This window comes from Canis lupus, chromosome 9 (assembly GCF_003254725.2).
Source record: "Canis lupus dingo isolate Sandy chromosome 9, ASM325472v2, whole genome shotgun sequence".
In the NCBI taxonomy this organism is placed as follows: Eukaryota; Metazoa; Chordata; class Mammalia; order Carnivora; family Canidae; genus Canis; species Canis lupus.
Genome location: NC_064251.1, coordinates 23,283,031 through 23,404,926, shown reverse-complemented (window position 1 = coordinate 23,404,926; position 121,896 = coordinate 23,283,031). Strand labels below are relative to the sequence as shown.

At 46.3% G+C, this 121,896-nt stretch overlaps 4 protein-coding genes and 2 long non-coding RNA genes across 9 annotated transcripts; 3 read left to right on the top strand and 3 right to left on the bottom strand.

The window, feature by feature from the left end:
- Nucleotides 1-1,533: 1,533 nt before the first annotated feature.
- TOP2A (DNA topoisomerase II alpha) lies at nucleotides 1,534-31,538 on the bottom strand. Its single transcript, XM_025439926.2, has 35 exons — nucleotides 31,377-31,538; nucleotides 30,336-30,491; nucleotides 30,029-30,119; nucleotides 29,696-29,759; nucleotides 26,435-26,580; nucleotides 26,186-26,283; nucleotides 25,752-25,964; nucleotides 25,236-25,409; nucleotides 24,962-25,063; nucleotides 24,726-24,863; nucleotides 22,844-22,982; nucleotides 21,029-21,186; nucleotides 20,432-20,557; nucleotides 20,046-20,156; nucleotides 19,807-19,912; nucleotides 19,606-19,715; nucleotides 19,094-19,186; nucleotides 18,030-18,144; nucleotides 17,806-17,927; nucleotides 16,101-16,249; nucleotides 13,924-14,155; nucleotides 13,602-13,736; nucleotides 13,279-13,479; nucleotides 12,914-13,109; nucleotides 11,298-11,389; nucleotides 11,030-11,194; nucleotides 10,843-10,926; nucleotides 9,478-9,660; nucleotides 8,869-8,959; nucleotides 4,972-5,124; nucleotides 4,645-4,768; nucleotides 4,469-4,512; nucleotides 3,933-4,070; nucleotides 3,102-3,301; nucleotides 1,534-2,604 (listed from the first exon to the last, which is right to left on the bottom strand). The coding sequence occupies exons 1-35, from the start codon at nucleotides 31,395-31,397 to the stop codon at nucleotides 2,476-2,478; spliced, it is 4,599 nt and encodes a 1,532-aa protein (XP_025295711.1). The 5' UTR covers nucleotides 31,398-31,538; the 3' UTR covers nucleotides 1,534-2,475.
- On the top strand, nucleotides 28,265-29,157 carry LOC112655076 (transcription initiation factor TFIID subunit 12). The gene has a single exon (XM_025439927.3). It carries the CDS (start codon nucleotides 28,380-28,382, stop codon nucleotides 28,863-28,865), a length of 486 nt encoding a protein of 161 aa, XP_025295712.1. The 5' UTR covers nucleotides 28,265-28,379; the 3' UTR covers nucleotides 28,866-29,157.
- LOC112655078 (uncharacterized) lies at nucleotides 31,529-52,847 on the top strand. 2 transcript variants are annotated; one of them, XR_007412880.1, is made up of 4 exons: nucleotides 31,529-31,831; nucleotides 44,028-44,130; nucleotides 51,158-51,312; nucleotides 52,710-52,847. It is a non-coding gene; the product is annotated as an uncharacterized LOC112655078 (long non-coding RNA). The 2 variants fall into 2 exon arrangements; XR_003133533.3 differs by having other exon boundaries at nucleotides 31,529-32,185.
- LOC112655077 (uncharacterized) lies at nucleotides 52,657-58,854 on the bottom strand. 3 transcript variants are annotated; one of them, XR_007412881.1, is made up of 5 exons: nucleotides 58,192-58,852; nucleotides 57,872-57,980; nucleotides 54,872-55,254; nucleotides 54,671-54,772; nucleotides 52,657-53,368 (listed from the first exon to the last, which is right to left on the bottom strand). It is a non-coding gene; the product is annotated as an uncharacterized LOC112655077 (long non-coding RNA). The 3 variants fall into 3 exon arrangements; XR_004819026.2 differs by having other exon boundaries at nucleotides 57,872-58,846; XR_004819027.2 differs by lacking the exon at nucleotides 54,872-55,254 and having other exon boundaries at nucleotides 54,671-54,838; nucleotides 57,872-58,854.
- On the top strand, nucleotides 56,638-69,157 carry IGFBP4 (insulin like growth factor binding protein 4). Its single transcript, XM_035721381.2, has 4 exons — nucleotides 56,638-57,300; nucleotides 64,856-65,013; nucleotides 65,758-65,892; nucleotides 67,894-69,157. The coding sequence occupies exons 1-4, from the start codon at nucleotides 56,952-56,954 to the stop codon at nucleotides 68,026-68,028; spliced, it is 777 nt and encodes a 258-aa protein (XP_035577274.1). The 5' UTR covers nucleotides 56,638-56,951; the 3' UTR covers nucleotides 68,029-69,157.
- Nucleotides 69,158-79,699: 10,542 nt separating this feature from the next.
- On the bottom strand, nucleotides 79,700-101,695 carry TNS4 (tensin 4). The gene is made up of 13 exons (XM_035721367.2): nucleotides 101,537-101,695; nucleotides 97,986-98,517; nucleotides 91,158-91,581; nucleotides 89,678-90,102; nucleotides 86,896-86,982; nucleotides 86,442-86,567; nucleotides 85,102-85,194; nucleotides 84,919-84,996; nucleotides 83,865-83,933; nucleotides 82,814-82,982; nucleotides 82,048-82,116; nucleotides 81,770-81,796; nucleotides 79,700-81,250 (listed from the first exon to the last, which is right to left on the bottom strand). Exons 2-13 carry the CDS (start codon nucleotides 98,422-98,424, stop codon nucleotides 81,109-81,111), a joined length of 2,148 nt encoding a protein of 715 aa, XP_035577260.2. The 5' UTR covers nucleotides 98,425-98,517; nucleotides 101,537-101,695; the 3' UTR covers nucleotides 79,700-81,108.
- Nucleotides 101,696-121,896: the final 20,201 nt, after the last annotated feature.

The following is a 121,896-nucleotide window of genomic DNA, read 5'->3' as shown; positions in this document are numbered from 1 at the left end:
TTCCCCTCATGGTAGCATTTTGCCAAATTATGTAACTACGAGAGATTTCCTGTGTTTCTGTGTTTCATGGCTTTTTGCATGTCCTCTTTTTTTAAACTTAAATTCAATTAGGCACATGTCCCAATTCTTTTTCTTTTTGAGAGAGGGAGACAATGTGGGGGTGCAGAGGGAGAGAATCTTAAGCAGGCTCCACACCCACTGCAGTCTGAGGATGGGCTGTCTCATGACCTGTGGTGAAATTAGATCAGACGCTTAACCAACTGACACCCAGGCGCCCCATGTTCCAATTTTTATTCTGAACTACATTTCTTAAAATGAGAATTGCTAGGACAGTTTGACCTTTTGGCCCGGATTCTGATGAAATGGCTCATTTTTCCAGATCTTCATCAACCCGACCGTTGGGGCTAGGTTTAGGCCCCTGTAACTTGAGATTACTTTTCTTCTGGCACATTTATTTTTATTTTTATTAAAAAATTTTTTTTTAATTTTTATTTATTTATGATAGTCACAGAGAGAGAGAGAGAGAGAGAGAGGCAGAGACACAGGCAGAGGGAGAAGCAGGCTCCATGCACCAGGAGCCTGATGTGAGATTCGATCCCGGGTCTCCAGGATCGCACCCTGGGCCAAAGGCAGGCGCTAAACTGCTGTGCCACTCAGGGATCCCCTCTTCTGGCACGTTTAAAAAATTATTTATTTATTCATGAGACACCCAGAGAGAGAGAGGCAGAGATATAGGCAGAGGGAGAAGCAGGCTCCATGCAGGGAGCCTGATGTGAGACTTGATCCCGCGACTCCAGGATCATGCCCTGGGCCAAAGGCAGGTGCTCAACTGCTGAGCCACCCGGGCATCCTCTTCTGGTACATTTTTAAATGGTTTTGTTTTTGACATTTAAATATTGTCTGTTTGAACTTAACTTTGGTATAAGATGTGAGGAAGGGATTGGATTTATCATTTCTTTATCTTCTAAATGATTAGCTAGTTGCTGTAATGTAATTTACTGAGATCATCAAGAATTATCTCCTGATTATCAAAATAGTTGTTAAAGCGATTAAAAAACTCCACCCCCCCCCCCCCCCCCCCCCCAAAAAATGGGATGCCTGGGTGGCTCAGCGGTTTGAGTGTCTGCCTTTGGCTCAGGGCGTGATCCTGGGGCTGGGGATTCGATCCCACATCAGGCTCCTGCAGAGAGCCTGCTTCTTCCTCTGCCTCTCTCCATCTCTCATGAATAAATAAAAATCTTTAAAAAAACCCCAAAAAACCAACCATGCATATTTGAAACTACTTGCACATGGAGGGCCAAGGCCTTCAGAGTATGAAGGAGATGAAGAGCTTTGTACCCATGTATAGAAACCTAGGGAAATATCTGATTGGCCTTGATTAGGTCAGGATGCCTATCTCTTAGACCTATTACTATGGCCAGGAGCTGTTAGGTAGGTACACCAGCAATAGTTCTCGGTAGGGGAAGTGAAGAGGGGTATATTTTAGAGTAAAGAAAAAGGTATAATGCAAGGGAAAAAAAGGCAACCAATGGATTGCAATGTTTAGAACATTTTATTAAAGTAAAATACTGTTAGAATTAAGTGAAATAGAAAAACATAGTAAATATTTACAAAAACATTGATAACACCAATCAAGTCACACACAGAAATGCCTTAAAAAAACTTCTAAGTTGCAAATTATGGAGATTCTCCAAAATGGATATAACCACTCACTGCTGAGTATTGATGGCATTGGTATAAGATCTCTCCGTCCCCCCACTTTTCTGCAATCCAGTGCTCCCTAGATATTTGTTGTTTGGGAGATTCAAACTTGGGAGACAGCTCGAGGTGACAAGTCAAGAATTGAGATAGTCCCATAACTTATGGCCTAATTTTCTTCACCCTATTGACTGTGTTGAGGCTATACAAACATAGCCAGGCTGTTTCTCTTCAGCCTCTGCTAACATTCAAATGGATAAATTTCTCAATGCTTGAGCAGAAATTCCGCACACGAAAGGCTGAGTGGGGAGTATTTGTACTAGAACTATAAAATTCTATCTGATGGAAAATTACCTATAAAACTAAGGTAAAACAGAATTAATCATGTGGTATCTCATATTTACTGAAAGTAGGAAAAGAGGTAGACTAGACACTTTTACAATTTTAGCTTAATGAGTAGTCAATAAGCTATATTATGACGAAGCGAACATACAACCATCTTCAAAGTCCAGAAGAACTTAAAATCAGATTCTAAAGACAAGAGACACTCCAAACAAAGACAAAGCAGAGAAGAAAACAATGCCCAGGAGGTGGCCATTATTCGGACAGTATTATAAAAGGGTAATAGATACTTGTACTCTACACACTTCACTTTGATGGTTCTGAATTAAAACTATCTCCCCCCAAAAAAATTCAGAGGGGAGGAAATTAAAGGATTCAGGTAATTCTAAAACCTGTCTTGGGCTCGATAAGACCGTTACTTAAAATAATCACATTTTAGAACAGATCATCTTCATCTGATTCTTCAAGGTACTTTATAGGTTTCCTTGCACGTCCAGATTTGGCCCGAGGAGCCACACCTGAGTCTAGGTCCAGATGGAAGTCTTCACTCTCCCCCTTGGATTTCTATAAGAGGAAGTCCAAATAATTAAAATACATCAACGGACTACAATTCAAGGAGTTTCCTTTCTTCTAATTAGTTAGAAACAGAACTAAGTAAGGCAACTCTCATTGACTAAGTGGCATATTTTTAAATGTAACTTTGTCATAACTAGTAAAAGCTAAATGGATTATGAGATTTACATTTTTTTAAAAACATTTATTTATTTGAGAGAGAGAGAGAGAGAGAGAGAGTACAAGTGGTGAGGGCAGGGGTGGGGAAGGCAGAGGTAGAGGGAGAAGAAGGCTCCCCACTGAGCAGGGAGCCTGACATGGGGCTCAATCCCAGAATCCTGAGATCAGGACCTGGCTGAAGGTAGATGCTTAACCAACTGAGCCACCCAGGCACCCCACATTTATTTCCTTAAAAATGTGTCAGATTAAAAAAAGTGTCAAGATTACTAAAAGCAATCTTGGTTTTTAAAACACCTAGAACAAATGGACTGACTAGGATAAATACTCACCTTGTTTGTGGCTGCTTTAGAAATCATCTTCTCAAAATTAGAGTCGGAATCATCAGAAGTGGATGGCTTCCTTTTGCGGTGATTTTTGGTTTTTGGGGGATCAGGCTTTTGAGAGACATCAGAATTTAAGCCTGGATCCTTTTTGGTTCCTTTTGGTGCAGCCCTTTTTTTTGCACCTGTAGTGGAGGTGGAAGACTGACCTGCAAATCAACACAGGCATTCATCATGTGCCCACTCTTAGATAAACTGTTCTGTGAACTTTCTTTAGCAAGCTGTTGATTACTTATATTTAACATAAGAAAAAAATCTCACAGAGCTGAAAATACATTACAGAACCAAAGTATTTTTAAGCATCTTTTTTTTTTTTAATAAGAAAGCACTCTTTTTTTTTTTTTTTTTTAATTCATTCAGAGAGAGACCGAGACAAAGGCAGTGAGAAACAGGCTCCATGCAGGGAGCCCGACATGGGACTCGATCCCGGATCTCCAGGATCACACCCCAGGCTGCAGGTGGTGCTAAACCACTACACCACTGGGGTTGCCCAGCATCTATTTTTTTTATAGGTTTATGTATTACAGTAAACTTTTATACTATTTATAAACTCTGTCCCTGTCATATAAATGAGCTAGATAATGCCTGGCATTTTGAGAAACATGCTGATTTTAAACCTTTTGATCACCAGTTTTGATTATGAAGATCTAAATAGTTGCTTCCATTTGGAAAAGGTTTAATTTCATTACGAGTAACTTTTGGGTATAAAAAATTGAAATTGACTTGTGGCAGCCAGTTACTTAATCCCAATATTAACCCATCTGAAAGACTGAAGCTCACTTTTTGGTGCTATCTTCTTCACGGCCACCTTCTTTTTAGGAAGGGGGTTTACAATTTCAGTTTCAGCCAAGAAATCAGCAGTAGAACCTGGAGAAAGTGGTACACTGTCCTTGGCATCATCAGCATCAAGGTCCATTACTTCAAATGGAAAGGAAAATAGTACACATAAGCAACACAACAAAATCTGTTTCCTGCTCTGAATCCCCATTTAAAAACCAAGTCTGAGACTTTTCTTGAATATTTAAAACACACGCTTATAAACTTTTATCTAATTTCTGGATTCTTCATGGGCAGGTGTTTTTTGTACCTTTAGCGTCTAGCACAGTAAATGGCAAGCACATGCTTACGTTCAGTATATCAAGTGTAGAACCTCTTTCTGAGCAAAACTAATCCTAATGAACATCAATGTAATGCTACTAAGAACCCACATTTATTTTCCAAGGCTGGACTTAGATAATGCAGTCTGGTTAGAACCCAGCTGGATCTGAGTGCCCCAGTAAAGCAAGACATCTCACTATTTTTACTTAAATACATACCTGGGGGGGCACTTTTCTGTGGCTTCAGTTCTTTGGCAGTACGTCTAGAATTAAAAAAAAACAAAACAAAATAAAAGCCAACATTCTGACAACCAATTCTAACTGTGTCAAGCAACAAAGAATATATCATTGGCTGCTGACAACAATCATGATAAAATTCATATTAGAGAACATACTTTGGGGAAGCTTTGGTCTTATGTGGGCTGACATCTGATGGAACAGAATCCTCATCTTGAATTCTTTCTTCAAAATCTGAGAAACTGTCGTCTAAATCCAAATCCACTGTGAATTTGGTTTTTGCTATAAAAAACATACATAGACAAAGAATAAATGAGGGTTTACAGAAGTATTTAATCTACAGATAGAACATTTCATGAAGATTTAAGCTTTCATCTTCTAAAAGATGCTTTCGTTTTTCAAAAACTTAATAATCACTGCTCTATAACAATTCCTGGCCATTCAGATCTTTCAGCACATCTAGCATGTTGTTCACTTTTCCTTACTTGCTGCTCTCCGTGGCTCTACCTCTCGTGGAGGGACATCAAAGTTACTTTCATTACTGCTCATATCTGATTCTGAATCAGACCAGGGGTTTCTCTTCTTTCCTTTTTTGATGGGTTTAAACGGCAATGTAGTTTGCTTCTTTGTCTTGGTACCTAGAAGGGAGATAGGAATTAACACCCTTTACATGTTCTTCGACTCACTTTTCTCCATCTATAATTCATCCATCTTTCAAATATTTATTGAGCTCTGTGCTGGTATTGAGAATACAACGGTGAACAGAGATGGACATAGTCCCTCTTCCTGGAGCTTAGAGTTTGGTCATCTAATCCCGTAAAGAAATACAATGTGTCAAAAAAAAAAAAAAAAAAAAGAAATACAACGTGTCTAAGTATATGTGTTTTAATATGAGGCTGCTCCAAGAAATGCTTGAGCTGAGATCTGAAGTTTAAATTAGAGTTAACTAGTTGAAGGCAGGTGGGTGATGAAACATTCTAGCACAGAAAATAGCATATACAAAGGCCCTGGGGGGGAAAAATGGTACATTTAGGAAACTGAAAGAAATCCAGGGGGATCCCTGGGTGGCTCAGTGGTTTAGCGCCTGCCTTCAGCCCAGGGCATGATCCTTGGAGTCCTGGGATCACGTCCCACATCAGACTCCCTACATGGAGCCTGCTTCTCCCTCTGCCTGTATCTTTTCTCTCTCTCTCTCTGTCTCTCATGAATAAATAAATAAAATCTTAAAAAAAGAAAAGAAAAGAAAAGAAAAGAAATCCATATGGCTAGAAAGCAGAAGTTGGGAGACAGTGGCTCGTCTTGTTAAGGATTTTGTTTTACTTTAAAATTTTTACTGATTTAAGTAAGCTCTATACTTAACTTGTGGCTTGAACCCATGACCTTGACAAGGTCAAGAGTTCTATGCTCTACCCACTGAGCCAACCAGGAGCCCTAAGGATTTTGTTTAAACAGGGAACCATTATGACTAGATTTGCATTAAAAAAAATTCTCCCAAGCTGCAAGGTAGAGATTGGAAGGGGGCAAGAATAGATGTAAAGAGATCAGCAGAAGGTTGTTGGAAGTCAAGGCAAGGAAGAGAATTCAAAGAGAAAACAATGGCTAGGACTATACCTTGAGGCGTGTTTAATGGCTGACTCACTAGTCTGGACCCAAAGATTACAAGAGCAGCCTCCTTCATATTCTTTTTTTTTTTCCTCCTTCATATTCTTATCAATATACCTGTCTACTTCATATATCCTAGTTTAATGTAATCTTATCCAGCATCCTCCAACAATGGTTTTTTTAACTGTCTGTAATCTGGTTAAACTATTTTTTACTATTTCCCAATATAAAGTTCCCTTTCACTCTGTTAAGGGGGACTTTTCATTGTCCCATGTGTATTATGTGCCCATTTTTCTTTACCCAATCTAGAATACCTAAATCTTATCTACTCTTCAAGACTTTAACCTAAGTTTTACCTCTCCCATAAAGCCTCTACAATGTACATGCACCCACACTGATCTCGCCTTTCAGTTCCTACAATGGCTAGTATATACTGCTTTAACTCTTGTTCTTAATAAACCTCTTGAAGGTAAATGCCATGCTCTCCCACTTCTTGTGTCCTCATATTATTTAAGAGTAATAAAACTCACGGGAACATGAGTGCTCAAAATACTCAACTGATTCTTTGGTTTTATATGCTAAAAGATCGCTAGCTAGGTTTAAAGTTAAAAGTGTGCTGCATGCATTAGATAGTCAATATATAATTTTGTGCAGTATGCAGTATGGCATACTTTTATTATTTCTTTAGTTTAATAATAAGATGTTTCCATATGTTTTATTCATCTTGTATTCCCCACAGAGCTGAGTACACATTATCTATTAAAAAAAAGTAGATACTCAAAATTAGACTTATAGATTAATCAATGGAATAGAGTTGAGAATCCATAAATAAACCTTAATATTTATGGCCAATTAATTTTTGACAAGGGTGAAGACAATTTTTATTTGTTTATTTATTTATTATTTATTATTATTTATTTATTTATTTATTCATGAGAATACACAGAGAGAAGACAGAGAGAGAGGCAGAGGCACAGGCAGAGGGAGAAGCAGGCTCCATGCAGGAAGCCCCACGTGGGACTCGAACCGGGGTCTCCAGGGTCACCCCTGGGCTGAAGGCAGGCACTAAACCGCTGAGCCACCCGGGCTGCCCTATTTTTATTTTTTTAAAAACACTTTATTTGAGAGAGAATGTGAGAAAGAGAATGAGCTGAGGGGGAAGGGCAACGGGGGGTGAGAGCAGGGAGCCCTATGTGGGGCTCTATTCCAGGACCCTGGGATCATGACCTGAGCCAAAGGTAGACGCTCAACCACTGAGCCACCCAGGTGCCCCCAAGCCTCTGACTCTTGATTCTGGCTCAGGTCATGATCTCAGGGACCTGAGATCAAGCCCCATGTGGGGCTCTGTGCTCAGGGTAGTCTTTCAGATTCCGTCTCTTTTTCCCCTGCCCCTCCTGGACTCATGCACCCGTGCTCACTCTAAATAAAACAAAAAACTTAAAAAAAAAAAGTTAGAATACATAAAGATATCTTACAACTAACTCAACAACAACAAAAGATAAATAACCTACTTAGAAAAATGGGCAAAGGGTCTGAATAGACATTTTTCCAAAGAAATATAAATGACCTTTAGGCACATAAGATACTCAAAATAATTAGCCAATAGGGAAATGCAAACCCAAACCATGAGATACCACTTCATATCCACTAGGATGGCTAGAACAAAAAAGAGTGACAAGGAATTAACTGTGTTGGTGAGGATGTGGAGAATTGGAGCCCTCCTACGCTGCTGGAGGGAATGTAAAATGGGGCAGCTGCTCTGAAGAACAGTATGGCAGTTCCTCCAAAGGTTAAACATAGAAAAATATGACCCAGTAAAATTCCACTCCCAGGATCTACCCAAAAGAAATAAAAACCTTAAGTCCACATAAAAACTTATATACAAGTACTCATAGCAGTGTTCATAACAGCTAAAAAGTGGATATAAGCCAAACACTAATCAACTGATGGATAAATAAATAAAATGTGTTATATCCATACTATGAAACACACTATTTGGCAATAAAAAAGAATGAAGTATTGATACATGTTACTACATAGATGACCACCAAAAACATGCTAAGTGAAAAATGCTGGGGACAAAAGACCAGATGTTGTAGGATTTTATTTATAGGAAATGTCCAGAATAAGTAAATCTAGAAACAGAAAGTAGATTAATGGTTGCCTACGATAGGGGAAATTGGTAGGAAATGGGAAGTGACCATTAACGGGTAGAGTGTTTCTTTTTGGTGCAAAAAACTTTTAAAACTGTTGAGTATACTAAAATGATTGAATGGTACACTTTAAATTGATGAATTTTAATATGTGAATATCTTTAGAAGTTAAAAAAAGGTAGATATTCAGTAAAGGTATAATCAAATGTTAGTAGAATTCTTAATTCTATTTAATTTACTGAGTGCTACTTACATCCCAGGCGTGGTGTTCAACTAGAGGGATAATATAAACATGGCTAAGATGTGCTCATTGTTCTCAAGTAGTTTTATATATTAATATATATTACAGCCTTATAATTGGCTAGAAAGTGGAATTTAATAAACTGAGAGTATTTTCTTTAGATCTCAACTAAGGAATTCAAGTTGCTGAATTAACAAACTATTTAAAATTCCTTTCTAAAATAAATCATATCCAAGGACAGTATTAGGGAGATTCAAGTAAACTCCAGACATAGCCCTCCCTCATATTATTCAGTAAGGGCTTTCTAAACATCCATGCGGAATGTACTAGGTATCAGACACAATTTAATCTCAACTCTATACCATTTTACTAAAATATTTTAATACCTGGTTCTCTTTTCTGTTTCTTCTCCAACCTTTGTTTCAGACCTTCTATTTCGATACTCTCTTCTTGAGGGCTCCCTTCAGTGTTTTCATTCTAAAAGAGAGCAAGACAAAGATGGTCAAGCTCTGCCAACTTATTCGGAAAAATGTAAGGTCAAATATACAAATATATATCTGGTCAAAGAGTGATTTTTTCTTTAAGTTTTGGTTAAGAGCTCTGAATAAAGGTACGGATATAACTTTTCCAAGATACTTAACCGTCAAAAAAATGAGGCTCACAGGAAAGCAAAGTTATGATTAAATATAGGATTAATTGCAAACTATGGGATTAGAAATTTTATATCATTTGTTCAGTTTTAAACTGAAAAAAGTTTTATCTATAACTTTTCAAGAGTAGTACCTTAGTTTTATGTTTTTTGAAAAAGGTTTTATTTGAGAGAGACAGAGAGAGAGAGAAAGAGAGAGAGAGAGAGAACACAAGTGGGGGGAGGGACAGGGAGAAGCCGACTCCCCACTGAGCAGGGAGCCTGATGTGAGATTCTACCCCAGGACCTCGGGATCATGACCTGAGTCAAAGGCAAAGCTTAACTGACAGCCACCCAGGCACCCTACCTTAATTTTCTTTTTATTTTTCTTTTCTGCCTCTGCTTTCATCTCTATGGTCACTCGGGGGATGACTCTTTTTCCGCAAGGAGAAGGCAAAACTTCAGCCATTTGTGTTTTTTTCCCCTTTCCTTTCCCTCCTTTCCCTGGAAGTCCTATTTGTTCTTCTTGTTTTTCCTTTGTTTCAACAGCCTACAAAAGAGATAAAAGAAAGCAAGTTTATAAGTCAACAAAGACACTACAAAGATCAGGCTACTTTATAGAAACAGAATAAAAGGCAACAGTTAAACTGATTTCAATTTGTTACATCTTAAGATAAATTTTTAAAAATTTATGTGTGCTATCTCTATACCCAATGTGGGGCTTGAACTCATGACCCTGAGATCAAGAGTCACATGCTCTTCCAATTGAGCCGGCTAGGCATCCCTCGACTTAAAAGTAAATTTGTGATAAGCTGTGCCACAACTAAGTAATACCGCCAATAATAGTGGTGAGATAGATATCATTAAGGCCCATTTGACAAGTGTTGAGACAAAAGACTGGGTTCTACTCTTGATTCTACCATTTAAGCCTTCTGAAGATAAAAAAGGGACACTGTGTTAGGGACAAAATACATAGATACATATAAACATATTTGTAAACTCAAATAAGAAGTGAAAGGATGGGATTCCACTTGTATATCCATACGGAAGTATGACAATATAAAACTGTATGTTAAGTGTTCTAGCTTAATTTATGAAATGCTTTTTCTTATCTTAAAATAGTATAGGAAAACAAAGCAAATTAGGGAGATTTAGATAACAAAGTATCTTCTGAATCTACTGATTAGCTAGCCCAGAAGGTAAACATCTTTGTCCTTTTCTGTTGACTTGGGAGATTGGATTGGTCTTTTTCCATATTTAAATTATCTTTATGTTCTCAGTCACAGTCAGTCAGAAATCAACTCCTACCTTTTCTTCTTTGTCCAAAAACTTCTAGGTAGCATGTTTCCGGGCATCATTTACTTTATTCTAACGATCGTTTTTTTTTTTTTTTTTAATGTGTTATCTTGGAATGTTTTCTTATGCCTCTTACATTCTTTGTCTTGCCAATTATGAAATTTCTTGACAAAGAGGTATATTGCTAGAATGTTCTATTTCATTAAAACTCTAACATGAGGGGATCCATGGGTGGCGCAGAGGTTTGGCGCCTGCCTTTGGCCCAGGGCGCGATCCTGGAGACCCGGGATCGAATCCCACGTTGGGCCCCTGGTGCATGGAGCCTGCTTCTCCCTCTGCCTGTGTCTCTGCCTCTCTCTCTCTCTCTGTGACTATCATAAATAAATTAAAAAAACAAAAACAAAAAACTCTAATATGGGCATTATGAACTACACACCTCTAGCTCTTCAACAAAAGTAGCCAAGTCTTCTTTCCACAAATCTGTTGGACTCTTTCTCTTTAATGTTTCTAGTTCTTGCTCCTTCATAAGACAGTCAGAAAATTAAGAATTAATTTCATGAAGCACACAGTTTTTACTTTAACCATTAGAAATGAATAACATGTACCCTCCATTAACAACTCACTTTTTCATTTCTCAGCTTGCACAGTTCATCCTTCTTCTCCTTGGTGAGATACCAAAGAGGCATATCAAGAAGGTAGTTGAAGGTTGGTCCAGAATCTCTTACAGAGTCACTCTTTTCAGCTTCATTTTCATTGTCACTCTCTTCATTCTCTTCTTCATCTGGTACCTAGAGGAAGAATTAAAATGTAGCTTTAACAGGAAATGTGAAACAGAGACATTAGATTATACGTAGTTTTTAATAACATAGAAAATGCTAATTGAGAAATTACCTTTTGCTGAGCTTCTTTCCAAGCCTTCACAGGATCCGAATCATATCCCCTCTGAATCAGAACTTTAATTAATTCTTTCTTAGGCTTATTTTCTATTAAAAAAAATGTAAACAAGTAATTGTTTTGAGCAATATTTTAGGATAGGAATATGGTTTTACCATATTAATTCAAAAAGATTAAAACTAACAATTAAGCTGTCTTTGTTTTGCATCAATTTATACATCGTGGTATAGAGAGGTCTTTTTCCTAAACCGACAAATGTAAATTACCACAAGGGGGACAGTCAAATCACATATGAGATTGTTGACCTGATTGTTAACACTAAAAGAACAGAAGACAATAAAAACTTTATTTCTGATAAGTATCTACCTCAATTATATTCTCTTTTAAGATTTTTAATATTTGATTGGACAAGATTTTAGTGCCACCAACCCAATCACTGATTTCTGCATGCTGCATCCATTCCTGTTTTCTAGAGTGCCTTTCTTCTAATAATGACTGCAGTCAATTTATTACACTTTGAGAGATACTGAGTTACTAGCTATAAGGTATTTCAGAATGAATTTCTGAGCACTATCGTTTACCAATTAACTTGATATAGATTACATGTTTAGACTCTCTACACTTTTATACTCAGGAAGACTGGATAGTCCCTTATTTCCTAAATTCCGGTCAACAAGATACAATCTTTACTTTTGTTTTCTTTGAATCATGTCCAACATCACTCATTTTAGCCTTGTCTTAAACAATAGTTCTATGAAATCAGGGGCCGGACATGCTAGTGTTATTAGTTTTAAAAATAGAAAATTATTCTGTGATCACCAGGGACTCATGTTGCCATGTTTTGGGGACTTGCTACTATAATCTACAAGTTAGTTGCCTAGCTTTCCCAGTTAGTCCTGGCCAGGGTGGGGCTATTTTTTCTAACCTTACTAACACTCCAGCTTTTATAAAAATTGTTTTCTTCCTGCTCACTTAAACCCTTAGTTGCTTCTAGAATATCTTTTTAAAAAAACATTTCCTGGGAAATAGCTCTTTTAGTCTTCAGTATGCAATTTACTTGTAATATAAGCCATTTGTAATCTTTGTTCCAGCCTTTTTCTCCTCTCTCAGACTTTCTTTTTAAAGATTTTATTTTATTTATTTATTTATTCATGAGAGGCACACAGAGAGAGAGAGAGAGAGAGGAAGAGAGGCAGAGACACAGGCAGAGTGAGAAGCAGGCTCCATGTAGGGAGCCTGACGTGGGACTCGATCCCAGGGTCTCCAGGATCATGCCCTGGGCCAAAGGCAGAAGCTAAACTGCTGGGCCACCGGGGCTGCCCCTCCTCTCTCAGACTTAACATTTCTTCTCTTGATCACTTTACATAGGTATCTTTCTGTCTATTCTCTGTCTAAATGTCAACCAAATCTTGATTTCTCAAGATATTCAATCTAAGAAAAGCTATCTTTTTCAAGCTATAAATGCCTAGGTATTTGAAAGAAATTCTTGTAGAAGTAATCAGCTGAACTAAAGGATTTTGCTCTCCCTCCAAATGTTTAAAGTTAGGCATTATTGTAGTTTTAGTGCAGATAGTTATTTTTTTTTTCAGATAGTTATTAATCTGAAAACATACCAATAATTATTTTGCCATCTATTTTCTCTAAGATAAAGCGAGCCTGATTGTTCAGTTTAGCAGATTCAGCGCCAAGCATTCCTAGAAGCCATTCTTTTCTTAATCCATAATATTTAAGCCTTAGTTCAAAGAAGTCTCTTAGAATATCCAACACTGTGTCATATTTCTTTAAACAACCTACATGGTCAAAAAGCACCTAGAAAATAAACATAGGATTAGAGCCAAGAAGAGGTAAATTGGCTAAACTTTAATGGTTTTAGGAAAATGACTTTATTCTTCAAAAATATAAAAGTATTCTAGGATATTCTTTTAAAATTGATATTAAACTTTAATATAAATCAAACATGGGTACCTCTAAAACATACCATGGAGTTGCATGTGAGACTAGTTTGGAGTTTGAAGACTTTGTGTAGCCCCACTCTCTCTGCCTCTGCCAGTTTCTCTTCAGTCATCTTCACAACAAACTTCACAGTGGTGTCTGTATGGTACTCCCTATAATCTGTTATGAGAGGTGGTGTCTTCTCAGTGCCATTCAACATGGGTTCTAGAACCTGTTCTTTATAGGTCTAAAGAAAGGCATAATCCCCTTGTAAGTGTCTTAAATACAGGCTTAGGAGTATTCAACAAGCAGTAGTGCAAAGTGTTTCTCCGATCACAAAAATCAAAGAGGAAATCCACAATTACTTACCTGGGTCCATGTTCTGACAGGAAGCTCTGAGATTTCAATGGTTGTGGAATTAAGTATAGCCACTTCACCACTAATCACATACTGATTTGGAGCCAGCTCTTCAATAGTACCCCTGAAGTTCTTGTAACTTGGAAGCTAAATTGGTATTTTAAAGAAAAATAGGTTTTCTAAATGTGACACTAAAAACAGAAATCCCAATAGCATTAAATCTAATGAACATGAAAGGGCAAAACAAATTTTATATGTGTCCTCTTTAACCATATAATCTACTGAATTGAGACCAAAAGGAAATGAAGGATCCTGATACACACAGAATAGTTACCATTGGCAAAGGTTCTTCTCCATCCATCAAACGCCTGATATTATTTACAACTTCACGAATATCAAAGTTGGGGATTTTGCAGGACCACCCAGTACCAATTCCTTCAGCACCATTTATCAGCACCATGGGTATAATGGGAATGTACCATTCAGGTTCAACACGTTGATTGTCATCATATAAAAACTTTAAAGTCTGATCATCTTTTGGTGGAAACAATAACCGAGCCAAAGGGCTAAAGAAAACAAAGAATATTATTTTACAAAAATATTGGCTTTGATATTTAACTTGTAAGAAGGATATATGTTTATCTCATATCTATGCATGAAAATTACTTTGGCTTTATTTGCTGATGAATAATCATTTAACAGTATTTATTGAGCACTTCGTATGTGCCAGACACCACAAATATAAAGTATCTAGAAAGTATCACATTCTACTACAGGGAGAAAGGCAATGGACATGCATTTTGTCAGGTGGTAGGGTAAATGCTAAGAAAGAAAAAGTAGGTAAAAGTGACTGAGTGATTGAAGGTTCCGAGGAATGGTAACACTTTCTGAAAGGATAATACTAAAGAATAAATTGAGAGAATGAGCCATCATATGCTTATTTGAAGATTATTGTAAGCAGAGGGATCAATAAGTAAAAAGCCCTGAAGAGTGTGCTTGGCATGTTTGATTATAGGCAGAGGCCAGTTGTGTTTGGAAGGGAGATTATGAGATGGGAGTCAAAAGATATGGGGAGTGGACACATAGATCATGTAAAGTCCTTTAGATTTTACTCTAAATGAAGCAGTTAGAAGGTTCTGAACCAGAGTGATCTACTTAAAAAAAAAAGAAATTAGTTGGCTGCCATAAGAAAGAATGGTAGACTATATTACTTTAGATAAATGGGATGCCTTAATATTTGTCTAATGCAAAGCCCGTAGGATTTGGTGATGGATTGGATACCATTGTGAAAAAAGGTGACTTCATGGTTTTTAGTCTGAGGATTAGGATGATGGCATCCCATTTACTGAGACAGGAAGACTAAGAATTTTGTTTCAGACTTAGGTTTGAGATACTTATTAGACATCTGAGTGGTAAATATTGAGAGACAGCTGTAAGAGATTCAGAGTTGGAACTATTGAGACTAGATGGATGGATTATCATCCATGGATGGGAAGTGAGTGTAGCTAGTAGAAAGAGAGCTAATGAAGGAATTTCAGGGCAGGCCAGTACTTCTAGGTTGGAAAGATGAGAAAGACCCAGCAAAGAAGACAAATAAGGAAGAAAGCCAACAGTTTGATGTCTTAGAGGCCAAATAAAGAATTTCTAGGAGGATAAAGTGATTATCCAATGCTGCTGAGCGATTGAATAGGATGACAGCGGAAAACTATTCATAATGTACTTTCCGTACTTATAAAGGAAGTAAAATTTCAACTATGATATTTAGGAAAAATTAAGCTCTTCTTTACTCTGATCCCAAGTCTACAGCAGGGTTTCTCAACCTGGGCAGCTTTGACACTTTGGATCAGATAATTCCTTGTTATGGGGGGCTATCCTATGCACTATAGTGTATTTAGCAGTATCTCTGGCTGCTGCCCACTAGATGTAGCACAGCTCCCCTAGTCATGACTATCAAAAATGTCTCCAGACATTACATTATGTTTCCTGGGAGATGGGGTGGTAGTGCAAAATCTACCCTGGTTGAGAACCACTGCTCTATACAATGAAAGAAAAGAAAATATAAGAAATGGAAGTAAAAACATTAGGTTGGTAAGGAAACAATACTTCTAAGAAATTCAAAGGCATGGCTATCAAACTGAATTAGAATTTAGATTGTTTATTGTTCTTTTTAAAGAATTTTATTTATTTATTAATGAGTAGAGGCAGAGACATAGGCAGACACAGAAGCAGATTCCCTGTGAGGAGCCCAATGCGGGACTCAATCCCAGAATGCTGGGATCACACCCTTCGCCAAAGGCAGGTTCTCAACCACTAAGCCACCCAGGCGTCCTGAATTTGTTTATTGTAAAGAGTAGCATAATTAAACTTAAATGAACTAGTTAAAAAAAAAAAAAGAATATTCTAAGTGTATCAAAATTACGTTTTCTGATTAATTGAATTTTTATTTTTGGTCAACTAAATTCATTTGAAAATTAGAAATGGCAATTCACTAGAAATTGAAAGCATACCCACCTGAGCATTGTGAAGATGTATCGAGGACTAGCAGAATCCTTGCCACCGTGCAGCCTAGTACCAAACTGACCAATGGGCTGCAAGAGGTTCAGATTATTGCTACCCACAAAATTCTGAGCCAAATTTATAATGGTCATCATTAGTGACATCTAGAGGTGGAAAAGAGATTCGTTAATCAGATCTGGAGGCTTTTAATACATATCCATTATGACTAAGCCTCACTATAATCCTGTAGGGTTTTATGAGGTGTAGATGTTTATTGACTCTTCCCAGATAAATACATGGCAGATGTACATAAACCCAAGACTTCTGGCTCCAAGGTCAGGGCTCTTGCCTTCTAATAGTTTCTATTAAGTCCTATTCAACCTTGGGGGCATAGGTCTTCTCTTCACCTTTAGCAGAATGAAGTATATCCTTGTTTGTGTTACAACACTTTGCTCTTTTTCTATGCTAGCATGCATCACTTTAATCTATAGTTGTGTGTGCGTGTGTGTGTGTTGGCCTTCTATTTATATTGTGATTATACCCTGAAGTAAGGAAAATATTTGATTTTTTTTACCCTACCCTTGCTGCAGGGTAAGCATTTGACAAATATGTGAACATTTACCAAATGCTAACAATATTTTAACTGAAAGCAACAAGCAACATAATCATTACGTTTAAAGTTCTAGAAACCTATAGGCAACTTAGTTCTTTAAAATATAATGAATGCAAAAAACTATAATCACAAAAGATAAAGGGAATATATTTGTATAAAGTTAAGCAATTCAGAAATATAAAAATTAGAAAGTTGTCTTTTTCAATTGACAGGGATAACCAAAGTTAACAACCTGGAGCATACCCTTCTAGGTATTTTGCTTTAAGTATTGTTCTGGCTCTCTTTCTCCTCACTAACAATGGACTGTGGATATTCTCAATGTTAGTACACACAGATTTACTTCGGTTATATAATGGATTCCAGGCATGGAAGTGTCACAATCTACAACAATTTTCCAATTGATGGACATTTTCAATGTCTAAATTTTAGCCTCACAAAGGTATATTAAACATCACTAAATATCTTTGAACATAGATACTTGTAGATTTATGAGTCCCCTTACCAGAACGTTATTATTATTATTTTTTAAAAGATTTTATGTATTTATTCATGAGAAACACACAGAGAAAGAGAGAGAGAGAGAGCGCAACAGGCAGAGGGAGAAGCAGGCTCCATGCAGGGAGCCTGACGTGGGACTCGATCCGGGGACTCCAGCATCATGTCCTGAGCCGAAGGCAGACGCTCAACCCCCAGGTGCCCCTCCTGTTAAGGTTTTGTTTGGCGAGACTGAGCTGGCCCCTACTCCCGCAAGCCTAGCTCTGGCCTTTCTCAGCCCACGTTATGGCTGCCAAGTGCACAGGGTCTCCAAAATCATGCCCTGGGCTGAAGGCAGCCCTAAACCGCTGAGCCACCGGGCTGCCCAAGATTATTTTTAGAAATTGATTTGTTAGGTCAAAGGATAAGCACATTTACAGTTTGACAGATTTCACCAAATTCAGGGCTCTTGCTTTCCAATAATTTCTATCAAGTCCTATTCAACCTTGGAGGCATCTTCTATTATGGATAAACAAGTGTTCATCTCATCAAGTACTCTAAGTGTTTGGAAAATGATTTTGCAGGTATTACCGCTATAATGCTTTCTGGAAACATTATGGATTGTGTGTTTACCTCACCATGATGATAAGAGGACATCTCAGCCACTGACCCAGCCAACTGGGCAACCTTCACCTCTCGCTTGTCATTCCGTTTGAAACAGGTAAACAAAACCTTTCTTTGACCTGGTTTCAAGCCTTTAAAATAAAAGAAGTACAAATATTAGTATCCTCAACTTAACTATTTTTGGACATTGATTTCTATGTAGGACAAAAACAGGCTAACAAATTGGAACTCACCATCCACCATAGATGGGATAGATCTCTCGTTATCAGAATTTGAGAACAGGATAAGTTCCTTATTTATAAAGTCATTGTATGTCAGATATGTGGTAGTTTGCCCATACAAGTAATCCTGAGGGATCAAAGAGAGTATTACATGATCTAGTTTAAAATAAAAAAAGATCATTGACTTTAATAATGCTTGAAACAAACAAATAAATAAAACAGAAATCTTTCATCATATCATTTCTGTGATAATTCTTAAATCCCTCAAAGATACAGAATTTTATAGAAGTATTTTACTGTTTCAAAGATAAAGCAAATTAAAAACAAAACAAAACAAAAAAACAAAGATAAAGCAAATTTAATTGTTGCACAATTAAGAAAAACAGCACTGCCTTTTTAGTTTTTAAAGATTTATTTATTCATGAGAGACACACACACAGAGAGTATGAGTGAGGCAGAGACACAGGCAGAGGGAGAAGCAGGCTCCATGCAGGGAGTCTGATGTGGGACTTAATCCTGGGACTCCAGGATCATGCCCTGGGCCAAAGGCAGGCGCTAAGTCCGCTGAGCCACTCAGGGATCCCTACATTGCCCTTTAATTTTTTTTTTTTAATATTTTATTTATTCATGACAGACACAGAGAGAGATAGAAGCAGAGACACAAGCAGAGGGAGAAGCAGGCTCTATGCAGGGAGCCTGATGTGGGACTTGATCCTGGGTTTCCAGGATCACACTCTGTGCGGAAGGTAGCGCTAAACTGCTGAGCCACCTGGGCTGCCCTACCTTTTTAATTTTTGAGGCTCCATACACTTATGCAGCAGTCTAAATAAGCACATTCATATAGTTGCCTATTATTAAATTTTTTACTGAAGCTATTAGTCATTGTGTTGTAGGATTTTTTTTTTTTTAAGATTGAGCACATGCAGGGCTATTGAGATTGTGAGAATCCCAAACAGGCTCCCAGCACAAAGCCCCATATGGGGCTCAATTTCATGACCCTGAAATCACAACCTGAGCCAAAATGAAGAGCCAAACCAAATGAGTCATTCAGGTGCCTGAATATATACAGTTTTTACCTCAGGAAGGCCAAGTAACTTCCGTTGTCTTCTATCTTCCATGAAATGAGTTAACCATTCCTTTCGATCATCTATCTGTTTCTTGCTAAAGGCCTACAAATTAGAGATAAAAATAACAGGTCACTGGTACGAACAGTCTTACTCAGTTTCCTAAAACATATGGTCCCTTTCTCTAGGATATGTTTACTAAAAACATTCTATATTCTATAAAACATTTTTTTTAAAAGATTTTATTTATTCACTTGACAGAGGTAGAAAGCATAAGCAGGGGGAGTGGAGTGGCAGGCAGAGGAAGAGGGAGAAGCAGGCTCTCCATGGAGCAGGGAGCCCGACTCAGTGCCTGATCCCAGGACTCTGGGATCATGACCCGAGCCAAAGGCAGACACTTAATCAACTGAATTACCCAGGCACCCCTATAAAACATTCTACTATATAAATATTTATGTTTCAATTAACTAGTTAAAAGTAGTGATTTACAAAACTAGAATGTATGAAACAGAATTCAAACTGACCAAGCTGATGGCAGCATCATCTTCAGGACCGGAGTATTTGAACTGAATACGATGTCTTTTCATATTTGCAAAGTATTCTTTAGCTTCTTTTGATGTGCTGGTACCCAAACCTATGCAACCAAGAATACTAAGTTACTCCATATAATCTTGTATAATGGTTTAAAACAAAATGAGAAATTCTATGTGGGTTTCCTTACAAACCTTTGTAGTACTTGACTTTCCATTTTTTATGATTTGGAGTAGAACTCTTCCATTCTTCAAATTCAGGAAGGCTATAGAATGCCATTTCTTGTTTGTTTTTAGACACCTGTGGTAAAGAACACATTGCTGTGGTTTTGACTCGAGTCCCCTGTATACTGTACATCATGGGGTAAAAATGTGTATAAAGTGTTGAGTAGGGCCTTAAAATATCCATTATGGTAATTTAGAAGTTAACATACCTTTACAATCGGAGTGATAAATTCCTCCAGAAAACGATGCCGTAGAAGAGAGGGCCAGTTATGATGGATAAAATTAATCAGCAAGCCTTTGATATGGGAACCATCTTGGTCCTAGAAATATTTGGAAAGAAAAACACAAAATAATTATTTCAAAACTAAAAACAATTATGCTTGACCTACTGGTAATTTCTCTAAAATTTTTCTATGGGGATTAAAAAAAAAAAAAAAGGCTATTCAAATCCAAGCACTTAACCTGTATGTATAACATACATGTGATGAATAAAGCTCCAGGTTAAATAATTTCCTTCCATAGCAGGAAAGCAATGCAACAGTTAAGACATGTTAATTTAGTGTAATAATCTAATATATTTGAAAGCAAATCTGACCTGATCTGTCATAATCATTATCTTCCCATAACGAAGAGTCTTCAATGAATCTTCATCGTCATAGTTTTTCTTGTACTGAAGACCCACGATCTTGATGATATTATTAATTTCAGCATTTTCCATGATCTAAAATGGATATAAAAGGTAATGTTTTGCTTATAAATCTGAAAATAAAATAGGACGGTATATGTTGTTTGGATTTTCTTAAGTTCCACTATTTTCAATTATTAGCTTATACTTTAGCCAGAAAGATCTGTTAAGATATGCTACAATATACTCAATGTCTTAAAAATAATAACAAGGGATCCCTGGGTGGCACAGCGGTTTGGCGCCTGCCTTTGGCCCAGGGCGCGATCCTGGAGATCCGGGATCGATTCCCATCGGGCTCCCGGTGCATGGAGCCTGCTTCTCCCTCTGCCTGTGTCTCTGCCTCTCTTTCTCTCTCTGTGACTATCATAAATAAATAAAAATTAAAAAAATAACAATAATAACAATTAACTATCTAAAATAGGTTTCAAAATGCCCAGTGAGGGAATGAAATATAAGCATGAAGTCCTGCATTATACAACTAGATTTAGATTCTAAAGATGGTTCTACCTGTTTATGAGAAGCTTCTCGAACATTGAGTATTTTTCCTCTAAGTGGGAAAACTCCATATTTGTCTCTCCCAACCACACCAAGGCCTGAAACAGCCAAAGTTTTAGCTGAGTCTCCTTCAGTCAGGATAAGTGTACACTCATTGGAGTTTCGACCCCCTAAAATAAAAATACACAAATTAATATTGGAACATTTAGTTCAAACCTCAAATATACTAACTCAGACATGCTATTAACAGTTTTGTGATAAAACAGTAGTAATTAGATATATATTAGAACTAATGTTCATAGTAAAAAAAAAATCCTAGTTTCTCAGATGATTTTTTTCTGAATTTTCTGAAAAATATTTTATTTTTTAAAAAGATTTTATTTATCCATTTGACAGAGAGAAAGAGGGAAAGAGTGAGAAAGTATGCACAAACATGTGGAGTAGCAAGCAAAGGGAGCCTGATGCAGGGCTCAATCTCAGGACCCTGGGATCATAACCTGAGCTGAAGGCAGATACTTAACTGACTGAGCCACCCAGGCACCTCTAAATGATTTTAAGTAATCTCCTTACCTACCCAACATGGAGCCTGAAGTCACAACCATGAGACCAAGAGTCACATACTACAACAACAGAGCCAGCCAGGTGCCTCTCTTATGCTAATTTCTCGTGATAGTTACACTATTGCTAGACATTCATTTGATCATGTTATGTTAAAAATATTTGTTAGTGATGGGGCTTAGAACCCCCCCAAAATAGGGCACTTGCATACTAAATATTTTAAGCTGAAAGAGCTTGAGAAAATGTTAAAAGCAAGGTCAGTCTGATCTCATCCCCCAACCTTCTACCCTGAAGCAGGTCATGAGACCCTAATGTAAGAGGTGCCCTCCATATACCACAGAGGAAGGGAATGTTCTTATCTCCCAGAGAGACACTGAAAAGAATCTGAATGAGTAGGCCTCACTGAGCTTCCCCCCGTTTACTATACTTAGTTCATACTCTGCTCTTATCATATCTTTCTACTTTTCCTCAAATCTAACAAAAACACTCAGGTTTAACCCTCTCTTTGGGGCGGCATTTCCCTATGAAAGCTCCTGTGTCAAGTAAAATTTATTTAAATAAATTTGTATGTTTTTCATCAGTTAACCTGTCTTTGTCAGTTTAATTTTTAGATACAGTGGGACTCCTTGGTGGCTCAGTGGTTGAGCATCTGCCTTTTGCTCAGGTCATGATCCCGGGGTCCTGGGATCAAATCCCTCATCAGGCTCCCTGCAGGGAGCCTGCTTCTCCCTCTGCCTATTTCTCTGCCTCTCTGTCTGGGTCTCTCATAAACAAACAAACAAACAAACAAACAAATAAATAAAATCTTAAAAAAAAAATTTGTTTTTTCAGATCCGGACAGGACCTAAGAGGTTTGAGGAAAATTTTTACCTACCCTACATTAGATAATAGATCACTATATATATATTTTTAAGCAGGCTCCACATTCAGTGCAGAGTCCAAGGCAGGGCCTGAACTCATGACTCAAGATCAAGACCTAAGCCAAGATTGTGAGTTAGACGCCTAACTGACTAAGCTACCCAGGCACCCCAGATCACTACAAATTCTTATTTTATACTCTTAATAGTCATCTCAACATTAATGTAACAGTCAAAAATTAGAAATGATCTCAACATTCAATAACATGGAATTGGCTGATTTTTACCCATGGAAAAATACTCTGTTGAATATTACATGTTGAGGGGAAAGTATTGATGGTATGCTCTTAATGAATAAAACAAATAATCAAATCACATGATTTAATGTTTGGAAGCATTATTAAATGTGTACCTGCGTCATTGGCATCATCAAGTTTGGGAATTCCCTTGATTCTGTTATGCTTTACAGCTGAACACTTCTTGTTTAATTGGATTTGGGCCTTAAACTTTACCCAGTTTAGAATGCTTTCCACAATACCACAGCCAGTTGCCTGAAAATGAGAAGATTCACATTTGGGAAGAAGAGTTTGGTTAGAAATCTAGAATACAAATGAGTTCCTATAAAAATAAAAATAATCCAAAGTTTGCAAAGAGGCAAAAAAAAAAAAAAAATTCAGACAGAGGCTACGTCTTCCTGTCTTAGGTTATCATAACTGAGGGAACTGGTTCCTTTGGTTCATTCGTTCAATAAATACTTACTGACTACATATTTATGTTGTGCTAAGCACTGAGTCCATGTTGGAGATTTAGTGGTTAAAACAAATTGGTCAGGTCCTTGTCTTCATGGACTTTAAGATACAACAGTAAAATGGAAATAAAATGAGAAATTACAAGTGTGATGAGTGTTATGGATAAAAGTGTGCTACATCCAGGAAGCATTTCAGGCAGAAGGATTACCATGTGGAAAAGCTCTGAGGAGGGGGGCAAGAGTACTAATGCTACTGAGTAATTTGAAGACAGTAGGACTGAAACTTAGATAACACAGGAAAAAGTGATACTGAGATGAGGTTGGAGATGGCAGTCTTATAGGCCACATTAAAGAATTTGGTCTTAAAAAGATTTTTTTTTTTAATTTTTAAAGATTTATTTATTTGAGAAAGATAGAGAGAATGAGTACATGCAAGTGGGAGGAGTAGCAGAGGGATAGAGAATCCTAAGCAGACTCCCCACCTGAGCACGGAGTTCAATGTGCAGCTCCATCTCACAACTCATGAGATTAGGACCTGAGCCAAAATCACGAGTCAGACACTTAATCTACTGAGCCACCCAGGGGCCACCCATTTCTTTTTTTAAACATTTTAAGTAATCTCTATACCCAATGTGGGGCTCAAACTTCTAACCCGAGATCAAGAGTCACATACTCCACTAAGTCAGGAAGGCGCCCCTAGACTTTTTCTAAGGGTGGAAGTTACCAAAAGACTTCAAGAGAATGAAGACAAAAACGTGTGCTTTAAGACAAAAAGATTACTCAAGGGCATTGAAAAAGAAGGACTGAACTGTTACGAACATTAAGAATCATTACAGTAATACAGAAAAGAGATGATAGTGAGAGGCTACTGAAGTATCCAAAAGATGAGTCTTACTGATTGGATTACAGAGGAGGCAGGGGGGTAAAGAGAAGGCTCTCAGCTTTGTTTATGCAACCTAGTGGTTGGTTAGGGACTTTTATTAAGATAGGAAATAGTTTCGTTTTTTGGGGGTGGGGAAGTTCCTCGTATAGAGATCCAGTGAGTACGGAAAGAACCAAAACACAGTTTTGGATGTGTTGACTGAGAGTCAACTTTAGGCATTCAAAGCTGTTTGGTAAGCAGTTAAATGGGCTGAGTTCAAAAGTGATCTAAATTGAACAGTGGGGCAGCCCTGGTGGCTCAGCGGTTTAGCGCTGCCTTCAGCCCAGGGCCTGATCCTGGAGACCTGGGATCAAATCCCACATCAGGCTCTGCATGGGGCTTGCTTCTCCCTCTGCCTGTGTCTCTGCCTCTCTCTCTCTCTCTCATGAATGAATGAATAAATAAAAATCTAAAGAATAAATTGAACAGTGATAATGTAATGGGAAATATATAGGCATATAGATGATAATTAAGGCTGTAATAAGACCAGTGAGGTGAAAGCAATTTTTACCTTTTTTCAGAGGCAGAAGACATATGGGAAGAATCTTGGTTTTTGCAGAGCAGAGAAGGGCAATGGAAATAAAGCAAGGTGCTTCTATTTCTTATTTCCCTGTAGATACTCACAGCTTTGATGAATTTTTCACTTAATTGGCATGTTGATCCAAAGCTCTTGACTTGTAAAGTCATGTTTTCTTTCGTCTGAGAGTCAAAGGTTGGGTTTTCAATCAAGGCATTCACAAAAATCCACATGTGATTTTTCACCTGCAGGAAAAGTTGATATTACATCACTATAAACTTATGCTTTATTTATAGCCTTTCTCTTCTTACTTGACTTTAGAAAAACTGCTAAAATATCATACCTGATGTGCTTTTACTGCAACACCACCCTTGTTCTTCTTCTTCACAACATCAACAAGTTTAGTCACAATCTGATCAGCTATATAATCAACATGTCTGCCACCCTAATGGGGAAATAAACCAAACTGTAAAGCTCACCATCCTCAAAATTATGATAATGACCAATTATTTTTAAAAATCTAACTTAGCTTTATGCCAAGGCAGCCAAATATCCGAGTTCATTTTATTCATTAAAAATGTAAAGATAAATCATGATTAATACAAAAGTGAAATTACCTTGGAGGTAGCAATGCTGTTGACGAAGCTAATTTGCTGAAAGCCTTTTTCACTCATTGTTAAACATACTTCCCACCTGGGGTTTACTTGTTCATGGATAATTTTCAATGGATTGCCAGTTTCATCTACCTTATCCTTCAGATACATATCTACGTAGCTACGGAATCCTTTTACCTGTACAGGAATTGAAAGTTATGGTATTAGAAAAAAGTTATAAAAAGTATCCAATGATAGACCATGAGGATTTTTCAAAACTAATGATGTTCAATGATGGGCATAAGAGAATTGTCATTAAGGGGTATAATAGGATTTGTTTAGGAGACTGAGAAAAACAGTTCTTTTAGTGAGTCTGAAAGAGCTAAGTAAAAAAAATGTAGCATACTGTTATCTTTTCAGGAACGTATCCTAGAAGTGGTAAAAAAAAATATGGGAGGAAAAAAAATCAATTTTTCCTCTAATGATGATCTTTATATAAAGTCCCTCACTGCTCTTAACAACACCCCAGAAAATGCTTACTGGTAGTTTATTTCCATTGAGAAAGACTTTGACATCTTTAGTGGATCCAGCAATATCGTATGCTCTTCTAACCATCAGTGCAACAATGTCTTTATCTAGGCTTTGCATTTTAAACTTGGACAAGTCAGGCTGGAAGGTAATACATGTATAATCTTCCCCATTAAATGGCCTGAGTTCCATCTCACCAGCCCTTCCCATGTTATCCATCCACGTCTGTGAAAGTAAAAAATAGGAAGATAAAAAATTCAAGTCTTTTCACAACAAACTAGAAAAACAAATTTAGAAGTGCTAAAAAATAACTTAATATATGTTCGTGAATAATTTTCCATGATTTAATAGCTTATAAATTACATTACATTAAACCAGCCATTAATGCTGTTATAAATTGCTAAAGTACAATTTATAATTGAGACACAGGATACTTATTTACTTGCCTGTTTGAACATTTTCTTGTATTCTCTACTGGCTGTTTCCACAGTAAACTTGGTACTGAATATGTTACACAATTTGGCCCCATAGCCATTTCGACCACCTGAGCAAATAAATGTAAAAGACTTTGTTATCACTGGCAATGCAAATCAATTATAGAGATTTATTATTATTAAAATATTGGAATTTATGCCACAGTCACTTAAAAGTGTGCTTTATCAGCAAAAAGTATGTTATTTTCCTCCATACTCTACCTGTTACTTTCTTTTCATCATCATCATAGTTACTAGAAGTTAGGAGCTGTCCAAAGATGAGTGCTGGGACATACATCTTCTCAACTTTGTGTTCAACAACAGGAATACCTTTCCCATTATTCCATATACTAATTAAATTGTTTTCCCTAAGAAAGGAAGAATGAAACTTTTATTGTAAAATACATGGTTAAGGGCAGCCCCGGTGGCTCAGTGGTTTAGTGCCACCTTCAGCCCAGGGCGGGATCCTGGAGACACAGGATCGAGTCCCATGTCGGGCTCCCTGAATGGAGCCTGCTTCTCCCTCTGCCTGCGTCTCTGTCTCTCATGAATAAATAAATAAAATAAAAGGTAAACTAGTGCTTAATATTTTTTATACTTAAATGTTATTCTTAAAATATAGAAATTCTCAAGTCTCAATTTCTATGACTTTTTTTAAGACTTTATTTATTCATGAGAGACACAGAGAGAGAAAGAGAGAGAGAGAGACAGAGACACAGGCAGAGGGAGAAGCAGGCTCCATGCACGGAGTCTGACGTGGGACTTGATCCTGCGTCTCTAGGATCACGCCCTGGGCCGAAGGCAGCGCTAAACCGCTGAGCCACCCGGGCTGCCCCCTCTATGACTCTTTTTCATACATATATTCTGAAATTCAGCATGAAGTACTTTTCCCACCATGTTTAGTTCCTGACCCTCCTGAAATAGGAGCCAAGAGGAAAAAAAAATTAATCCCTTCCAACACCTGGGCAGATACTGATAATGCTGAAAAAATATGAAGTTTTAAAATGTTAGGATAAACAAAGGGAAATGATTTATGCTCAATGGAAAGGACAAAATTTGGAAACAATATCATTAAACTGTTTTCTTTTTTGTTTTTTAAAAGATTTATTTATTTGAGAGAGAGAGAGAGAGAGAGAGAGAGAATGTTTGAGATGGGGAGAGAAAGGGAGAGAAAAACCCTAAAGCAGACTCCTTGGTGGGCAGAGCCCTACTTGGGGCTGGATCCCAGGATCCTGAAATCATGACATGACCTGAAATCAAGAGTCTGACACTTAACCGACTGAGCCACCCAGGTGCCCCTATTATGTTGCTTTTAAGAGGATCATCTATCTGTACTGCCTAGCAACCTTAGCTTTCCCATCCAACAAAGCACAGCGCAAAACAAATATGAAAGGGCAAAATATTACCAATTGTAAATTGCTCTGCTGGCCAAAAAAAAAAAAAAAAAAAAGCTAAAAATTTATTTGGAGTTATTTCTCTCTTATTTTTTTTAAGATTTTATTTATATTTATTTATTCATGAGAGAAAGAGAGAGAGAGAGAGAGGCAGAGACACAGGCAGAGGGAGGAACAGGCTCCATGCCAGGAGCCCGACGTGGGACTCAATTTCCATGGGACTCAATTTCTGAGTCTCCAGGATCACACTCTGGGCTGAAGGTGGTGCTAAACTGCTGAGCCACTGGGGCTGCCCCTCTCTTGTTTTTTTTTAAGTTAATTCTCATAAGATAGTAGCTCAGTTATAACCAGATTAACACCACAGATCTTATTCCAAGTTATGCTTAGTATTATCTACAAAAAAGACTAAAACTAGCTCAACATTTTTTTAAAGACTAGGATATCAAGCCCTTAAGGAACATTCAAGTACCTCATTAACACACTTCCCCCCAGAGAACCTAAAGCAGTTTATGCCATAACAGATCAGGCTAATAAAAAGGTGAAACAAGCACCTTGAGTACCCACAAAGGGATACTCAGCATTTATAACCAGAAATATTAGATCCAATTATTCTCTATCACCACCTGCTGGTTTCCTATTTGAATAGCATCATGAGTCCGCATATCATGGGGAGATAGACGCTGCTGCCTTTGATTGGCCTTGGTCCTCACAGCTCCAAAAAGAAAGAGGATCTCGATAAGCTCTATGAGCTGAAGTCCAAAGCTCGGCAGATTATGAACCAGTTTGGCCCCTCAGCCCTAATCAACCTCTCCAATTTCTCATCCATAAAACCGGAACCAGCCAGCACCCCTCCACAAGGCTCCATGGCCAATAGCACTACAGTGGTAAAGATACCAGGCACTCCTGGGACAGGAGGGCGTCTCAGCCCTGAGAACAATCAGGTATTGACCAAGAAGAAATTACAAGACTTAGTAAGAGAAGTGGATCCTAATGAGCAATTGGATGAAGATGTGGAGGAGATGCTGCTGCAGATTGCTGATGATTTTATTGAGAGTGTGGTGACAGCAGCCTGCCAGCTTGCTCGGCATCGCAAGTCCAGCACCCTGGAGGTGAAAGATGTCCAGCTGCATCTAGAACGCCAGTGGAACATGTGGATCCCAGGATTTGGCTCTGAAGAAATCCGACCCTACAAAAAGGCTTGCACCACAGAGGCCCACAAACAGAGAATGGCATTGATCCGGAAAACAACCAAGAAATAACACACGGAAAGGTCAGGGGATGGACAACAGTGTATTTGGAGATACTTGAGCTGAGACCTCAGCCATCTCATCCTTGGATTTTTTTTTTAATGCTTTACAGAGAAGCATATATTTTTTATTAACAGTGCAGCAATATCTATAATGACTGAGAGGATCTGCCAAAAGAATAAAGCCTCCTACCCCAACTTCCAGTCCCTTTTCCCTGACGTCTCAAAGAAGAGCAATGTATCTTCCAGAGAAGATTTTATTTGTGGTTTATTATATAAGTGATTGAATATTGGACGAAGCATTATGGTCTTGTTTGGTGAGACAGTATTAGCAGGATTTGTAGAAGTTTGTGTTTCCTTCTCCCTTCCCCTTTTCCCTGTACTTTGTAATGTCAGTGTTTATATGAATATGACTTTCATTTGCTTTTCCAGAATAAAGAAGTTATTAATCGAAAAAAAAAAAAATGAATAGCATCATGAGAAAAAGTGAAAGCTCTGGACTCCAGAATGCTTAGAGCAATTATTGGAGATGCTTACTGAAAAATTTAGGTCATAAATTTTGTCATAATGTCAAATGTCATAATGTCAAGTGTCAAGTGTCATAATGTCTGTAATTTATTTTGAAATAACTGAAAAAGTATGGATGGAGCAAAAATGGCAAAGCGCTGATAACTGTTGGATCTAGGTGTAGGTATCAAAGATTGTTCATTGTAGCATTCTGCTTTTCTGTGCTTTTGCAGAATTTCATTTAATAAAAAGGTCAGTGTTAGTATAAATCAAAGTAAATGCAACTAACAGTAACCACGAGCTATAACAAACCAAAAGATCATGCAAGAGACTTACGGGTCAATTGTGACTCTAATACAAGACATTTTTGGGTCCCTTTGTTTGTTGTCTGCAGCATTGACTGAAAGAAAATACACATTCGTAAGAAACTGAAGTATTTAAAAAAATTAAGATATAGAAAGAAAAAAGCAGTATTAACTAGGTGTTAATTTAACATTTATTCATAGCACTGTTTCTAGGAAAGAATTAAACTTGCCAGACTCCAGTAATCTTCTTCACCTTGCCAGCTATTGTTTGAAATGACAGGAGCTCTGGTTATAGAGGGTTTGCTAAGAAGGATACTTAGGAAGGATTTGACCAGTAGATATTTATATGAAAGAATTTACTCACCCAGAATCTCATCAAAGATTTTGTACAACCCAGGGACAAAGGTGACTTCCCTATAGTTCATGCCAATATCTTCATCGTAAACCCACATTTGCTAGAAATAAGGCAAGGAAATATAGTTACTTTTCTTTTTTACCCTATATTTATTGTTTTATCATCATTATTATATCTGGATTAAATACTACAACATATATATGATAGCTTAGGCCAGGTCTAGTGACACACAAAGTACGTGGAATACATAGAAAATTAACCTGGAAAAGTACACATTTTAACTACTTCATAACCACATTAAATTACTTGGTTTTACCTGGGTCACTAATTCCACAGAGCCAATGTAGGTGTCCGGGCGGAGCAAAATATGTTCCAGTTGGGTTTTCTTTTGATAGATCCTTTCAATAGACAGTCTTTTCTTAGCATCTTCATTTTTCTTTGTTTTGCTGATTTGCATGTTTTCATTTACCGGCTAGCAATTTCAGAAAATTGTAGAAGGGGGAATTTTTCAATGAGAGGTTTATTAAGAACCGCAAACAAAACTCCCACCGTAATGATTTACCCACGATGACAAACCACCATCATTTTACTAGGTATTGGTGGAGTTTCTATCGTTTTGTACCCACACAGCAGTTTGAGTTAACTGCAGCCAAGTTCCCAGGGTTCAGTTTGAACAAACCTATCTCATCAAGTGCGTTGTGACATGGAAATATTTCCCTTGAAGGTTTTATTCATTTATTTTTAATTTTTTTCCCCTTGAAGGTTTTAGAGGTCATCAATAAAACACACCCGCTTCTTTCAGACCTTCCGCAAATATTTACCGAATGCCTGCTACGTCCCAGGCACACAACAGAATCTGGTCAGCCGCAGTTTGGGAGCCCATCGATTCAATCGTTTGGCTACCTTAACGTTTTGAACACAGGAAGGACATATTTTGAGCCGGCTCCTCACTGGGGAACATCGTGCCCGGCCCTGCACCTTCCCAAGGTCAGGGGCATTCAATCTCTTTTTTCCACTCGAGGGTAGGAGAGCAAAGCATCTGTGCAGCTTAGGGCCACACGCGGACTATTATTATAATACAGGAGAGTTGAACACCCGCCCCAGAAACAGTAAAACAGAACCCTACACTCCAGAGAAGCCAGTGTAGCCGGTAATATTTCACTACTAGCACCATAAAGGAAAGCTATCCTCTTCACGATCACGCCGGGCCCAGCAGACCGCGGACGACGCGCAAGGCCGGCTCCAAGCGGGCGGCACTCGGACCGCACACAGCCCGGGAGCCGAACCCTTCGCGGGCAGCCAGAGAGATGCCGGGCCGCGCTGAGGATCCACGACCTGCCCCTTCCGCGAGCTGTACCTGCAGTGGTGACACCTCCATGGTGACGGTCGTGAAGGAGCTCGAGAACCCTGCAAGCGACTAAACCGGCAGGACCCCCGAGACCACCACGGAGCGAGCCTCTTCTCCACAGACTCCCGTCGGTTAGAAGAGCTCCTCCAGTCGCGTTTGAACCTCCCTGTAGCCCGCCCAAACCAGATAAGCCAATCACTGACTCGCTCTCACCGACTCCGTCCCGAGGAACCAATCGCAGCTGACTTTTTATTTTCACCAATGAGCGCTTGAGTTGGGCGGGGGCCTGTTTGAACAAACCAATTAGGCAGGGGGGCGGGACTAGAGCGGTTCCAAAAGGCACCGCTCGGAGGCGTAGCGTAGAGATTGACAGGGACACTGGCCAATGGCGGGGGGCTTACTTGTTCCCTCAGAGCTTGCAACTTTGAAGAGACTCCGGATGCAAGCGGGGAGGGGTTTCTGAGGTGCGGGCTCGGGGAGAAGGAAGAAGGGGAAGCATTCCTCAGGCCCTGCTAACTTCTTTCAGATTCCTGAACTCTATAAAGCGTCTTCCGTCCTGAGGGTTTTTAGCGAGAGGAAGGGGAATCCGAGCTTCTTTTTCCTGGGGAAACTGAGCGCCGGCTTTCTGGACAGGCAGCCTGGCGACTTGGTAACGCGGACAGATGTTGGCGCCTGCCTCAACCTCCCCTCCCAAGAATTTGTTTTCGAAGAAACTAGAGTGCTACCTTTGTGGTTTTGGGGTATAATAGAAGAGAGGCCGCACAAAATGGAGAGCAGCATTCAAATGCCCCAGTGGAGCGGCGTTGGGCTGCAAGCCGGTCAGTCAAGAAGAGTAGTTTGTAGTTATCACCTCAGGAGCGGAGAATGGGGGTTTAGGGGCCATTAGTCTAGGAAATTTTTCCTTCCGAAAGCCGGTGGGATGTCCTGCTGCCTGTTACTTTTGCTTCCGTCTGTTAAATTCCCTGAATTCTGCTATCCAGGAAAAGGTGTTCACATCTGACGAGAACATTCCAAAGACCGAAGTTGGGTGGTGGGTTTTTTTTGTTTTTTTTTTTTTTAATTCTGCCCCGTAAATGTTTAAGCGGGTTTATTCTGTCCTTGTTAATCCACAATGTTAAAATGACAAAAGAATGTGTTCCTCCCCACCCGCCCCAAACTGCTTGAAAAAATAACTGCACAATTTGAATGACTGCTATTTTTGTCCTCTGAGCCACCTCCTTCCAATCGTTATAACCTGAGTTTCTATCCCCGCTGGACAATTTGCCAGTCATGTGGTCTTGATGGAGGCAGGCACTTGGCGCTTGTTTTTTCCACTGAAAAAAGAGGATAAAAATGATACTAGTACCTTAAGAGTTGTGTGAGGATTACCTGGGATAAATGTAAGGCGTTTAAAATAGTGGGCTAATAGCATCAGAATCAGGAAGCAGGAATCTCCCGTAGCCTGGTGTGACAATTGGTGACTATCTTTTTTTCCCCCCTTCTAAAAGAAATCTAAAAGAGGTTAACAAATTGTTTATTTTTAAAAGACCTTATTTTCATTTATTCATGAGAGACTCACACAGAGAGGCAGAGACATAAGCAGAGGGAGAAGCAGGCCCTGGAATCACAACTTGAGCCAAAGGCAGACACTCAACCACTGAGCCACTCAGATGCCCTATTAAAAAAAAAAAATTTTTTTTGTGACATGCAACATTTTAATAGAATTTTAAGAGATGATGTTGTATACTAGGATATATTAAAATTTGGGGTATTCTATATAATTTCTGGAACAATTAAAGCGTTTACCCACATAATGTAAGCTAAGAAAGTTTATCATTTAAACATTAAACAGCAGGATGCCTGGTGGCTCAGCAGTTGAGCATCTACCTTCGGTTTAGGGCGTGATCCTGGGGTCCTAGGATCAAGTCCCACAGTGGGCTCCCTTCGTGGAGCCTGCTTCTCCCTCTGCCTATGTCTCTCTCTTTGTGTCTCTCGTGAATACATAAATAAAAAATCTTAAAAAAAAAAACCAAGTAGCAAATAATTACCTATAGTATAAGTAAATGCACATTTACTTACACCTTCTATTTAATTTCTTAGCAGACGTCAACCAATTGTTAAATCACCCCAGCATATCCAATGCCTACTCTGCCAGCAAAGCCCCAAGAAAGGGTAGTGTGGAGGTGGGGTGGGGGGTTCGGGGTGATGTTACAGGAGGTGGAGGATGGAGGTAGCCTGTGGGCTAGGGTGGTTTTTTTCACCTGGCCTCCAGTAATTCCAAGTGTTTCATTCCATTCTCCTCACCGCATCTGTTGAAATGGATAGGCAACCTCCAATGCACAGGATCACTCCGGGTCTCAGAGTAATTGTAGGGAAGCCTACCCAATCCAGTAGCTTCTGCCCATCCAAAAGGCTGACCAGGCCCTGGGCTCCAGGGCAGCTCTCATTCTCAAGTCTCCTCAGAACAGAAAGATGGTCCTGACAGAGACCAGCCATTCTGCCTTCCACCTCCTGGAACACAGAGATCCCACATGGTAGGGGTAGGATGGGAGCCTAGTCTCTGCCTTTCTTGGCTTCTACCCTGTAGCTCATCCTGGGGTACATCCCCATGCTTGGGGATGAGGCAACAGGAATTTAATAAACAGCTCCAGTCCTATTTTCTGGGATCCTGCAGTTTAGCTTGACCCTGATTGTGTAAGGCTCTGTTCCAAAAACCCAGAAGCAGAACTGTGGAGTCCAAAAGATTCTGGAGTCACAAATGCTTGAGTAAAAAGCAAAACGAAACAAAACAACCCCCAAAAAACAGAAAGAAACAAAACAAACCTTCCTGAGCCTCAGTTTCCCCATGTCATCATCCTTTATTAAAAGTACAGAGGGTTAAATGAGATATGAAAGCGCTTAGGACAGTATGGACATCCTGCCCTCTAGCAGGATGGTCTTGTGGGAGTGCGGTTGGGGGTGGGGCTTCTCTTTAGGACACAAGCTGTTTCTTTGTCAACCCCTCTCCTTTTCAGAGCCCATCACAGGATGTTCTACAGGGAAGTCTAATTTATTTATTTATTTATTTATTTATTTATTTATTTATTTATTATTTATGATAGTCACACAGAGGAGAGAAAGAGAGGCAGAGACATAGGCAGAGGGAGAAACAGGCTCCATGCACCGGGAGCCCGACGTGGGACTCGATCCCGGGTCTCCAGGATCGCGCCCTGGGCCAAAGGCAGGCACTAAACTGCTGCACCACCCAGGGATTCCTACAGGGAAGTCTGAGACGGGTGGGCCTGGGAGGCATTGTCCACAGAGCGAATTGCAGGTGCCTGCTAGCTACTACTCCTGGGAGGCAACAGGGGGTTGGGAGTCAGTTCCAGGGGCTTCGGTGGGCCAGGGGGAAGCTACCACATCCTCATTACCACCACCCCAACTTTATAGGGGGTCCAAATCAGCTACTCTGTGCCTTGTCCTCATCCCTATCCCTAGTATCTAAGTACTAGATTCATACTCCTGGCCACAGTACTTGGCTGAGTGTATGACCTTGGCAAGTCACTTAGTTTCAGGGTGTCTCCATTTCTTTACCTAAAATGGGGATAATGAGAGTACCTCCGCATAGGGGAGATAACATGTGTAAAGTGCTTAGTGGATTGCTTGGCAAATAATAAATACTTGAAACATGTTAGCAGTTACTACCTCTACTCCTTTTCAAGATCTTCCCCAACAACTACTTCTGTTGTTGATTCTCCAAGTCATCTCCTCCAAAACCAATTCAAAATTCCCCTGTTTAGGGAGTCTTTTTAGACCCTTTTTTTCAAGGCTTCTTCCAGTTGTTTGGAGTATATTTGCAAATGCGGATGAGTTCCTTTGATAAATATTTTTTGGTTTTCTTTGGGCATTTTTTTAAAAAGATTTTATTTATTCATGAGACACACACACACACACACACACACACACACACAGAGAAGAGAGGCAGAGACACAGAGGGAGAAGCAGGCTCCTTGCCGGGAGCCCAATGGGGACTCGATCCTGGAACTTCAGGATCATGCCCTGGGCTGAAGGCAGGCGCTAAACCACTGAGCCACCCAGGCGTCCCAAAGAAGGGTATTTGTGTTTTCTGTCTCTCCAATGGGCAACAGGGGGAGGAGGTCCTAAAGGAGCTGTGTCTCCATCCTTCACGTAGGAGTTCCTTTTGAAAGTGGATTATTTCTTCCCTCTAGCTGGCTGACTGAGTGAAGGGAGCTGGGCTGACAGTGTGGCTCTAAATTTTGGGGGATAGAGCTGGTTAGGCTGGAGCTCACTGGGAGTTCCTATATGAGCTGGGCTGGTCCAGGGTCTGGGGTATGGTCCCATGAGTTCTTTTTACCAGGGATACCAGCTTTGGGTTGGAGGAGGCCAGGAAAGCCCGAAATGTCCCATGGAGCTCAGCTTCTCCCTCTTGGTGGCACTGCAGGTGTGTTTCTTGGATCATTAATGGCCCCAGGCAAAGGGACAGTGAGGGTCACCAAACAGAGCTGGGAGGTAAGCAAAGGAGGTTACAGTGAGGATGAACTCAAGACTAGAGATTAGCACTGGGTGTTATACTATATGTTGGCAAGTTAAATTTAAATAAAAAATACTTGGGCAGCCCCGGTGGCGCAGCGGTTTAGCGCCGCCTGAAGCCGGAGGTGTGATCCTGGAGTCCCGGAATCGAGTCCCACGTCGGGCTTCCTGCGTGGAGCCTGCTTCTCCCTCTGCCTGTGTCTCTGCCTCTCTCTCGCTCTCTGTGAATAAATAAATAAATAAATAAATAAATCTTTAAAAAAATAAAAATAAATAAATAAAAATACTTAAAAAAAAAAAAAAAAAGACCAGAGATTAGTCCCCAGTAAGTCCGCTCAGGGGTTTCCCTCAGCAGTCTGGCAGTCCAGTATCTATCAACATTTTAAAAGTGCACACACCTTTGGACTCAGTAACAACATCTAGGAATACTGATACACTCCCGCAATTGTGTGTGTATATAAAATTATTGCAATATTGTTTTTGTTAGAAAAGAACTGGTAAAAAAAAGAAAGAAAGAAAGAAAAGAACTGGTAGCTGGAGTGGAACGATATTGTGAAAATTAGTAAAGGGAAATTCACTAAAATGGAGTTAGGAAGCCAGAAGGGGGAGCTCTCACATCCTACCTTTCCTCATCAGTTGCAGACCCCAACAGGAAGAGAGGTACCTTGCAAATCCATACTATAGCTACTTCTTTACTACCCCAGTTGGAGGAAGAAAGATTTTCTCCCCTTCCAGTAACAACAGCCTAGTCAATGAGAGATTCAGAATTCAGTCAAAGAAAAGCTGTTAGGAACCCCATTTTGCTCCAATGGACTTTTTGTTTCTAATGATCCTCCCTCTATAAAGGAGCAATCCTCTACTTTGTTCTTTGGACTTGCTTGTCCTAAATTGCAGTTCTCTGCTATTCCTGAATAAACTTTTCTGCTGGTAAAATAACTGACAGTTTTATTTTTAAGGTTAATAATATGCAGCTATTAAAGATAATGAAGTTGGTCTAGGGGTATTGATAGAGAAATATCACTAAGATATATTTAGCTTTAAAAAAGTGAGGTGAAAAATAAATAAATAAATAAATAAAAATAAAAAACTGAGGTGAAGAATAGTGTGTAGAACAATCTGGGTAAATATTTATGTATGCATTGAACAACTCTGGAAGAAATTGTAAATAGTGGAAAGGGAGGAAAACTTCATATTTTCCCTTCTATCTTATTTGAAAATTAGAAATTATAGACATTTATTTTTATAGTGTAAGAAGTGAGCTTAAATAAACACAATTTAAAAGATTTCCCTCAGTAATTGTGGATCTTGATAATTCTGTGTGTTTATTACCTTTTTCTATGTGACTAAGTATTTGTTTTCTTCCATGCCCTCTGCCCTTCTCACCCCTGTCCCTTTTCCCCACTGCACTAAAGGCAAAGCTTACTTGTCTGTACAAATTTGTGTGAGAATGTAAGTTTCATAGATATAGATTTTTCAATAACTAGGGAAATTGCAGTTTAAGTGAATCCAGTGGCAAGACTCTGTATAAAGAAACACAGTCTTTGGGCCAAATTGAGGGACAGTGTGTTATGGTGGGAAGTTGTAGCCCAACTCTTTTGTTACTAGTTGCATGGCCTTGAGTAAATCCCTTCCTCTCTATAGGACTGTTTCTCTACCTGTAAACTGAAGTCTAGGTAGCCCAGCAAAATGCCTTCCGCAGAGTATTAGAGAGGTGATCGTGGGTGTGGGGGAGGCAGTTTGAGGAGGTGACACCAGGGTTCTCCAATCCAGAGCAGCTCCACTTTTGTCTTTTTATGTTCTATGTAAGAGTTTTGTTCTGTGTAAGATTTCATTTGAAAATCATCATTGACTACTTACATTAAACAAACAAACAAACAAACAAAGCCTGGGCAAATTATTGTTAAGGGCACTTCTAGTTCTAACACTGTGTAATTCCAAATATGACTTTCGTGCATTGAGTTGGTTTGAATCATTTGGCTTCATTCCTCACCAGTACCCAGCTCAAGGCCATATAGAAGCTTAAGCCCACTAGGGGCTGGGCCATGGTGTCTGGGGAGGAGGAGAATGATCTCTGATTATTTCTGCTCTTTATGTGACATCCTTCAACCCTCTTTCCTGGCCTAGCAGCATGGCTGATCTGACTTTAGATTTCTGCCAGTGCCGCAAGACTCCCTAGCTTCTCCCTAGCATCAGTGGCTGCTAATGGCAGCTGCTGGAGTTGCAGCTTATACTTGGTGTCTATGCCTGCTGGAGGCTTGGTCAATAAAACCTGGGCAAACACAGCCATGAGCCCCTCCCTACTCCCTTATCCCCACTTTCCAGCTCCCCACATCCTTCCTCTATACCCCACAGAATAGTAGTGGTAAAAGGAACATGCCAGGGAGGCCCTCTGATCTGACAACAGAGGCCAGGACTGGGCCTCTCTATTCTCTTGGGTTCTCACACCAAGAAGGGGAGGCAGACCAAATCTCTTGATAGTCAGGCAACCTGAATTTTCACAGTTTACTTGGTCACTCTGGAGCACAGAAGGTCATCACTGAAGATCTGTGTCAGACTCCTCCACCTAGGAAGAGGAATAAAAAAAGTACATTTCTGAAATGTCTTCTGTCTGACGCTAATCTGACAGCTGTCCCTTCTACTGATACTCCAAAGCCACCAAGGCCAGGTTTGGGTCTACAGAGCTCCCTTCACAGGGGATCTGAGAGACCATGTGAGTTGGAAGGGGGTGGAGTAGAGGTAGAACATTACTTACTTGAAGAAAATAGAAAGCTGTACCCTTCTGTTTGGGATTGAATAAAATCATGGTATTTCTCAAAGACCTGCAATTAAAGGCTGATTACACATTTCTCTCTCTTCCCTCTTGATAATGAAAAGCAAGAAGCTACGGAAGCAGAAATATGGGAATTTTACAGAGTACAGAGAAGACTGTCAGTTGGAGGAGGTAGTTAGTCATTTTCTTACTAGAAGAACTAGAGACTGCAATAGGAGAAAGCCTACATTTCAAAGGGCTTTTGAAATTAAGCTGTTTTGAAGCCCTTTGAATATATTTTTAAAAAAATTTATTTATTCATTCATGAGAGACACACAGAGAGAGAGGGGCAGAGACATAGGTAGAGGAGAAGCAGGGTCCCCATATAGGGAGTCCGATGCGGTACTCCATCCAGGATCCCAAGATCATGCTCTGAGCCAAAGTCAGACTCTCAACCACTGAGCCACTTTGAATGTTTAAGAAATAAATTTTGGTATCACAATCCCAGGTTTCAAGATATACTACAAAGCTGTAATAACCAAAATAGCATAAAAATAGACATATAGATGAGGCTCCTGGGGACTTGGTTGGTTAAGCATCTGACTCTTCGTTTGGGTTTAGGTCATGATCTCATTGGTCATTAAGCCCTGCATCAGGCTTCATGCTCAGTGGGGAGTCTGTGAGAAGATTCTCTCTTGCCTCTCGCTCCACTTGTGCTCATGCTCTCTCTCAAAAATAAATCTTATTTTTTTTCAAAAATAAATCTTAAAAAAAATAGACATGTAGATAAATGGAACAGAATAGAAAGCCCAGAAATAAACTTATGACTATATGCTCAATTAATCTATGACAAAGGAGACAAGAATATGCAATGGGAAAAAGAGTTTCTTCAACAAATGGTGTTGGGAAAACTGGACCAACAACATGCAAAAGAATGAAATTGGACCACTTTCCCACACCATATATGGTAAACTCAAAATGGATTAAAGACCTAAATATAAGACCTTATATATAAAAATCCTAGAAGAGAGCACAGATAGTAATTTCTCTGACATTGGCCATAGCAACATTTTTCTAGGTATGTCTCCTAAGGAAAGGGAAACAAAAGCAAAAATAAACTATCAGGACAACATAAAAAAAAAAAAAAGCTTATACAAGAAAAAGATCCTACAAGAGCACAGCAAAGGAATCAACAACAACAACAACAACAACTAAAAACCCAAAAAGACAACCTACTGAGTGGGAGAAGATATTTGCAAATGATATATCTGATATAGGGTTAGTATCCAAAATATATAAAGAACTTATACAACCGAACACCAAAAAACCCTGAATAATCTAATTAAAATGGGCAGAAGACATGAAAAAACATTTCTCCAAAAAAGACGTACAGATGGCCAACATACACATGAAAAGAAGCTCAACATCACTAATCATCAAGGAAATGCAAATCAATACCACAATGAGATATCTTCTTACAACTGTCAGAATGGCTAAAATTGAAAACACAAGAAACCAACAAGTTTTGGTGAGGATGTGAAGGAAAAGGAACCTTCATGCACTGTTAGTGAGAATGCAAACTGAAGCAGCGACTGTGGAAAACAGTATGGAGTTTCCTCAAAAAATTGAAAATAGAATTACTATATGATTCAGGAATTCCATTACTGAGTATTTACCCAAAGAATACAAAAACACTAATTTGAAAAGATATATGTGCCCTGTGTCTCTTGTAGCATTATTTACAATAAACAAAATATGGAAGCAACTCAAGTGTCCTATCTATAGATGAATGGATAAAGAAAATGTAGTACACACACACACACACACACACACACACACACACACAGAGGAATATTACTCAGGCATAAAAAGAAGGAAATCTTGCCATTTACAACAACATGGATGGATCTAGAGGGTATAATGCTAAGTGAAGTAAGTCAGTCAGAAAAAGAAATACCTTATGATTTCACTCATATGTGGAATTTAAGAAACAAAATAACTTAAAGAAAAAAGAGATGAACAAAAAATTGGATTTTAAAAAAAGATTTTATTTATTTATTCATGAGAAACACACACAGAGAGGCAGAGACATAGACAGAGGGAGAAGCAGGCTCCTTGCAGAGAGCCCAATGTGGGACTTGATCCCTGGACCAGGATCCCACCCTGAGCTGAAGGTAGATGCTCAACTGCTGAGCCACCCAGGCATCCCCCAAAAATCAGATTTTTAACTATAGAGAACAAACTGGTGGTTATCAGAGGGGAAAGGAGAGAGGATGTGTGAAATAGGTGAAGGGGATTAAGAGTACACTTATTGTGATGAGCATTGAGTATTGTGTAGAATTATTGAATCCCTATATTGTATACTTGAAACTAATATAACACTGTACATTAATTATCTGAAATTCAAAAATTAACAGATTAAAAAAGAAAGAATTTTGATCTGATAAACATTTAGGGCAAGTAAGGATATATTTTATTCAAGGATGGGAAACATCTAGGTTAAGATTTGTCTTTAATAAGTAAAAAGGAACAATTTTTTAAAAATTTTTATTTATTTATGATAGTCACAGAGAGAGAGAGAGAGAGAGAGAATGAGAGAGAGAGAGAGGGGCAGAGACACAGGCAGAGGGGGAAGCAGGCTCCATGCACCGGGAGCCCGACTTGGGATTCAATCCCAGGTCTTCAGGATCGCGCCCTGGGCCAAAGGCAGGCGCTAAACCGCTGCGCCACCCAGGGATCCCAAAAGGGATCAATTAATAGTACATGTGCTGATGTGAGAAAGTGCCAGGTAAAGACAAGAGTTTCCAAGTAGAGCTGTTCAAGAATGGACATACCTAGGACATAGGGACTTCTACCACTGGAATGTTGAAGAGTCTAGATGACCATTTTCTAGGTATGTTGTAAGAGAGATCTCTCCACAGTGAGGGTTGGACTCAATAAGCTATAAGATCCCTTCTGGGGCAGCCCTAGTGGCACAGCGGTTTAGCGCCTCCTGCAGCTTGGGTTGTGATCCTGGAGACCCGGAATTGAGTCCCACGTCGGGCTTCCTGCATGGAGCCTGCTTCTTCTTCTGCCTGTGCCTCTCTCTCTCTCTCTCTCTCTCTCTCTCTCTCTATGAGGAAATAAACAAAATCTTAAAAAAAAAAGATCCCTTCTGACTTTAAGATTTTACCTAGGAGTTTATGTTTCTGTAAATGTACTCTAAATTGTTTATCATATTCAAATATAGTCCTATTTAACACTAGTATTTTAGTAGTTTAACAAAGTGTGATTTTTCAGAAAGCATAACCAAGCAGAAAAATGTAACATAGTCCCTGTCTGGAGTAGCCTCTGCTTGGAATGACTTCTATGATGGTTAATTTTCTGTGTCAGCTTGGTTGTGTCATGGTATCTGGTAGTTTGGCCAAACAGTAATCTAGATGTTGTGGTGAAGGTATTTTGTAGATGTAATTGGCACTTAAAATCAGCTGACTTTAAGAAAAAAAGGCTTGTAATGCCTCTATAATGCCTGAGTAATGCTGGTGGGCTTCCTCCAATCAGTTGAAGGTTGTAGGAGAAAAAAAAATATGGAGGTTTCTCAGAAAAGAAAGAATTCTGTCTCAGGCCTGGTACAGAAATCTCACAAGAATCTTCTACTGACTGCAGACCTGCTGGACCCCCCTATCAGAGCCAATTCATAAAAATAAATCACATTACATATAAATTTCTGAGTGCCAATTATGTACTAGACACGGTAATAAGCACTTTACGTAATTTCCCCCCTAATCTTTTTACCAACTCTTTATACTAAGGAAACTGAGGATTAGAGGGGTTAGGTAATTTCCTCAAGATTGTAAAATTCTACTTATCTTTCAAGACACAGATCCAACATCACTTCCCTTTGAAGTTCTCCCTAACCACCATGTCCTCCAGGCTCCTCTCTGCTTTCTTGGCATCCAGTACATTTCTCTTTGTTACATAACACTGATCACGGTGTGTTTACCTGCAAGTTCCCTCTTCAGACCACAAGCTCTTCCCAAGGTAGGGATTTGCCTTTGGAAACCTCAGCACCTAGTACAATGCCCACTCCCCAGAAGACCCTCTGTGAATGCTATCTGTAATATCACTGTCCACCTGGGGGCAGCATACCCAGCAACAGCCCCCTTATGCAGGAGTTTTCAACTATGGAAGGACAGCCACTAAAATCAAACCCCAAAGTGAAAGGAAAGGTCCACACATGCCTGTTTACTACTCCCTGGAAGCCAGGATCCACTGTGCCAACATTTTGCTTCATCCCCTTGGGATTCAGTTGAAGACTCAGTACCCATTGATGACATTGGCTGGGCTGCCCTTGGGGATGCTGGGGCTGTCCCAGGGCTTTTGCACCTTTGAGCTCAAAGACTCAGTGAGGGAGCTGATGGAATGAAAACCCAGAAGGGGAAGAAGGGGTCAACTGCAAGAGTCCTACTAAAGGAGATTTTTCTGGAATAAGGCTGTATCCCCATGAGGTGAAAGGGGAGGAGGAAAATTCTGCACTAGGGTGAATTAACCTTGCTCCTAACGAGTGGGTAAAGAGAAAGCCCAGGCAACCTCATTCACAAGCCCCTTGCCTCCAACCCTTCTCTTAGATGTTCTGCTCTTCCCATATCACTTTCAAGGGTAGGGTAAGCTAGGGCTGGGGACAGGTGAGGTGCTTCTACATAGGTGTGTCTTACCTGAGCTCAGCAGAGAGGTGTAGATCGACTTAAAGCTCTGTCTGAAGTACAGACAGAGGAGTCACAAAGGGTCTCTGTAGATACTCTCCTACTTCTATTACTTGGTTCTATGAGGAGGCAGAAGGTATGTCTTGGGCAGTAGTGACGGTGGTCCTGGAGGCAGAAGGGAAGGGGAGGGAAGAGCATCCACTCATGTCCGAGCACTTTGAGAGAGGTGGAATAGGTGAAGGAATGAGAGAATGGCAGGGTATTGCCGATGACTTAAATCTTAAATACTGAGCAAACAGATGAGAAAAGAAAAGGTAAGGGAGGCATCTGGAATCATTTATCCAAAGAAAATGAAAATATTTTCATAGGCTTCACTGACATGTAAGAAGTGACATGTCCAAGATTACATAAAATTCCCAGTTCTTTTTTTTTTTTTCAATTCCCAGTTCTATATGCACTACCTCCTCGAAGCTAAAGGAATTACTGATGGAAGGTGAGATTGAGAGGCATTTATGAGGATATCCCTTCAGGGAGGAAGAGGAGGTAGAAGAGAAAGAGGGAGAACAGACACGAAAGAGGGATGCTCTGGCTTATTCTCTCAGGGAGAGCCATCTAAACATAGTCATCTTTCCATTTGGACCCGGGGCTCTAGGAGGTCCCTGCAAGCCTCTTTCTCCAGGCAAAACTGGGACACTTATTGTACCTCTCTCTCACTTTTAGTTCTGTACCGAGGAGGAGGGAAGGACACAGGATGAGACAAATGATTCAGCCCCAGGGGAAGACCCCCAAGGGGAGACAGATCCCAATGGAGGTGAGGTAGATGGTGAGTGAATCAACACATGTTACTGAGCATATATTATGTATCAGCCCAAGACCATACAGGATGTGTGGACACTGTTTTACATGTGAGCACATTTATTGTAGGAAAGGATGTAGGGAAGAATGGAGGAGAGGTCACTAAAGAAAAGGAAGGAGGGAGTGAAGAAAGAAAGAGAAGAAGAGGAAAGAAAGACATAATTGTTGATGTTTAGTAACTCACATTCTAGCTATAGCAAAAGGACAATTGGCTAAAAAAGCTCAGTGACAAGTGAGCAGTTCCCAGAAGTTAAAAAGAATGTTATGGAGATTGTAGGAGAACCTGGGATAAAGGAGTTGGGCTAGGGTGGGTATCTTCTTCTTCTTTTTTATAAGGGAGAGGGGATTCTAAGGTGGGTGAATTAAATTTTTTTTTTTTTTATAAGTAGGCTCCACACTCAATGTGGGGCTTGAACTCACAATCCTGAGGTCAAGAATCATATGTTCTACTGACTGAGCCAGCCAGGTGCCCCTTGATGGACCAGGCTGGCTTGGTTGGCCTGGAGGAGACTCTTTCTTTGAGAGAGAGAGAGAGAGCGAGAGAATATGTGTGCACACGAGGTGGCAGGAGAAGCAGAGGGAGAGGGAGAGGGAGAACCTTAGGCAGGCTCCACTCCCAGAGCTTGTGGAGCCTGACGTGAAGCTCAATCTCATGACCCTGAGATCATGACCTGAGCTGAAATTGAGTCAGATGCCTGGTTGAACTACCCAAGTGCCCACTGGAGGAGACTCTTGCTCGTGGGACCCCATTCGTCCCTGAGCTCCATGGGAGCCCATCTGGGCCTGATAGCCTTGAAGAACCAGGGTAGTCCTGCGTCCAGGAAGGTCTGGTGTCCCCAAGGTTCTTGGGAGCCCATCAGTCCCAGTCCTTACATATCCAGGCTGGTCCTGGGAGTCTTCATGGTTAGGGTAGTCCTGAGGTCCCAGGGGTTCTGGAAACCCTTGGCAACCAGGGGAACCAGGAGGTCCAATTCCATCCTACACTTGGGAGGAGAGGCAAGAGGGGTGGAGGTGAACCACAGAGCTGGCAGTGTATATTTTGGGGGTCGGGGACTCTTGTAGGGGAAAGACAATGGGGCCAAGCCAGAAGCTGTGATGGGAGTAGAATGTGTGCATGGGAAAGTGCCCATGGCCCTCAGATTATTTAGGGAAATTTGAGATATCCTGGGAACGGGACATTAATTGTGTCACCCATAAAATCATTAATTCTGGGTTCAAGGGCCGATTCTAGTACTTGGGTACATATATAGAGATTGTCTTAGGAGGAATCTGGGTTCACAGTTTGAGATTCCTGTTGCCAACTTTACCCTACCCCATGATTCCAAGGACCCTCAATTAGGCTTCTGCCCAAAGATCACTATCATTTCTCATTCATCTACCACTTATCCATTACTCACTCCATCCACCTACCATCCAGCCAGTCCCATCCACCACTTAAACCCTCCCACCCACTCACCATCTACCCATTTTTCCACCCACTGTCTACTTACCACTCACCTCCCCCCACCCATATACCATTCACCCCTTACTTCTGACTTCTCCTTTCAAAGGTAAGGGCAGTGATTGCTGGGGACCCTGGAGGACTAGGAGTCCCTGGCTCCCCATAGGCCCCTTTCACCAGGAAAGCCAGGAGTCCAGTGCTGGGGTACTCTTCTCTCCTTGCTCTCCCTGTTGGGACAGAAGGGCATGTGGTAGAGGTGGAAGTGGGGATGACAGAGTGGCTTTTCTTTTCTTTTTTAAAGATTTTATTTATTTATTCATGAGAGAGAGAGAGAGAGAGACAGGGAGGCAGAGACATAGGCAGAGGGAGAAGCAGGCTTCATTCAAGGAGCTGGATGTGGGACTTGATCTTCAGACCCCAGGATCACCACCCACCCCCACCCCCCCAAGCTGAAGGCAAACATTCAACTACTGAGCAGCCCAGGCATCCCCAGAGTAGCTTTTCTATTTCACTCCAGCTCCTCAATCTTCCTTCTCTTCCCCTATTTCCCCCTGCCCCCTGCCCCCTGCCATCCCAGAAGGTCCCAAAGTTCCTGAAATTCCCACCCAGACAGGCAGGGGAATTACCTGACATTCAGGGGACCCAACAGGACAGACACACTTAGCAGGTGTGACAGGAGCAGGGTTGGATCTCCTTGGAACATAGATTAAAACAAGGCTGGCTCTTAGATTACCAGGTTCAACCTCCTCATGTACAAATGGGGAAGCTGAGGCCCAGAGAGAGCTATAACTGCAGGTGACAGCAATGGGACAGCAAGCTGGCCTGGAGGATGTGGTGAGAATGCCAATATGACTCCTAATTTGGTAGGGAATGAGGTCACCTAGACCTGTCATTTTCTACCCAGTTCTGAAATTGGCAGAAATCCCAATTTCTTGAGAGGTGTGATGTTGTGATAAGAAATACATATTTGGTCTTTCTTTGATCCTGGCACAGAGCTAAAACTCTTGGAATTTCCTAAGCCTGAAGCTCTAAAGGTGTTTTTTGTTATGAAAATGAAGTGACTTTCAGAAAGCCCCTGGGTAACCTGAAGATGGGGGCTGGTTGCCTGGGAGCCACCTCTGTTATCAGAGAGTGGGAACTGTTCCAACCCCCACCTCTGAGGTGGAGAGAGGTGCTGGAGATTAAGTTCAATCACCAGTGGCCAATAATTTAATTAATCTTGCTTCTGTAATAAAGCCCCCATAAAGGATGGAGTTCCTCTTTTCTTTCTGGGCCCTACCCTAATGCTGCCTGTGACTCTGACACCAATTCTGATGTGTGGGTTTTCCAACACCATCAAACAACTAGTTCTCTGAACCCTGTCCTTTTGGGTTCCTGTCTTATTCCTTAACAAGAGTCAGGGTGAATGTAGGGGAGGGGACAGGTATTCCTAGGATCTAGCTGCTCCCTTACCTCTGGCTTTGGTTTGTGAACCCCAGAGGTCTGATCTGAGGAAGAGGTTACCTGGAGTTGCAGAGATAACCCCATCCAGCCTATTGCCCTCCGAGAGCCTTTGGGTGCTGCTGGCAGAAGGCCTCTGGCTAGATGCAGGCTTTAACACCTGGTCCAGCCTGGAGGCTCCTGCCCCATTCTTTCATCTGAAAAATGAATGAGTGAATGAATGGAATGACTGGAGAGGGGGAGTCTAGACTGGAATCTTTGGTTTCGTATCTATTTGTAAATCTATCCCCTCGCTCCAGGTTCTTCATTTCATCATATCTATTCATTTTTCTCTGCCTTCCATCTACTTCTTATTCAGTAACCTCCCTCTCTTGGCCTTCTGCTTGTTAGTACTCTCTCCTCTTCTTTCTATCCTTCCACCTCAAAGCATCATAGAATCAAAAAAGGTCACAATAATGACACCATTAATTGTTAACCTGCTTTCAGATATATATGTATCCTTACACTTACATAGGTAGCCTCATCTGATCCTCCTTAACAGCCTTTTGGAGTGAAGTAGGGACTGACATCCCTATTTTACAGATGAAGAAATTGAGGATCATCATGGTAAAGAGAAAAGCCCATGGCACATGGCTTATCAGGAAGGAGCTGGGATTTGAACCCTTAGCTTTGACTAGAGGACTAGGGCTTTCTGCCTCACAGCTGGTGTACTCCAACCTGAGGGCAAAATTCTCCATTGTAGGCCATCTGGCTTTCCCCTGGCTTAGGGCCCAACTTCTCCTGCTTTTTAGATCATTAAGACTGGGTGGGGGTGAGGAACAGACTGCACAGATCTTGAGGATTACTGGCTCCAAACATCAAGCCTCTGGCAACAGTGAGGACTGAGGGGGTGAGGGTGGAGGAATCCAGGTTTCAGGAGAGGAGAAGGTGGGGGCTGTGTGGATCAGAGGCTCCAGGCAGGATGGCCCTTCTTCCTAGGCCCTCAGCCTTATCCCTTTGCCCCCAAGTTCTCTCCAGCTCTCATCAGCCATCTTTAGGGCTATCCTTATCTCTCTTAGGACAAGGAAAATCAAAGACTGCTGTAGAAGAGGCCTCTGGCATGGAAGGCTTGGTGGGCAATATGGCTTCTTTCTGAGACCCTCTCTTCCCACAGCTGGGGTTAGACCTGAGTTCTGGGTTGCATCCCCAGCACCCCAGCTGAGGGTACCAGAATGATCAGATTGGTGCTAAAATTGGGCAGGCAGGGAAGGCACAACAGCTTCTGGGCACACAGAACCCTGACAACCAGAGTCAAGAAGACAGGAGCTTCAGCCGCAGCAGGGCAACCTGGCAGGAAGAAGAGGTGCTATCTGGGTTTGGGCAAAGCTCTTCAAGGCTATGGTGCCTCTGGAGATTGTGTGGGGTTCCAGTTGGAGTCTGGGCTCCATCATCACACAAATGGGTTTAAATCACATTTAGTTGCATATGACCTTAAGTCAGTCTTTTTACTACCTGGAGCACCATCTATACAATGGATTTATAGGGTTACCATGGTGATAATAATAATAAAGCCTGGCATGGTTGAGCCTTACTCTGTGGCAGGCACTGTGCTAAGTGCCTCTCTGCATACAGAGAAGTTCTCTCTGTAGGTTCTCATACAGCCCTATTAGGCTGGGCTGCCATTAGCCCTCCTTTACAACTGAGGGTATTTAAGGATAAGAGGGAGGATGTCACTTGGCCAAAGTCACAGAGCTAGTAAATGTCAAATCCAGGTTTTAGTGTAGGCATTTTGGTTCCAGATTATTTTTAAAAAGATTTTATTTATTTATTTATTCATGAGACACACAGAGAGAGGCAGAGACAGTCAGAGGGAGAAGCAAGATCCCTGTGGGTAGCCTGATGTGGGACTCAATTCCAGGACCTCGATTTCAGGGTCATACCCTGAACTGAAGGCAGATGCTCATCTACTGAGCCACCTAGGCATCCCTGGCTCCAGGTTCTTAATCTCACTCACTTGGCTGGTCATGACTAATGACCAACCCTGGGCACTTACTATGTAGCAGGCATCAATGCAAGTTTTTTACACAGATTCATTCATGTAATCTTTATAGCCACTCTGTATAATGGTCACTTAATGTGAAAGATGAGGATACTGAGGCATAGAGAGGTGTGCTAACTTATCCTAAACCTACTGCCAAGAATCCAGTCCAGCCAGGCTACTTGAGAGCCAGCATTCTTTAAAAAAATAAAAAAAAGTTTTTTCTTAAAAAAGTTAAAGTAGGGCAGCCTGGGTGGCTCAGCGGTTTAGCGCCGCCTTCAGCCCAGGGCCTGATCCTGGAGACCCAGGAACCAGTCCCACGTCAGGATCCCTGCATGGAGCCTGCTTCTCCCTCTGCCTATGTCTCTCTGTCTGTCTCTCTGTCTCTCGTGAATAAATAAATAAAATCTTAAAAAAAAAAGTTAAAGTAATAAAAGTAAAGTACATACAGAATGGTGCAGAAAAAAGAAATGTTTAGCTCAATGAATGTTCATATGGTAAATATACCATGTAACTAAATAAAAACATCACCTATACCCCATGAGGCCCTTTCTAAGTGACTACTTCCACCACTCATCCCAAAAGTAACTCTATCCTGATTTCTAAAACCATAGATTAGTTTTGCCTGTTTTTGAATTCTATGTAAATGGAATCCTACAATAGTAATCTTTTGCTCAATCTATAATTTCTTTTTTTTTTTAAAGACTTATTTATTTATTCATTCAGAGAGAGCGAAGAGAGAGGCAGAGACAGGCAGAGGGAGAAGCAGGCTCCATGCAGGAAGCCTGATGTGGGACTCGATCCTGGGTCTCCAGGATCACACCCCAGGCTGCAGGCAGCGCTAAACCGCTGCGCCACCAGGGCTGCCCTATAATTTCTCTATGTTGTTGGTATAGCAATATTTATTAAACTATAGGTTTATTAATTCTACTATTGATCCCAGTGTTTGGCTATTCTGAATAATGCTGCTATGAACACTCATATATGTGTTTTGGAATACACACATGCACACACACACACATTTCTAATGGGTATATATCTCAGGGTGGAATTGTTGGTTGTTTCCAAGCAGTTGCACAAATTTGTTTTCTTACAGGCATTATATGAAAGTCCCCTTACTCCACACTTAGCACTACCAGTATTTAAACTTTTTAAAAGAAGATTTTATTTATCTATTCATGAGAAATATAGAGATAGAGAGAGAAGGAGGTTCCCCACAGGGAGCCCGATGCAGGACACGATCCCAGGACCCTGGGATCATGACCCCGAGCTGAAGGCAGACGCTCAACCACTGAGCCACCCAGGTGCCCAGTATTTAAATTTTTTATCAATCTGGTGGACATAAAGTGATGTCTCAGAATGTTTTTCCATATCTATTTGTTAAATGAGGTAAAAGCAAGCACTCTGTAAACTTGTCATCACAACCCTTTGAGGTAGGTGTGGTATCATTCCCATTTTGCAGACGAGGAATGGAGGTCACAGTTGCTCCTTTTCTCTTTCCTCTCTTGCAATCCACTCACCTTTCCTGGAGGCCCCTTCCCCACTTTTCCTCAGTGGGGTTGGGATGCCTGGTTACCACCAAGTTTGGGAGGCCCCTCCGACCAGGATGTTCTCCTGGGTAAGGAAAAGAGGAAGGCTTGGCTGAAGTGGACAGGGGTGAGGAGGACAGAAAGGATGAGACAGAAAGATTGGAGTGAGGAGATTCTGGCTCTTGGCATGGGATGAGGGGGCTGGAAGAGAGGTCTCGGAATATAGAGGAGGCATGACTGGGGAAATTTGTGAACTCCTAATGCTGGTGTGGAAAGAGAAGCTGTGTAGCCAGGGAATAAGAGACCACATGTATCTGGATGTTGGGGGTTTCTCTGGACCCCAGGGCCTCTTTCTTGGGTTTTGCTAAGTCTGAGGATTCCTCTGTGGGGCCTTTCTAAGCTTAGAGCCATTTTTAGGGTGGGTTAGCAGTCCCTTGGTAGAGTCTCTTTGGATCTAACTTTCTTTCTTTCTTTCTTTTTCTTTCTTTCTTTCTTTCTTTCTTTCTTTCTTTCTTTCTTTCTTTCTTTCTTTCTTTCTTTCTTTCTTTCTTTCATGAGAGACACACAGAGAGAGACAGAGACACAGGCACAGGGAGAAGCAGGTGCCATGCAGGAAGCCTGACGTGGGACTCGATCCCGGAACTCTGGGATCACTCCCTGAGCCAAAGGCAGACACTCAACTGCTGAGCCACCCAGGCGTCCTATCTTTGGAATTTTCTAAAGGTAAGTAGTACTCTGTTCTCCAGGGTTGGGGGAGTAGGAGACAGGCCCTAGAGGTCCTCCAGGGAATGTGGGTGAAGAACATGGGGTCTACTCTGATTCTGGGCTTTTTATCTATCAGGCCAAGAGGTATCCTGGCAAGCAGGTACCCTGCTCTTGGACTCAACAACTGTTAGGGGAGGCAGGGCAAATAATTTCCCCTTCCTAACATTTGTCACTCTCCTCCCAGACTCCCCTCTGCATCTGTACTTTTGCAAGTGTCATCTGCATAGATTCTCCCAGGGTGTACTTCCTTCTCCCACCCCCACCTTCCTTGAGCCCTTAGCTCATTGCTCACTGGTAATGCTCTGGCAGCAGAGGCAGCATGGCTCAGGGCATAAGTCTGTAGCAGGTAGTAAATATATTTAGCTAAAGTCTTGGCTCTATTAGTTAACTAGCTGTATGGCCTTGAGTGAACCTTGTCACCTTTCTAGGCAGTGACAGAACTCTCAGAGGACCTAACATCATTCACTTGGCTTGTCTCCTACACAGGCTTTGGCCAATGAGAAAGAGATTCCATGGGTGCCAATTGGCTTAGAAACAGTGCAAACTCTGGAGTGTTGGGAGCCATGCTGGCATGGGTTTAGGACCATGCAGAAAACTTTCAAAGGTTCTAGATTCCCAGACTGCCCAAGCTGGAAGGGGGTTCACAATTCAATGAGTCCCCCCCCCCCCCATTTACAGATAGTAAAATTGAAGCCAAGGAAGGGGAAGTGACCACAAAGCTGGCAAGTAGCAGAGCTGGTTGGACTGGAGATATGAAACTGGATCCCAGCCAGCCCAACTGCAGATGGGCTCTCCTCTCCTCTCTGCATCCTCTGTCTGGGTGTTCATTTCTGGTGCCACATGTCCTGATGGAAGGATCCAGCTCTAGCCTCTGAGCCAGACTTCCCTTTGCACTGTGGGGTCTCTAAGGAGATCCTATCTCTCCTGATCTGTTCTCTCCAAGTATGGGGCCCTGGTGCACAAGGAGGCAGCTATATTGATGTGCCATTTCTCAGCCCACACCTGGAGCCACTATGGAGGATACTCTACTTGGGGTCCAGGCATCAGCAGACATGGAGGGTGGTTGAGCCCCCCTACTCAATGCAGGCATAGTGGGAAGTCCAGGGATAGTCCTCATGAGATTGTTGTGAAGTACACGAGTGAAGCACTTAGGACTGTATCCATCCAGCATATGGCCCGTGCTCATTAAGTGTTAACTTTCCTTATTATGTGTATTTTGCCTACTCTGTCAGACAAGAGTTTTTAGGGCAAGCCCACAAGGGCAGGACTATCAATTCTCTAAGAAGCCCAGACTGAACCCAGTAGAGGTTTATTTATTTTTTATTTTTTAAAATATTTTATTTATTTATTCATAGACACAGAGAGAGGCAGAGACACAGGCAGAGGAAGAAGCAGGCTCCACGCAGGAAGCCCGACGCGGGACCCCATCCCAGGTCTCCAGGATCACACCCCAGGCTGCAGGCGGCGCCAAACTGCTGTGCCACCGGGGCTGCCCCCCAATAGAGGTTTAAAACTGGATCAACAAGGGAGCTAATTAGACTCTAAGCAACAAGCCCACGAGGGTGTGGGCTGGAAGAAGCGGCTGGGGAGTGGAGACTTTTCTCACTTCTCCATCAGGAGCATCTTCCTGGCGTCCTGGGTGCCCAGGGGCTTAGGGACAGACAAGGGTGCCAGGGGGAGGTAGAGATTCTTTCCCTTTTTCTTTTTTTAAAGTTGATTTTTTAGTAACCCAGCGTGGGGCTGGAACTCCCAACCCCGAGATCAAGAGTCACATCTTGATCACATTGAGCCAGCCTGGTGCCCCACAGAGGTTCCTTTTCTGGTAGAGCCCTGGGCTGGAAAAGATGAGTGGGGGGGAGGGCCATGTTTCTGCCCCTGGGGACTCCAGGAGGTGCTCTCAGTCCTCAAGGGGGCAGCGATCAGGTGAAGAAAACCAATGAGCATCATCTGCATCCAATTTCTCCAGTTCCAGAATCCTTTCTTATCCATTATCTCATTTTCTCTTGCAGTCATCCTGTGGGGTAATCCAATGAGAAAGTGATTCCATGGGTGGAATCACTCTCTTTTAAAATTTTATTTTTAGGGATGCCTGGGTAGCTCTGGTTGAGCATCTGCCTTCAGCCCAGGGCATGATCCTGGAGTCCCAGGATCGAGCCCCACATTGGGCTCCCTGTGGGAAGCCTGCTTCTCTCCCTACCTGTGTCTCTGCCTCTCTCTCTCTCTCTCTCTGTGTCTCTGATGAATGAATAAATAAACTCTTTAAAAAATTAAAAAAAATTATTATATGCTTTCAGGGTTAAATTTTTAAAGTCATATCTTTGTTTCAAGAGCATGTAAAAACCACTGAAGAACTGAATTCAGAATTTTGGTGTTTTTTTTCCTCCTTTTTAAAATAGAGGATGAAATGACCTTTCAAGACATTAAGTGGGTATCCAAGGTCACACAGCTCTTAAGAGGCTGTGCTGCAACTTGAACCCAGGTCGACTCCAAATCCTATGCCTTTTATGTAGCCTCTCCTGGACACCAGTATGCCCAGGCAGGACACTAAACTCGGTCCTCTGAGGGTCTCCAGTCTGCTGGGGGGAACAGAGGTCCTGGCACTGGGAGCTCTCCAGCTCTGCGGAGAATTATATTTTCCAACAGGGTAGGGTAGGAAGGAATAAATGCTAAGTGCCCACTGTAGGCTGGGGGATTTGCACAAGCTACTTTCTTTCTCCCCTTCTCACCTTCTTTCTTTATCACAAAGCCCCATTTTCCAGGTAAAGAGAGTGAAGCTCAGAGAAACTTGTTTCAGGTTCCCCAGTGAGTCCAGTGGCAAAGGTGGGATTAGCATCCAGGTGGACCTGATGCTAGTACCTGTGCTTTTTCCTCTAAGCATGGAAGATGATTGGTTCATGAGTCACCTTCCCCATGAAGTCTTCCCATGCCTTGGATGTAGAACTGATTACTTGTGCCTCTGGGTCCCCACAATGCCCTATATGGCACCTCCCAGGGCACCTGCACACTTCTTAGATTCATTTTTTTTGTATGCCTCTTTCCCCTCAGTAGGCAGTGAGCTTCTTGAAGACAGAGAGTGATCTTGGCCCTCTCTGTGTCCTTAGTATGTAGCACAAAGCCTGCATACAATCAGTGTCCAGTAAATATGTGTTGCATGGATGGTGGGGTGCTTGGATGGCCTACTTATTTCTGTTTTCCTGCTTCATTGAGACAGTGATGTTGGGGGACAGATGGGCACCAGCAGATGGATGAAGGATACTGGGGTAGAGGTCTGGGTACCTGTCTTACCTGGAACCTTTCCCGAATTTCCCACACTCACCTGCACTCATGCTCCGGCTCCAGGTTCTTTGTCTTCAGCCCAACCTCTCCTGGCACTCCTTCCTCCATGTCTCAGCACCTGTAGCTCTCCTAGGTTTGCTGTCTATGAGGCAAGTCTGGCATTGGTATCAGAATCATCCTTTCTGGTCCCGTTTTACTCTCACAAGAGCTTCAAGAGGCAGGATAGACAGAGATGACCTACCTCTATTTTATGGTTCAGGACATTCAAGCTCCAAGGAGCGGCGTCCAAGTTCATACAATAAGCTGATGGCAGAACTGGGTTCAGTGATGATAGAGGGGGATAGGGCTGGGGGAAGTTTTCTGAATCAGGAACAGGCTGGGCTTTCCACAGGGATATGAGGAATCTGGTTCTGGCTCTGTTTGCCCTACTCCAAGATGGAGAGACCCCAGTACGTCTCTGAGACAGCAGGGAGAGAATCCCAGAATCTTGTCACTGGTCAGAACTCTCCAGACCTTCTGCAGTCTCGATGATTGCCAGTAGGTGCCGTCAGTTTGCAACTTTTTGGTTCTGTCCCTACAAGTTCAGCTAGCTGCTCTGCTCTTCCTCCTCTCACCTGGACAAGTCTACACTTGGAGAAAGTAGGAAAGGGCCTAATTACTGTGAGACTGAAAGACTGCTGCCCTGGGAGAGGAAGCTGGAAGGAGGAAAACGGTCTCTGATCTGCACTTTTGCTTGGCTGCCTTGCTGCTTTCTAGGCTAAGCCAAGCCAAGCCAAGCCAAGTCAAGCCAAAAGAAAAAAAAAAAAAAAAATCCACAGTGGGTCACGGATTGTGCCCTGACAGGCACTCTTACCCTGAAACCAGCTCCAGGACAGAGAAACCTTTGTGGGGAAGGATGATGAGTACCTGGGGGACCAGAGAGAGATCCTAGGAGATGGATCCCTGCTCAAATGTTACTCTAGGGTCCCTCTGGATCCCAGCAGGACTGAGGCAAGAGTGGGGTAAACAGGTACCAACCAATAGGATCTCACAGAGGGCCTAGCCAGCCGACATACTAGCCCAAATAGCAACGGCTGGCTGAATTAGAAAAAGGCATCCCTACCTCGAAATGCTTGACTGCCATCTGCTGGAAAACTGTCATAACAGCTACACAAACCTACCATGACTACAAGAGAAATGGTGCCCCCTGGAGTTGTGCGATGCACAGTTTGCACACTGAGAGTGACAATCTCCCTAGCCAATCCTCCTCTGGGAGGGAGTCGGGCAGTAGAGGCAAACATCCAGGTAGGAAGAAGAGGCTGGGCACCTCCTTCTCCAGCTCAGTTGATTCAGTTTTCAGGAAGGCAGAATGGACCAGGACCCAGATGAGCCCTGAGGAGCCAGGGCGCGTGCTTCGCGGGTGGGTGGCTGGGGGAAGGAGTTGGAAGGGCAAGTGGGAAGAGAACCTAACTTCTTAGGGCCATCAGGCCCTTCTGGGTCCCTCGATAGGTGCTTGCTTCCCTTTCCCCACTTCACTCGACTTGGTCTCCAGTGGTTGGGACTGGAAGCACGAAGGAGGGTGGAAAGGACTCGGGCCAGGGAGACTGAATCCGCCGAACTAGCAGTCCCGGCTAGGAGGTCGCGTTCTTGGGGGTGGGGTGGGGGCGGGGCTGCAGCCGCCCCGGCGGGGTAGGGAAGGAATCCTCCAAGGTCGGGGGAGGGGGCCAAAGAACAGCCCCTTGGCGTCTCCTCTTCCTTTCCCTCCCCTCCCAGGCTCCGGTTCAGAGGCGCTTTCGGCGCCTGCCACGGCTTCCAAACTGCGCCGCTTCCTTCTGCGGCAGAAAAGGACTTTCAGATGTTATAGCGGCGGCGGCGGCGGCGGCGGCGGCGACTCAGGACAGCGCCCCCTCCCCCTAACGGCCGCCTCTCCCTCTCCCCCCCGGCGCCCCCGCTCCCCCACCTCTGGGAAGGCGCTGGGGGTGTGGCCAGGGGCCGGTATAAAGTCCGGGGGAGCCGGTCCCGGGCAGCCGCTCAGCCCCCTGCCCCCCCGCCGCCCGCCGCCAGGGCCGGGCCGAGGATGCGGCGCAGCGCCTCGGCGGCCAGGCTCGCTCCCCTCCAGCCCGCTTGCTAACTTCCCTGGCTCGGTCCCTGTCCGCCAGCGGGGCCGCCCCGTCTCCCCGCGCCCTCCGGGTCGAGTCCTCCAGGAGCGCCGGGCGCTGTCGCCGCGTGTCCCTGCCGCCAGTCTGAGCGCGGGCTCTCCCTCTCCCTCTCCGCTCCCGCGCCCCGCGCCCGCGCCCGCGCCCGCGTCCGCGCCCGCGCCCGCGCCCCGTCCTAGCTCGGTCATGCTGCCCCTCTGCCTCGTGGCCGCGCTGCTGCTGGCCGCCGGGCCCGGGCCGAGCCTGGGCGACGAAGCCATCCACTGCCCGTCCTGCTCCGAGGAGAAGCTGGCGCGCTGCCGCCCCCCCGTGGGCTGCGAGGAGCTGGTGCGGGAGCCGGGCTGCGGCTGTTGCGCCACTTGCGCCCTGGGCAAGGGGATGCCCTGCGGGGTGTATACCCCTCGCTGCGGCTCGGGCCTGCGCTGCTACCCGCCCCGGGGGGTGGAGAAGCCCCTGCACACGCTGATGCACGGGCAAGGCGTGTGCATGGAGCTGTCGGAGATCGAGGCCATCCAGGAGAGCCTGCAGCCCTCTGGTAAGGTGCCCCTGTCCTTGCATGCCCTCTCTAGTGTTCTCTCCTCCTAGAAGCCCCTTCCCCATTCAGGCTGTCTGGGAAAGCCCTTGAAAATCTCCCGTGAATTAAAGAGAAGGCAGGTACCTGGCAGGGTGGACTGGCATGGGACAGGCTCACCCACTGAAACTGCTATTGAGTCCCTAGCAGCCTGTTGCCACCAGCAAGGAAGATTTTGTCCCAGCCTTCCATCTCAAACCTCCCAGAGGTGCCTATTTGGGAAGAGAGGGCTCAATGGTAGCCCCGGCTGATGGTGCACGAGTGGAACACTACCTGACCTGGTCCAGCCAGCAGCCTGCAAGTGAGCCGCTTAGGGTCAGATAACTAGAGGATGGGGATGGTGGTGGTGGTGGCTTTCTGTTCTTGATCCTGGAACTCCCCTCATCCTGGCCACAGGTGAAACCCCAGGGGTTTAAGAAGCCAGGACTTGGCCTTTTGACATTGAGGTGGGGTGGAGTGGGACATGCCGATCAGAGGGGCTTTGGTGGTGAGGAGCATCGACACTGCCCCTCCCCAAAGCCCCTGGGTAGCTCACCTTGCTGTTTGAGAGGCACTGGGGAGACAGAGGTCTCTCTGTCAGGCCTGGGCGCCTCATCCTGCCCTGGTACACGGGCACCCCGTTCCTCTTTCCTGGCAGGTGTCGTCTGAGGTGGCAGAAGAGAAGCAAGTCTTGGCTCCTGGCCCAGCGCTATAGAAACCTAACGGGTGTGGGATAGGGAGTAAAGAAAGGAGAGAGAGGAAGAGGGGGAGGCGGGAGAAGGGGCGGGGGAGAGACGAGGGAGAGGGAGAGGGAGAGGGAGAGAGAGAGGAAGAGGGAGAGGTTTAGAAGGCCCTTTGCCCTAAACTCATTCTTACACTTTCTCTTTTTCCATTTCTCAGTGAGCCTCTCAGATTCTCCTTAGAATCGCTCTCAGTCTTTCATACTTTCTTATTCTTTTGTTATTTCCTGCTGTGTCTCTCAATCTCTAGTTTCACTACCAGCATTCCGGAGCTCTCCTTTCCTCAGTGTCTTTGGCCTGTTATCAGTTTCTCTTTCTCTTGTTCCCTTTCTGCTTTTGTGGTCCCACTTCTCTCACTTTCTCTTCAGCCCCTTTCTGTGGCTTTTTCTCCACGTCTCTGTCATTGTTTCTCTTTCTGCCTTTGTTCCTGTCTTTCTCTGTTACTTTTGGAATCTCTCTCTCTGTCAGCCTTTCTGCATCTCTGCCTCTGTTTCTTGTTCCCTCTCTGACTCTGTTTTGCTCTCCCTGTGCCTCTGTCTGTGTCTGTCTCTTTTCCTGGGGCTTGAAGCTTCCATTGTTGCAGTCCGGATGCTGGGACTCTGGCCCCAAGCTTCCTGCCCTGGGTCCCAGACCGTTCCACTTCCTCAATCCTCTGCAGCTTGTTAGCGGAGGAAAGCAGGATGCAGGGAAAACAGGAAGGACGTGGACCCCAGGGGTCTGGGCCTCAGGCCTCTCTGCCCTTCCTGTCCCTAGGCAGTGAGAGATGGGTCAGCAGAAAACATTCTAGGAGAAATGCCAGTCTGGCACCCGGCACATCTGGGAATCAGGGGGGCTGGAGGAGAGGGCATCTTGAGGGAGTAAGGCCTTGATCCTGGGGCACAGATGCCAGTGCCTGTGGGAGGGGAGGAGCACTGGTACCAGACCAGATTGGGAGTGAGGGCTGAGCCCTTGGGCTCCCTGAGTATAATGGGACCTCTTTCCCTTCGTATCTCCATCCTCCACCGGCCAATGGGTATGTATCCGGTATCAGATTAGGATGAGTGCTAGCCTTCTCCTCTCCCAGTATATGAACTTGGGGCAGAAGAGCCCTCAGAGGGTCTTAAGCACCCCTTCCTCCCTGGATGGGTAGGAGCACATCATCCTATAGTGGAGAAAAATCTAATCCCCTAGGGGCTTTGGGGGAAATGGTATGAAGTTTGTGATTGTCCCGTGTACATCATGTAAATCGGCCTTTATATCCTCTTGGGATTACAGGGTCCATATCTCTAACACCCACCTCTCCCTCCTTGCCTGTCCTCCACCCATGCAGGGTATGCAGAGGGAAAGGGCAAGCCTGCAGAATCCTGGGGAAACTAGGTACCTACTCGGCAAGCTGTGTCCATGCCTTCTCATCTCCTAGTCATCACAGAAGCATCCCCCACACCATGTGAAAGGTGCCCCCTAGAATTGTACAACAGCCCTGCAGGGTCTCTGGTGAGACAAGATGGCCAGAGGTCAGGGCTTATCCCTGCTATTCTTTCTAGCCTTCCACTGTCCCTCCTGGTCCCAAGGCTTAGACTCCTCTTGCCTTGGGAATAGTTTGGCAGAGGGTATCCGGCTTCTCTTTCTGCCTTTTCCTCTTATAGCTAAACTTCAGCAGGTGACTGGGGGAGGGCAGCCAATTGGCATGCCCCTTCCCTTGGCCTTGCTATGTCCAGCTGCCTACTGAGGGGTTTCCTCCTTCCATATTAAGCCTCTGCCCCCCTAACCTTCCCATACCCCTGCTGTCCCAGCTTTCTGAGCCAGAAAAGGTTGTGGATTAACACTGCTCAGGCCCCCAGAGGTGGGGGTGGGGTGGGACACATGCGTCAGAAGTCCACAATTCTGCATCAGTGGACTGACCCTTGACTCTTGGAATCTGGGGGAGTGGACAGTGGGAAGATCAGTGTTTGGACTGGGGAGCTCCTAAACTGTGCTCTTGGGTCTCTCTGGGACAGGGTTAGGGAACAGACAGACTGGGTTAATTTTTAGTCAACGCAGCAAATATTGTCCCCTTTACTTCAGTACTGGGAATCCAGTCATGTCATGGGAACAAGGCCTTCCCAGAAATTCTGTGCCTTGGGGGAGGCGGGGGGGAGGAGCATGGCTGCTTAACATTTTTTCTTTAGTATTGGCAAAGCCAGAATTATTGGTGCCTCGGGTATCAGGAGTCTTTCCATTTAAAGACATAGGAGCTGCAGGGATAAGTCTGTCCTCCTTCCCCTCCACCCAGTCTACTGGCATTTTCTCATCTATGTAATGGAGATGACAACGGGACTTGCCTCACAGACTTGGGGTGTCTGGCATGGAGTAAGAGCTCTGTCAGTTGGAGCCATCATGAGGAGGGTGATGAAGAAGCTGAGGAGATTTCAGTTGACGCTTAAATCCTCCTCTGATGTTGGGACTTTGAGGGGCATTAGGGCAACTGAGCAAAGTAGGGGGAACATTCAAGGGAGTTGAGAGGGGTAGGGAGGAACTCAGTGCTTCTTGCTCTTATAAACATGGAAAGGACAGGCCAGCTTTCCTTCAGTCTGAGGCTGGCAGCATGGCACAATGGTGAGGGGGATGTCCTGTGACCCAGACCTTAAAGAACGGCCTGGGTACCTGGCATGAGTGATCTTTGTTTCTCTAGGCAGAGTCCAGGGGAAGAAAGAAAGAAAAGGCCTTTCTTGTAGGGTAGGGGGATGAGCCTCCAAATTGTGGCTGAAACACCTGTGTCTGGGTGGCTGGGACCACCCACCTTACAGCTTCACCTGAGGTGTCTTGAAGGGGACTGGGGTTGAGGAGGAATCATGGGGTTGAAATCAGGCTGCCAGAAAGAGGAAATCCTCTAGCTTTGACCATGAACTTTTCAGCCAGTGGTGCTTTTCTTTCTCTGGGCACCTTACCCTCAGTTGCTAGAGCAAAGACCAGGGTTTGCCTTTAGCTGCATATTGTTGGCCCAACTCGGAGCAGGGGCTGGAGGAGATGATCTGGCTTATGTGGAAGCCCCACCCCCTAAATAAGCCTTTTGGAAGTCAGAAAGCCAGATCTTTCAGGGGCTAGGTATGACTCTGGGGGGACCCAGAGGGACTGGGGTCTTTCCAGAGGCACCCCCCTGGGTGAGCAGTACCAGGTGGCTGGAATTCCTGAGTAAGCAGGGAAGTAGCAAGTATTTAGCCAGTTTTGGAGATGGGTAGGTTAACATTTTCAGAGGCCCAAAGCTGCGACCCTCACCCTCCCAAACCCAGAGCCTGGGGGTGGATCCTGGGTGGATCCTTAGTCGGCCTGTTAAGCAAGGCTGGGCAAGGAAAAGTTACAGATTAAATGGAAAGTCAACAAGTTATGGTGCAGGCAGTGTGCCCTGCCCTGGGTCTGTGTCTCTCCCTGGGGCAGGGTCAGAGTGCCTGAGTGCATGTGGGTGTGCATGTGGGGACCAGTGTGTGCTTGGACACGTGATTGTTTGTATATGTTTGTGGTTCTTGAGTCCTGGCCTGTGTCTGAGTGGGCAGATATGGGTATAGTCTGTGTACCTATGTCTCCATGAGAGTAAGTAAGCAGCTATTCTCTCTATCTGGTGTATTCTTCTCGAAAGCTTAGACACGAGTCAGGGACAGACCGGGACCAGATCTGGAGAGTGGCAGAGCAGCTGGGAGTTGGCATGCTTGGTGTTAATGAAGGATCGAACTCTTCCGTGGAGTGCCCTTTTGGTGGGGTGAAGCAGTCTGGCCTCAGGCAAGAGGGGTCCAAGTATGGCATTGATGAGTATCTGGACTCAAATATGTGTGTTTTGGAGGCTTGTAGGATTCTTCAGTTCTTCAAAAAATAAAAAAGGAAGCTTGCCTAACAACAACAAAAAAAGTGGGGAAACCAAGGAGGGGGAGGCCGGGCATGCTGCCTGCTTAGCTTTCCCCAGATAATCCCCTCAGTGTGTCATGGGGCCCTACCCACACAAGAGTATAAACTATGCTTCCAGCCTTGCCCTGTGGCCCATGCAGCTCCAGGTTTCAGTGAGCCAACCCAGTTGTCCTTTTTTTTTTTTTTTAATATTTTATTTATTTAATAAGAGAGAGAGAAAGAGAATGTGCATGCAAGCAGAAGAAGAGGGAGAGGGAGAGAGAGAACCCCAAGCAGACTATGTGCTCAGCGCAGAGCCTGACTTGGGGCTTGATCTCACAACCCTGAGATCATAACCTGAGCCAAAACCAAAAGCTGGACATTCAACCAACTGAGCTACCCAGGCACCCTCTCCTTGTCCTCCTTAATGATACTCCTGAATTAAGAGATAAACATTCTATATATCCATTAATAAACCCCCAAGTGTTAGTCATTTGTGAACTTCAACTCTTAGAAACTCAAGGTTGGAAAGCCTAGTTGCAGTTAAATTTCTACTCCAGGTCTCTCTAGGTTCTTGAGCCCTTTACCACCCTGCTGGGTCACACTTCCAGGATGGGAGGTTCTCTACTTCCGATTGTTAGAAAGCTCATCTTTCTCAAACCTAAGAACATTCTGCCAACTTACCAAAGGAACAAGTGTCACTGGGAGAAGTAGTGCTTCCCTTTATGGTTGTGAAAGGAAAAGCAAACTCAAAGGAAAGACCAAAATTTTTCTCAGGTTTCAAGAGTGCCCCTCAAATTAGCATCATGGGCTGTGGCAAATGAGTCCTTTTGATCCCTTCCAGTCTTTTCTGGGTAGAATGTTGATGCTTTTGTTCATGTTCCAGCTTAGCCTCTGTTGTTCCAGGATTTAGCTCTAATTCCTTTAGGTCTTCCATTTCCTCTTCCTCTCCATTATCTACCTCCAGCCTACACCCCTGCAACCCTGTGACCTCATCCAAAAGTCTTATGGTATTGTGCAAGGTGGATGCAGGGGCAGAGGTCACTGGCCAGTTTGGGCCTTTTGGCCAGAAAGGTTCCTTGGAAGAGTCTACAGGGAAAAGCCTGGATCCTAGATATTTTCTCTGGTTCAGACTGAGGGTTTGGGGTCCATATTTTTTTTTTAAGATTTTATTTATTTATTCACGAGACACACACAGAGAGAGAGAGAGAGAGAGAGAGAGAGAGAGAGAGAGAGACGGGGACATAGGCAGGGGGAAAAGCAGGCTCCCACGGGGAGCCTGATGCAGGACTGAATCCCAGGACCCCAGGATCACTCCCTGAGCCAAAGGCAGATGCTCAGCCACTGAGCCACCCAGGTGCCCCTGGCCCTTCTTCTTATGGTCACCATGACAATCCTAGTCTTCTGAAATTTACTCACATCTTTTGTCACAGGATTAGGAGGTCTTGCTATAGTGCTTTCTCCTTTATTGACCTGTAAGAACTTGATGTTGTCAATGAGACTGGAGTACCCTCCAGACTGTCCTTCTTGGGATGTTAAATATGCAAAAGGATAGATTATATCTATCTGCTCCATTTATTCCTTACCTTTGGTTCTTCTTTCTAAACCAGCCCTCTACTCATGACAACACCTTCTTCCCATCCTTGGTGACTCAATTTTATAAATAACCTTTGGCATGGAATCTTGACAAAGACTTTCTGAAAGTCTAGATTTCTCCTTGCCTGGTTTTCCTGTATCTACTTGCTTCCCCCCACACCACCAGAACTAGGAGAATAAAAAGAGAACTAACCCCCCAACTAACTTTGGCTAGACGGAAAAATACCATTTGACCCAGAGGCAGCTCTGGGACTGCTGCCATGCATGGAGGAACCTGCTAACTCCTCAGGAAAAAAAAATCCTGACGCAAACCAGATGTAACCTTCTGTCTGGCTGCCAACATCTGGAATGCTGGCAGGGGCTTTGCATTCAGGCCGGCAGGGAGCTGCCAAACCCAAGCATTTTAGAGGTGACTCTGATCTGCAGAGAGGTCTTGCAATCTCTTTCTCCAGCTCAATCCTGTATTCTAGTTTTTGCTGCCTGAAGGTTTGGAGCAGTGGTTACAATTCTGGGACTTCTAGTTTGGGTTGTTCTTGAGTTCAGATATAATCTTCAGGAAATCCCAGGGAGAGTGCACAAGTCCAGCCTCACTACCCCCATCTCCAGTTCCCCAGTGCCCTGGCGCTGGACAATAGACATGGACTTTGAATGGGGTCTAAGATCCAAGGATGGGAGATGTTGAGGTGGGGGAATTGAAGGGAGGTGTGAGGATATTTTCAGTTCTGTGGCCACACAGTGTGTTACACACACACACACACACACACTACGGATGCCTGCATGCATGCATACACACCCACTCCCACTCCTTCTCTCCTGTTCAGCTAATGGGGAGAGCCTTTTGGGCCAGATTTCTCATCACTCATGGAAACTCTGATTTTGGCCATGTGGAAGAGGGGCGGCAGAGCCAACAGATCTGGGGATCCCCTGGTTGGCTCAGCCAGATGCTGAAAAGAGCAGGAAAGGAGACAGGAAGAGAGAGCAGATGGAGTGGGGATGGTAGGAGGACCTGAATGGAGGAGGGTGCGAGATCTGGTGGGGAGGCCCCTGCCTGCCTTAGACCTCCCTGCAGGGCCCAGGGGACTCTCCTGCTGTCTGCGCAGCTGCAGCTGATGACTCATCTGAGGGCTGGACTGGGTGGGGTGAGGGACAAGGCGAAGACTTTAAGAGGAATATTCTCCTGAGGAAATCTCAGGAGAGTGGGGAGGAGAGGAGGGTGTTGCTTTCACCCCCCCCACCCTAAGGTACCCTGTTCTCTCCCAGAGCCAGGGTAGAGAGAATCCCCAAGAAGAAAGCAGGTGGGGAGGCTGGGTTGGTATGTTGCCCTGTCTTTTCCCAGTGCTGACCTCTCTCCCATCTCGGCCTGACTGCAGACAAGGATGAGGGTGACCACCCCAACAACAGCTTCAGTCCCTGTAGCGCCCACGACCGCAGGTGCCTGCAGAAGCACTTTGCCAAAATTCGAGACCGCAGCACCAGTGGGGGGAAGATGAAGGTCATCGGGGTGCCTCGGGAGGAAGCTCGGCCCGTGGTGAGGACTTCTGACCTACAAATGCACCTGTGCACAGTCACAACCCACCCTCCCCACACTAGATCTGGACTATGATCATTCAGCAGACATTCTTTGGATGCCTACTGTGTGCAAGACATACCTGGTATACATCCCCAGGACCCAGAGAATCCTCATTCCTTTCCTTGATATTCCTTTCCTGGTCATCAGTCATATACACTGATATAGTTGAAGTGATTGTTAAGTACTGAAATATTTCTGTACTCGTTTGTAAATAGTAAACACCAAGCCACCTGGTGTTTCTTAGCCCTTCTCTTGGCTTCTCCATGCAGAGTCTTTCAGTAACTAAAGGGTTAATGCTGGCCGCAGTAGGGGGCCTGGAGACCCTGCCCCAGCATCTGGCTAATGTCCTTTCTGATGGATGGTTCTAATGGATCTGCGGTTCTAATGGATCCCGCCTGGGTTCCATAAGTTAATTTTATGATGTCAGCTATCCCTTCAGCTTGGAAGTCACTCCATTCCCAACCATCTCCATAGGTTTCCACAACCTCTTTCCCCCACAAAGTCCCTTCCATTCACACCCCTCCTTTTTGGAAGCTCTTTGGCCCAATATTCTCTCTGCAATGTCTTGCTCTGCCCACCAGGGTCCCCTGAATCTACTGGGGCCTGCCCAGCCTCTCGGCTTTCAGTCTTGACTCAACCCCTAGCTTTGGTCTTCCTGCTTCTCTCCTTTCTGCTAAGCATTTTCATTCTCCCTTCCTCCAGCCCCAGGGCTCCTGCCAGAGTGAGCTGCACCGGGCCCTGGAGCGTCTGGCTGCCTCACAGAGCCGCACCCACGAGGACCTCTACATCATCCCCATCCCCAACTGCGACCGCAATGGCAACTTCCACCCGAAGCAGGTGGGTCTTCATCCCTGCCTGTCCTGGCCTTAGCTCTTGGGGCATTACTTGTCTCTCCATAGGGTAGTCCAGGATGGAGATCTCAAGTAGAGGAGAGACCTCTCAACCCAAACCTAACCCCTGGAACCCTCCCCCAGACTTAAAGCCTCAGTTTATTTTGCCCACCACACTCATTTTGGAGATGAGGAAACTGAGGCCCAAAGAGTGAGTTAATGGCAGACCAGCTATCCTGCCTCCCTATCCAGGGCTATTTCCATCACCTCTGGATTCACCATTTAGCACTCCTGCTAACCTCTCTACCTCCCAGCACTCTCTCATTCCCTGTACTGTACTCCATCCTATGAGTAGTTCTTTGCCATAGAATGTTTCTAGTTTCATTTGGAGATAAAGGGTCTAAGTCATAAAGGGTCAAGGAGGAAACTCAGCCTGGCCCTTCCACCAAGCTGAGTAACCAAACCACGTGGGGTACAGCCAGGATGGAGGTGAAGTCAGATCTGACAGCTGGGGATGGGAGCTTGGGATGGGAGCTCTGGATGGAAGCAGAAGAAGGAGTGGAGTAGGAGAGAAAACGTGAATGCAGAAGCTTCCATACTCCTTCATGCAACGTGGGTTCCTCTGATAAGCCCCCCAGGAGGCTAGGATGTTCAGCAAGGTTGGCCTGCCTCAGACCATCTCTGACCCATGAGGGGAGGGCTCACTTGGAGGAGTGGCACATCTGGGCAGAGACTTGTGCTGGGTGTGGCCTGGGGAGTCCTGGCTTGGGTCTTTCTCCAGCTCCTGGTGGGCATAGACACATATATTCTCCCACTCCGTGCTCTACTGACAGATCCACAAAGTGGGCTGCCACTCGACCAGTAGAGGCCTTGATAGGAGAAGGGCTGCCCCCAAGTCTGCAAATCCCAGGATGGCATGAGAGGTTATGGGTGGTGTGCAATGAGTGGAGGACCAGAAAGGGCCCCCCAAACCAGTGCCAAACATACCTGCAAGCTTTATCCCAACACCAATTTCATCCTTGTCCTATTTAAAAAAGATTTTATTTATTTATTTGAGAGACAGAGAGAGAGAGTGAGTGCAGTGAGCTGGGGAGGGGTAGAGGAGGAAGGAGAGAGAATCTCAAGCAGACTCCCTGCTGAGCGGGGAGCCGCATGTAGGGCTCAATGGATCTCACAACTCTGAGATCATCACCTGAGCCAAAACCATGAGTTGGGTGCTCAGCCAACTGAGCCACGCAGGTACCCATTCTTGTTCTAATTCTTTTTTTTTTTAATTTAAAAAAAAATTTTTTTTCTTGTTCTAATTCTTAAAAACTTTTTTCCTGGAGTACCTGAGTGGCTTAGTCAGTTAAACATCTGCCTTAGCCTCAGGTCATGATCCCAGGGTCCTGAGATGGAGCCCTACATCAGGCTCCCTGCTCAGTGAGGAGTCTGCTTCTCCTTCTCCCTCTGCTGTTACCCCTGCTTGTGCTCTCTCTCTCTGTCAAATAAATAAATAAAATCCTTTAAAAACACTTTTTTACTCATTAAAAAATTTAATAGATTTTATGTTCTAGAGCAGTTTTAGATTTACAGAAAAGTTGAGTAGAAAGTACAGGATTCACATCTACTTCCTCACCCCTAGGTTTCCATGTTAACATCTTGCATTAGCATGGTACATATGGTACTACAAATTAAAGAACTAATAGTGATACATTATTAACTAAAGTCCACAGTTTATATTAGGGTTCACTCTTTGTGTTGTACAGGTCTATGTGTTTTCTTCCTTCAATTTTTATCCCACTGAAAGTTCTGACACTTGAGCCCTTTATCACTAGACCAATGCTGACCTCTGAGACAACCTTTACTTTTTGGCCAAGATCTCTCTATTCCATGAGCTCAGAGGGTCTGTGCTCATGAAAGAGCCTCTGCCCTCACAGGCCATCTTGAATCAACTATCTGACGTGGGCTGGGCTGGGATTGGGGCAGGCTGCTTGGGAACTGACCTCTCACACCCTTGTCTTGGCAGTGTCACCCGGCCTTAGATGGGCAGCGCGGCAAGTGCTGGTGTGTGGACCGGAAAACAGGAGTGAAGCTTCCAGGGGGCCTGGAGCCAAAAGGGGAGCTGGACTGCCACCAGTTGGCTGACAGCTTCCGCGAGTGAGCCCTGCCAGGAGGCAGGGGGCTCAATGCCCCCTGCCGTCCCCATCCCCTAGAGGCTACAGAGCTGACCTGGAGCCTGGGTCTGAGTCCTGGCTCTGTCTCTGGCCTAGAAGTTTCCCTTTCTGTGGTATGTGTGTGTGTATGTGTGTGTGCACGCACGCATGGGTGTGCCCTTGGGGTGAGCCAAAGCCTAGGGGTGTCTTCTTTGGTCTTAGGTAGCCTGAGACGTCTGAGAGTGGCAATGGGGAGCCCTGGTATGTTTCCAAATTGATCGTGGACTCATTCATTCATTCATCCATTCATCCAGCCGTTCTAAAACATTTATTGACAACATACTACATGCCAGCTCTGGTTTTTTTAGCCCTGGGGGCTCTTATTCTGACTTTCTCTGATTTGGGCATCTGGGGTCATTTCTTATAAGCTGAGCACAAGTTTGGGGAAGAGAAGTCTCTTTTCCAGAATCAGAGGAGGAAAGTAGTCATGTACCTTGACTGTTGTACCTTGTACCATTGTCATTCCCCTCAATTTAGTCAGAGGGTGGAGGCCATAGGGAAAGTGTGGAGTGGCAGATGATTCAATGGGCAGGAGTCCCAGACTCACTCCCAAACTCAAGCCTGCCAGGCTCCCCTTCTTCTCTTCTCTAGGTCCCTCCAGTGGGAAGGACCTATAGAGACAAGCCCACCTTTGGGTCTGGTGTGCCATCTGCTTGGTTGCCTGGCAGCCCAGGCCCTGGTGTGGGGGAGGGAAGAGGGCTAGAAGAAGCCATACAGGACAGAGGGCTGGGGAGCAGGGGCCCATCTCTGAATAGGAAGAAAGAATGCACAGTTGGACTGCATGTGCCTGATGGAGAAGAGGACACACATGCTGGGGGGTAAAGGATTTGCCTGGGGTCCTGCATCCTTCCCTGTTTGTGGTCATAGCCACAAAGTCATCAGGATGACTCCATCCTTCCAGTGGTTCACCGCCTGTGGCTTTGCCTCCCTTCCTATACCTCCCTACTACCCTCCAGGCATTTCTGGTTTGACTGGATAGAAGGAGACTTAGGGACCTACCAGTTGGCCATGATGTCTTGTCTTTTTTTTTTTTTTTTTAACAAAACAGAACAAAACAAAACAAAAAAACCTAGACAATTGTGTTTTGTTGATTTATTTATAATTAGAGACAGGGATGCACCAGGGGTGGAAAAGGGGGGTCATCATGTGGTCCTCAGAACTGTCCTACACGGTAAGAGCATTGCAAAGAGTCAACCAATTCACCCTCCCCTTCCCAGCAGCCTCTTCCTAGGGGGCTTCCTTGTCCCCAAAGTGTTGTTTGTGTTCAAATAATGGCTTCTGAAGGAAGGCAAGCAAGGACAGTCCTGCTGGTCCAGAGTTATTCCTGGGATCATCTGGTGTGTGAAGCTGGGGTATCTCCTAGGGCATCAGGCAGATTGGATTTACATCTGAACTTGATATATTTGGTGGAGGAGGCACTTCCCTGAAGTTGGAGAAAGAGGGTAAACTCCAATACAGTCCATAGCTCTGACTGCCTAGATTCCTTAATGGGGTAGTTGTGTCAAGATTTGGTTCTGAGAGGCTGGGAGTAGGGGCATCTTTGATCTTGCTGTCCTGAGCTCAGCAGGCTGTGGTCTCTTGGTGCGAGACCCAGAATCTGTGCCCAAGTGGTATAATTGGATTTCTGGTCATCTCCCAACATCCTTCTCCCCCATCTCTGTGCTCTGTGTGTGTGTACACTAATCTCCTGGGTGGGTGGGAGGCTTCTTAGGAGGTCCTGGGCAGCTGAAGACCCTGTGAACCAAGTCTGCTGCACTCTGGGGGAATTGGCTGCTGTTGGTTGTCTTCTGGATTCCTAGCCCCTCCTCAGTTCCAGAGGCACTACCTGGCCTCTTAATTCACTGGCTTCTGATGAGCTGGCTCCTGATGAGCTGACCTCTGGGCTATCTGCATCTTGAATCTGAGCCTGCAATCCTCATCTCTCTAGCTCTGCCTCGGTGGCAGCATCTTGCAGCCATCTGGTCTCCCTAAGGCATCACAGGCCACTGCCAGCAGTAGGAGATTAAAGAACAAAGTGACCTTGGCCCTCTGACCACCCTTCACAGAGCCCCCTACTTGGGCTGAAGCCAAGGGATGTTGGGGCAGGAGGCAAGTGCAGGCTGACAATTAAGTTTTAGGTCCTTAAACCAAATAAATGTAGGGAAAAGTATCTTTTTCCCTAAAGCACCTCTTTAAATTCCTCCTTTTTCTCCAGCTCCCCTTCTCAATGCTCTACCCTGGCAGTGGATACTAAGAGGTCCTTTTCCTCCCATGGGCCTTTAAGAAAAGCTGGATTTGCTTGGGAGGTAGCTGCATATATGGCCTGGGATGTGCCTTTGTGTCATGTCTGCATATTTGTGGTATGTGTGTATGGGTTTGAGTGTGTGTGCACGCATGTGTGTAAATATAGCAAAGTGATACTTTTGAATATACAAAGTGAGAAATGAATGCATGTGTACCGGGTCTGGGTATGTGTAGAGGAGATGCTAATTCAAGGGGTGTGTCTATGTGGGCTGTGTGACTCTGCGTGTGAGTATGTATGTGATGTGAGGCAAGAGGGAATAGAAATTCACAGAATATGTACATACTTCCCTTCAGGCTGTGAATGAATGGCCCTCACTCATTACATGTTCCCACTGTAGGATTTGTGGGGAGCTCAAGCACCAAAGGATAGAGGATACACACTTGGGGAGAGGGAATTACACATCCCACAAAACACTGCCCTCTCCCCTGCCCACTGCCTCCCCCCAAATACATGCTTGCCTCCAAGATCTGGGAGCCAGGTCCCAGGTGTCCAAAAAGAAGGAAATAAAAGCAGCTCTTTGTCAATGTGGACACCCTTCACCACTGCCAGGCCAGACGAAATCATCCTGGGCAGTGTCATAGTGGGGAGAACTAGGCTCCAGAGAGGAATTGCTGGTCTAGTTTGCACTTAGCCCTGCCCCCTCCCTGCCCCACTATAGCCTCCAAATACCCTTGGATTTTCATTCTAGTAGCCATGGGACATCAGCATGTTTGGCAGAGGTGGAAGGGAGAAGGTGACAAGGAAATTTCTTGTGTCCTGCTGGGATTTACCCACATAAACTTAAAACTGAAGTCCTTGAGTACTCTGCCCTGCCTCCCCAAGAAAAGTTATTCCCCTCCTGGCTTGGAGCAGGGGGGTGGGAGGCACCCCACCAGGGCCCCTTAGCCCATTGGTGCTGATCTACATCAGGCATTTGGTTTCCATTTCCCAGCTCATTAGCGGAGATTGAAGCCCTGCTGTCGCTGAGGGTTGGGGGCAGGGTTTTCCACTGGCAAGCCAGCAGGGTGGGAGTAGGGAGAAAAATGGGGAGACTTGGGCTGACTCCAGTATTCGATTCAGGCAAGGGCATCTCTGGAGAGTAGGCCAAGCTTCCTGGTCCCTCCTCCTAGAAGGCCCCTAGGTTTCAGCTACTGCAATCCCTTTAGCTCCTTCCAGGAAAAAGACTGCTTGTCCCAACCCCTCTGCCCTCTGGGCCAGATTTAGCCATACCAAGCTGCTCCAGGAATGTTATGAGGCATGCAGGACTTGGGGTGCCTGCTTGACCCCCTTCCTGGGGGGGATATGACTATGTAGTCAATGACCCTGAAAGATCCCCAGCCAGAGAAAGCCCCTGCATTCCAGACCCGTATGGCAATGTCACCTCTGACCTAGAAAGAGAAAGTCTAGATGATGTGGTTGGATGGAACTAGGAAGCAGGCTGGCACCTATGACACAATGTGTTGGGTCCGTTGTTGGGTCCTGGGGTCGCCTTAGGGAAGAGGGGAGGAAAAGCGGTTGGTGAGTCAGGGGAGAGGGTCAATGGGGAGGAGGCATATTCATGGGGGAGGAGGGAGTTAATGGGAACAGTAAGTGGAGGAGAGACAATGGGGCAGACATTTACACACACCCATGGGGGAGTAGACACCACTACAGCCAGCCAAGGGTCTAATTACATCTTCACTGTCCCCTCTATGTCTGAGGCCCCAGGGGCTGGGGAGAGTTAGGGTCAGGGAGTAGAAGTGGGGGTGCTGAGGATAATTAGAAACATGCTCTACTGAGTGAGCAGGCGCCACCAGGACCATTTCTCTCCTTGGCCCCTCCCCTCTTCCCCAGGTCCCCAATCCCCTTCTTCATGACCTGGACAATTCCAGCCAGACTAGGGGAGGGGCTGGTGGAGCCTGGGAGTAGAAACCCGGTGGGATTGGCTTCCTGGGCCCTTACATAGTCTCTAAAGTGCAAACAACATATTTTCGCCATGCAATGGTATTTAATTACACATAAAAACAGAGCCATTAAACTGAAATTAAACCCTTGTTGGAATCACTTAATTCAGGGCATGACAAATTGCTTTCAGTGGAGGCGGCTGTGAAGTCCCCCCAGGGAGAGATGGAGATTAGCGGCTTCCATGGCTGGCTGGGTCCCCTCTTTCTCTTTAGAGCTGGCTCCCTTGCCAGCTCTAAATTCTGAAATTGGGATAAACCTTCTTCCTAAAGACCACCCAAGCCAAGGAAACCTCTAGGTTTGTTTAGGATGATAGAACTGGAGGGTTGGGGAATCACAGTATCACTGTCCAACCCAGTTTTAGATAATACTGGTCCAGTTTAACGTTGGGGAAGTTGAGACTCAATTGTAAACTCATCTGAGCCAGGATTAGAACCCTGGCACCAAGCCGTGACCACAATTTTTTTTTTCTTCAGGCATGTCTCTTTCATCCTGCGCCTGGAGACAGGAGTTGGGATTGGGGAGGTGGGGGTTGGGGAACCAGAGCAGGTCCCAGCTGGGGAGGGTAGATTTATCCAGAACTGAGCTCCCACCTGATCCAAGTCTAAGAGATGGCAGGGAAGGTGGAATGGTGGCTCTGGTTGCTTACCACCTGGGTGAGGTTGGGCAGGTGGGACCTTTAATTCCTATGAGCCACAGTTTTCCCATCTGTTGAAGGTGGATCCTAATTCCTGGTTAAGACGGGTGGGTAGAATGCACAAACAGGGCTTAGGGGCAAGTTCAGTAAGGGCTTTTATTAGACTTCCTTTTCAGGAACTCTGCTTCCCTATTTGTGCTAAGATCCAGTTGGGATCTCGTGGTTTCCAGGACCTTCACTTGCGCTGACCCTATTTGTAGCCCTTTCTCCTCTTCCCAGGTCCCTCTTCCCTTCAGTGTCTCACTCTTCTCTGCAGCCTGCTTTTCTAACATGGACAGAGGTCTGGAGTCCATACTACTGGCCCTAGGATTTGCCTGCCTTTCCTAGTCTTCCAGTGGCTGTGTGAGACCCACCTGGGAGGTAAAAGGAGATCAAACAGGACAAGGACAGCACTCTGGGGAGGGGCTGATGGGGGGGGGTGTGTGTGTGTGCACAACCTCCCTCTCCTGTGTGCCCTCTATGATCTGGGAACCTGCTCTGATTGGAACTAGATGGGCCTGCTGCGGCTGGAGACATCTCAGAAGTCCATTCACTCAATGCACCCCCTCTTCCCCTAGGAGGGGAGGTGGATGTACATTAAGGGAAAGTGGGGATCTGGGTGGGGGGGGGTTTATGTGTTGGGGCTGGGAGAGAGAGAATCCTTTCCCTCTTTCCTACTCTGCCCACTAATGAGAACTTTTCTATTAGCCCAGGAAGGGTGGCAGTGGAGTACTGGCCAGCTGAGGACAAATTTGTCACTGAGGCTTGGGTGGGCAGCCCCTGACCACTTGTCAGCCTCCTTTGGGAGCAGCACCCCCTCCCCCATCTCTGCAGCAAAACTCAGCTGCAGGTTGCCAAGTAGGGGCTGACTAGGTCTGTATACTGTCTCCTGCAGTGGCCTCAAGGTCATTCCCCTTCCCCTTGGTCTCCTGGGCCTTGGTAGACAGAGAGGTTCCTGTGCTGGGGGTTGGGGTGGAAGCGCTGGGGCCCAGGGTTCCCGTCATTGCAGGCCTGGCAGCTACCCGGCTGCAGATGGCTCCCCCGCCAGCCTGGCGGCCAGCACAAATGCTTTACAGCTGTACCTCTATCGGCTTGCCCCGAAGAGGTTGGAGACAGAGGCAGGAAGCTGGGGGGATATAGAGGGGCACACATGGATTGCTGGGGTGGGTATGAGACAGACCAGGACAGCTGCCCAGCAAACCCAGGATGTTGGGAAAGTGAGAATGGCAATGAATACCGGGGCCCTGAGATTTTGGGGAAAAGCTTCCCCACCTTGGGGGGCTGGAATGAGGGCTTCCTGGGGAAGAATTGTGAGGCAGCAGAGCCAGGGGGTGGGGGTGGGGGCCACTGACTAGCAGGGCCAGGACTCAGGTTCCCTACCTCCCTCCTGGGTCCTGGTCTTTGAGTAGAGCCAGAGCTTCTAAATTGGAATAGCAGGGAGGGAAGCCTAGTCTTGTCCTCACCCAGGGGAAATTGGACCAGACTTCTCAGGAAATAAATTCAATTTTCCAGCATCATGGAAGGTTAGTCGGACAATAGAGTTTTTTTCCCCAAAAAAACATAAGTAAAAAAAAAAAAGTCCAATTGCCTTTGGCTGAGCTCTTTCCCAACTTCATTTCTCAGCCTCATTTCAAGGCTTCCCATTCAAAGTGACATGTGACTGCTCAGTGACCCTGGCCTGATTGCTGGCTGTGTGAGGGGTCAGGCCAGGCCAGCCCGGAACTGTGACCACCCCCACTTCTAAAAGCCCTGGGCAGGCTCTGCCCCATGCAATGAAGGAGGGGCTGTGGTAAAAGCAAGAACCCTCCCCAAAAGAGATTTCAGAATTTAGGGGTGGGTGAGTCCTAAATCCTGGGCAGTAGGCCCAGAGGGGTTTATGTTGAAATATAAACTGGGGCCTTAAAAGTTTTGACAAGTTTTCTTTTTTGGGAGAGGGGTGGGAAAGTTTGCCTTTAAAATGCAAAGAGACTTTGTAAATCCCTGCATTGGGGATGTTCTTGGGGGTCTAATGGAGGGGAGCTGGCCCACAGGCTGGGGAAAGGCTAGCCTCCAGTTTGTGCTCTCTGCAGATGGTGGCCTTGTAGGGGATGCTGGGCCCTGGCAGAGGAAAGTAGGATCAGTGCAATCCAACTTAGAGGGCAGATCTGGAGTGGGGGGAGAACAGAAGCTGCCCATAGGCAGATCCTACAGTTTTGGGTGAGAGGTAGTGTTGGGGAAGACCACACAGGAAGCTTTGGGGAGAGCCGAGTGGTATCTCCCTGGAGAGGGTTGCATGTTGGCGGAGAGAGAATGGCACTGGCCTGGTGGCTAAGAAAGGTCACTATCAAGAAGACCAGGGCTGGGAGCAGTCTTTAAGTTTTTACCCAGCTCACTCATTACTGGAGTCTACTGGAGTCTGTGACTTGCTTGTCTGAAGGCATAAAGGAGCTGGTGGCAGAAATGGATAAGAACTCAGGACAATATTCCATTTGTACCATCTCCCAGTGAGTCCAGGGGGATGTTTGGGCACCTACCCTTTCCATAGGTAAGGACTCTCCAGGCACCAGAAAGGGGATGCTAAGTATGGGCTCCAGTTGAGGAGGAAGGTAGGAGGTAGGAGGTCCTGAGGGAAGAATCTGGGATTCTGGGTGGGAGATCATAGAGGGAAAAGTGCCACATTCCAGGGAGGAAAAGGGAGGGGTGACTTTATCAACATCCACCAGCAGCCTGGAGACCTAATCCCTGATGGGAGAAGAGGGGTTTGGCAGAGACTCCAGAGGAGAGGCAGACAGCCCTATCCTGGTGTATGTGGAGGGGATTGGACTTGATGACCTTGGGTTCAATAAGCTCCAAATGTCATTAGTATTGTCATTGGCACCATGGGTTTGGGTCCAGATTGCTTGGGTTCAAATCTCACTCCGCTCCTTATTATGGTTGGACCCTGGGAGACTGACTTAGTCTCCTCCTCCACAGTTCTATATCCATCAAATGAGAATAAATAATAGTAATTACATAGTATTACTATCAAGATTAAATGAGATAGGGGTGCCTGGATGGCTCAATCTGTTGTGCACCTGACTCTTGATAAATCATGAAGCTAGTCAATGGCTGAGGGGACCTGCCACCAACATCTGTCTGACCACCTAGACTTCTAATTCTTGATGCAGAAGAGGGAAGCCGTGTGTGTGTAGGTGAGAGTGGTATGAACGGGACAAACGATATGTCCCATCTCAGTATTCAGTGTCACATCTAATGCTGTGGAGAACAGAACATCTCTCCTGGGGCACATACCCTGCCCAGCCCCAGTATGCCTAAGGCTGCACTGTTCACACAGGAGCTCAGCATATGTTTGGTGAATGAATGAATGAATAAGTGAGTGGTGTTCTCCCTTCTTTCCCTCATGTTCTCTGGTTCCCTCCTCCTGGCTTGGGTTCCTGGCCTGCTGCAAGTCAAGCTCCGTGTGACTCCCTCCACAAGACTCAATTGCAGGGAGGTAGATGCTGAGATGCCTTCTAGGAAGCAGAGACTTACAAAATAAGTCCTTGGCTGCTTCTGAGGGCCAGGGTCAGGAGGAAGAGAGCCCCAGCCAGGCTAGCACAGGGGACTGTGGGAGCAAGGAACATGGCTGGGGCAGAATTGAATTGTGTTCCTCCAAATTCACCAGTCCTAACCCTCCAGTATGACTGTATCTGGAAATAGGATTTTTAGGAGTTAATTAAGGTTAGTGGAGATCAGAAGGGTGGGGTTCTAATCCTATAGGCTTGGTGGCCTTATTAAGAAAAGAGAGATTTCCTTTCCCAGGAGCACACACTGAAGAAAGGCCATGTGTGCAAACAACTAGAAGGTGGCCATCTGCAAGCCAAGAGAGGTCTCATCAGAACCCAGCCATGCTGGCACTTTAGGCTTCAGAACTGTGACAGAATAAATGTCTGTTATTTAAGCCACCCAGTGTTGTATGATGGAGGCCCGAGGAGACTGACACAAGGGGAACGGGGAGGCCCTGCTCCTGCTCTATCCCACATGGCCCTTCAAGTCAGAGGAACCCAGGACCCAGGCCTACATCAAGTAGGATCCCACCCCAGCCTGGCTCCTTAGGCTCTTTTCCCTTTCCTGGCCTGAAGTCCAAGTTCTCACAGCTTCCTCTTCCGATCATATTTCTCCCCAACCCAGTCCTCAGATCCTGTCTCCTGCCCCTAAACACCCCCCCTTTTTTTTTTAAGATTTTATTTATTTATTCATGAGAGACACAGAAAGACAGAGAGAGAGGCAGAGACACAGCAGAGGGAGAAGAAGGCTCTACGCAGGGATCCTGATGTGGGACTCAATCCCGGGTCTTCAGGATCACACCCCGGGCTGAAGGCAGCACTAAACCACTGAGCCACCGGGGCTGCCCAAACACCCTTATTTCTAAAGCACAAATCTGGTCACTTACTCCTTGGCTGAAAAGCCTCTGATGTCTCCCCATTGCCTACAGGATGAAATCCAAGTAGGTTGCCATGTAGGATTGTGCACAAATGTACACAAAGGGTCTTGAGTCCAGCCTCATTCATTCATTCACTCCTCCATTCATGTAACAGGTATTCATTCCCTAGACGTTCTCAGCTTGGCACCCAAGGTTCTGGATAGTCCGGCTCCTGATTCTCCTTTGCATCCCCTCTCACTTATTCCCCTCACATATCCTTTAGCCACACTGAACATGGTGCCGTCACATACTGGTGTGCTTGATGCACAAATTCATCTTATCTGCTTGTTTGAGAATGCTGAGGCAGAATGGGCCCAGATTTTGAATCCTATTTCCCTGCCATTTCCCAGCTAGGAGAATATGGGCATCAGTGAAATGGGATTAGACATACTTAATGTGCCTCACATTGCACTGAGCGCATAAGAGCCTCCCACTAAAAGTTGGTTTCTCCACTTCTTTGCATCCTAAACTCCTTTTCATTCTTGAAGATGCAACCCAAATGTTACTTCCTTGGCAACATTGCCCTCATTCCCTCCACATGGGTAACATTTACATTCCCTGTTTCTACTTTTGCTGCCAGCCCTACATGGCACTCACCAACCTCTGTTAGAATGCTGTTGCACTGATCTGTTTTCCTGGCTCACACGAGCAAAGCATCCAGCCAGAAAACCCTTGCTGCATGAAGCAAGGCACCGATCTCTGGGTTGAGAGCCCTTCACCTTCCAGTCCTGTCCTGGTTCTAATCCCTCAGCCTGTTGGAGAGCTTGAGAGTTAAGGACAGGAGGTTGAGGCTGAGGTAAGCAGACAGATGAGTGTGGGGGAGGTGGCAGGGGTGGGGAGGGTGCTTCAGCCTTCAGGGGAGGTGGCTCTGTAGCCAGAAAGGAGGCAGGACTCAGAGAGGATGGCAATCTGAGACTTGAAAAGTGGTTGGCAGTGCAGGCGGCTTACTCTCTCACTTCCCATCTACTCAAGCTGGGCTTTGCTGTGGGTGTAGCCACCTGGGGCCAAAAGGATGTGGGGAAAGAAATTACATGGGACAAGACTGAGAGAGAGGAAGGGTTTTCTGGAAAGAGGGAGAGGATGGTTTTGAGGGCAGGTGGGTCAAGAAAGAATGAGTTGGAGAAAGGTGAGGAAGGAGAGGAGAACCTGGGGGTGGGAGGAAGGGGAAAAGGGGTGGCGGGTTGTTTAGGGTGTGTGTGTAGACTGCAGGATGAGGAGGGATGGAAAGTTGGGAGGGATGACACTGGAAAGTACTGGTGAGGGAGTCTTTAGACCAAGGGCTGTAAGGCCCAGGACCTCCAGAACTTGGGGTGTGAAGGCCCCTCCCCTCTGGGCTGTCCTTCCTCCCCTCTGCTCCCCACCCCATTTATCCTTGTTGGGCTGGCTGCTCTGCCCATCAGCAAAAGTCTAAGTCAAGTTCTTTGTTAAATCTTCCTGGAGGAAAGATGAGCTGTGGTAAATGCAGCAGAGTGTTATGAGTCCAGTGACTTGGTCCACAGCCAGGTCGAGGGGGGTTGGGGTGGGAGGCTGGAATCAAAGTTTGGTAGTGGGTGGGGTGGTGGGGCTCCTCAACAGCGATTTAAAGCCATTAGGAGGGTCTCTTTGCAGGCCCTCCAGGCAGAGCAGCTCCTGCCACTGGGTCACAGAGCTGGGCCTCAACAGAAGCAGCAGCTCCTGCCACTGGGTCACAGAGCTGGGCCTCAACAGAAGCAGCAGCTCCCCTTCCTAAGGCTCCTTAGGAAAGTGGATTTCTTGAGGCCCCTCCTATACCACTTGGCACGACTTGGATGGCCGGCTGGCAGAAGCTAGTGGTAGAACTACCACTCAGGCTCAGGGTGGGATGATGAAGCCACTGTCTGGTTCTCTAGGGCTGGACTGGTAGCTCAGGGCTCATCTGGGTTCAGAGACTCTTCCCGACTCCTGCCAATGTTTCACCTGCCTCTCCTCGTTCCTCATGGAGCCTGAGTGAAACCTTGGAACCTGTCAGGGGGGCCACATAGACTCCCCTTCAGCCCTGGGACACAGGTGAGAGCTCAGATCTCTGTCTTCCTAGCAGAATGGCAGGCGAGGAGTTACAAAGGAGAAAACCGCATGTGCGGGCCATGTGGGGTACATGGAATGGTTTGAGATGGTTTATGAAGGGAAGCCCATGGAGGCCGTACTGCTGTGGCAGGGGTTTAGGAGGGAGTGTGGCATATGCAGTCTTCTTTAAGATATGCCACCACCTGCCAACTCAGGGCTCCTCTCTGTTCAGGTCTCTACCTCTGAGTGGGCAGTCCTGAATGCCTTAGAATCAACTGTGATGCCAAGACAGACACTTTATTTTCCATGGGAACTACACAGGCACTCATGGGTACAAGGAGGGGGGGCTCTCCTTCCTGAATATGACCTTGAGAACTTGTCTAGTGTGCTGTACTCTCTAGCACAGCCTGAGTGGGCTGCTCTAGGGCAGCTTCAGTACGGTTTGGCTTCCTGGGTTGAAATCATATAATCTGTCAGACCCAACTATGGCCAAAGATAATGACAATGATGCTGTGGCAGGGCCTACAGCTGGGAGGGGGCGGGCACTTGCTCCTTATAGAACAAAAGTGGGCCTCTTCTCTGAGCCTCCTCTTCCATCCTCATGGTGTGATTTTCTTAGGACCCCAGGCCTGTTAGACAAACTATTCCAGCTTCTTGGGAGTCTTGATGGAAGTGGGGGTGGGGAAAAGACCGCCCAGATTCTCCAAACCTCTTGAGTTGACTGCCTGTTTGTATTCATGACTCTCTGCTGCCCCTGTGTGGTTGTGAGGCCAGTAGACGCCCTACTGCTGTGCCTGTCTATGTGTCTATGTGTGTGTTTTGGGGAGCAGGGGGCACTCAGCAAGGCTGGAGCTGAGACAGAACCAGAGAAAGCTGACCCTTGTGTCTGCTCTAGAGAGCAGGAGGTCTCCCTGCCCCCACCTCCCTCCTGTGGGTTACAAAAGTAACATGAGGGCAGTTGTGACACCAGCTGGAGGACCCTTACTTACCAAAAAATTGAAAGAAAAGATGGGGCTGATACTCATTTGCAATGGCAAAGGCTAGACATCAAGAATGTGAGGGTAGCTGGGTGGTCTCTGACCTTGGGGACCAGTTCCCCCTTTCTAAGCTATCCTGACAACTATGGCCACATTGGCCTAAGAATCCAGGTTGGGCCAATCCTGCTTTGTCCTGGGAACAGCTGCCCAAGAAGCCATTACAGAAGCAGGGAAAGGAACAGATATGGAGGGAAGTTGAGTATGTCCACCCCTCCTTTGTCAATCCTTGCACGTCATCTCTCTCAGGTCAGCCGTGGACTAGGAGCCCATGGGTCCTGATCCAACACTTGCTATTTGCCATGACAGAGTCCAGGTCTCTAACTCAGGCTGCTGTGCTGGTAGTGTCCAAGTTGATGGAGTCAGGGGTCCTCAGATGTGGGTGTGCTTCAGAATCACAAGAAGCTTGTTTAGATGCCTGTCAAAGTCTGAGAAGAATAGCTGCTCTTGTCTATTGGCCTCTTTTTATGGTTGAGGAAACTTAGACACAGTTTGGTCTGGATGAAGGTCACTGCTGAAGGTCATAGGGTTTCCACTTGGTATCATTCTCCTCCAGTCCAATAAATTGGCTCATTAGTGTGGCCACGGCTCCCATTCAGGGGTTCCAGCCCCTTGGGATGTCTGGGAAGGTGCACAGGAAGCTCCCTCCCTCTACATTCTTTCTGTGTCCTGCAGCAGAGTACCCACCAGGCTGATGACCTGGGAGGCTGGCTGGACCGTGTCGTACTCCGCGAACAGGTGGCACACATTCTCCTGTGACTCTGTCTGGCTCTTGGCCACAAACCCGAAGATCCTGGTGAGAGAGAATAGCCTGAGTGAGATGACCCAGAGAGACTGGCAGAGGTGATCTCCACTAATATAGTGCTCCTCCCTGTCCCTTGCTCAGCTCTCTGAGGGTCAGATATGTCTCTTCTGTCAGACTGGGTGATTTCGGAGTTCAAGATCTAGTTTTCCCTCCTTTTGAATGAGGGCTCTCTGAGGATAGGACCTGTGAATTCCTCATCAGAGTGGAAGCTTTCTGAGGGCAAGGATGTGTCTTGGCCATCAGACTGGGGCATCCTCATAGATAAGACTCCCTGTGGTCAGAACCTGTGCCTCCTACATAAGACCAAGGGCTCCCAGGCTCATGTCTCCTTCTTCAGACTGGAGGCTTTCTGAGGACTGGGGCCTGTGCCACCCCCATCAAAACCATGGGCTGTCTTAAGGTCAGGACATGGCCTCCCTCCTTCCTTAAGTTCCTCCCCTTGCTGGGTCCCAGGCTATGGCCCAGGGAAACTTGTAAGGTGGCTGACAGTGCACATGAAGGCCTTACCAGGAGGGCTTGCAGTACTTTTGCCACCTGGGGGAAAAAGAGATGGACAGTGATGAGTACTGAGGCTTCTCTGCATTTCACAGAACTCTGGCTGAGCAGCAGGAGACAATGGCCAGCTGTGTCCACACCCCACCAGGTCCCGCCCTCCCCTCATCCTGTTGGTCCTGGCCCCTCAAGGGTCACAGGCTTTATCTGTGATCCCAGTCCCAGAGTCAGCAAGAAACCTCAGTGGGCAGCTAGGTCCCACATGGCTGAGTTTGGCCCAGCCTTGAACTTACTTCCGTTGCTCAGGGTCCATGCCACAGAAGCGGAGGGTGGCGAGGGGGTAATGGCGCCGGAAAAACACCCTGGAAGGGGCAGGGGGAGAAGGATAGCTGATGGGAGCCTGTCCTGGTGCCACATTTTACCTCCATCCTCTTCAGCTCTCCCAAAGGTCAGATGCTCTGCTCTCCAAGAAGCCTCTCAGACCCCTTAAAGCCTCCTGTGACTGTTCCCACTGCTGGGCCATGGGGCACATGTTTGCACTTCTCTTTTCTTGGAATGAATCTGCCTTGTGTCCCGAATCTTCAGGTTTTCTATCGTCTCCCTGCTCCCCGCCCACTATGTTATTCGACTGCTTGAGGATGGGAATGACATCTTGCTTATCTTGTTCCTAGAGGAACCTGCTCTAGGGCTCCTGCTATACTGTGAAGCCCTGAGCCTGAGCAGGGGAAGGAGTGATCTCATCCATTGTGTCCCAGTGGGCAGCCAGAGTCTGGCCTCCTGTAGCTGTTCCATCAGTGGATGCAGACTTAACCAGTGCCCAATGCATACTGGTTAATTTCAACTCCACTGGTCACAGGGAAGGGAGACTTTGGTAGGAGGTCATTGGTGTGAGGCCCAGAGAAAGTGGAGAACTTGTCTGGAGTCACTTAGCAGGTCACTGACCACATTGGGTCCAGGATCCTGAATCCTACCGTCATTACTGATCCACAGCCATCTCAGCCATCCCATTCAGATCCCCCTGCCCAGCCCAGCAGCCCCAGGGCAAGGGAAGTCCCTTACTTCCTCTGGACATCAGTCAGCGTGATGCCTTGCTCAGTGACTTTGAAGTGGACCACGGTGGGTGTGGGGAGGACGTCTCTCTCAAAGGTGGTTGAGATGGCTTTCCTCACGGCCAGGGCTCCACTCAGGCTCTCTACACTCACGGAGGTCAGGTACAGGGCATGGCAGCCTGTGGGATGTAAATGCTGTGTTTGGGCCTTGCCAGGATCCACCATGCAGGGGTAGGTGGGGTCACCCACACCCTGGTCCTCCCTCTACCCAGAGCCAGGTGTCAGGGCTCTTCCTTCTTCATGGACCCAGTGGGGTTCCTCTGAGCCATGAGGCAGGCAGAAGGCAGGCAGGCACGGGTGTGTAGGTGACTGCAATTTGAGGCCAACCCCAGAGGACTTTAGAAGCATCTGTTGCTTTGCCTTGCTCTGGCCTCTGGCCTTCTAGGGTAGAGTAAAGGAGGGGCTGTTGTCCTATGTGTAGGGATGTCCAGGCAAACTTTCCTTCTGTCTAGAAGCATGGTTGGCACTGCCTCCACCTCTACCTACCCTGGAGCCTTGGTTGTTCATTGTCAAGAGAAGGTGAAGACAAGAATGGGGAGGGGGCCCATTGTAGGAGCTGTCACTCAGACAAGTACTGATCTGTGCCTCGCCTCTGGATGGAACAGGAGCAACTTTTCCCCTGTAGAGACTCCCAAGACTTGGACATGACACTCCACAGAGAACCCCAATCCTAGAGATCACCTCTAGGGCAGGTATCTCAGAACCAGAGAGACCCCAGCACATCCACATGTGTGCATGTGTGTGCAGGACAGGGTATAAGCCTTACTAACCTCCTTCTCTCCTGCCACTCCCCCATCCCCCCTGCACCCCCCCACTCCAGACTGCAGCCTTCCACCTCTAGTTTATAGGGATGGGGAGGACTGTAGGGCACCTTATTAAGGATGAAGAAACAAAGCTGTAATGGGAACATGTGTAGACTCGCATGGGCATGTGTGTGCGTGGGGCCGGGAAGTACTCTCCAGAGGCACAGCCAAGCCTGGAGCCGCCCCCATGCCACTCACCTGCAGATTTCTTCAGGCAGGAGGCTCGGCTGTCTGTAGTGGGGTCTGAGGAATCTCCACCTCCCAATTCTGAGCCAAAGCAAAGGAACAGGCCCCAGAGGGGGTGGGGGCAGAGTGAACAGGACTCTTCTTATAGGAACATAAATCCCTTTGAACATGTCCCACCTCTGCCCCCACCTCCAGGAAGCAAGCCCTTGAGAAAACTGATGTGATTACCGTAATTAGACAAACAGGGCCACTTGCAGCAACCCAGATGCCTCACTTGTAAGCCTTTTGATCCCTCCTTCCCCTCCTCACTCCCCTAGCCTCTGGACTACTGCAGTTACCTGGTCCTCAGAAGCCTCTGACCTCCTTCCTTCTTTCGGACCCCATCCCAAACACAGGCCTTTCTTTGCAGAAAGTAGGGAGGCTCCCCATCACCACACCGGGGCTCTCCCTGCCCTGACTCCACTCCCAGATCCTTTTGCTGCTCCTCCTGCACATCCTGAGATCATCTACTCTGGCTAGTCTTGCAGCTTTCTTTCTGATCTTGGTTCCAGGTCTTATCTGTGTGCCTTTGGGCAATTTATTCAGCCCCTCGAGCCCTCCTTTTCTCATCTGTGAAATAGGAGATAACACCTATTTGACACAGTTGTGGTGAGGGATGAGTAACAAGGGAGTGCCCAATAAAGGTTGGACCTGGAAGAAAAAAATACCCGAAACCTTTCCAAACCAGCTGATTTATGCTCCTTCCATCCTATGAAAGAAAGCTCCTATTTATCAAACATGTACTCAGTGATAAGAGCCTCATCTGGACCCAATCATTTAACCCCCAACTAATCCTGTAAGGAGATATGATGACAGCTGTCCCCATTTCATAGAGGAGGAAACAGAGGCTCAGAGAGGTTGGACATTCTCAAATTCTCAATCAGGAGATACTGATGGATTCCAGACAAAGCACTTTTAACCATGATACTAATACATAAATAAAGTGAGACGTGACTACTAGGAGCCTTTCTAGTAAGAATAGAGAGGCCTAGTGCCCTGGTGTTGCCTTTTTGGGGCCCAGACCTACCTTTCTGTGGGATGGTAAGTTTGCAGGGCAGGGCCAGGGCCATGATGGAATGCTGGCACACAAAGGCAGAGAGGCTCCCTGCAAGGAAACAGGCCATCCTGTGTGAGAAGCCCTTCCCAGGACCAGTCTCCCAGCCTGGAAAGGTGGCGCCCACCTAGCGGCCTGTAGGCTGGAGAGGCTCACCAAAGTAGGGTTCTTCATCTGCTCCTTTGAGATGCACCCCTTTGGCGGAAGACTCGATGAGGAAGTGGCGGATGAGGTCACTGTTGTCCTCACCTGGACAAAGGCAGAAGACAGTGTGGATGGATGGGAGTTCTAGAGTCCAGTGTTGGCCAAACACCAACCAACTCATTCTCTGACTAGCTTCCTCCTGGTCCATCTGGACAGTAACTTGTTCATCCCCCAGCCTCTGGGTGGGACTGCCAGTAGGAACCCTATTGTCAAGGCCTCCTGCAAAGGAGGTGCCAATGTGTTTGCTCAAAGGCTTCTGCGTCCAGTAATTCTCTTCTCTGGAGATCTTCCTCTTGGTCTCAAGAGCTACCAGGGATGGTGGATGGTTCCAATGCCTGCTGAGATCAGATCTTAATTCTTCAGCCTGATTTCTCTCTCCCCCACTGACTCCTTCCCAGGGGCTATTATTCTGCACTAGATGGTCCCTGCTGGACCTAGGCTGGCCCTGGAGGGTGCCCAATGCTCCTTTGCGTCTTCTCCACCAGCCGTCCTCCTTTCTGTGCTTGTTGGCACAGTGATAACCAACACTGCCCCAGAGGTCACTTTCTTATTTAGGCAGAGCGGCATATAGTGTGGAGAGCATGAAGTTGGGGTTTTCATCCCAGCTCTGGGAGGTCATTAACTAACTCTTGGAGCCTCATTTACCTCATCCATTTGTTACATGAGAGCTACACTTCTGGAGCTTGGGGAGGGGCTGTTACTGAAGTACCTTGTACCATAATGATCTATTTTTCTCTCTCTTCCCAGTGAGGTACCCTAGTGCAGGGTGGGTGCCCCACAGAAGTGTGTTGCGTGTGTGAGACCCCAGGAAAGCATATGATAAGCTATCACATGTGTGATAAACTAGCACATATGTGACAAACTATCACGCACATGTGATAGGCCAGGGCCCACATGTGATAAAAATCATGCATGATAAGCTGTCACACATACATGATAAGCTAGGGCACACACATTAAGTTCCTTCACAATAGAGCTGGTCTGGACAGAGGGGGGCACCCAGAGGGGAGCTTCCTGGAGAGGGGCTGGGAACTTCCTCCTCTTCCCTTCCAGGAGAGCAGAGCAGAGACCCTGGGGACTCCAGGAGGCAGAGGCAGCTCAGGTTTGCCATGGAAAGGGCTCTTTACAGAGCCTCGGTGGAAGAAGGCAGCTGGGAGAGCGCTGAGGTGGCCCTTCCTCCTAGGAGTCCTTACGGGCGGCGGGCTGCGAGGTAGCGGAGGAGCTTGGCCTAGAACCCACCATACCCCCTTGCCTCTGTGAGGCCTTGAGTGGCGATAGAGATGAGTGCATACCTGATCGGTTTGGGCTAGGTGCAGGGGCCTCCTGTACCTTCAAGGCAAGGCCGAAGGAGCCTCGGTAGGAAGAACTGTCCCTCACGACGAAAGCCCCTGGCTCCTCCTTCCTCAGCAGCTCGATTGCTGGAACAATCCTTGGGTCAAAGACAGTTACCCCCCTGACCTGGACACCCTCTGTCTCCCAGCCCCATAGGGTCTTCATAGAGCAGACATTACAGAATCACCTTGTGTTCCCGAGAAGTCCTTCCTATTGTCTAATCCTCACCCTTCCTGCTGCAGTCCTCCATTTTCTTGGGACATGAGGTTCACACGATACCCCCCTTCCCTGGACTTACAATTTGCCATTCCCTTCCCTACCATGATCCAGGGCCCCATCTGCCTGATGCAAAGTGCAAGACCCAGACTTGACTCCTGGATCACTCATCCCTCGAAACACAATGCTTCCTTTTACCTTGTTCCCGGGTGATGCTTGGCTTAAACCAGTATTTAGATGTGTCCATCACAAACTTCATGGTGGGCTGCATGTCCCTGGTAGGACCTGGAGACAGATAGGGGGACCCTTTAGGCTGGACAGAGGGGAGTGGGGGACCCTCTCATTAGTCCTATTCAACCCACCCTACCCTACCCGAACCCTGTTGTATCTCCAACTGCCTATAAGAGGCAAAATCTAACAGAATTCCAGGGTTTGGCACATCTAGGACCTAGGAGTCTCCCCTTGTATCCTTGGTAATGAGTCATAAACAGATAAAATCTCAGTTTAATGAGAAACAGTTTCTCAAATCTAGTGTTGTCTGGTGTGGACTGAAAGAAGGGATAAATATGGGATCTAAGATGCATCATGTGTTTGATTTTACCCATTCTTCCCCCTTAGAATCCTACAAGTGTCTTGGGGGTCATATAACAGTTTGGAAAAGAAGATGAACTAAAAGTTTGAGGAAAGGAAGGCAGCAGATCTGGGGAGACAAACCCCTGAAGAAGTCAGGAGATAGGATTCCTGACTCTGATTTGGGACAAATGTCTTGCTCCTGAAGCCCAGAGAGGACCAAGTGTACTAAACAGTCTCTGAGGGTCTTTGACACTCCAATAGCCTGGGCAGTTAGCATGGATTTTTTTTAAATTTTTTATTTATTTATGATAGTCACAGAGAGAGAGAGAGAGGCAGAGACACAGGCAGAGGGAGAAGCAGGCTCTATGCACTGGGAGCCCGATGTGGGATTCGATCCCGGGTCTCCAGGATCTCGCCCTGGGCCAAAGGCAGGCGCCAAACCACTGCGCCACCCAGGGATCCCAGTTAGCATGGATTTTGTTTTGAGAATGGTTTGCAGAATTTGATTAGACTCCAGGGTATAATTAGTGATATCCTGGGGTGTCACCAAACCAGGATGGGAATATCACCAGATTAAGTACATGTGCTCTTTGTGATAACAAAATGGCTATTTTCCCAGGTCCATAAGGCAGAGAACAGTGGTTCTCAATTTTGGCATCTTGAAAAGGTGTGCTGTGGCCAGTTGAGGGTAACTCATTATTTAAAAAATGTACTAAAGTCTGCAAATGATTTGTCCTGGGAAAATGATCAGAGCAGATTCACAGGCACACCTGTCATGCCATTTTCTTTTGTTTATGCTGACATGGTTTCCTGAATGGCGGCGTGGGCCAGAGTGAACATCATCCCCCACCCCAGGAGTCACCCTGATGCTTGTGGCTGAGTGAGGGGGCAGTAGGGAGTGACCCTGGGGCTCTGCAGGAGCTCTACTCTGGAGAGGTGCACCATGTGGGTGCTAAGCCTGAACCTCTGTGTTTACTGCTTTGGGCTCTGGTTGGTTTTGTTCTTTTTGGACGATTGTAGTCACAGACTACGGGAAGGAGGGTGTTTGCGTCTTGTGGTTTTTAGCTGTCTGAATTGGAATGCATTGTCTCCGCCGGCTCTCTGTGTGCTCGTCATCTGCGAACGTCAGAGGTAGGGCTGACTCTGTCTCCTTCTCCCTCTCTTGGGTTAGTCATCAAGCCTGCTGTTTTCATATCCCGAGGGTCTCCTGGCTCTGTCCTCTCTCCTCTGCCCTGCCCTGGTGCAGGCCCCCGTCACAGCTTGTCCGGACCACTTCAGTGATGAAAACCAAAACAAAACTGCTCTCCCTGCCCAGGCTGGGCCCTGCAATTCAGCTGTCACGTAGCTAGCTGCCAGAGTGAACTATTGAATGTGTACCTCTGATCCCAAAACTTTTCTGTGTGAGCCTCTCTGCTAGTACCCCATGGCCTAGCAGATGGAATCCACTCTTTAGTGTGGTATTCAAGACTTCTCAATCTTGCCCCAGATTACTCAATTACTGTGCCCCACACCCAACACTCCAGTCATTTCTTAAACATGCATGTGCTTCTACACCTTCATGACCGTGGACTCATTGTTCCCTCTGCTAGGAATGCCCCTCCTCACCTGCTCTGGCTGAATACTTCTTTAAATTTTTTTTTATTTAAATTCAATTTGCCAACATATAGTATAACGCCCAGTGCTCATCCCATCAAGTGCCCTCCTTAGTGCCCATCACCCGGTTACCCCATCCCTCCACCCATCTCCCCTTCTGCAACCCTTTGTTTGTTTCCCAGAGTTAGGACTCTCTCATGGTTTGTCTCCCTCTCTAATTTTTCCCCACTCAGGTCCCTCTTTTCCTTTATAATCCCTTTCACTATGGCTCCAGACTTTTGATCCACTTTCCAGATCCAGCTCAGATGTCACTTCCTCTGAGGAGCTTTCCCAGTTTTTCAGACCAAAAGGAGCATCCCTTCCTTTGTGGTCCCAAAAGACTTAGGACATCTCTTTACTTCTGTGTTTATTCTACTCTATAGTGATCCTTGGTTTTTGTCTCTCTTTCTAAACTGTATCTGTCTCTTTGTCTCTACTATATGGCAAAGTGCTTAGCACACATTAGGTATTCAAGTGTGTTGAACTGCTATTGCAGAAACTCCCACTGATGGGATCCCTGGGTGGTGCAGCGGTTTGGCGCCTGCCTTTGGCCCAGGGCGCGATTCTGGAGACCTGGGATCGAATCCCACATCAGGCTCCCGGTGCATGGAGCCTGCTTCTCCCTCTGCCTATGTCTCTGCCTCTCTCTCTCTCTCTCTCTGTGACTATCATAAATAAATAAAAATTAAAAAAAAAAAAAGAAACTCCCACTGATGTTTTGTCTATTTCCCCAAACCAAACCTTACAACATTTGAAGTATTGGTTTACAACTTACCCTCCGAGGATGTGGTGAGAGGGGCATCTGGCAGGGTCTGGCTATGGCTCCTGGTGGCTGGACAAGAATTGCTGGAAGAAGTGGCCCCAGGTCGGACAAAGTCCTGGCGTCCTAGAATCTGCTGGGATGGGGGAGACCCTGGTTCTGGGTAGCCGTTGATCAGCACAATGGGTATGTCCACCATGGAGTTGGTGATAGATGGTGGGCAGCTGCTGGCATGTTCTTTGGCCAGTGGTGAGGAGTGGGTTGCTCTGGGCTGGCCCATATTTGGGGTGGGGTTGCTGGGGGCTTGGAAGTCACTGGCTCTTGTACACAGGGACACTTGGCCAAGGCTGTGGAGGCTGGAAGAAGAGCTGGCTGGGCTTTCCAAGGATCTAGAAGATGATTGATGGCTGGACATACTGGAATGGAGGAGGGACTGGCTGCTGCAGAGAGGGGCACCAGATAGGCAGGGTGTTAGGATGTCAGAGCGGACACACAGGGGCCAGAGCCAGGCTCCACAATCTACTGATCTGGGGTACCCAAAGCTCCGATTAAATAGTGTATTGCATACTCCATCCCCCACAGCCCAGAGCAAAGTACATATCCACCTGGATTCCCAAGGGATGCCGAAGGATACAGAAATGTCCCTGCACTGCAGAGTCTTGGCCATTTAAAGTAGCCAATGAGCTGATCCCCTGCAGGTCATGTGGGCTTAGGCTGGACTGGATCCCCTCTGTCTTCTCAGCCCGGCAGGTCTGACCGAGTTATCACACAAGTGCCCCATATTCCCAAGAGCCCTGCATGCAGGCTGGACCATGTCCATGACAGATGCAGAGGGAACTCCCCAGCTGGAGGAAGAGGAGGAGGCCAGCTCTGCATCCAGCCAGACTTCTCTCTGAACTCAGAGGCCCATGCCAACGGCCATGGCTGTGGAATCCCAGCCTTCTTGCCAAGGTCTGCCTTGGCACATCGACTTTGGAGTCGGTGTAGGGAACAGAGGTCCTGTGGTTTGGTTCTCCTGGGCAGGATGAGTGTGTGTGCAGCTTTACTATGAAGCCAGCAAACTGGGCTGGGCAACTCTGTCCTGCTAGGCTTTGCTAGCAACAAAGAATAAGAAGGCTTTTCTTTTGTAAATGCTTTATCCTAGGCCCCCCAATTTTATTTACATCCGTATGTTTTGAGGTTTAAAAAAATCCCTTCCTAGAGATGGATTGTATGTGTGCTGGAAAGGATCAGGTGAGCCCCATGAATGTATCAGTTCTTTTCCCAAGAGGTAGACATAACTCAAAATTTTTGTATATTGAGTTACATATATTCTAAATACTTGAGGAAAGCTTGAGGTCCAAATGACTGTGATGGCATAAAAGAGAATATTCACTCTTTCGTTTTTGGTGTGCACTCTGATTTTGGTCAGATAGAGCAGGGTGCCTCCTCTATGATTTTAGGGTGTGTGTGTGTTGTGGAGGCAATATCAGAAACTATAGTGGGAGCAACTTACCTTCCAAACACGTAGCTGACATCAGATGCTGGGCTGGCTGACAACACAGACACTCTGCTGCCCCGCTGTGGGGCCAGGCCACCCAACCCCTTCTCCAAGCCTGGAGAAACTGCCAGTGGGGAGCCCAAGCCTTGGGGGCCTGAGGCCTTATTCCCCATGCAGGGGATGGAGATACTGGGAGAGGGTGAGGGATGAGAGGAGGGAGCCCCAGAAGAGGGAGGGGGGCGCTGGTGCCCCCTGCCCTGGCTCCCAGAGAAGATGAGGCTCTCGCTGCTGCTTCGAGTCTCTCGGGGGATGTCTCTGGAAAGGAGGAGGCCACCACTGCGTGGGGAGCCAAAAGGTGGGGTGACAGATGGGCTGGAACAGCACTGGGGGCCATCGTGACACCTTGATCTGGTGGAGGTCACCTCGATGTACTTTATGTCTGGGGAGAGAGCAGAGCATTGGTGAAGCCTGGGAGCCTAGACTCACAGAATAAGAGTGCTGGAAGAGTCCTCAAGACCATCTGGTCTCTCCACTTTTAGACAGATGAAGAAACCAAGGCTTAGAGAGAAGTTTGCTGGATTAGGATTAGCATCCAGCTCCACCTCCTAGGTGCAGTTCCAAAGTCAGCCTCCCTGTGATTTCTTCCTTTGGTGGGGAGATGCAGTGGGATGAACATGGACCTTGGAGTCAGATAGACCTACATTTCAGATCTGGCTCTGCCATTTACTATCAGAGCACCTGGCCAAACGACTTCACCAACTAGAGCCTCAGTTTCCATACCTGTGAAATGGGGTGACTATATGCAGTCTCTTGGTGTTACAGTAAAGATAAGATGAGATGAATGTAGGTGGCATAGCACTGTTCCTGGCACATAGTAAATCCTTTAAAACTAGGAAATCCTCTCCTGAGTGAATGTCTCCCTCCCAGGTTAAAATGACTGCTTAATAGAGTGTGCCAGTCACACTCTATTTCTGATGCCTCCATTGCTCAGGGCATGTGAAGGCTGTTTCTACATCTGTGCCTACAATGAAGGCAGGGGTTCTCATTCCTGGTTGCACATTAACATCTTTTAAGAGTCCTAATGCCTAGGCTACACCCTGTGCCAATAGATCAGAATCTCCAGGGTGAACCCAGATCTCAGTTTGTTTAGTTCCCCTGCTGATTCCAGTGTGCACCAAGCCACACCACCGTGGCCCCCAGCCCAGCAGTGCTACTTCACCTGGGAGCTGGTCAAATGCGCAGAATCTTGGTTTCCACCCCAGACCTGCTGAATCAGAATCTGCATTTTAGCAGGACTCCCTGGAATCTGAGTTAGAGTTTGAGAACACTTTAGAGTTTGAGAACTCTGCTTTAAGAGCAGGAGATCCCAGGGGCCTGGCTACAAGATCAAGCTGTGGACCTCCCAGGCCACGCTTTTAGCTGGTACACAATTGTTGTTTATTCAACATGCCCCAGGGTGGTGACTCACTCCAATGCTCTTTCCATTCCCCAGTGGGGGACACCCAGGACTCTTGTTCTGAGGACTTGCTCCTCCCTGGAACGGGGCATCCAGTGGTTTTCCTCATGGTGAGCATGGACACCCCTCCTCCTGGCCTGGGGGAGGGGAATTGTTCTGGCTGCTATTCTAGCAAAGATGGTGGAAGGTGGGGGGCTACCTAGCTGCTCCCTCTCAGAGGCCTGTTAGGTCCTGCCTCTGGATTCCCAGGTTGGGAACTGGGGCAGAGTCGGCGGGAAACCGCACCTATGGCTCCTGTCTGCCAGCTTCCCACCCCCTTGGGCTTTGGCATAGGTACCAATGCCCGCCCACTCTGACTGTGGAATCCCTGCCTGCCCTGGCCCGCTCCAGGGGAGGACCTCTGAGCTTCCTTGCGGTTACTGCCTTTGTCTGAGTCTGCTTAGCCTGGGGTGGGGGTGCAGGATTACTCAGATGAGGGGGCCGCTGGCAGATTGACCTGGGCATGCTGTCCCAAGGGCTATAGGAACAGGCCTGGCTTTGCTGGCAGACAAACCCAGGCATGAGTCCTGTTTTTGCCACTTTCCTGCTAGGAGGCATCAGGCTCTCCTAATCACCATAGGCCTCAGTTTCCTTATCTGCAAAGTGGGAATCTAAAACCAACCTCCTGAGGTTGTGGTAAGGATCAAAGACACTGATGAATGGTGCCAGAAGCCTGGCTCTTGGTGAGCATTAGAGAACTTCTCTAGCCTGTCTGCTTTTTGAGGCCAGTATTGGCCAGATGGCTGACATTGTCCAGCTATGGTGGGAGTCCCACTGCTGAAAGCAAGAGAAGACTATCTGGCACAATGTCTTGTGGGTTCTGAAAGAATAGAGGTCTTGGAATGGGGTGAATTCTTCTGGAAGGTTGTCAAGCACAACTTCTATTTTTATAGGACTTTATAGTGTTTATAGCAGCAGGCATTGCTTTTACAGAGGAGGAAACTGAGGCTCAGAAAAGTGTGGCAATGGAGCTGGCATTTGTTGCATAATTTTTAATAAGGGCTGATATTTATTGAGTGCTGTGTGCCAGTGCTGTTGCAATCATGCTACCTGTATTCGCTCATTTAATCCTCATGAAGTATTGAAGTAGAAAATATTATGAATTCCATATAATTAATGAGAAATCAAGGCTCAGAAAGGCTAAGTGAGTTATCCAAAGCCACATAGCCAGAGAGTAGAAGAATCTGACTTCTGCTTCTGTGATCTGTTGTGGTGTTGGGGGGGGGGGTTGCCTCTTCCAGGAGGAGGGACTCCTCATGACCCTTTCCCAAGGTCCTGCCCTGTGAGAAGGTACATGGCTGCTTTGGGGAGGGTCTCCTGACCAGGTGAAGCTCTGGTATTCCTGCTCACTGGGTCATCCAAACATCGCAAAGGGCTTGCTCCAGGGACTGAGCAAGCAGAGGAGGGTGGGAAGGGAGGAAGGAAGAAGTCCTGGAGCTGTGAGTCACCCCTTGCTACTGCCCTGAGGTGCATGTGGCTAGGGAAGGTAGAGGCCCCCCACACCCTCACCTGGGTGCAGCCACTGTTTACAGGCCCGTGGGGCAAGTCTGAGCAGTGCTGGGTGGATGTAGGCGCCAGGCCAGGCTGGTAGAAGGGGGCACGTGGGTGGGGGGCAGAGAGACAGTTATTAGACACCCTTCACTTGGGATTGGCAAACAGCCTTGCCTGGCTGAAATTGCTGGAAAATGAAATGTGGGTGCCTAGTCCAAAGATGGGGAGGAATGGCGGAGATGGATATGGTGTTTGCTTGGAATAGTCATGCTCCCTGTGAGATGGGGGCCCCCCAGGGTAAGTCTGAAGGCAGGTAAGCAAGAGGCAGGGGCAGGGAAGCTGGAGGAGATTTGTGAGCACTGCGAGAGGTGGAGCCGAGAAGAGGAGCCTGCAGGCTGCCTCCAAACACGTTTGTTCTTTGAAGCTCCAGAGAGCAGGAAACTAGCTCCAAAGAAGAGAGGGAGGGAGGGAGGGAGGGAGAGAGGGAGGGAAGAGAGAGAGACACACACACACACACACACACACACACACACACACAGAGAGAGAGAATTAAGAACACAGACTCTGGGGGCCAGAAGCCCAGGCTTTGAGGCAGGGGCACTACAACGCACTGGCTGTGTGATCATGGGTCATTACGTCTCTCTGAGCCTTGCTTTCTCATCTGTCAAATGAGGCTACCACTGTTTCTTTCAGGGGGTAGATGCTGAGATCATGCACTACAAAATCTATCCATCTATATTTAGGGGAGGGAGAAACAGGATCGTCGATGCTTAATTTTTAATTTTGCCAAGCGAGGACAAAGAGAAACAGTGAACATCTGCTAGCACTACAATTATAGAACATCTTCCCTCCGACACCCCAAGAAAAGGAAGGATGAGAGGCAAAGGGAGGGCATCCCACACATTTGGATAAGTTTGGGACCAATGAAAACTCACCACGGAGACAGAGCCAGTTACGCTGCCACAGGCTGGCAAGTGCTCTGTCACCAGTAGTGGTGGTCTGAGGGGGGGGGGTTTGGTAGGTTGAGATGCAAGAGACAGGTAGGTGCCAGCCATCACAGTGATATACTGTTAGTGATCACAGTGATCACAGGGAAGAACTTTCTAACAGGAAACTGACTATGCCGTCTGTCTCAGGAGGTCATGAGCTCCCAGGCATCACTGCCATTCAGATAGAGGTTAGAGGAAAGGATTTTCTTTTTCCATCAGAAGATACTAGGCAGAACTAGGTGTCTTCATCAGAAATCTCTGACCATTGTTGGCTGCCCACTCATCCCCTGAAACCCCTCTGCCACGTAGAGTCAGGTGGACACATCCCCACGACGGCAGGTTGAGCCCAGGGCATTTGAGAACACAGACTACTGACCATTGCCTGATGGGGGAAGGGGATGTTGTCAATGTCCTCACCCCATACATATGGACATTCCACAGAGACTGGTCTTGCCCCAGTGGGCCTTGAGTGTGTGGAACCCCTGCCTTGGGGCATGAACATTAAAGCCCTGGGCTTGCTCCTGCCAATGGTAATTAGACTCAACCAGTTCCCTGCAGAGACATGCCTATGACTGGCCTCAAGAGGCAGGAAGATCTTGGGAGATAGAGGTGGTTCTTTTAACAGCCCTGGCAGGCAATGCTCGATGGGAGGGGCAGGAGGCAGGCTGGAGACTTGGAACTGGGGCGCCAGAGAACCTGGGTGCCAGCCTCACCTTCACCCCAGACCCTCTGTCTATCCTGGGGCAAGTCCTAAATGCAAACCTCATGTTTAATTAAAACAGATACCGTTTATAATGACTAACACCATGACAGGATTTCTGATAAACAACTAACAAGTGTTATTTCTTTTAAACCCTGCAACCCCCTTTGAGCTAAGAACTCATTTCTATTTTACAGATGAGGAATATGAGACAAAGAAGGGAAGTCAATAGCTCGTGTAATGTTTGCCCGACTCCAGTGATTAGGCTAGACTGGCTGAAGTCTATCAGCCTCAGTTTTTTCATCTGTAAAATGGTGACAAGATATTCCATGATAGATTGGGAGGATTAAATGTTCTCCTGTAAGGTACTTGGCACAGAGCCTAGATATAATAAGTTATATTATAGATATAATTAGATAATTCTCATGGACCCTATCTCTAATCCTTTTTTTTCCTATCTCTAATCCTAATTGTACCCCTTTACTTATGCTGATTCTTTAAACCCCTGGAGACCTCAGTTGTCTAGCCTAATAGGGCTGCTCCTTGACCCTCAAAGTATACTTGAAACTCTTTATTTGGGAAACTGACACCAGATGTAGGAATTTCTAGATTCCCTTGGATGTGGTGTATTGAAGATGGCTTGTACAAGTTTGCAAGAGCTGATTGTTAAATTTTTAGGATTTTGTCCAGCTGACTTCTAAACTCAGATGTTATTAAAAATTAAATTATATAATATAAACTTACAATAAAAAACAAAAGTGATAAATACAATTTATCATATCCCCATTATTTTACTAAATTTTTCTATTATCTAGACTCTTTTTTAAAAAAAAGTTTTATTTATTTAGGAGCACCTGGATGACTCAGTTGGCTGACCATCGGACTCTTGGTTTCCACTCAGGTTATGATCTCAGGGTCATGAGATAGGGCCCTGTGTCAGGCTCTGTACTCAGCATGGAGACTGCTTGAGATTCTTTCCCTCTCTCTCTCTCTTTCTCTCTCTCCCTCTGCTCCTTCCCCCACTTGCATGCTCTCGAGCTGTCTCTCAAAAAATAAATTTATTTATATTTTATTTATAATATTTTATTTATTTATAAAATCTGGAAAAAAATAAAGTTTTATTTATTTAAGTAATCTCTATATCCAGCATGGGGCTCGAAGCTTGAACTCATGATCCTGAGATAACAAGTTGCATGCTTTTCTGACTGAGCCAATCAGGTGCCTATTATCTATACTCTTGAGGTTCTTTCTTTCTTTTTTTTTTAAAAAGTTTATTTATTTATTCATGAGAGGCACATGGAGAGAGAGGCAGAGACACAGGCAGAGGGAGAAGCAGGCTCCGTGCAGGGAACCTGATGTGGGACTCGATCCCGGGACTCCAGGATCACGCCCTGGGCCAAAGGCAGATGCTCAACTGCTGAGCCACCCAGGGATCCCCCCTCTTGATGTTATTTCTATCTATTGTATTGGTATGGTAGAAATAGTATGTGTACTGTAATGGCCTTCTATAGGCATGTCTTTCAATGCTACATTCGGTGACATCATGTTGGTAGCTTGAAGTTGGCCATGGTAGGAGAATGTATACATGAAATTTGGCAGATGTTTTAAATCAGGGCTCTCTCTCACCCCATTATAGAACTAGTTGTTAAACATTTACCAGTACACCACTGCTTAAACACAGCAGGGGCCCGCCCTAAATAGACTGAATTCTGTGTCTTTCCAACCCTACTACTTCCAGCTTGGGTGCTCCCAGAGAGATACTCCCCTAAACCTATAAAAGCTTCAGGGGACCCAGGTTAGGACCTAAAGAGATGTATCATAGAGCAGTGAGGCTCAGGTTCAATTATCAAGCTCTTAATTATATGTATGGCATTGTATGAAATTCTTATATATATATTAGCTTATTTAAAGTCTCTGAAAAAATCACATAAAGCGGGTATCCATCACTTTTCCAAACTCAGTAACAAAATAGAATTGGATAGTGAGGGAAACTTGTATATATCTTTTACATAGGAGAGAAAACAGAGAGGTTAAGTAACTTGTTTAAGGCTGCAGAGCACCTCCCAAAAGGACATTGTCCTCTGCTCCTCTGATTTGATAGAAAAGTCCTTCTTCATGAGGTGTGGTCCCCAAGTACCCCCTCCTGGCACTGTGCCCCAGGTCCTTACCCAAGGCTTCAGGCTCGTCTTTCTTTATCCTCGAGGTAGTGTTCTTGGTGGGCTCAGCCCAGGGGCTACCAGCTCCTGAGGGGAGCAGCTGGAAGGTGGGGTCCAGTTCTAGAATCATCTGGTTGAGGCTCTCCAGTGAGAAGTCGATGTAGGAGTCAAGGTCCTCCAGGGTCCCCGAGGCCTGCTCACCAGGGGACTGTAAGAGGCAGCTGGCTTTGGCTCCAGGCTGTGGGCCCTGCTGGCACCTGCTGGGTGGTCCCTTGTAAGGCGTAGGAGCCATCAGGGCCTGGGCTCCCCAGCCTTCTGTGGTATAGTAAGGACACTGGGGTGGTAGGCTGGGGCTGGGTGCTGGATGCAGGGCCCTCCTGGGTTCTTCACAGGGAGTCAAGCCAACTGCATGGCCTCCTGCCAGCAGGGGACTGGACATCACTTGTGACATGGTGAAGACAGTGACCTTTGGTTTACCTCTAGCTTCAAACCAGCCTCACTTACACCCCAGAGAAGTCACTTGCCAACCAGGAATGTCCGGGACCTGAAAGAGGCCAGGGTTGGGGACTGAATAATTTTGGTAGATGAAATGCCTGCCACTCCTCCTCTCAAGTAAAGGCATATTTATTCATTCGTTAAAAGCATACCAGAACCAGACTCCTTGGGTTTGTATCTCGGCTCTACCACTTACTAGCTGTACAATATTGGGCAAGTTAATTAACTTCTCTGTGCCTCAGTTTTCCTTAACTATAAAACACATTAAGATTTATAGCATGCTTAGAACAGGTGCATGGCATGGAATCAGCATTATGCAGGTGATGGTCATATAAAACCATTTCAATAGAAGTTACTGAATATCTACTATGTCACAGCCTTTTTTTAAAATTTTATTTATTTATTAGAGAGAGAGAGAGAGAGCATAGGCAGGGGAAGGGGCAGAGGGAGAAGCAGAAGCAGACTCCTCGCTGAGCAGGGAGCCTGATATGGGACTCCATCCCAGGACCCTGGGATCGTGACATGAGCTAAAGGCAGACATTTAACTGACTGTGCCACCCGGGTGCCTCACAGCCGCCTTTATTAAATAAATACCAGCTAATATTTATTGAGTAATTACTATGCACATATATTATACATAAAGCCTTTTAAGCTCCTCCTAATAATGCTATGAGGTAGATACTATTATTTTCCATTTTATGATGTGTGAATGGAGAGACAGAGAGGTCAGTAACTTGCCCAAGCATCATACTGCCAACAAGTGTCAGGGCAGGACTGGACCGCAGGCTGTCTGATGCCAGGAACCCTGCATTTAGTTGCTGCCACTTGTGACCAGTTAGTGAAACAGACAAGCTGATGAGCAATTATAAACAGTGTTACCAAGGAAGAGGCAAAGCAGAGGAGAATTTGTAGGTACAGTGCAGAGGTCAGGGAGGGACTTCAATTCTTAACTCCTTATGCAGAGGGATATCTGACGTCTAGAGAGGACATATGATTTGCCCAAGGTTGCACAGTAAGTTAATGAAAAAAGCCAGGCTCCCTTGTCCCCCATGGCTCCTGTAGGCTCTGTTGCCAGACCTTTCCTTGGCCAGGGCCTGAAGGGGACGGTACATCTCAGGCCTGGGAAGTGTGTCTATAAATGGCAGTGGAAGGAAATAAGCCTCTGAGCTCCTTCCTGGGAGCGGCTGAAGACATGGAGCTGTGGCTCTTTCTTCACATGCTCAAAGTGGCCTGGATTTGTTGGGGCAGGATCTCGGTGCATCCTACAATGTTTTTTGCTGGGCCCCGCAGAGGAGGGTGGGGTTACTGACATTGCAGAACACACTGGGGGCCTGGATCATCACTCAGGACCAAAACCTAGGATGTCTGCTTACTGCTTAGAAACTGCTTTTGTGCTACCCTTTCCCCTCAGTTGTCCCATCTATATTATGGGGATATAATAGTAACAGAACTTAAAGTTTACTTGTTTCATCTTCTCTTACGGTGGATCTGGAGAGATTCAAGGATTTGACTAAGGTCATAGAGCCTGCAGAACCCACCCACTGGTGGCACTGGGGTTTGAACCCAGTGGCTTTGAGCCTGGGTGGTCTTGGCTCCACAGTCCCAAACTCTTAACCCTATGTCACTGCTTCATAGATTTAAGACACTTTTCAGTCTGGCCCGTCTGGGATTCTGGAGCCCAGTGGGACAGGCCTGGGGTTAAGCAAAAGGCAAAAGGCATCCCTTCAGGCTCTTGTTCAAACTCTTCTCACTTTGAATACTCCCTGACTCATCACCAGAACCCACAGGGCAGGGGCTGGGTCTCACTCCTTTATTTCTGGACACCCTCACCAGCCCACTTCTCTCACTCCTTTTTTCCTGCTCTAAGGTGGAGGGGAGGGCTCTGGGGCTCCAGACTCTGGTGTGTGTGTGTGTGTGTGTGTGTGTGTGCGTGTGTGTGTTGTGTGTTTGCTTGTATACATGTTGGGGGTGTGTAGTGGGTAGAGAGGGCTCCAGCCAGCACTGCCCTACTCATAGGTCCCTTCCATATATTCCCCCTTCAGAGTTGACCTCATATATCTTTCTTTGTTTCCAAGGGCTCCGGAGGCAGGGGGATCCTGAAACCTCAGCAAATCCCTGCTCCCACTTCATTGACTTACTCTCTCCCTCCCACTATAAGCCCAGGTCAGTGAAGGGAGAAGGTGACAGAAGATGAAGCCCGAGCCTCCTCAAAAGCATTTTGTTATACTATATGTTGGCAAATTGAATTTAAATAAAAAAATGTTAAAAAATTAAACAATAAAAAACCCCCACAAATGGAATGCCTATTTCATGAGATCTTAAATTATTTCCCCAACTTGGCGAGGCATTATTATTCCATCTTTTCCAGTGTGCCATTTACGTTATTTTTACTATTATTGCTAACATCAATATAATGGACACTGAATACCTTCTGTTATTCATGGAAGAACAAGGTTTTCTAACTACTGGGCCTTTGTTCAAATCACAGTATAAATAAATGCCAAGCAAAATAACAAACCAAACAATAAAGGCTTATCAGTCCTTACAATTAAAAAAAAAAACAAAACATTTTGCCTTAATAGCCCACCCTCACACTCCACCCCCATCTTTGAAGAGTGGCTTCTGGTTATTACATCCCCTCCACCCAGATCCAGTGAAGCAGAACCTGGCCATGGCCCCCACCCCTGGACTCCTGGCAGCCTCTGAAGAGCCCAGCACCGGGGCTCAGGGCCAGGCCTTGTGCTCTGGGCTGGGAGGCAGGAGGCCTGGGTTCTGTGTCCATTCCCTTCCCAAGTCTGTGACCTCGGGCAAGAGCCTTCTCCACCCACCCTCCCTGCTTCGGGACCTTGGTTCTCTCATCTATATACTGAAGAGTGGGTGCAGATTTCATTCTCTTAAAGTGCTGAATTCTGGGGTCTGTTGTCCTGAGACTACTTCTCTCATTTCTCTCTGCTTTTACTTCCAGCCCCCAGGACAGGTGGAAAAGCTGAGGACAAAAGGTTCAATGAGTCAGGCTGGCAAAGGTGCTGAATCTCCCTCTCTTCTCTTTAGAGAATAAAGGCACGTACCTGGTAACCAGGGCAGGCAGACCGCTGTGTTCCCTCCTGGCTCCTGAGACCAAGACTCCTCAAAGTCCAGGTGAGGACTAAGCGGAGGTGTGGTTCACCTCCAGACCCGCCTTAAGAGCAGGCAGTCCTTCCTCCCTGCCTCCCTCCCTCTTCTCCTCCAGGCCCTACACGTGGCTGATAGCCTGCAGGCCCCACCCCTCCGGTGTCGTGATGAGCTCAGGTGGGGCTGGCACTGGCCCTGGCCTGGCGTTTGCTGGAGCTGTGTGTGTGTGCGCATGTGTGTTTCCCAGGCTCCTTGCTTGCCTTCCCTGCTCCCCGTCCTAACTGCCTCTTGCAGAGGGGGGAGAGGGGTCCATGGTCTGTGGAGCCCTGCTTGTTAGGGACAAGTTCTGCCTTAGGGCCAGGGTCTTGTTAGGGCTAAGGAGTGCTGTGGGCATTCCTCCTACCATGTACTCGCCAGGGAAGGGACCATGGTTTGGCAGAGCTAGCAGAAAGTAAAGGCCTTGGCCTAGGAAAGCAGGATGCTAGTGGGCAGGAGACCCTCCCCACGCCCCTTTTCCTATACTGTCTGAGGTAGGATACACTGTGGCAGGCACAGAGTAGGGGCCCCCTGGAACTAAGACTGGACGGAGATCTTACATTTTCTTTTTTTTCTTTTCCTTCTTAATCTGGGAATGGAACTTCTGATCAAGGGGAGGAGGCTCTGAGTGTCTGGAGGACTTTCAGAAGGGGCTTGTAGCCTTACTTCACTTCGTTCATTCACCCATGGGCTTTCCTTTTGCATGATCTGGTCTGAGCCCCAGGGTGGAAGTTCCGTGCAGGGGCGATGGCAGAAAGATCAGATGTCTAAGTGTCTCCTCATCCTGGCCCCAACTCTGTCATTGTTCTGTGCTGGGGTCCCAGGGTGTTGTGAGGGGGCATCCAGTCACAGTAGGGGAGGGCACTGGTGGCAGAGCTGAGCCAGGTCCGGGCAGGTTGGTCTGAAGTGAAGGAGCCGGCAAAGTCTCTAGCTCAGGGACTTGTGGTGATCCCAGCATTGGCTAATCTCAGGGATGGATGGGTAGGCTGCTCAGTGCTCCCATTATACTCAATGGAAAGGCTTTGGGCCTTAAAGTTGTGTGTGTGTGTGTGTGTGTGTGTGTGTGTGTGTGTGTTTAAAGAAAATTTATTTATTTATTTATTTGAGAGAGAGCCATGCAGATGAGCATGTGAGCGAGGAAAGTGAGAGAGAGGTAGAGAGGGGGGAGAGGAAGAGGGAAAGAATCCCAAGCAGACTCCCCCTGAGTCAGAACCCAATAGAGGACTTGATCTGAGCTGAAACTAAGAGTCAGACACTTAGCCAACTGAGCCGTCCCGGTGCCCTGGCCTTAAAGTTTTTGCTGCCCTGTGGCTTTGTGGAGGCTTGATGAACCAGGGTCACGAGAGGCCAGGGAGCAAAGCTGTGCAAAGTTATAAAAAGGTGCTCTCTCCTGATGGCCATGTTGAAAGTCATCTCTGGATATCTGGGCAGCCCAGTGGACATATAGCTTGGTGAGCAGTTGTGTCTTTGAATGAAGAAAGTGGGGTGGTTGCAAGCTGCAAGCTACAAGCCAGAGTGCACTGTACACAGTGGCCCTACCCACGCGGCTCTGGCTCACGATGGAGGGACTGGGGTGGGGAGTGGGTGGGGAAGTACAGAGGGGCAGCTGCTGAGTATCTGCAGGGGAAGGGGCAGGTCACAGGGAGGTGGTTGCGTTGGGCCAGGACTATGGTGGTTCTGGCGTTAACCCTGATTACCTCCCTGTGGGCTAGCACAGGGGACATCCTTTGTTAGTGGTTCTTCAGGCCCGGGAGGTCCCCAGTCTTATGACCCTGTGCCCGAGGTCATAGTCTTTCTTAGAAGATGTTGCTTTTTTGGTTTACATTTGGCCACTTCCTACACCTCAAGCCAATCCTAGGAATGCTGATTCTAGGCTCTGCTGCCTTACAGACCTTGCCTACCCATCCCCATGCCACCCTGCCTCTCTCCCAACCTCTCTCTGCTCCTCTCCTTCCTCTCCTTCCCCCTGACAGGATCAGTCTCCCCAAGGGGTGGGACCACAATTCTTTCTGCATCTATGGATATGATTGTGTGATTTTTCTTCTTTAGCTTATGGATGAGATGGAGTATGTTAATTGATTTTCAAAAAGGCAGAAGATGCATTTTTCTGCATTTTTCACACTCTCTTGCCTCTGGAGTCCTGCTTAGGCAACAGGTTTTGTCAGTCACGTGGTCTGGGGAACCTGGCTTTGTTGCTGCTAGTCAGCACGGCTGTGGAGATACCGGGGATCTGACCTCAAGAACCATCACCTAACTGATTCAGGATCAGGAAACGGTTTCAGCAAGAACATCTTCACTCCCACAAAGCTAGACTTTGGATGCTAGAAGGCAGCAGCCCCAGATAGGTTCCTTGCCAGTGAGTGACACTAGGCAGGGAGGGTGGGGTAGGGAAAGAGTGTGTGGGTTGGCCTAAGCAGCCTGGCTTTTCTCTTGTGGGCAGTGGGGATGCAGGGGATGTTTTTAAGCAGAGTAGGACCAGGGAAGGAATAACATGAACATATTTGTGCTATAGAAAAATCTTTGCTTCAGGGAGGTGCTGGGCCCCCTGAAAGCATAGCAGAGATGCACGGCTTATTTTTCTCTGGAACTCTCTCTTCTCTGGGGTTCAGACAGATGCGAAAAGATGATGGGGAGGGACATTCTATGCTATAGAGGGGCAGAAAACTGACCTGGGTAGTTGATATCCTGAACATCCTAGGCTTCATTTGTAGCAGGCAAGACTAAAATTAATTCTGCTTCCCCACAGAGGTGATAGTGAGGATTTGGGTAACTAAAAACCAGATTCTGCATCAAGGTCCAAGAGAGCAAAGCCGGTAAAAGGCTAGACCTAGCACTCTGAATGCCTGAATTTACACCTAGTCTCCATTGTCAATTTGCTGTGATGTTCCAGGAAAGATAGTTACCCTCTCAGGGCCTCTTGATTCCCTTTGAGCAGTAGGAAAGTTTTGTTTTCCTTCCCCAATTACAGTGGGAGGGGTGAGGAGGAGAAGAATGAGGTCCTTTTTATGCAAGGGAGAGGGTGCTGGTCTTTATAAATTTTTAAAAAATTTTTCTTTTTTATTTATTTATGATAGTCACACAGAGAGAGAGAGAGAGGCAGAGACACAGGCAGAGGGAGAAGCAGGCTCCATGCACCGGGAGCCCAACATGGGATTTGATCCCGGGTCTCCAGGATCGCGCCCTGGGCCAAAGGCAGGCGCCAAACTGCTGAGCCACCCAGGGATCCCTGGTTCTGGTCTTTATAAAGGAGATGCCCTCAGTAGAGGGAGTGGGCTCGGATCTTATTCTTCTGCACCTCTGGCTCTTTAGCTACAAAATATGTATGCCTGAGACTCCACCTGCAGGCCAGGTGAGGCCCAATCCAGGCACATCTTTGTTATGAATACCCCTACTCAGAAGAGAGGGTGCCCCATGCAGTTTCTCATGCCAGAGCTGGAGGAGGGGTCCCTGGCACTGCAGACATAGTTGAACTCAAACCTCATTGTTCATATGTCTTATCAGTAAAAAATGTTGAGCAGACACCCTGGTACCTATTACATTTATAAATTATATACATAGAACTTTATATACACAAACTATATACACTAATATATGTTAGTATATACATCACATAAATACACGTGCATTACAAAATGCAGCATGTACATTATCCATATATGTACAAATTTGATACATGCATATTATGATATATACATTGTATAACTACATAAATAGGAATAAAAATAAATAAAAACCATGTTTTAAAGTAATTTTTAGGGCCTTTCATTGAATCATGGTATAAAATTCCTTGTTTGTTCTCAGAGTGAGAGCAACGCCTTTGAATATGCTTCTTTATTTTTGAAAAGCCTGGTTTAACACTTTGTAGAACAGTGACTTGAATGTCTGGTACTAAATTCGGTTTACTTATATTCAGGTTTCAAGGCTGTCACAGCTGAGAAGGAGGCCTCATGGAGACACCTAGATCCAGACGAATGAGGTGCCTTGTGGGCTCAGCTCATTAAGTCATGGCATTCATTTTTCAATCTTCAGTGCCATCCACCAATTATGCAAAAATTTTGTTCAGAATTGACTTTCAAATTTCCATTTTCTCTCATGTCAATCAGTTGTTCTTGCAAAGAAATTGGAATATGTTGCATTTTAATACTTTCAGCAAATGGATTTTAAACCCACTCAAATTCTTCATTTGGAAGATTTTTAAGCAAGTAAAAAAACTCCTTTTTTTTTAAGGGTTGATATGAAAGATTGTGGAACATACAAGGCTTTCAGCAACAAAATCTTGTAACAGTGGGAACACTTTCAAATTTTATTTCTAAATGCTCTCTATATTATTTTCCTTCCAAAAAAGTTACTTTCTCAACAACTGTTTAAAGTTCACCTTTATCCTGATGAAAGAGGTTTCATTTTTTGAAACTCTCAACCGTAGCATTCAGCAGACAACCCTTGGTTTTTTCTTTATGAAATGTCATATGAAATCATGTCCTAGGATCGGGGGGTGGGGAAGCACTGCTCTTTTCTTGCTATTTCTTTGTAGAAATCTTTTTAGGCCACTCGTCTTTTTTTCAGGAGGGTTAATTTGGTTTGAATCAGACATGACAATCTGCAAATTCCACTGAACTGGGCATACGTAAGCAGCGGTATGTCACAATCTGTTGCAAAGTGAGCAACAGAATAAGCATGCCACTCTTAAATTGTCCTTGAGGGGGCACCTGCACCTCCCTCCAGAAGGTGACTCATTTGGGGGACATGATTAGCTGAGAAGGGGTACATAGTATCTGTGTGTTAAATACTATTACAGCTGAATTCCTTTCTTACTTTTAGATGGAAATACATAAATCTTGAATGCTAAAATTCTTCCCACATGCCAGTGGATAATTCTATGGTACCCCAGGGGTACATGTATTTTACTTTGAAGGTAAGATCTCACTGGACTGATGGGTCCCTGAGGCTTAGAGGGGGCAGGGGTGGGGAGAGGGGTGACTTAAGGGCCCATGGTTAGTGGTGACAGAGCCAGACGGAAACTCAGGTCTTTGCCTTCTAGGGCCCACCTCTGATAGTAACAGAAGCGTGTAACAGCAGTGAAGGCTGGTCTGTGGAGTCCCCATTCCCAGTGCACAGGGATCTGGTGGCTCCACAAATATCTACCCTCTTGGGATCCAGAGCGGACACTTTGTGGCATTTTCTCTACTCTGTGTTCTCTGGAGCAGCACTGGGTGGGCCCTGAACACAGGTGTGGACATGCTTCTTGTTAGAATATGCTTTGCCTTGTCCACTCCTTCTTTTCTTATGAGATGAGCCTGGATCATTCTGATCAAGGGCCTCTCTGGAGCAAATAATCTGTACTTTGCTTTGAGACATAATTTGCTGATTCTTACATGTTAACCAGATCTGAAAAGAAAATCAGTCACCTGTATCTAAAAACAAGCAGGCCTGGGGGCTTGGCACTGCCACCCTTAGGCAGGCCTTGCTTGGGCTTCTCATTCTCCCTGGGGCAGTAGAGGTGGAGGGATACTCCTAGGGACATTGGTGCCTATGCCCCACCCCTGACCAGGGACAGCAGTGACCCAAGCCAGGAGGGTCCATTTCTCTCAAACTTGGGACTTATCTCATGGGAACTTTGCCTAACTAGAGCAACCATGACCCACATCTTTGCTCCAAATGCTAGCCTTTTTACTTCAAGGACCTGCTGAAATGCCACCTCCTCCATGAAGCCTTCTGCTTGAGCCTCAGGCAGCATTAATCTCCCTCAGGGACAGCTTTGCTGGTACCCCTCCCCTATGGAATGTCCTAGCCTGCTTTGGGTTAGAGCAGAGAGCTCTCAGTCCTCTCCACCCACTAGGCCAGAAACAACCTATGGCAGGGGCCACCAGTCATTTGACACTGTACCAGGCCCAGCAGGGATCCAGAGAGATGAATCAAATGTGGTTCCCGCTTTGGGGAGCACCAATCCCCAAAGGGATCCCTGGCCAGCTGGAAGAAGGACGAAGGTGCTGTGTGATCCTGCATAGCCCTAAGCTCACAGTGATCTCATTGGAAGAGCAAAGCTTCCTGCTGAGCCTAGCAGGTGAATAAAAGGACACACTATGCTCTCACACCTCCCTGCTCCCAACCCCTGCCAGCATGCCCACCCTTGTCTTCACTTCTTGAGCTTGGCTTTATTGTCATGGATTGCACCTCACGGCCCTTTGCCAACAGCACCCCTGGAGCCAGGTGGACAGAGAATGTGGTATCCATGGCAATACTCATGTTGTCTGTCTCCCAGAATCAATTTCCTTTACCTCTTGGGCACATAGTGAGATGTTTCCTGGCCTCCCCTGAGCTTAAGAAGGGCTGTGGACTGAGTTCTGGTCAGTAGAATGTGTGCAAAGAAATGTCAACCATGTCTTATCCTGGTCTGACCCTGGAAAAACTCACCTTGGCTCACTCTCTTCCCTGTCCAAAGGCTGGATGTGGAGGACCCAGTGGAGGATGTTAAGGTCCTCACTAGAGTGAGGTGGAAGGGTCCTGGTCCCCACAATGCTGTGAGGAGCAGAGCCTGCCCTCACTGTACCTGTGTGAGGAAGAAATCTTTATATGTAAAGCCATGAAAATGTTGGAGTGGGTGCAGCAGTGGTAGCCTGATTCATACAGTGTCTGACCCCAGATGAGAAGTTGGGGGGCTTGAATTCTTTAAGATTTTGTGAGACAACATTGTATAGGAGTTAGAAGTTTAGACTCTGGAATGGGACTCCTAATTTCCCCCGTTGACGGGCCATGTGATACTGGGAATATTCTTTAATGTTCCTGAGCCTCAGTTTTCTGGGAGATTTGAAAGGTATGTGTAATGATTCCTGATTCCCACACACTAAGCATTTATTAATGGTAATTATTATTAGGTTCATTGGTCCTGCTGGACTTGGCATCCTCCAGAGCAGGGACTACATTTGATTCAACGCTCTGGATCCCTGCTGGGCCTGGTACAGTGTCAAATGACTGGTGGCCCCTGCCACAGATTATTCTTGGCCTAGTGGGTGGAGGGGACTGAGAGCTCTCTGCTTTAACCCAAGGCAGGCTGGGACGGTCCATAGAGGAGGGGTACCAGCAAAGCTGTCCCTGAGGGAGATTAATGCTGCCTGAGGCTCAAGCAGAAGGCTTCATGGAGGAGGTGGCATTTCAGCAGGTCCTTGAAGGAGAAAGGTTAGCATTTGGAGCAAAGAGGTGGGCCATGGTTGCTCTAGGTTAAGCAAAGTTCCCATGAGAGAAGTCCTGAGGTGGAGAGAACTGGACCTGCCTGGCTGGAGTGGTTGCCCCCTAACATTTTCAAGGCCCAGGGAAAGATTACAAATGGACACAGTTGTAAGCAGAATTCCAAGATGCCCCTACCCCAAGATCTCATCCTCTTCTTGCTCAATCAAACATGAATCTAGGTACATTGTGAAGGGGTTTTGCAGATATAAAGTCTCAAGTCAGTCGGCCTTAAAATATGGAGATGATTTAGATGGGCCTGGCCTAATCGGGTGAGTCCTTCATAAGAAGAGAGTTTTCTCCCATCTGGTAGCAGAATGGGAAGTAATAGAGATTTGAAGCAAGAGAAGGATTTGACTCGAGTGAGCCTTAGTTGACAACCAGCAAGGAAATGGGGACCTCAGTCCTAAATCACATGGAACTGGGTTCTCCCAACAATCTGAGTGAGGCTGCAAGTGGATTCTTCCCCATAACCTCTAGATAAGAGCCCAGCCCGGCTGACCCTTTGGTTTCATCCCTGTGGGGACAGTCAAGTCCATATGGACTTCTGACCTATGGAGCTGTGAGTCAATAAATATGTCTTCTTTCAAGCCACCATGTCTGTGGTCATTTGTTACACGGTGATAGAAGACAAATACAGATGCCCAGATACCATGAGCCTACATATTCAAAAGCTGTAAGTCAAGTTTACACACCATTAACAAAGTATGTTCTTTCCACCCCTCTTGGTGTATATACCTTCATAATGACCTTGAAGGCCAAGGTCAAATTCATGATTCTCTGATGGCTTTAAATTTGGTGCCAGCAGGCAGCTGCCCAGGAAGGGGTGGCCCCTGGATCCCAGTCCCTGGCCTGTGGTTTGATCCCTCTTCTCTTTTCATTCCTGGCTCCATCCTGTACCAGGAGGATGATCTGGTCCAGGCCAGGTCAGCTAAATTCCACCCACTCCCCTGCAAACACCTGACCCTTGGGCACAGGGTATGGTTTGCCTTTGGGAAAAGGAATGTGGAGAAATCTCAGGGTGTTCAGGAAGGAAATACATCAAGTGCATCAAGCGTGGTCTCGAAGGGAAGCCATGGCTCTCTGGTGGAATCTTTGGACTTCTCATTCCACAGGGGTGGCTAGAGCAGGATCCCTCCACAGCAGGGCACCCAGGGAAAGGGCCTTTCTTTTTTTCTTTTTAATGTGGTAAAGTAGACATAAAAAATTACCATCAGCCACACTTAGTACACTCACAACGTTGTGCAACCACCCTCTCTACCTAGTTCCAGAACATTTTCATCATCCCTAAAAGGAAACACTATACCCATTAAGCAGCCACTCCCTATTCCCTCTCCCCCCAGGCCCTGGCAACCATTGATCTGAATTCTGTCTCCAGTCATTTACCTTTTCCGGATATTTGGTATAAATGGAATCCTACAACATGTGCCTTTGTGACTGGCTCCTTTCACTTAGTGTAATGATTTCAAGGTTCATCCGCCTTGCAACGCACGTCAGTACTTCATGCCTTATTATGGCCAAATGATGTTCTGTTGTGTGAATACACCACATGTGCAGGGGCCTTTTTTGCCAGGATCTAAGATGATATTGGGTAGAGGATTAGGGAAGTCAGCTGGTGGCTCTGCTTCTTTGTTCTTTTCTCCTCTGCGCCTCTTGGGGTCTGTCACTCTAGAATATACTGCTGGGGCCTGGGGACCCAGGGAGACAGCCAGTCTCACCACGTCCTCTAGTCTTTGCAACCTGATCCTGAAATTCCTCCCCATGGTGGCAACAGCATCAGACACAGCTGGTGTGGACCCGTCCCAGGAGGATGCTCCTGCCTTGGGGTTCTCAGCTGCCTCTGATCAGGGTGCCCCAGCTGTGTCCAGGAAAAGCTGGAGCCCTTCTCTGGTGACAGTTCTGAGGTCACACAGGGTAGGGTGGCTGCTGGTGGGGGTAAGGGGTGCGTGGCCTCAGGAGCTAGGATTGCTCAACTGCTGGGGCCTGGAAGGCAGTGGGAGTCCAGCCTGGCACCCGACAAAGTCGGCCCCACGCCCAAAGGGATGCTTAGATCTTCACTCGCAGAGCCTGTTTTCCAGAGAAATTTAATTCCACATTGTTTGTTCTCTGCTCCGCAGACGCCTCAGCTGAGGAAACCACGGGAATCTCATTTGAAGAAGAATTTGGCCCCTGGAGCCCCCTCCCCACTTGCTGGTGGGAGGGTGCCAAGCCTTTGGTCACCCGCCATCACAACTGCAAACCCCAAGCCACAGGAATGCAGTGGGGTCACCTGGGGACAGAGGGAGGGTGGCTGGACAGTGTGTGGGCAGCAAGCCTGTGGGCCTGTGTCACATGGGGGGCTGCTGTCTTCTGATGGGAGCTCTGAATTTGGGGCCCCCAGACCTCCATGTGAACCCAGGCTCTGCCACTCTGGTCTAGGATCTTGGGTGGTCACATCTGTGGCTAACCTTGCTCACCTCTCTGGTCCTTGGCCAAGCTGAGGCAGGGAGATGAGCTTGGTGGGGAGAGAAGCTGCATAAGGGGGTGGGGGGAGTGGCCGTCACAGGAGGAGGTGAATGAGGGAAGACTTTTCTAGTCTGGTGCTCTGGAGCAGAGCTGCACCCAGCACTAACAGGTGCCTTCTAGGATCAGGGGAAAGGACATATATGGATTATGACGTAAATTATGGGTAGAGCACTACTCCAGGCACTTTACAGATTTTTAGCATTTCTCCTGACAGCAATCTTTTGATGTGGATGCCATGATTCTCTTTTATAGATGAACAACCTGAGGAAGGTGAAGGGACTCACCCAGAGGAACAGGTACAAGGACAGGGGCTGGACAGAGGCAGTCATCCCCAGAGACTGTTCTTTCCATACTGTGTTGGGAGTCCTAGACTTGGCCCTCAGGCTTGTTTCTTGGTGGGATTACAGTCAAAATCATAGTATTTTTGAACTAGCATAGACTGGTGCAAGTTGCCATTATACAAATTGGGAAATTGAGACCCAGAGAGGGAGAGGCACTGGTCCAGAGTCACCCACCAGATAGCAAATCTCTTGCCCAATGCTCACTGGCCACTGGCCCATGTGGATAGAGGAGTGTCCCTGGAGCCAAGGCTGTCTGTAATATCCAGTGGGACAAAAACTTTTTGCTCTGCCGAGTTCAAAGCCTACCTGTTGGTCTGATCCTGCCTCTCATCCTGAGAGAGTGTGGATGGCTCAGTACACCCTGTCCCCTTTGACATGACAACAACTTCAGTTCTGGTTGACAGGGTTCAGGAGTGCAGTGCTGGTAGAGGAAGGCCTACTCCATGCTGTCTTGTCCTAATAGGACGTGTATGTACTACATGTATGTCACCTCAGCTCAGCCACTGTTCAGCAGTGTCACCTGAGCCTGGTCACTTCATTGGTTGGCCAATGTTTATGGATGGTTTTCTGGGAGCAGTCTACACACAGAGTGCTGGGGATATAAAGATGAAATAATGTCCCTGCTCTCAAACAGCTCACAGTCTAGTGGAGAGGCAGATCTCTGGTGAAGCAGTGACTATTTCATGACATCCTTGCTCTGCAGGAGGACATGTAGGTTTAGTGGGGGAAATCTCTCCAGAGGACACAGGCCTGAGCTGAGACTAGAAGAGTCACTGGCCAGGTGGACAAAGCAAAGGTTACTGGGCTGGGAAAGTGGAAGTACAAGTGCAGAGGAATGAGTGTGTGAAGTGGAATTAGGAACAATCTGAGTAGTTGGAGCAGATGAGGTGGGGGGCTGGTAATGATGGTGTGGGGTCACTAGGATGGTTCAGGGTGATATCCTACATGGATAAGTCTGGACTTGATCCCCAGGGCAGTGAGGAGGCATGAAAGATTTCGATCAGGCTGCTGATAACAACCAGATCTGTGTTGTTGTTGTTGTTTTTTTTTATATGGATATTTTTTTATTGGAGTTTGATTTGCCAACATATAGTATAACACCCAGTGCTCATCCTATCAAGTGCCCCCCTCAGTGCCCGTCACCCCGTCACCTCATCTCCCCGCCCACCTCCCCTTCCACTACCCCTTGTTCGTTTCCCAGAATTAGGAGTCTCTCATGTTTTGTCACCCTTTCTGATTTTTACCACTCATTTTCTCTCCTTTCCCCTATAATCCTTTTCACTATTTTTTATATTCTCTGTATGAGTGAAACCATATAATGATTGTCCTTCTCCCTAGGACTTTTATACTATGTTGAATAACAGTGGTGAGGTGAGAATGGACATCCCTGTCATGTTCCTGATCTTAGGGGAAAGGCTCAAATCTATGTTTTGGAAGGCTGCCCGGAGATGGCCCTATGGGGGTGAGGAGGGCAGCCAGGGAGCTGATGTGACCTGGGTGAAAGTGGGGGAGGTATCCTCAGGCTGGTCAGTGGTGGCGTGGACAAGGCCTATTGGTTGGGGGCAGTAGGGAGAGAGGAGTATATTTCTGACTTGAGTGACAGGGTAACTGGGGTACTGTTCATTCCAACAGGGAAACTGGAGGTGTAGGGCTGATGATGGGGATGAGGACTCATATGAATTAAATTTAGGACTTGATGATTTGAGATGCTCATGGGACATCCAAAGGGAGAGGTTTGGGTGATGGTTGGTTGATATAAAGATTCGGAGACCAAAGGAAAAGTTAAGACTGGGGTTAGAGATTTTGGGGGTAATCCCTAAATGAAATGCAGATGAGTTAAGGGACCACAGAATGCTCTGGAAGGGATACAGGATGACTTTGGCAGAAACGGTCAGTGCCCTGTCCATATCCCTCTGGCACCTCAACCCTGCTACCCTGCCAGATGGCTTTTTCTACAGCGGGAGTGGCCCAGCCTATGTGTAGGACAGGCCAGGAGTGTTCCCAGGAGAATGGAAACCACAGGTCCCATGCCTTAGAAGTGCGCCCCTATTAGTCTCCCAGGGGTTCTGGGTGGGGTGGAGGATGGAGTTGGTTGTCCAGGGCTGCACCTCAAGCCCCTACTAATGGGCCTTCCTCCTCTGCTCTGTGCCACTTCCATTTTCCTACCAGTACTTCCTGGGGTCACCTCCCAAGTAAATGACTTGCATACTCATTCTTGTCTTAAGAGTCTGCCTCTGGGGAAACCCAACCTAAGACATTAGTTTACTTAAATAGGATGAGAGTCTGCCTGTCAGAGTAACCGCTTCCTATCTATCGGTATCGTGAGTCTCCGTGGGCCTAGAAGTGGCTAGCAGGTGCTTTCACTTCTGTGCCTCCAGGACAGCCAGGTCAAGGTCAGCAAGCTGTTGAGTGTATGAATGGATAAACCCATCAGTGTCTTCTCCTTGCTTTTCAAATAGAGGCAAACTTTTCAACAAGTCGCACAAGAGTCCATCCTTATGTCATGCCATCTTCCCCTCCACTCCTTATTCCAAATGGCACATGTGGTTTTCTCTGCCTCCTCTATTCATTTGTCCCATCTGCCCTCTGCCCCAGGGAAGACGCCCCTGAGCACCCCTCTGCAGCCCAGACCAGTGGGGTCCTACTGTTCTGTTCACCCATAGCACTCTGTGTATCTCTGCATCCTCCCTAGCTAATAACTAATAATTAATTAATCAATTAATTAATTATTTTAAATATTTTATTTATTTGAGAGAGTGAGCAAGAGAGAGCACATGAGCAGAGGCAGAGGGAGATCATGACATGAGCCGAAACCAAGAGTCAGATGCCTAACCAATGGAGCTACCCAGGTGCCCCCCAGATCCATTTTTACCCAGCACTGTATTTGCAGGGCATAGCACAGTGCCTGGCACAGAGAGAGGTGCTCCATCAATATTTGTTGAGTGACTGTGTGGTAATGTACGAATACGTGTGAATAAGTGAATGAATTGCCTACCCCACCCAGACAGGAAAGTGTGGCTTTGATCAGATTCTTCCGTTACTGAAAAAACCAGCCCACTTCCTGTGGCTTTGATCTGCAGCCTTCATTCTAAACTGCCCTGCCTCAGCCAACAGCTCATTTCCTGCTTTTTGGCCACCTTATCTCCCTCTCTAAATATTCCACAGCTTTCCCTTTCCGGGTGAGTATGCATGGCCCCCCTGAGTTCCTTCTTTCCACACCTTTGGCACAGGGTGGGGCTGACCTCTTGGTTCAAGTACTTCCCGAATTCCAGCCCCCCATGGTACAGGGCATTTCTAGGTCAGGTGTATCCCTGGATTGGGCTGGGCATTGGTCCACATTCTGCTGATAGTCTTTGGGACAGTATGGTGGAGAGACATCGATGAAATAATCAAGTAAATGCATAATTACAAATTGTGAAAAGTACTCCAAAGGAAAAGCTGAGGTTTGTTGGAAGATATGTAATGGGGGGGTCCAGAAGGGCTTCCCCACAAAAAAGACAACCTGAGATCTGAGGATGACAGGATTTAAGCAGGTGGAGAGGATAAAAGGGAGAGAAAGAGCTGGTAGGGCAGGAGACCGTAAGTGCAAAGGTCCTGAGGTAGGAGTGATAGCAGTTCCCTTGAAGTTTCAAAGGAAACTCAGTGCCACAAAGAATGAGGGGCTTACAATGATGAGGCTGGAGAGGTAGCCTGGCATCAGCCCCTGTGGGCCAGGTTAGAGATTTTGGATTTCTCCCAACAACAGTGGGAAGCAATGGTGTTTGAAGAAGTATAATGACACTGTGTTTTGCAAGGTCTTTTGGCTGTACTACGGCTGAAGGATGGAGGTGATGGTCAAATGAGGAAGCTGTGAGACCAGTTCAGAGGCTGTGGCATCTCTGAGACAGAGTGGAGATGCAGGCACGTGCTTGGCCTTAAGAAATACTGTACTTAGTGGGTGATTTATTCATTCAACACTTTTAAACACCTACTGGGAGTCTGCTCTGTATGAAGTGCCTTGAGCCAGAGTCAGGCTGGCCTTTGCCTTCAGGTAGCTCACAATCTTTCTGGGTGGACAAGCTAGAGGCATCTCAGCTAGATTGAAAGTACAAAGTGCTCTGGGAAGTTCAAAGTGCGCTGGTTTTTTCAGTGGGCACCTGAAGTGGGTGCTCTCTGCAAATGTCCTCGAGCTTCTGGTAGAGAGAAGGCAGGGCTCTGGCAGGGGAATCCATAAGGTCTCCTTTCCACCCTGCCATCATCTGCAGGACTCTTGACCCCAGAAATATACCTGGCATCCCTGGGGGGTACGTCACTCCTGCAGAACCCTGGGAGTAGGGGGTCTGAGACCCTGAGTGCACAGGGTCTCCCCAAGTGCCGGGGGGGGGGGCAGTTGTGCTCACCAGGCCAGGTGAGGGCCCAGCCCAAGTCTTACTCTCTTCCTGCCTCTGAGTCACTTTCCTTGGAAGTCCTTCACAAAGCTGCTTACTCAGAGTCTCCACCCCACCCCTGCCCTTCCCTGGAGGAGGAGTTGTGGAGGAGCCCTGAGGTATCTCAGCCAGAAAGTTGGACCTCCTACCCCAAGGAAGGTCTGGGTCTCCCCCTTGGAGTAGGAGCTCCCTGAGGGCAGAGGTGTTTCTTTGCCTTGAAATGGGAGCTCCTGCAAGGCCTTGAAGACTGTTCCCTCCTGAGGCCCTGTTGCCAATAACTTTCCACCATTCCCATGCCCCCCAAAAGGCTCTGAAGCACCCTCCCAAAGCCTGGATGGCAAATGGTGGGATGGGTTTGAGGGGCTGTAGCTGCTGCCTCTCCACTATCCTCTGGGCACTGAGGACTGGACAGTTGGGAGATTCCAGCAGGGCTGGGGGCCTGGGCTGTAGGGAACATTTGTAGGCTTGGAAGTGCTTCCAAGTGGGCCACACTGCCCATTTCATTCAGGAAGCCCCAGGGCCCACTCCCTGCTGTGGCTGAGAATGGAGCAGGATTTATGGGATGCATGCTGAGGATGGCATGGTGTTCAGGCTTCTGATTTTAGGGTGGCCTTTATGTCTACTTTGGGTTGCTGACAGCATGCACCCCCTCCTCCTCCCCTTCCTCCACCTCCTGCTCAGCCTCATGGATCTACTTCATAGACCAAGAAACAGACCTGCATGTGGAGACGAAGAGCCTTCTGGAAGGTCAGAGGGAGAAGAGACTCTGGACTGACTACCACCAGGGCCTTGGAGCAGCCCCACCACTGGTCCCCAGCGCTAGGAGTTCAAGGTCATCCAGTCTAGCCCCTTGCCTTCCTGCCGGGGAGAGATTCTCTCCAATGTGAGCTGTGGACTGAAGCGCCCTCCAATTCTTGCTCTGGTCTTACTGTCTTTGGGTGTCTATCAAACCTCCTCAGATCACAGGGAGGGGTGCTTGGGAGAATAGGATACCTGCTCTCCCCTGCCCCTTTTCCTAGCACTCTGCATCTTTGGATGGAGTATCATGGAGTTGTGGGACTTTCAACAGGGCTGTGGGTTTAACAGCTGTACAGAGGTGATGAAGGGAAAAGATAATTGATTGCCAACAAGCGTTTTACTGGAATCTTCTAAAACTTGAGGGGCCAGGAGATAGCTCTACAGATTTCAATGCACAAGAAGATCATGTGGGACCAGGGAGGCACAAAGGGCTGTGAGACAATCCCAGGGCCCAGGCACAGCCTATGTCTTTGAGGACCTCAGAAGTATCCCACACAAACTCCCTTCTTGAACGACTGAGGAAAAATCTTGGGAATAGCACCCCAAATTGTCAGAGCAGGACCATAAGAGACATTCAGGGGCCCCTGCATGGCTCAGTCGGTTGAGTATCTGATTCTTGGTTTCAGATCAGGTCATGATCTCAGGGTCGTGGGGTCGTGGGATTGAGGGGCTCCGCACTCAGCAGGCTTTATGTCTGCTTGAGATTCTCTCTCCCCCGGCCCCTCTCCCCACTCATGCACACGCTCTCTTTCCCTCTAAAGTAAATAAATAATCTTTAAAAAGAGAGATGTTCAGAAGGTTCAGACGCTGAGGGGTAGGGGGGGCGGAGGTATTTGGTGGAGGAGGCCTCAAAGAGAAGCCGTATTTTCAAGACTTCTGAGATCAACAGTGGGGAACTCAGGAGCCATGAAGGTGAGACAAGTGCCCTGGCCCATTCGGGCCCCCGCTTGGAAACCCTCTCCGAGGTGGACAGGGACTCCTGATCGCAACACACACAACAGAAAAGGACTGCCAACAGACCCTGTACGAAGGCGTTCCTAAGTGAGAAGGTAGGATGCCAGACCCTTTCTTCAATCAGGAGCCTGCCAGTAAGTTGGGGTAGAGTAAAACAGTGAAGCCAAAGCTCACACCGTCGAAGGGAGGTGGGCATTGAAGAAAGACATATGCACCCCAACTTTGGCCCGCTCGGTCCTCCTGCCCATCCCCCCCGGGGTTCTCTGCAGCGTGATGGACTCCCCCCTGCCCCTGGGCAGTGAAGGAAGGCTGTCCTGGGTGTTGGGTTGCGGCAGAGCAGGGAGAGGTCCCGCTGGACTCCTGCCCGGCGCTCTTCCCTTTATACGATCAGCTGTCACTGCACCCCTCCCTTCACTGAGCGCCTTCTCCTGCCAGATCCTGTGGGAAACCAGGGAACTGCCCAATGAACCCACAAAGTCCAGAGTCCCTCGGTGGCCCCAGAAAGAAAAGAGGGACATGTCAAAGTCCCACATGACACACGGTTTTGGGGTGGGTTTGGGGACTGGGCAGTGAGCTGTTGAACTCTCTGCTCCTTCAGGGCAGCCTAGGCGGGCTGCAGGGTGTGGTGGGAGTCACAGAAGATCTGGGCGTGAGCCTGCTCCCGACTCCTCCACAGCAGTGACACTTCACTAGGCCCCAGTTTTCTTGCTTGTAAAAATGTGGCAACACTCCCTGCCTCCCCAGCCTTCCTGTCGCCAGAGGCCCTTAGTGAATTATACTCCCAGGAGTCCCCTGGCCCACTCTGACCCTCAGTGAGCTCCCTGCACATCTTTCTCAAGCGTGGGAGGTGCCCTCACGGCCCTCCCCGCACTTCCCCGGGATGAGTGGCTCCGCATGGAGCATCCTCCCACACCGTGAGCTGTAAGAAGTGGACCGTGGCTGAGGGGAACTCCCTGTGGTCACCTCGCCTCCCTCCCAGACACACACAGACACAAACACATACATACCCTGAGGTCTTGAGGAGTTTGCCACGCCCTGAGGGATACTTTCCGCAAAGCATTCCCGGAGTCACCCAACCCTTCACTTGGGGCGCCCTGCTAAGTGGTATTTGTCCTTTTAGTGGTCACGTTTCCCTGTGCATGGGAGCCAGCCGTCGTGGGGTCAAATCCCTGTTTTTTTTTTTTTTATGATTTTATTTATTTATTCACAAGAGACACACAGAGAGAGGCAGAGACATAGGCAGAGGGAGAAGCAGACTCCCTGCGGGGAGCCCGATGTGGGGCTCCCAGGACCCCAGGATCACGACCAGAGCCAAACGAAGGCAGACGCTCAGCCACTGAGCCACCCAGGCATCCCTCAAGTCCCTGTTCTACTGTTTGACCATGGCACGCCTCTGGTCACAGGTTATGTGTTAACAGCTCTGTTTTTTTTCCATCTACAGAATAGAGATGATAGCACCAACCTTATAAAGTGGTTGTGAGACTTAGATGAGATAATATGTGTGTGACAGGGTGGAAATTATTAGCACATGAATGTTCCTTCCCAGGCGTTCCCTTCTCCCTGTGCGTTGGAGCAAATTCGGCTTGGCTTACCCAGTTCCTCTGCCTCCCTCAGCCTCTAAGGACAGTGCTGACTTGTCAGAATAATCCTTGGGCAAATGTGATGTAGAATTGGGAGGGAAGAGAGAGTCAGGCAGGGCTAAGAGAGGAGGGACATTCAAGGGCAACTGCACTGTGTCGGGAGGAGAGCCTCTAAGAGCAAGAAGATCTACACAGCATTGCTGGGACCCACAGACTCTTCTCTTGGGGTTGAGGTATTCAGATCAACAAACTGAGTTGTTTTGAAATGAGTTTTTTGGTTGCCTTCATGGATGATAATACCGTTTGAGACTGGACCATTTGTGTGATGACCTTGTAAATGATACGTATGTTAAAGGCTTGGTACACAGTAGGGACACAGTAGGCACCACGACCCGTGCTGTATCCACACAGTTTTGGATGATGCTTGTGTTCATGTGCACTGTCTCCCACATTGGATTGAGTGTTTCCTGGATGTGGGTGTGACCATATTAGCCTGGGAGCTATGCTTTGTCTTCCCACCCCATTAGACTGGAGGCGGCTTCTTCTTCTTCTTCTTCTTCTTCTTCTTCTTCTTCTTCTTCTTCTTCTTCTTCTTCTTCTTCTTCTTCAGGGAGAAAGAGAGAGAGAGAGAATCTTAAGCAGCCTCCACTCCCAGTGCCAAACCTGATGTGGTACTTGATCCTAAGGCCCCAAGATCATGACCTGAGCCAAAATCAAGAGTTGGATGCTTAACTGAATGAGCCACCCAGGTGCCCCTAGTCTGGGGACTCCTTGAAGATAAGTACTCTGCATTCTCCATTAGGTCAGCGATTCCCAGTGAGGACAGTGTTCTTCCACACCCCAGGCTCTGTGTGAGGCCCTAGACCAGGGTCCTGCTTAGAGTTTGTGTCACATCTCTATTTTCCCTAATGGCCATGCCCTGTATGACTGGGAGGTGAAGGTAGATGGAAGAAGAGAGGAGAGGTCCAGACCCAAGATGTTTTCTTCTGCCATGTGCTGGCCAGGAAGGTAAAGAGAAGAATAACAGAGAAAGCATCCTGCCCCAGCCCAGCCCCAGAGCTAAACATGTCATTCTTGAGAATGAAAAATCCTATCCCCACCCAGTGGTTCCCATAAATCCAGGTGAGCTCTGTCTAGTGCTCCTGACTCTGTCTCATGGGGCAGGGCAAGGCTGCAGCCAAACCAACATTCTGTCTCATGGAGTCAAACATGTTTACTTGTGTTTGGCATAGTGGTGGGGTTGGAGGCACATGTCATTATGACAACAGCTCAGAAACTCCTGCAAGAAAGGAACGAGGTGTTTGCAACATGGACAAGTTAGAATCTGTCTGTCTGGGTCATGGCTTGGCTTTTGTGTCTCAGCCTGGCAATTGTTTAAGGCTGTCCATAATCCAGTTTAGTTTGTTGCAATTCAATTATTTATTTATTTGAACATTTATTGAACGCCTACTATGTGCTGGCTACCATATTGGGTGCTAGGGAGGAATCTTAAGAACAGGATCAGGATGCTGCTTTTAAGGAATCCTTCACTGGAGGGACAGGTGTGTGCACAGCACTTTCTGCTGCAGAGAGATGGTAGCTACATCAGAGGTGTGAACAATGAATCTTCTGGCGGATCAGAGAAGACCCTGTCAACGTGAGAATGTGTGAGCTGAACTTTGAAGACCGAGCAGGCACTCAAGAGGTGGAGAAGGGGAAAGTTGGAAGAGCACGAACACAGTTGGGAATGGTGAGTAGCTCAATATAAGATGGGAAGGAGGAAGAGTAATTAGCATTTATTGGGCATATACTAATCTCCTGGTTCTGCACTAGGTGCTTTGCATGTGTATTATCTCATTTAATCCTCCCAGTAATTAAGGAGGTAGGTATTGATGAGGAAATTAACATTTGGAGAAAACAGATGATTGAGCCATGTTCTGAATCAAGTTTGTCTGAATCCAAATATCATGTTCTTTTTACTAGGCCAGTGGTTTCTTGAGCATATTTTATGAGACAGGATTCTGAGGAGGTGCTTTAGGGACATGTCTGATTTTAGTTTCATATTTAAAATATATTTTAATCAACACACTCAAATGTTGTGTAATAAAAAAAGTTTTCCTTCCATCTCTGTGCATATTTTTGAATTTCTTGTAAATGTGTCATTGATTAGAAAGACTGCACAGTCTGCTTAGGTCCATCCTGTAAAATTGTAAAAGACAACACACACCCATGCCCACCACCCTTCATTACAAGGCAGATGGGACTTCTAGTCCATGATGGTCAACTAAATGCACACTGCCTCCTCTTTCTTCAGAAATGTCTTAGAAGAATAATAAACATATACATCTTTCCAAAGAGAAGGGTTAGGGGAAGGGCATCTGTGGACAAGAGAAATCTCAACAAATTTCTGGAGGAGTGGTTTGATGGAGGAGTGGGGACCAAGGAAGCAGGATAGAAGAAGCTACAGTCTGGAATGCACATGACAGAGTCTGCAGCA

Bases quoted from the DNA above. Each gene is read 5' to 3' on its own strand.
- LOC112655076 (XM_025439927.3), top strand. From the start codon at position 28,380: ATGAACCAGTTTGGCCCCTCAGCCCTAATCAACCTCTCCAATTTCTCA.
- TOP2A (XM_025439926.2), bottom strand. From the start codon at position 31,397: ATGGAGGTGTCACCACTGCAG. The intron at 16,250-17,805 runs GTAAACACACAA...TTCCACCTCTAG, and splicing joins CCTCTTATCATCATGGTGAG to ATGTCACTAATGATGACCAT. The intron at 11,195-11,297 runs GTAATTTCTCAA...TTCTTCCTCTAG, and splicing joins GGAAAGAAGCTCAGCAAAAG to GTACCAGATGAAGAAGAGAA.
- IGFBP4 (XM_035721381.2), top strand. From the start codon at position 56,952: ATGCTGCCCCTCTGCCTCGTGGCCGCGCTGCTGCTGGCCGCCGGGCCC. The intron at 57,301-64,855 runs GTAAGGTGCCCC...GCCTGACTGCAG, and splicing joins GGAGAGCCTGCAGCCCTCTG to ACAAGGATGAGGGTGACCAC. The intron at 65,893-67,893 runs GTGGGTCTTCAT...TTGTCTTGGCAG, and splicing joins GCAACTTCCACCCGAAGCAG to TGTCACCCGGCCTTAGATGG.
- TNS4 (XM_035721367.2), bottom strand. From the start codon at position 98,424: ATGTCACAAGTGATGTCCAGTCCCCTGCTGGCAGGAGGCCATGCAGTT. The intron at 91,582-97,985 runs GTAAGGACCTGG...CTCTCTCCCCAG, and splicing joins AGACGAGCCTGAAGCCTTGG to ACATAAAGTACATCGAGGTG. The intron at 86,983-89,677 runs GTAAGTTGTAAA...ATCTGTCTCCAG, and splicing joins TCTCACCACATCCTCGGAGG to GTCCTACCAGGGACATGCAG.